At 38.0% G+C, this 144,179-nt stretch overlaps 1 protein-coding gene across 3 annotated transcripts; it reads right to left on the reverse strand.

Annotated features, from left to right (window-relative positions):
* Positions 1 to 29,959: 29,959 nt before the first annotated feature.
* Positions 29,960 to 108,141, reverse strand: MEI4 (meiotic double-stranded break formation protein 4). Of its 3 annotated transcripts, none has more exons than XM_061460437.1 (5): positions 108,091 to 108,141; positions 99,066 to 99,314; positions 87,297 to 87,856; positions 71,606 to 71,698; positions 29,960 to 31,386 (listed from the first exon to the last, which is right to left on the reverse strand). In XM_061460437.1, exons 1-5 carry the CDS (start codon positions 108,134 to 108,136, stop codon positions 31,135 to 31,137), a joined length of 1,200 nt encoding a protein of 399 aa, XP_061316421.1. In that variant the 5' UTR covers positions 108,137 to 108,141; the 3' UTR covers positions 29,960 to 31,134. The 3 variants fall into 3 exon arrangements, with proteins under 3 accessions (XP_061316421.1, XP_061316420.1, XP_061316422.1); XM_061460436.1 differs by having other exon boundaries at positions 71,567 to 71,698; XM_061460438.1 differs by lacking the exon at positions 71,606 to 71,698.
* Between the last annotated feature and the right edge of the window lie 36,038 nt (positions 108,142 to 144,179).

Raw genomic sequence — 144,179 nt, forward strand, 5'->3', positions numbered from 1 at the left:
CTTAGATCAGAAGACCAAAGAAAAACTATCCAAGATTTTGAAGAATACCAAACTGATGCAGTTCTACGCAACATACAAATTATACTGGCCATTTAACACAACTTTGCCTCTGACGCAGAAGCTCAGCCAACAAGACCAGCTGGATGTAAACGTAATGCAATTTCAGGAACTATCAGGCAATTTCTCTCCAGCCAAGAAGCCCATCACATATCCCACCTCAAGCTGTGCTTTTGAGATCCCCACAAAGAGAATTTAGCCTGGGGTGTATCTGCATCCAAAGGGCATGCAGATACCTGAAATTTAGCTGAATCCCAGTGGGGTTCAGCTGTTTTAATGACTAAAATGGGGCTGTTGAATCTGTCTGTAATGTACAGTGAAATGACTACAGTACCACACAGGTATGTTGAGTGCCACAATTACGAGCGAGCACTCACTTATGTTACTTCTCAAGAATAGAGAACAGTCATAAGCAAAGATGACAGAATATAATTTTTATCTGATAATGCTAAAGTGAAAGGACTTAAACCTGTTTTTAAAGCTGAAATGACTACTAAAAAGTTCATAGTGAAAAAAATCTTATTAATTCAATGTAGCTTTTTTTGGTACACTACATTTATCTATTCATTTATGTATTTATTTACATGGGTCCACGTAGCAAAGCTCGGAAGATTTTAAGAATAGGTTAGAGAAATATTCATCATAAGGCATCTGCTGAGCTTGCACCAGTGGGGTCAGATGAATTATGGGGAATCCTTTCAATGCTACATCTATCTATGAATGTAGTTCAGAATTTGGCACATTGTAAGAAATCCTTCTAGCTCTTATAAAGGACACAGTAAGATGACTATAATTGATAAGACTATATTAAAGCAACTTAGGCCCCAATATTACAAGAGAATGAAACCAAGAAACATGGTCTATTAAAAAAAAAAAAAATAATAATGGGACTGACAGCACAGAGAGACACTGGAGTTAATAAAATGATTTTGTTTTTTCTTCCAGTAAGAGTGGAATGATTGAGATGATATAAATTCCATAAATATGTCAGAAAGCAGGAGGGGAAAAAAATAAGAGTAAATAAATCCCAAAGATTTTCTAGTAAGCTATTAAAACCTTCATAATTTAAATGTACATAGCTTGTCATACTACATTTCTTTTCAGTTATGCTTTAATTCACATACAATTTAATTTGTGGATGCATTCCTCCAAGAAGGACTCAGACTACCTTAGTGCATTTCCTTCTGTCCCCACCAGATCTTCTCAACCTCATCTCTGGTCTTCAGGTCAAAAACCTGCATACATCAGTAGTATTTCTGATCATGTCTGTAATACAAGTTTCAATTAGATGAATTATGAATTAATCTTTAGGCAGCTTCTTTTTGGTCAGGAATAACAGCTTTGATTTTGGACATTAGATAACTGAACCCAAAATATCCATTTCTGATTTCTTTACAGGTTTTTAGATGTTTGCATTGTTACTGGAAGAAAAATGTACTTCTTCAAAATGACACAATAGCGATGTCTTTCAGCAGGGACACAATATGTCTGGCTAATCTTCTCCATGCCAAGATGGTTCAGAATCACAAGTCTTAGGTCATGATTTTTAGAATTTTAGTTAGAGCTTCTTGATGAACAACTTGAAAGCTGATACAGTATCCACTAATCTGGTGACAAACAAAATCAGTCTTTATGTTTAGATACAGCTAGAAATGATGCATCCTCTGTAAGATACTTTCAATGCCATGCAACTGTTGAGCACAATTTGCAACATAAAAACACCTCTACATTGCCATTTAATCCTCCTGTATGTGTCAAATTAGAAGTAGTAAGCTTTAAAATAGTTCCGTAATAACCAGATGACAAGGAATTAATGAAAGAGTCTGACTGTTCCTTTTGATCAAGATCAGAATAAAACACCTTATCTGTAAATTTAGATAAGAAACCTAGGACCAGAATGAGTAACTGACAATCATTAATAAAATAGTAAATAGGCTAACCAAGCTGACAGAAAATGATTATGAGGGAGGCAAAGTGGAACCATGTCTCAGAGACAGTCCTTCACGCAAACAATAGCTAATTTGATCAAGACGCTCTGGGATGCTCTCTGCCATGTGTCAGGCCAATTATCCTTACAACACCCTAACCATTACTTCATTCCTCTTCATGTCAGAACACTGAATACTTGTGTAAGCCTCGTGTTCTTCAGATCTTGTGAGATGATTTTTAGTCCCCAGAATCCTTTGTAGCCTGTATAAACTCTGTATGCAAGAAAGCTTTAGCAGTCTCGATAACACCAGGAACTGTAGTCTACCTGCTGCTATACAGTATATGTTCATCTTTTTCCTTACAGTCAGAACTATCTGCATTTTGTACCATAGCTCCTTCAATGAATTTGAATGACAAACCCTAGCAAATGATGGATGCGATTCAATATTACATTGATTGCTTCATTTGAAAGGATACTGAATTGGCTCCTCACCTGGTGCAAGTAACAGTACCATCTGGCCCATGGATAACAAGCCTGAGGATATAATGTATGAATCTCCACAACAGTGTAAACAAACAGTGCATGTGTGCATATAAAGTACACACAATTAACTTTTTAATGTTCTGTTTTCAATAAGCCACATTCTTTTTTATTGGATCACTCCAGCTGAAAACCATAACAATGAGAAAGCACTTCTAACACTTTTGTATGTATCTATGACAAGGGCTGACATATAGTATTAAACACATTCCTTCCTAATATTTTATTTTCTTCCCTTTTTCCTCTTGGTAAAATACATGCTAGGTTACATGGAGATTTAAGGTAAAAATAAACCAACAAACTTATCTATATCTCTGCTGCCCTGAAGTTATCATGGAATCATAGAATAGTTTGGGTTGGAAGGGATCCTCTTCCAACTACGTCTCTTTTTTTATGAAATATTCTTTCATTCCTCTCAAAAGATTTTAACTGCTGATACTATTCCAGCCTGATTATAATGAGCTGTCTGAAAATGCTGACTTGTATGTTAAAGATTGAGCTGTCAGAGATACCGTATACCTGGTGCTTCATTGTTTTAATCAAGGAGGTGTTTACTCCATTTCAAAAGCAAAGACTTATGTCCCCCAAAACTATGCATTTTTAATTAAAATTATGCAACATTTATATGATTATTCACAACATGATTGTTCTAAATTTATCAAGCAAATTAGTCTTTTTGCCTTTGTTCGTTTCTGCCATATAAACATTCATACTTATTAGCTGATTTACTTTATTTTTTTTTAGAGAAATGGCATTGTACAAAAAATAGAATCATTTTTGTCTATCAACCCATATCTGCTAATGTGAATTACCAATGGCAACTGATTATACTCAGTACAGGAAACATGGATTGTATTTCATTTGCCTAGACTCCTTGTAGCAGCACAGCTGTGGCTGTTACATAGTCAGGTGCTGCTTTTTCTGTATCATCAGTATTAACACACAGAGTTGCTATTCCTCCTATACTATAATGCAATTTTTTTGATGTACACCATATGCCAATTAACTTCTCATAAATTACCTTGTTATCATCAATCTGTATTTAAAATTCTGACTTAAACTTTTAATATTACACATTCCCAGTAAAGAGGGTTTGGGTTGGCAGAGCTCCTCTGCTGTGATTGCAGCTGGTGGGTCATGCAGAACAGTACTGCTCCCAGAAAAGGATGGCTGCCTTGGTTAATGTGATAGCCATTGAGGTGTCAGACAATGAATTTCCTCCTTCAGTTTTAAAAAGGTTTTAAAGGTGCCCCTCTGCCCTGTCTATTGTAACCTTTAAGTTGGTGGTTAAGATAATCTTACGAAGGACTATAGCCAGGAATATGGGGGCTAAGAAGAATATTGAACCCACAACTTTTTTGAATGCTCAACTTTTCAAATGTGCCCAAGAAGCAAGCTATACCACCAAATAGCTATCCTTTCAAAGAGAAGGCTAAGCCTTGCCCTGCTGTTAATGAATAATCACAGGCACATGCCCTGAAGAGATGGCACAGGGTAACCAGACCAGAGAGAAGGGCCTCTGCAGAGGCATTTGTAAGAAGTCTGTTCTCAAACATCAAGGCAAGAATTCAGCACACACAGCTTCGTTCCCAGCCTTCTTGATGACCAGCTTTAAACAACTCATTGCATTCCTTGCTTAGTGCTTTAGCCATTTGGATCTCATTCTGACATGCCAGACAGGCCTCACACAGTGACTATTACAATTGTGTACCTAACTGGCCTTTGGGTTCCTTTCTCAGGAACAAACCCCAAATGACAGCATTACAGTATCCCAATATAGTACATCAATATTTAAGTCAAGTCCTTTATTGGGTCTGCTCCTAATTTAGAGACATTTGGCTTAAAGGGAGCTAATTCTGCTTCTGGTATAATGCTATCAGCTTCCACAGAGAGCAGCTGTTCCATTTTATTCCAGTCATCTCCAAAATTTTCCTAAATAGCTAATTCCTAGATCTTTTTGCCATCTTATCTCAGATGCTGGTGAATGAGGAAACAGCTGTGATAGCTCTGTGCCTCTGCATTTAGAACCTACTCCAGACACACGGAGCAAAGACTCTTTAACATGCAAGGCAAAAGATAATACAAATTACTAGTGCTGCTAAGGCTTCAGAAAACTCTTTAATGACTAGTACGCTGGAGAGTGATGGCAAAGGGGCTGCAGAAATTAAGCATCATGGGGGAAAAATTTGGATTCCTGTTCTGTTCCAATTATTCTGCATGAAATCTCAAAGAGAAGATAAAGAAACCCTCAAACTCCACAATTAATCCACAGAGGGTTACCTACTATGACAAAAGGTGGCCTGGTGTAGAACAGCTGTCATGTACCAGAGCCATCCATTCCCACTCCTTTAAAAAACTCCTTTAAAAATGCGAATACAGGTCTAAGACAGAGTTCAAGCTGTGAATCCCAAAGTAATGAAAAAGTCAGGAGGGCCTGTCTTTCAGCTGTTTATCTGCACCATTTCCTTTTCATTTGATGCAACAGTGCTCTCTTCCAAATCTAGATGACTCCACACCCCACCTGCCTCAGATTTAAAACTACATTCCACTTGCAGTGCATATAAGATGTAGCTATCTAAATCTAGGTGTGTTTTGAGTGGTGAGAACTTACAGAAACAATTGTGGATTCATTTTATCTTTTACAGACTGATGTATTCTGTTGTATCTTCTTCTCCCTAAGCTTTGCTTTTGTTTATGTATCTCGGATAAATTAGAGGGCTTGTCAACAACAGGGTATTATTATTTTCTTCAGAGCACCTTGATTAGGCTCTGAATCTCAGACTCTGCCTTTGTTCTTAGAGCACAATTATTAGGAAAGCCTTGAGAGGCTTTCACAGTTAACAAATGATTTTTCTTCATATAATTTTTATTATGAGAAAATCTACCCCCACTCTTGAAATCTCACTACAGTTCTTTCCTGCATTGCCATTGTTTGCTTTAACTGTCTCCTTGAATACTTTCAGACTTGAAGTCCTTCCCGACTATTATTCATCCTCTCTTAAAGCCTTCACAGTAAGTGCACCGCGTGGCAAGTGGCATATATTCTGCTATCCAGAAGCTGTACCTCATCAATCACTTTTCTTGGCTTTTGTGGTATTTTAAAAAGCAAAATAAAACTTCTTAAGGATCCCTGGTAGATTCCTGACCTCTGTTATACATTCTCCTCCATGCTTATTCTAAACCTCCAAAACTTGCCCTCCCCTTCATCTCCTCTGTTTGCACCACATTGTATATTCAGAAGACTTTCTCCCTGTCTGAACCTCTAGTTTGTATCAGAAACCTGCTTTACAATTTAGCTTTTGGCACTGAAGCACATTTTGCCTTTGTCTCTCATAATGCAAGTCTCCTCTCACTAGCTCATTCTTGAAAGTTTCCACTGCTAACTCAGAAGTTGTTAAATTCCATCCTATTATTCTGCTCCTTGCTGTATCTACACCTTTTCTGCTGGCATCGGACTCCTGTGCAGCACACAAATGTATGATGCTGTACGCATACAATACATCGTTGCGTGTTGTAAAACACATCTATAACTAAAGGTGTACTTTTTTCTTATTGCTCAGATAATTTTGTCTCATTTTCTCTTCTTCACTAGCCAGAGTGAAGATGAGACAGTATATTACTCTCCTAGCATGAGGCAGTAAATCCTCCTGCCATAGCTACCAGAATGACGTGAATAAATCACCCTGCTGGAACAGGTGACATTCACACAGCAAACCTGTATAAATACTATATACTTCTACAGGGGAAAAAAAAAAAAAAAAAAAAGCAGCAAAAGCAGCTACAGAGCCTTCAGTCTGGGAAAATGAATTTCTCTGCAGCAAGCCTTCAAGTTTACAGAAATGCAGGCACTGTTTACTTTATTAGACTTCCATGGTACACCACATTGTGTAGCCAGTATTATTGTAAAACTCACCAGAGAGCCAATGCAAAAGCCCTTTGGGTCCAATAGTTATTTCTTAATCCATTTCCCCCTTTATCAAGAGTTTTAGTGAGAATCTGGGACATGCAATAAACATTTAGTTGCTCTTCTAGAGCACAGTGATTTTGTACCTTAAAAATCTGACAGTGAACTCTTAAACGTAACTAGGTGAGCACTTGTGCATGTATATTTCACTGTAACTTGCATGCATGCTTTATGATTGAATCTCAGAGTTTTCACTACCACACAGGACAATACTTCTGTTATTAAACTGTATTCTATGATTTAGAATCCAAAATATACAATTTATGTATTTATTGGCTTCTGTGCAGACATAACTAGAATAAAAAGCACAGCAGGAAAATGAGTTGTAAAATAATCCTGTTGGGAAAGTATTCCAGTTTTAAGATCTGTATTTTAGAAGGACAAATAGATTTTTAAACACAAAATTTTTTATCCTGTGAGAAAGGAATGTTCTTTCTATTTTGTGTCTCCTTTGTTTTTGTTCTGAGGATAAAATAGGACTTTTGAGAGATAATTACTGACCACTAGCTCTGCTTGCATTTCTTTTTCACTATTGTGTCAAGTAGGGACAAAATGCCTCAGCTCAGAGAAATACTGGACTTATTTAAGCCACATACAATTGAACTGCCTCCTGTAACTAAATCATGAGCTTTGGAGGTGCTTTCAAGAACAGTCTGTTCAGATCCATTGCAAAAACTGCACAATCGTAGATTAGAAAAATCAACATCCCCTTTCTTGCCAGTACCATGCAGGTGCTCCACATGCAGATACTATGTAGGGCACCTGAATTCAAAGGGCAGGGGCAGACAAGCTCTTGCTGACTCAGCAGCAGGGGTTCATGACAAAGCTGGCAGGCTGAGCTGCCTGCTGCCCTCCATTGCCAGATGCAGCTCAGTTCAGTAGCAGGAGCAGCAGAAGGGTGTGCACGTAGTCCGTCAAATTAGCGTACAAAAGACCTCTTATTTCTCCACCATTAATAAACAGATGGTTTGTCACATCTTTTTCTTGGCTCAGAAGATGGTAACTAGCTGCGATGATTTGCTGTGGCTTCTGGTGCTTGACAAGGTGTGGATGGTGAGTTTGCAGTCAGATGCAAGAGCTGCTGCCTCCTCAAGTTCACTATAGACCACAGCCACCTCCATTTTTCTTGTCCTACAAATTTGCCGCAGCACTACCATCTTCTCTATCTCCAAAGTCATCCTGTCTCCTTAAGTTTTAAACAACAACTTCCACGGAGGCATTAATGGTAACAGAGAAACAGAAAAGGAAATACGTACTGCCACATGGCACCAAGTCACGGACAAACACAGACTTAGCTTAATGGTAGTATTTAAAATTTGGGAATACAGTCTCTAGAAAACTAAGACTATCAAATTAGAGTTTCAATAATTGTGAATTCTTAAAGAATCCTACTAAAAATTTTGAAACAAAGACATAATGCTTATTTGCTTTCTTTGTAAGGCTGAACATGTTTTATCTTTGCCATTTTATATTAGATATCTTTCATCAAAAAGGCAAAATGATACAGTTGCCTATGAGGAGTGAGAAAGGGTAAATGAAATTAAATGAATAAATGAGTTTCCCTATTGAAAATCCCATAATTAATGGAAATAATGAAGTAAATGGATTTTTATTGTGATCTTTTCAATTACAGCACACTGTTGTAACGTAACAGATACACAAAGGAATAACACTGAGATTCTGCATTGTACGGAAAGGTTTGAGGTTTGGGTATTTTTGCTGGTTTTGTTTATTTTTAATACTTCCCCTTATTTCCATGGTATTCAACCTATTTACTCAACAGCAAGACAGTTTTCCAAGTGACGTGTACTAGGTACACATTTATTGTAAGAGTGAGTTGGTATTGTCATTAGTTGTGAATTCCTTCTGAAGTAATAAAACTTATTAAGCTACTCATCAAATAGAAGTCTGTCCACTTCTGAAATCCTGGGCTACTGCAGTCTATCACATCAGTCAAAATCCATGTGGCTCTTGCAGGGGACATGAATAAAAGCTTTGTCAATATTTTTGGTTTGCAATGTTCTCTAATGTTCACATTTACACAAAGTGCTAATTAAGGTGTTTGTGCTTTTCATCTCTTGTTTCAATGCATTCACCAACAGAATGATTTCCCTGTAAAACGCTAAAACCAGTTTGGCAACCATTCTAACGCACTTCATGTGTAACATTGTATAGAACAATTAGTAAAGCCAATTTGTTCTACAAAATGTTTTTACTGCAGAAAGAAGGCAAATTGGTTAAGCTTTCAAGATTTCTGCCATTAAAAGTGCTCCTGTCAAAGTCTGCTAAACAAAAAATGTCAGTCTTTCAATACAAGTAAGTTTTGCTCCAGTAATCACAATGCATCCCAGGTGGCACATGCTGGAAATATTTGAACCAAAAATTACTCAAAGCTTTTGAAGATTACAATTTTCCCCAGGTTTACTGCATAAAAGATTAGGAAGCAAGATGATGTTGATAGGTGTATTTTTCTAAGATTAGGAAGAAAAAAAATTTTGAGAGAAAAACTTTTCTTACTTCAGACTGTATTTTCTGAACCTATTTCAATACTATCAAGAAAAAAAAAGCCTACTGCTTAGCTAGTGCAGGATCTGTTCTTCAGCAATGACAAGAAGACTTAGAATTTAGAAATGAACACATGGGTTGATTCCCACTGCTACATCAATAATCTTTAAAACTGACATTTAGATTCTATTTTTAAATGTAAATGTAAGTTTGGGGACCTAAAGAGAAAAATTTAAGTTATCCTTGTTTTGTGAATTTAACTGCATAAAGTTATTTCAAACCCATTATAGTAGGAGCAAATTTATGAAATTTAAATACAGTTTAAACCTCATAATCTATTGCAAGCTTCCCAAGCAATATTGAATGTTTATATAAAAATTATTCCAAATCCCTCAACTATCACACTAATAGAGAAACTTAATGCCTTCCAATGTCTCCAGGAAACCCATAATTATTCCCTCTGAGTAAATAACCATGCTTATTTTACAGAATACCCTGCATCAGAACAATCTTTCCATTCCCAGGGCATGACTTTTGGTCTCAGCTGACTGGAGATCTTCGTCTTCAGTCAGATGGGCATCTATGGTCTTTACTATTGCTAATTTTTTGTATTTTCTGAGGCTGCCAAGGAGTTGCAGTGTTGTTTCCCCTGTAGGCACATCCCACTAACTGCTAGTGAGAAAGGCAGTGTTGCCACTTCTTAACATTAATGATCACAGCTCTGCTTAAAATAAGTCATCAGATGATGTTGAAGAGGTCAAGATGTACTTCTCATTTCCTGTTTCACACAGAATATGAAATATGTTGTTCATACATTTTTAATTGCATGCCCTCCTATAACAAGTTTACAACCCACCAAATATAGCACCTATTAAAATCCCAGTACTTTACATTGCCATATTTTTTCACAAATACATTGGAGCATGATTGAAATATTTAACAAAAAAATAACAGGGCTGAAAAAGACTATACAACTGATAGAAGAGTAAAGGATCAAAGCACACATTAAGATAAAATTAAAGTTGTGATCTCTCACTCACACCAAAATGCTATTGCATGCATAATTTCATGAAAATCCTATTTAATTTCGCTGCATTTTTATGCATCCAGTAAATCTACCATGAAAATGCAATAAATCAGAACATTTTACCTGAATGTTTCCAATAAACTTGTCACATAAAGTCAGGAATAATATGCCTAGAGAACATCATGGAATTGTTTCAATGCTCGATTTTGTGTCAGGCCAGGTCTCCAGATTTATTTATTTTCTCAGAGGAAGAAATACATGTAGATCAGGGTTTCTCAAAAAGCATAAACAAGCAAATGTGCTTGCATAATAATAAGACAAATGTAGTTCATGTATTAATCAATTTGGGATCCCATGACATTTCTTTAAAGTAAAACCACATCTACTGACACTTGCCCTTTCCAAATTTGTACTGTTGCAAAATGGTAACTAGGAACAGCATCATCTTTTCTGAATCACAGACAGCAAAAGAAGCATAACTATGTACAATCTAAATATGTTGGGTAGAAAAAATTATAGCAGGTTGGACTAAAAGGATAGAGGAGGATTTTCACTGAAGCTTGTTTTCTGGACCACACTTCTTTGGGCACTGGACTACATGACTAGATTCCTTCCAACCCAAACTATTCTATGATTGTTTAAGAATATTAATATTTTCCAAAGATAATGGAAGATAATAATGAAATCACTGGACAACAGACATAAAGTTAGGAAGAATTGTCAAAACAGAAGAAAAATCACAGAGGAGAGGTATATTAAAGGAGTTTGTATCCATCGTGGGATAAATGAACCAGGAATTGGATGCTGTTGTGAAACAGCAAACGTATCAGGGAAAGTTTTGCTAATAGAATATAGAAGTACAAATTTCCAAGAAGAACCTGGTGAAACAACATTTGGAATCCTGTGTACATACTGGACCATGATGTTCCAGAAAGATGAACTCCAGCTACATAAGTGAAAACAAAGTCTCTTATGGTGACAGGATGAAAGAGAGCTGTCCCACAAGAGCTCAATGTCTATGCTATTCTAGGCTTATCTTAACATACATTAAAAAAAAATAAGGCACATTTTGCACATGGAGCAAAGAATAGTGATGCTAGTGGTCACTAGCTCTACTGAGTGAATTGCTCTTGAATTAACCTCCTAGAAAGCCTCATTTCTGGCTCACAGAGAGCTCCTTGCTGAGTCACAGGGTGGCTCAGAGGCTTAGTATAGTGTTTAGAATGGTTGAGCCCAGGACATTCATAGATGGTAGCTTGCATGCTGAATTTGGTGGATAGTCCAAATGTTGAGTATTTAACATCCACAGCTTCCTCAAGATACCCCACACATTACCCCATACCACTCTGGGGGCACTGGAAGATCCTGACTGACAGAGCACCATGCTCTCTCTGCTTTGCATGTAATCGTGGTGTACCTTCCTCTCAAAGCACATGACTCTCATTTGCTTCTCATTAGTGACTTTATAGTTCATTTTAGGGGGACAAAACTAGTCATTTAGAAAAATGGCTTAAGTAACTGAAGATATTTGCTAAGTTACTGACAATCTTGGAGTCGATGTAATTTGAAAGATCAATTCTCTGTGTGAAGATTATGATTAGAGGAAGAAGTGAATAACAATAACAATGACTGGGGCTAAATTACTGTAAATTGTTCAGCTAATTAAACAATGAATATATCAAATCAAAGACTGTGTGATTCAACCACTGAATCAACAATAATTTGCTTCTGAATTTTGAAACCATCAAGTCATTGAATTAATACAGAGAATAAATTGTGAGACTGACATAAAAAAATGTCTTAGAAAAAAAACTCAAGAAACAAAAGAACCTCCAAGTCATGCATAGAGATAGTGCTAGAAGACATACTGCATCACTTTAGAAAACATAAAAGCCAAAAAAATATCCATACCAATGCCCTATTTGCCACTATGGCCTTGATTTAACAGCTGTAAAATCTGAATATCCACACTTAATGTAGCTCTTTGACTTAGGGAGTTCACCCAAAAGGGCAGTGAAATAAATTTTGCTAAATGAAGAGAAATAATGAAGTTAAAGTAGTTTCCCTTCATTCAAATCCTAAAATCTCACTGTGGCTAGAATGAGTTTTTCCTCTTACTTCTTTTGCAGAAATTAACAGATGACTTAAACATAGAGGTAAAGTACTGAAAGATTAACAACTCCAGCAACATTTCTTTCATCTTAACTGAACTTAATCAGTTAATAGCCTAAATTAAAAAAAAAAATCAGAAAACTCAAACAAACCAACCAACCAAAAAAAAAAAACACCAACAACCAACCCCAAACCCAAAACCCAGCCAAAACCAAAACTCCCAAAAAACCTGAATCATCAAACCACGAACAGAGGAGCAGTTCAAGACAAGTGGACGTTTAAGGTCTGAGGTCTTGTTTGAACTGTGTAGTTCTTGGTGGGAGTTGTTAGGTCAAATGGGAGGAAGACTTTGAGGCCAAGACTAGAGTAGAACCAGAAGAGGCAGAGAACACAGGAGCTGCAAGATCAAGCACAAGCCAAGGCCAAGAAAGTGGGAAAAGAATGCACTAGCTTAAAGCCCAAGACAAGAGAGGATTCAGAGGCTGAGATGAAGATTGACCAACTTTATACCAGTCTATATGCTACTGGGGAAGAGACTGGGTCGAAAGAATAGAAATGAATGCTAGAACAGGGATATACTGTCTAAATCAGCATCAGACAGCTTCATACATGTGGGTAGTAAATTTTGTGAGCAATTCAGTGTGATTATTGCTCTGGGACTGGCACTGCAAAATATAACTTCACTTAGGCTGTCTTCTGCTAGTCTATCAAAATAGTTACTCCCTTGAATCAAACTCAAGAAATATGTTACTAGTGGAGCAGTCCATAGAGGTGTGCCTGTGGTCCCCACCTGAATGCACTAATATTCACTCAAGTGCAATTCAGTTTTTAATTTTAAAGTGTCTGTAAGCAAAAGCACGGAAGATCATATAAACACGAATGTGTGAAATAACCTTTCTCTTATACTTTTGAGTCATCACCTGTGGGCACACACACACTGGATGACTCAAACCTTGTCCCTGACATACATGGCTTGGAGTCTAACCAAAAGAACAGCAGAAAGTACAGGCACAAATTAGCTAGTGCTTTTGGCTACACAAGGCACCAAGAGATTATAATGCCTGATAAACTGCACTTGAGTGGAGGCAGCAGCTTGGTATGTGTCAGTAATGGAAACACTACTGACATCTCCTGTATCATAACCAGCTATAGCTATCACTTGATGGAGACAGAGGTAAGGATAGTCTCCATTCTGGTAGTCTCATACGGGACCTTGATAACTCATTTACCCAGTGTAAGAGTCTCAAGTAGGAGATAATCGTACATTTAACTTTCCCAATCACCAGCAGGACCAACTTTGAGGACTGTTTCATGTAGTGAAAAGCAGTACTCCCTTGACAAAGAAAGGATTGAAGAATAAGTTCACGTGACACTTGGTAAACCACAGGTAGACTAGTCCTCTGAGTTAGGTAAATCTCAGAAACTGCAGGGAACCCATATATTCTGTGTCTTACAGACAGAGCAGGAATGATAGAACTTAAATTTATTCTCAATTCCTGGTAATGCCATCAAAAATGGAAAGATACCTAAAAATGTTGACATTGCCAAGGGCTTGAAAAACAGTCTCTCGCACTCCCTTGTGTCCTGAAAAAAAATCTCCAAAAGGGGGAAGGCTGTGAGACAGCAAAAGCACTCTATGGGGGTGCTAGCAAGAAAAAAAAACAACGATACAAATGCATTGAACTTTTGAACAGCCTATCAAGTAAACAGAGAGGCCTCTTTTTCCTTCCTTCTCTTTCTCCCTAAAACATGGGTATGTCTTATATGAGTAAGTGGTTTGGACATTTATTTCTTTGTTCTAATTCAATTTTTATCTGTTCTCACACCAGTGGGTTAAACAGAATGAATACTTCAAACTAATTTGGGCTTTTTTCTTTTTCATTTCAGCTGAAAGCTCAAGTTTCTGTCAGAGAGCAAAGCATTACTTAGTTCTGTTTGCACTTTAAATCAGTCCTTTTTGAGCAGTAGTTCAGTTAGAGGATGCTCCCTCCGACAACTCTTTTCCACTCTGCTTATTACATGCCAGTAACCCTGTAAACTTCAGTGTTACATATGAATAAAAAATTGAGAATCAGATACAATATTTAAATACACCTTTTATGTACTTGAAAGCTGCTATTAATGGCTTCCCTATATCTTCCATTCATTAGCCTGAACAAGTCTAATTTTCCAGTGTTCCCTCAAATGTTATGTCTAATCATGAAGAAGTTTAAAACACAAACAACCCTACTACCAATTATCTGCTATTGGTCTTTATTTTTTCTTGTGACCTTATCAGTATGAGGATGCGGAGAACAATGATTTCATATTTTGAAAGCTCACGCCTCTTATGAGCTAAATGTTTACCAACTCTGCAACAGTGTAGTATGATGCTTAGCTCATTTTTCTGAAAAAGTGCTGAAATGGCCAATGGACTCAGTTTTACTTGGCACGTGTGTTACTTTCCGTATACTTACACTTTTTAAACTTTTTTTAAAAAAGGATTACTCTTGGATTGGGGTAGAATTACTTTGGCATATATGCTTAATGTTATGCATACATTTGTATACTTTATTCGGGCAGTTCCCTGATACATCTGTCAAAACATTATTTCACTTAAGAAGTAAAATGTAATTTTCTTGTGACAGTTGATCATGTGAATGGTCCACTGTTCAGAAGGACCTAGACAGAATAGAATAATATGCTAACAAAGACTTCTTGAAATTCAGCAAGGGGAAAGACAGTGTGCCGCACCTGGGAAAGAAGGACCCCTTGCAGCAGTACAGGCTGGGGCTGCCCGGCAGATGAGCTGAACATGAGCCTTCAGTGGACCTGGCAGCAAGGAGCACCAACAGCATCCTGGGCTGTGTCAGCAGTAAGGCTAGCTGATAAAGTGAAGGGATAATTCTCCTCTGATCTGTACTCATTAATCTGTATCAATGCTGCTGCAGCCCATAATGCACCCTCTTCTCCCCCTCCAAGTGCAAGAAAAACTGATAAAATGGAACTGTGCAGGCACCAAGGATGGTCAGGGCTGTAGCACCTGCCTTGTAGGGGGGGAGTTGAGCCTGGAGGAATGATAGCTTCAGGGGGACCTAACAGCATCCCCTAGTGCCTGCAGGATGACTATCGAGGCTCCAGAGCCAGCGATACATGGAAAGAAGTGAGATAGCAAGGATGATTGGCAACAAAAGAGATTAAGAATGGGTAAGGAGAAATGTTTTCCCCATGAGGCCAAGCAAACAGCAGAACATGCTGCCCAGAGACGTCATGCAGTCTCCATCCTTGGAATTTTTCAGAATGCAAATAGATAAACCACTGACCAACCTTCTAGTTGATGCTGCTTTGAACAGGAGGTTGGACTAGAACTTTTGGAGTCCTTTCCAACCTGAATTTGCCTACAGTTCCAAACCCCATACCTTTTGGAGATTGACTAAAACTCTGAGAAAACCAGGAGAATGTCACATCAGAATATTGAATACACAAGTTCAGCATGTACTACTTTTTTACTTAACTACAACCTAGTACATTTACTACTTATGCATGAAGCTGCATTTAAAACTGTCAGCCAACTATATGGGCTTTAGTGAGATTTCTGAGCTTTTATTCTCATTTCAGGGAAGGCTAGAAAAAGAAAAGCTGAGCACACAAAAAAGCCCTGCTCATAAAGAACTCCTTGGACATCTTATTTGTCCCTTAATCTGCCCTTTATTGCTTGCCAGTCACATTTTTCTTTACGTTTAACAAGCTCTACTTGCAAGGGCAAACAAGTTTTCTCCTAATGATGTTCTGATGGAAGAAACATAATTGCACACCATAAAATCTTAGTAGCTATTTTAATTGCTCCACAAATTATCTTGAAGTGCTCTGCATGATTTATAGCAGCAAACCACCCCTCCCACACCCAACCCCCCCCCCCCCCCCCCAGCACCTAATAGGCTGACTGGGATCTTTCAAGAAAACGTTTTTTTTTAGAAAAAATATCCTCCTGAAAGACAAGCCTTTTTTTCAGGGAAGTTTTAATTAAAAAAAAATAAAATTGCTCGGAAAGGGTTTAAATTTGTGTAGAAGTTTTAATCAGGTTTAAAATACCAGGTTAATTAGATCTTAATCACAGCAAGAATACCTGAGTTGTGAGACAGGCAATCTGTAAACTAAGCCGACAAGGTGACAGGAACAGGTTCAAGATACTGCCTTATCCAGATTGCAGATGAGCAAAAGGCTTGATTTGAGGTCTAGGTAAGAGATCTATCTTGGTTGAAGCTTTGTCTTTTCTGCTGTGCTGGAAGTAACTTAATGTAAAAAAAAATCAGTAAATTAAAATTTTGTTTGCTGATGAGCCCTACCTTTAAATAATATTTAGGCAGCTGTGAGACAGTAAGTAAACATATATTTCTACACCCCTCATCACCTCAGCATTTTGTAACATCAGACTAAGTGGCAACTCTGATGTAGAGCAGCATGATTTTCAGATGGAATACTGCTGAAAGTAGAAAACTGAGAAGATTAACATTTTAGAAAATGAAAGCAGTTTCTCTACAACAAAGCTTCACACTAATTAGGCTATAATTTATTGAGTAGGAAATAGAAATCAGTGAGGCATTAGGAAAAGCTTTTAGAAAGAGACAAACTTTGTAGCTGTTCCATCAGAGGACTATATTCTGATATAATTAGAGTTTCTTTATTTAAAGAGTTGTATACCAGTGGGTTCCAACTCATTAATGAATAACATTTTTTCCTATAGAATTAATTGTTGACACATCTAAACAACTTTGAGCTGTACTTAATGGAATCTGATCTGCTGAATGAAATCCTTAATTATTAGTACTTTATTGAGCCACTTGTACTCTAAAGCTTTTTTGAATACAAAGTACTGAAGCAATCCTGCTCTATATTTAAGTTGGATATAATTATTTTCTGAATGTGACAAGTGGATGTAAAAAACAACTACAGAGTTTAAGTTGGAACTACATACAAAGGATAAACAAAAACAGGCTGTAGGAAGTCTAGTAATTCAAGTCGGATATGCAAACTTTGCAATTATATGAAATTATGGCCATCAGATTGGTAGTAAGTACTACTCAAAAATCAAACTTAAAGACATTTTTTTGCTGTTCTGTGCCACAGACTTTACTTAGGAGACGGCGACTTTAAACACCCCTCATGTTTCAAACTTAAGGCACCAAAAATGAATTGACAACACATTTCAAGCAGAACTGAACAACACTTCCTTATAAGATTTAAAATAAAGTAACAATTCAAATAATGGAATCTTCAGTTGCTATGGCATATTAATAACAAATTATGTTTGCATAACTTATGTACCAAATTATGGCATGTAAAAGAAATAAGCCTAAAATAAAAGTAAATATACAAGTAAAATATAAATAAAATAAATGTATAATATATATACTATATATATTTAAAAACAGAAAAAAACCAAACATATAAAAGTGAAATTTTGAGGTAAGATTCCAGTAGGGAAAGCAAGAGAAACTGCAAAGTTGCAGAAATTATATTTAATGCAAAGCGTTATCAGAATTTCATTACAACTCTGGATGATAGCAAATTTTGATATGTCAGCACTTTCACTCCATATTAATCTTATGCTTTATATATTTTCTTTGAAATTATTCACAAGTTAAGTTAGTGTGTTCATACTTTTTGTCTTTATAAGTTACAGTTTCTGTGCTAGAGGATCGTCTCTTCAATGGGTAGAAGTTAGTAACTGGGTACAGCTGGCTTCGATTTTTAGAAATTAAAAAGTAACTTTCAGAATCTGCTTGTAAACATATTTACAGTTACTATTTCCTTCAGGATGATAAACACCAGAGTAAGGATAAGATCAGCAATGCTATCAAAGATTTAAAGAGGTGCTGGATATGGAATCTGACTATATAACAGGACCCCTACCATTTCTCCAAGCCTGGCTTATTCTCCTCTGCCTTGGGGACCTTATGCTGACTGCCATTTGAATTTCACCTTGGAAGTTTCCCCTAGGCTCATACTTGCTACAACTTGAGTAAATTAAAAACTGACGAAAGCAGCATTCACAAAATGTAATGATAAATGTTGGCAAATTGACTGCAGATGGATATCCTGATGTGCATTTCAGAAGAAGGTGTTAAGACCCACAACGTTTGACATTGTCTGAAGTGATCTGCACGTGTTAGCGACATGTAAACATATGCAGGGCATAAGGACAGAACTTACAAATCACAAAAAAGTCAAGGAAATCAACAGGAAAGATTAATCATGGGAAAAAAATAAAGCACTTTTTTTTTAATTTTCTTTTTCACTTAATAGAAAAAAATAGAATTAATGCCTTCAGGAAGAAAATAATCTTTAATATACTTGAGGTTTCAGCCCAGGATGATCTCTTCCTGCCTCCAACTGCTGATTTGTGATCTAGCTCTCACATGCCATACTTTGGAACCACAGGCACTAGATGACTTTTCAGGAACCCTTTTATTCTAAATTCCCTTTATTCTCCTTCCTGGGAGTTCAGGCATTGTGGCTTGTCACCTGCCTAAAGCTCTGCTCCCTTGCTTCCTCTAGGACTTTCCCTGACACCCCTTCCAGACCTTCTGAGAACCTCTGGTGACACTTCCTTCTGGGTAGGATCATTTAAAGCAAAGGGCACAAACATTACGATGGAATTTGTAAACACACACATAACTAGATGTTAGGGAACTGCCAACACATATACCCAAATAGGCATGTCTGTGCAAAAACCTATTTCAACCTCTGCATGACCTTAGGAATGTAAGGATTTTGCCTGTACCACTGAATTAGGGAGTGTCGGGGCAGAGCAGTTAACTCACCTATTGCTGAAATGCCAGAACTGTCCTTGGTGGCACGCTTCTAGCACTTGTCATCTAGCATTTCCCCCTGTGATTTCCTACAGCTCAGCTCAGGTGCTTGCACAGGCCAAGAACCATCCCTCAACAGCTGCTTTGGACATGGCAACTATGATTAGAAGACTATGAGAATTTAAGTTGGGTTGATGGACAGAGGAAGGCCCTGGGCACTGGTGCTGTGGCTAGTAGAGCTGCAGCCTTTGAATCTTGGGTCTCACAAGGGTGGCACACATCTTGCACACCTCAGAACCGGAATCACAGCAGGAAGCACAGCAGGCAAGGAGCCATCTAAAGCCAATATGCTTAGTAAGGTCCTGCTCAATATTAATCAGTGGGAGAGCGACAAGAAGGATGTGTCTTAAATACAAAATGGTAGGAAAGTACTTAGGAGCCACAGATTATATCTCTTCTGGAAATACCTGTCCAGAAGCCTTTCTTTGAAAGACTGAACAGGGATCACTGATTTTCCACACTTTTCACACTTGGACGGATGACGGATACTGTGTGAGAAGAGAGAATGAATATCCTTACTACTGCCTCCTGGTGTCACTTCTCAAAACAAGGTACATCCCCAAATATATTTTGTGAGAAGCTGAACAGATCGTATTGGCTTAGGGTAATTCTTTGCACCTATGTGGTAAGTAGAGGTATCTACTACAAGAAGAAAATGAGGAAGGAGAAGGGAGGAAGACAGAAAGGAGTTAAGTGCATGAGAGGAGTCAGTAAGGTTGCAGACATTCTTATTTTTTCCTAAATGTAGCTGAACTGACTGATAAGGTCTCTTCTCAAAATTACTTCCACATGCTCAGGATCGCAGTTGCCCGGGATCATAATGCCCAACTGAACTGTTCTTGTTCACACCCAAAACCCATCCCAGTTGACATGAGCTACCATGACCCATTTTAGCTGAAACACCTATTTCAGTGTGATCAGAGACCAGTTAGAAGAGGTTAGTCACTTCTTGTACTGAAAATAAAAGGATGCACGTCTGAATCTTAATGCATGAAAACTCCCAGTAGCATTAGTGGTCTTAAGTGCCTAATGTATCCAGCATAATGTATGTGGTTTTGTACAAGCAGCTGCAACATGCACAGGGAAGGCCGCAATCATACAAATCAGAACAAGGAACAGTCACAGCTAAAATTACTACTCTCCAAGCATTATAATGTTATCAGACAGTTATTATTAAATCAGCTCACAGGATATCAACACAAATAATGCTGCCTGGAAAGTCTGAATCACAGGGGACAGTCAGATAAATGAAAGCAAACGAAGAATCTAAGATCTGATCAGGGACACAGAATATTAAATGGATCTATTCCTGTTTATCAACACTTGGTAGCACATTACCAAGACAACATGTAAAACAATCTGTTGTTCATCAATCTCGAAATTAGTAAGATATTTGTTCACTTATAATTTCTAATCTTCTTTCAAAGTGCTGCTGACATAAATTGTCACTGTGCCAAAAAGTGGATTTGATGATAAGCACTTTTCTTCAAAATGTTTTTGAAAACAATCTATCCAGAAGACATACAGAAAAAAAAGGGGGAAACTTCACAGGCTTCTTCACCAGTGCAACTTCCAATACTTTTTTCTGGTCTTTGAAGCAGGATTGCTATAGGAGCTTAGAACTCATGCCTCTGTTTTCTGGCCAATTCCTGCATTATGTGTGTGTACTGAAGTTAAAATAAATTAATAAACCAGAAACAGGAAAAAAGCCCCCACCCAAAGTTACCCTGATTAAGGAATGTAAAAAAAAATGTCTGCATGCTTACAGCAACCAAAATAAAGGTGAAATATCAACTTTATTTTTTTCAATATCACCAACATAAGAAAACCTTGGTAATGTTTTATTTTGAAGGTAATCACACAATTTCAGCACTTCACTCTTCTTGCTAATTGCTAAACAGGTGCAGGTAAGCTCACACTGTATGGTCTGCCTAACCAAAGCTCAAGACATGAGGGAAAGCGTTCATAGTAATGGCAAATGTGTCATCTGTGCAGTCTAGTCACAGAACACTTAAAGCCTTTCAGCCATCAACACTTTCCCCTGTTAAAAATGTAAATCCTTGGTTTATTTCAAAATAACCATAAGGGCACTTTGTGCAGAACAGGATCATTAACTTCACAGTGAAATAACTTCACAGTGAAATTACTTAAATGTAACCTGCCTCTAGGACCCCCTTCAACTTTACTAGAATGAGTGAAAAAATTTGAAAGTGCCAAAACTAATCCCAGTGATAGACACGACTGATATATATTTCTTTGTCTTATTTGTTTCAATTATTGCCTTAAGTGATTTTCATACTACAGCATAAATTATTTTAAACAGATTTTCTTTCTCATTTGGAGAAAAAATATAGAAATGCCAAAGAGAATCCTAAAGTTCATACCCAGTTTACTTCCTTGTTTTGGATGGCAGTTTTAGTTTGCATAATCATTAGGAGGAAAAAAGTTGAGTACACTGCTCAAGAACATATATTAATATTACACAGAAATGCTTGCAGCATTACCTTAGTGCAACAAGGAATTTGGAGTGAAGTGGTATCCATGCGGAACAGGCTTCCTTTGTGCTTCTATTAGCTTCTAATATATGAGTAGACTTTAAAAGGATCAAATAGAACAACCTGTTTTCTGAATAGTGGAAAAAATAGCTGCACCAAAAACATACAAAATAATCTATTCTCTTATATTCTAATGGTGGCAGACTAACATTTAAAATGTTGCCTAATTTCTTATAAATTCTCCCTTCTCAAAAGAGCCTTTTATACAAAACCAAAAAGCGAAAAACAAGGTCTCCTTTGAAACAGAGTTTTCTTGTTTGCTTTAAAAGCTGATCATTAACAGGAAAAAAGAACACCGAATGGGATTTTAGCAATCTCCATTGCCCAGTTATATGAGGTTCATATTTTTTACAAGAACATATGAAAACCTGCAACTGGCTCTGTATTTAGGAAGCAGATCATGCTTAGTTTTTTTTAAGAAGACCTGCAGAGAGAACTGCCCTGCTAAGTGTTGGGGTGCTTGCCCTGGCAATGCAAACCAGGTAGGGCTGCAGACCCCAGAAGTGCACAGTGCTTAGGAGACTGCACTAGGTTGTAGGAAATTTTTTCCTGCTGCCTGTGCTAGCTCCAGCCTAATGGCAAGGAACTAACACGGCACAATTTGGTCATGCCCCTCGAACCCTTAAAAGGATGACTTACTGCTGAAAGCTTTTAGAAAATTCCACTGGAGTTCACAGTTTCTGATATATCTCATCAAGGTTTGTCTTTTTGCTTCTTAGTTATTTTCATCTGTCTTTCTTTTAATCTTGTATTGTGAAGTCAGGAGAGCCTCACTCTAAGGTCAGTGTGGAATTACCTTGGTCCTTAGAGCTGTTTTTATGGATAGCTGCTGAAATAAATAGAAAGATTAGCTGAAAGATGCTTTGCTATCTCTAAGGCCTGAAAAACTTTGCTCTTGGTAGGACTCATTACCATGAGTAATGAGTACCAGTGAGGTATCAGTGAGACATCCTGATATCCCACAAATTCAGAGTCCTGAAAACAGGTACTGAGAATTCCCCCATTAAAAGAGTTAGCCCTCTTCCCCCCACCTTCCCCTGCCAACCCCCCCACCCCAAAAAAAAAAGACAAACAAACAAACAAACCAAACCCAAAACCCAAAACAAACCAAAAGAAAACCAAAAGAGTTCAAAGGAGTCAGTCCCTAAGAAAAATAGTAAGCTACCAGATCAGTCTCTCATTCTTTCTTTTTCTAGTTCAAGATATATTTCCTCCTCTCTGGTACTAAATACAAAGCCCAGAATACCCAATGGCCAAAAGTAACAAATTTCCAGAAGACGATGCAGAGAAGGGCTGTGAAGGTAGAGATGCCCCAGTATCTTACTCAGGTAACAAAAGGAGTAGTATGTAAATCTGTTCAAAGCCTTCTGTGGATGAAAACTTATCTTGTTAATTCAATATGTTGCAAAAATAGAAAATTAGGCTGACACAGTTTTTACTTCAGCAGAAAAATGAAGTAAATGCTTCACTAAATCAATGAAGCTCATTTATGTTAGATGAAAACAGATTAGGCTCTGTATTTCCCTTGTAATAATACCTTTGCTTTCAATGTCTTATCTTCTTTCAGTACATAACAGTAATTTACAGGAGTTCCAAGTTGTTTCCTCTGGAGTTTTTCCTTCATAATATTCCTCTGGCTGTACAAACCTGGCTGAATGTATCAGAGAGTATACTTAGGAAATCTGTAGGTACCATCATGCCAGAGTCAGGAGAGAACAGTTACAGAGAATAATTTCAGTCTCTATAGGCTGGAAAGGAGGTCTTCAAAGAACATAACTAAATTCACTAACGATAATCACAAAAAGCTATGCTTTGACAGCAGAAACACCAGAAACAGCAGCTGACAGGAGGAGGCAAGAAATCACCACAGCTTCCTGGAGGAGTAAGTGCTAAAATCTGCAGTGTACAGTTTCTCATGTTGTGATGGAGAAAATGCTGATGAATGCACATGTGCTGCTTTTTATACCTCACATGCCTAAGAGTTGAATTCTGTGAGGTGCTGGGTTGGCATTCATCAAGTCAGGTGAATCTCTGGCAACTACACAAATAAGAAAAGAAAGAAGACTGCCCTTTTGAACAACCCCAAAGATCGTGTCTTAAAACTGTTTCTGTTCACTGGAGGATTTTCCTGGCTGGCAGAGACTGAGTGAGTTACCTCAAACATGAACTCAAGCCTGGTAAGCAGGCGATTTGCAAACATTGCTCTTCTCAGGAATGAGTCTCTCTCTCTTCAGTACAACTATATTAATAGTGGACTGTCCTGGGTTCAGCAGTAGCAGTCATTTTTCTCCTTCTTGGTAGCTGGTGCAGTGCTGTGTTTTGACTTTCGGCCTGGGAACAGAGCTGATAGCGATGTTTTGGTTTGGCCAAGGACTTTGTGAGTCTCATGCTCTGCCAGGGAGGAGGGGAAGCCAGGAGGAAGCAGAGACAGGACACCTGACCCTAACTGACCAAAGAGGTATTCCATACCACAGCACGTCATGCCCAGGAGGTAACTGGGAGTTAGCCGGAAGGGCTGGGAGACTGCAGGGTTGGAGGAGGTATCGGTCGGTGCTTGGTCGGGGCTAGGGGGGGCGAGTTATCGGTCAGCTGGTGGTGAGGTGTTGTATTCTCTTCCCTTGTTATTTCCTTTATCATTATTATCATTGGTGGTAGCAGTAGTGATTTGTGTTATACCTTAGTTACTAAACTGTTCTTATCTCAACCCATGGGAATTGCATTCTTTTCGATTCTCCTCTCTGTCCCTCCGGGAGCAGGGGGAGGGCAAGAAAGGGGGGAAGTGAGTGAACAAGTTACCTGACTGGGTTTAAACCACGACATGGACAAAAAGAATTTGCGATAAATTTGAAATCAGCAAGTTTGGAAGAAATTATATTGAAGGAATGGCTTAAAACAAGAATGAAAACTAATGTTGCTTGTTTAATTAAAAAAGAACGTGCAGACTAAGTGATTTTACTTATAAGAAAAAAAGAGAAAACTAGAAACGTAGCTAAGGTGGGCAAAAAATTTCTATAAGAGGAGGTGACTTAAAGAAGGTTTTAAGTGAAGCACACTATCTGGATGAAGTTGCAGAAACTCTATCTCAATCAAGGCAATTAAGAGCTGCAAAACAGAAAAAGACTCCTGGCATGTTATGGATGAAAAAGCAACAAGCCAGGAAAGTTACAAGGATATAGCTGGGCAAGACTTATCTGAGCATTAAACGGGAAGGTACATATATGAACAACTGCTCAAGCACTGAAGGAAAACCTATAAAACTTCATCCTTTGCTTTTCCTGATTTTGTGCTTAGCATTATGAATTAAAACTATTTACAAATTTGACCTTTTTTTCACTATTAAATTGACACAGGGTAAGATGCTAATGTTAACATAGTCCTTTGGTTATTATCTTGACTGTAGTTCTTTATTACTCTCTCAGCCTGATCACTGAAATCTGCGAAGGCACACTAAGGCAGAGAGTTTTTTAAGGGTTAGAACTGATTACGCTGGACTCAGGTTTGTGGCTGTGAGGGAGTGAGGTAACAATGCTTTAGCTTAAAAGCAATCTAATTTTGCCTGTGTCTTTTCCCTCTTGTCTCTGAAATGAAGGTTAAATGATTTTTTACAGTACCAGTATCTTTGCACAGTATCTCACTTTGTCACGCAGTCATGTGATATTCCCACCTAGCACCTCAGCATTGTCAAAGGCTCCTGCTCATCTGTACTTCCTTCTTCATCTTCTCCCCAGTCTATTTTTTGGGCTGAGCTGCTTTTCCCCTTGTCGGAGAGGATATGCTGAGGATAGCTAAAAGAACTGCTACTGTGCAAGAGCTACAAGAGGTTCTGCATGCAAATACTGTATTTTTAATGGCCTTACTCAGAAATTACTGCTATTTTACCTCACAGACAAGAAGCACTGCAGTGTTTCCTTGCAGTCAGTTTTGGAAAATGCCTTGCACTTCTGTGGTGTAAAGGAAATTATGAGTACGGCTTTCCACCTCTGAGAAGTAAATGTTGTTTTGTTCTATTTAGCTGTCCCTGTAGGCTACACATGTACATGTGTTGCTGTCATGGTTTAAGTGCAGTCAGTAACCCAGAACTACGCAGCCGCTCACTCACTCCCCCCTCCCCTTTCCTTCCTTCACTCCCAGAGGGATGGGGAGGAGAATCGAAACTCCCATGGGTTGAGAACAGTCCAGTAACTAAGGTATAACACAAACCACTGCTGCTATCACCAATAATAATAATGAAAAGGGAAATAACAACGGAAGAGAATACAACCGCTCACCACCTGCTGACCAATGCCCAGCCTGACTCAAGCAGTGATCTAGCCCTTCCAGGTAACTGCCCCCAGTTTATATAGTGGACATGACGTGCTGTGGTATGGAATACCTCTTTGGTTAGTTTGGGTCAGGTGTCCTGTCTCCGCTTCCTCCTGGCTTCCCCTCCTCCCTGGCACAGCATGAGGCTCACAAAGTCCTTGGTCAGAGTAAACATGACTTAGCAACAACTAAGAACATTGGAGTTATCAGCGTTGTTCCCAGGCTGAAAGTCAAAAACACAGCACTGCACCAGCTACTAAGAAGGAGAAAAATAACTGCTACTGCTGAACCCAGGACAGTTGTGGAACTAATAAAAAAGCAGAAGCTGTAAGGTACTTTTTTTGTTTGATAGTCATTCTGATTCCTCTGTTCCCATACCAGCAAGAGATCTATATTCCCTTGTCTAGATCAATAAAATATGAACATATATTAATCAACCCCAACCTATAGCTTTTTAAAACAGACTAAGCTAAACTGAATTTCAGATGAAATGATTTTATACAAATCTGATGTTACTTCTGAAATTTCAAAGCTAGATCTCTTGGAAATGCAAAGATAAACTTAATTACATTACTGATGACTTTCAGATTGATTTACATCACAGTATATCACAGATGGTTTTAAATCAAATTAAAGATTTATGAAGGATGAAACTTTTAGTGACAGCAGACACAGGTAAGGCTGATGAAGTTGATGCCTTTATCTTCAATGACAAAGTCTCCGAGGCCTTTCTGCTTAGTGCAAGTGTTCAAGGAAAGGAACTATTAGGAGCAGCTGAAGATCAAGTTAGGGTATTTCTGTGCGAGACTGATGGAATCAGGTGGTGTACATTCACAGGTGCTGAGACAATTTTTCAGTGTCCTCACAAACCAGGTTAAACAGGTGGTTAAAACCTGTTGATGGCTGAAGAGGTTAAAAACCAGTGGCTAAAATAATATTTGATAATCAAGCTCAGTGTAGCGCTTAAGGTTGTACTTTACCTGGCTGCCTGTCACTAACGGACGAACAAATGTCACACACGGAGCTACCCTGAATAACTGAAGCATATTCAAAGTCCACTAAGATCACTGAGGGTGGAGCATTTCCACTATGAGGTAAGGTTAAGGGAGCTGGGCTTGTTCGGCCTGGGAGAGAGATAATTTCAGGGGGACCTAAAAGCACCCTCCAGTGCCTACAGGGAAGGTATCAAAAGGACAGATCCAGGCTCTGGGTGGTGGGAAGACTAAGGACACTAAGCATAAAATGAAACAGATGTTCAGACTGTATATAAGGATTATTTTTTTTTTGTTTTTCACCATGAAGACAGTAAAGCAGGAGGAGAGATTATCCAGAGAAGTTGTGCAGTCTGTGTCCTTGAAGGTTTTCAGTATCTTACTGAATACTGAACCATCAACAGACAACTTGCTTTGACAGCACAGCTACCCTTGCTTCGAGCATGTGGTTGGACTGGAGATCCTGAGGTTCCCTCCAACCCGAATTCTCCTATGATCACATGAAGGTCAGCTGAATGTTGCACCACAGTAAGCTATAAAGTGTACTCTGTCAACTAGCAATGCATAGATAACTGAAAGAAAAAAATAATTATTATTACAGAATTAAAGGTATAATTTAATTTCCACATTACCAACATTACCAAAACCCAGTAAATCACAGACTACCAAATGATTCCAAATTAAGTTTACAAAAATATCCTGACAAAGTTCACTTCAAAATCCCACTCACTGCTGTCATTAGTAGGCATGTAGAATTCTTTAGAAAGTAGAACAGTTAATGGAGCTGTACGAGAATAAAAATTTATTTTCCTTGTCTCACAATTTTTCTACTCTCATAAAGAGAGACACTACCATAAAATTCTTTCTAAAACAGACCAAGATGAGTAAAAAACACAGCCACCTGGAAGCTAAGAATGTGGCAGGGTTAAAAATTACAAAATCACAGACTACTATTAGGCCATTAACTAATAAGCACTGCTAATTCAACCATACAAATACATAATTCAACATATGTTTGTGTGCATATATGTATAAAAAGTCTGAACAATTTGCCTTTGCAGAGCATTTACCCAAATTCTCAAGTCCATATATTTACCAAAAAAAAAAAAAAAAAAGAAATCAGCCAGACAAAAGAAATATCCTTGTACTGTTAATTCTAAAACTAAGGGTCACCCAAGTGAAACACTTCAGGGAGTCATGACAGGTCAGACCAAGTACTTTTTTTCATGTTTCCTAGTCTTCTGGCCTATGACAGGATACACTTAGCACATGGGACTTTGAGATTGTTCTTTTGAGACACTGAATAGTCTCCACTCAGCAAAGGCCATAGGTACTTTCTCTGAATTTGACAGTCCCCTCTGGAGGCCAGATATGTAAAAGCTGGATGTAGACATACCTATTTAAAGTACTTTAAGACAGTTACAGCCCAAGCTGCAGAAAGGTTTCTTCAAACCAGGTCGCAAATCCTCACCCGTAACAGCCAAGTCCAGGGACTCAGTCATTCTATTTTATTTCAAAACTAAAGATAGTGATGTTTACTCCAGTTACATCTATCAGTCACTGAACAAAACCAGAACTCGTCTGAAGAGCATGAACTTAAATTTAGGATTTCCTACTGTTACAAACAGGTAAGATATCACACGGGCGGGATTAAGTTCTCACTAAGATACCTAAATGCATGTTTGTGTCAGTGAGCTATGTTTGAATGCTCATGCTATCATCACTGCTTGATTCAGTTGTCTAGACAGACACATTTAGTGATACTGCCACTAAAGATGCTCCAAAGCATCTACATAAAGAGAGAAAATGTGACACAAGACTTACGGAAGATCTGCAGGCCTTTGAAGTAGTAGCTGGAGACTGCTAGGGTACACTGTGTTTCATAACTTAAGACATTCCAACTACACAGAAGCATCTAAATGCACATATTGTGCATCTTTATCTTGAGGTGAGTTTCATCTTGGTGAAAAATCTCTCTAAGAAACATAAGACAGCAATCTGTCTAATTACTATTCTGGCTGCAAAGGTTATTGCTCCCGCAAAAGCTGAGGTATGCTCATTAATCTGGTTCAACCGCACTATTTAGTTTTGCACTGAAACAGGTAAGGAGAGCCCAGGTGACCAGTTAACAGCACTTTTACAGAGAGTCTAATGTGTGCCTAAATTGCTCCAATGCCATTACGAGGGAAATTTTCACTGTGTCCCAATACTGTCAAAGCTGCGTAACAAACTGTCTCAAATCCCTGTCAGAGTGAAAGTGCCATGTAGTTATTCCATCTCTGGACACAAACCCCCCTCTCTCTGTATGTTGTGAAAAAGATTTTGAAAAACATATCTCATCAGCTGTTACTTCAAGATTTATCAAGGATGTGTGTATTTCCCAAAATATCCATTGTTCTTTTAGCAGCATAGAGACCTCACTGGTGAGAAAATGCTACAACCTATAAAGAAGAAAATGTGTCCCTTTGTGCCTGAGTTGCTTTACTAATAACCAAAATATTTATTGCCAACAGATGAGCAAATATGCAGTGGTGTGCAATCTAGTGCTGAAACTGTTCTTTAGAACAGGAATATTGAAACAATACATGTTTCGCTATTACATAGATTCCAGTATCCTCCTGTGTTTTGTGTCTTTACAAAACACTTGAATGAAGCTTTTTTAAAAAATTAAAATGAAAATGATTTTATCAATTAGATACCAGTTCCTTTTGTTTATTCCCTTCCTTGCTCTTTTTGGAATCATGCTTTCAGCGCTGTGGAGGGAGGTGGAAGAACTGATCCTCTACCTTAATGAAACAAACAAAGAAGTAAAGCAGTAACAAAAAGGGCACAGTAGTTCCTGAATGACTACCAAATTTACATACTTATTTATTTTCTTTAATTTGGCTTAACTTATCCAATTTTCTAATGTGACTATTCAGGAACACTTGTTTTGCAAATCAAACATTCCTGCTGAAAGAAAGTTTGCTAAAAGAAAGCATTAAACAAATGTTACATTAATATACCAAATACATTAATATACCAAACACAAAGCCTAAGAAACAGAACAGTGGCCTGTGTCTAAACAAGTGTAAGAATCACTCTTTAGGGAGCCAATACAAGATCAAAGTAAGTATTTTTTAAAAATATTAATATATTTTACATACATAGAAAACAAGGGTTTATTATCTGAAATAAATGCATTCAAATTAACAAGATTAATTATTTACAATATTTTTAAAAGCCACGTTTCAGAGACTTTTGCTGACACAAAAACTGAGCTGATGAAACAAATGCAAGGGAAAGGACAAGATCTAATACTAAAAAGGTTTTCTCTTTACAGTGAATATGCACTACTAACAGACATAGAGCTAAAATTTTGTTTAACTATTAGACAAAAAATGCTGTTCATCATGAACAGTTACCCTCTAAATTTATCACAGATGCTGGATCAGTTAAGGTATTGTTGAACTCGGATTTTAAAGGCCTTCATGTTTAAGATGATTTTGTTTAAATATGTCACAGTTATTATGAGGAATATAATTTTATTACACAGAAATAAAAATATAAAAATCAGATGATACATGAATATACAAAGGGGATTTTGTCAATATTCATTAATTTTGAACAGAAAAGTTCAAAGTAATCATTAAAAGAGTTAAATTCATTCAGATTAGATCTTTGAAATCATTAATCAACTCTGAGTGAATTAGGCCTATGCTGCCTATGTTTGTGCATACACAGGTAAAGCCAAACAGTACACAATCAATGTAAGAAAGCTGCAAAACTGAGCACCAGATTTTATTTTGCTCAGGCAAGGACTCTTTCGATTAAATTAGAAACTAAGTCTGCCCTGTAAGAATTTTTGGTGATAAGTTACCAAGTTTAAAAATAAACATTTTTATTTCTGCCAACCAACTATTGTCTCTAAAGCACAGAGAAGCTATACAACTCTTAAAAGACAGGCATTATTTTCCTAACTTTGAAGCTCTATACACCCTTTAAGTCTTAACTTTAAAATTCATAGTGCTTATTTTAAACATCACTTGAAACAACTTCCTTTGTTGCCATCTTTACTTTGTATGCAAACAGCAACATATTGTTTTCCAATATGAGAAACTATTTATTCGAAGCAGCATCTGGATTATTACATTTTTTCTGTATTTAAAATTGGAAATAAATTGCATTATCTCTGAAACTGCTGAATAGCACAGCAGTTTAAAGTAAATGTTTTCCAATAATGACAATTTTCCTGTCTGGCTCAAAAATTTCCAATGCAATCCTGTAACAAATGCACTGTTAGAAAGTAGGCTGCTTGTTTTAATCAATTTGAATTTGAGCAGAGTTCAAAAGAACATTCACTCTCCATAAAAACAAAGAAAACAAAGGGAATTCATCTGAGAGACAAAGAATAATTTGATCAAGGTTCTCCAGAAATTTGATTTTTTCTTCTCCATCATAGTCTGTGCTTGAAACATTACTTTCTTCTGTCTCATTTTGAAGAAGCTGTTCCAGAATCATGCACAAAGGAAAAATATTCTCATACTGGGTAATATCATACATGGTCTGGATCTGGGAATAAAGAAAAATCAATAATAAGCACAGCGTGAAAACATTTCTGCAGCCCAGTATTCAGATGGAAGTTTAAGAAATAATGGTAAAATGTGTGGTATATAATCAGAACAGCTATATGCTTAGCATAATTACTTCTAAGATGTTTTTTCCTTTTTGTGATAAGAGCCAAACAATTATCTCTCCATCATATTACAAAATGAAAAGTCAACATAATCTCCTGTTCATGTCTCCTGCTCATGAGTCACAGAGGGTTTTCTCTGCCTAATTATCCAGAGGTTGTGACATACAGTAATGACCTACACCACCACCAAACACTTTGGTTTAGGCATATAATTATAATTGGTGGATTTTAGTGTTCTGAGTAAAAAGTATTTTTCTTTTTACTTTCAAATTCAAGTGACACCTCTAGAAAGGAAATAAAAAGTCCAAACTTTCACTCTCCACAGAAAATACACAAGCAAGTACTACATATCTGGGACAAAGAGTCATTTTGTCAAATAAGCTCACTGATCAAACCATAAAGTCATTAAAAGTCTTTATTTAATATAAATTTATCTGTCCTGTATTTGGAACTGCAGTTTCAAACTGAAGCTTTCAGAATATCTGCTGTAGATATAAAATTAAAGCGTGGGGAGATGTCTGGAATGAAACTCCGTGTCCTCCTTAACAGCAAATCAACCAGTAATATGAGATGACCTTGTTCTGAAAAGGCTGAAGTTACAGTAGACAGATTATCAGAACTGAAAGGTAAAATCTTAGCTGCTAGAAAATTAATTATATTTTAAAAAATGGACAAACAACTGTTTAGGCCTCTGGTACAAAGGCAGGTGGTTCTAGGCTTCAACATGGGTCTATGACTTAGTATCCATTTTATCAACCTAAACTGCATCCTGCTAGACTTTCCAAAGTATGAAATTTGTTATATAATAGTTGTTTTCACAAATAAGTCATTTTTTATTCCAGTGCAGAATCTAACAAAAAGAAGGAACTCAACGCTCCTCAGGTAAAGCTGCTACTATCTTCCTCTGCAGTAGATAGTGGCTCAGGGATTACTTACTTTGTCTTTCTGAGGAGGTCTTAAACACAAAATCTGTGTTGAAGCTTCCGAAGGAAATGTCTTTCAGGTAAACTCTCTCCTCAGGGACACCACTAGGACACAACAGCAAACCTACTGCAAAGCCTCTAAGTAGCAAAGTAATTCTGCTCAGTTTTCAAGACATCTTGAAAATCAGCTTAATCACTGAAAAATATTATCCCTAGCCTTGCATGCTCCAGTTCTCTCTTTCTAGAAGCTGGTAAGAATTTGGAGTTCAAAAGCTGCTGTCAAGAACTTGATATTGACACTCGTATCACAACAAACAGCAACAAATATAAAAGGAAAAACATTTTAAGTATTTTCATACTTTTGAAGTTCAATTAAATCAAATTGTGTAATTAGGGAAAACCTTCTTCTAAAGCAGAGGTAATAAGAGAGTCTGTTTCTCCAAACACCAAGCATCTGACTCTAGAAATCTATGTCTATACACTGACTATTTTGACCGTTAACTAATACTAGTGAAATAAATGTATTTATTTGGCTTATTAGACTAAATTACAGCTTTCTAAGTCAAAAAAATAACTGGTATTAGCAATTTCCTGAATTTCCAGGGAATAGATGTTTCTCAAGGCCTACAAAGGCTGCTCTTGAGACTTTCAGTGTAAGAATCATCTGACCAAACACAGGCATCAACAGGCTGAGACAGTTCCTGATTCAGTCAACACAGGTAAGCAGAGAGTGGGATTCAGTTGCTTGAATGCCAGTATCTATTGCCATTTTGGATGTCCAACGGTATCCAAGGCATGTGCACAAGCAGAGCTTTACATCAGAGTCAGCAGCTCTAAGCTAGGAGTACCAGTTAGAAATCTGAGTTTTGGCAACCAAGTAGTTCTCAGGGACTTTCAGGATATAAATCATCCCCTTCTAAACTAGATCCTCTGATGCACCATGTCCTGAAACTCTTTACAGTGATAAAATATGATTGTGCCCAGAAAAATTACTATTTAGAACCTTAAAATTGCAGTTCTATCCTTCTAGTTCCTGTAATTTGGATATTAGAAGTACACTACAAGCAAAATCCTTTGATTCTAAAGTGTTCGCCTTGTAAACTCACTTAGATCTTCCTTTCACATGAGGAATCAATAGAAAGTATTTTAGAAAGGCAAATTATGTCACTTCACTTATCCCCATAACCTCAGGCTCTTCCAAGCAGTTAAGCAATTGTGTTTTACTTTCAGTGGGTCTTAAAAACTGCAACTAATTGTAACTTCATAAACTATCTAATTGATTGTGGATAATAGAAACCACAAGCTAACTAATTATCTTTCCTCTGCAAATACTACTGCACTAAAGGAAAATTATTTTAGTCACACAGAACTGACTTTGCAGAGATAGGGTAAGAAAGGAGGAAGTATTTTCTGAGGTAATTGCTTTTCAGGGGACAAATGCACTTTGAAACACTGTTTTATAAAACCAGGAAAAAAAAACCAAACCAACAATCTAGAACATTCTCTGGCTCAAGGCTTATTAACCTTAGCAACTCATTTAATATAATCTGAACAAAACATGTCTTCATCTCTTCTTTAGATGTTTTTTGTAGTACTAACTGACCCAATTATTACCAAAGCAAATTTATGCCACACAATTTGTAGAGGCAATACCTTTATTGTGACCTAATGGGGCAATCAGGTAACAGTCCTATTAATCTCATCAATGTGTGTAAGTGGGTAGTGACATATGTACATGTACATATGCACACAGCTAGTCCATCCAGAAAATTCAGAAGGTATATCCGCAAAGCAAACCTCATATATAGACGACGATTCCAAAACACCTAGCACCAACATTAAAGAACTTTATATTTAACCCCATTTTTCAGAAAGAATTTTAATTTAATCAGTATTTTTACTGATCAGATGGGTATGCAATATGGATTTTGGACATTTTTATTTTTTTTTGAGATCAGTCCTTGCCAAATTTTCCTAAGTATTTGGAAATGTGGTTTTTAGCAGTAAGATGCATTTTGCACACACCTCAGTTTTTAATTTTTCTGAAATTGTACTCAATCCAAACAAACTTTAAAGTTACATAATTTAAAAAAAAAAAAAAGGAATGATTACATAAGATTAAGCTTTACATAAGATGGAAACAATGGGTGCAAGGACCTCCTGGCTGGATTTGATGATCTGCCATTCAGAATCCATATATTTATATCACCAAGTTCAGAATGTAGAAGCATCAAAGCTTTCGGCTGAAATTCATTCTCCAAGCTTCTCCTGCATTACAGAGTGACCACCTGGAATAGCACACCTACTTACTACATAATTTGAAAGCAGGGAAGAAGTTCTCTAACCTGTCTTCTTTACAATGGCATCATAAAACCATGTACTAATATGTTAAAGGAAACTGCTCAAAATGTAGGAAGCATTGACAGTCATAATGCTAAAACGCCATCTGTGTTCTAAGCCCCTGAGCCTTTATTATACTTTCTCTTTGCAAAGCAACAGATCAGATGGTCCTGGATTAAATTCCAAGCTACTGCTGTGTTACTGGACTGATTTATTTATATAGAATATATTAGCAAAATTTTGGACAAAAACTAGGTATTTGAAGGCACATAATAAATTGAAATAACCTTCACAGAATGGCTGATGTAATTTCTGAAGGTTATTCAATCAGATTCAGAAAAAATCCCAAGTGATATTCTAAGCTCAAAACCAGCACTTAGAATATTTTTGTTTTTTTTGGCTTAGTGGCTCATGCACATTTATATAATTTATTCAAGTGCCCTCAATAACAGCAATATAAAAAAAAGAACAGGAGAATAAATATTAGCTTGGAAGAAATTCTGTACAAGTCTTAAGCCATTTACCAGCCATGACTCATTTCTAGTGATGAAGTCTGTTAGGGCTCGAATTTTCACATGCAGAAGACTGATGCTGCCTTCTGAGTATAGGCAAATAAGTTTTACTCCTTTTACATCTCAAAGGACCTACAGAACGAAGACAATACTTTACCAGTGCAAACAAAGATGATATGAAAAGAAGGAGAGTATGTTCACAGCAGCTAGTATTTGCTTCCATGCCACTATATAGGCTATGGACAAATCTTCAGCAACACCTGCATACTTTCTGGAATAAGCCAAAACCAGCTCTAGCTCAGGAAAACTTCTTTTTGGTTTAGAATGCAATGTTGAAATGCTGATTTTTTTTTACAAAATTAAAACCATTAAAATTCATTGAGAAGCATCATTATGTCCGATTAAGGACAAAACCCTTTCCTCTTTCTCTATCCCTGTAATTTATTAATATCTGTTTAGGCTTTTTTTAGTCCCATGAAGATAGTAAGTTTAAACATATATTGCAAAAAATAATTATACACAATATAATGCTATATAAAATACTGGCATACTAATACAAATTTTAATTCAACTGGAAAGATAAGTGTTTATACAGCTCTGCTGTTTAGAAAGGGATAAAATTGACACTTCTTGAAGATGGTTATTTTAGCAGAGAAATGTTCTGCCCAAATCTCTCCCTCCTATTCTAACACCTTTGTTTCTTAAAAATTTTTTCTTGCAACTTTTGTCACTTCCATTTCTTGGCAAACTTTTCCTATTCATCAGAGAAGTAACTTTTTGCTAGCAAGGTGTCTTTTCTATGTCCCATGAAATTCTATTTCAACCTTCACTGAAATACCAAGTGTTAACAATTGGTATTTCTATTCTTTTACATGCATATTTTTCACAGAAGCATAAAGGGTAGACTGAAATAAACAACAGGAACTGCTAAAGCCTAGTTAATATTTCCTCTCAACGGAAGAAGAGGCAGTAGGAACTGCAGTAGCACCAGCTGCTGTGATCACTTAGTTAAGGATGGAGGATAGAACAGAACCAAATCTGCCATTCAGCTATTTTCAGCAAAAATACCCCTCAGCCCGTCCCCTCCTTAGGGAAAAATTATTTCTGTGCTCACTATACCTCCATATAGGAGGGATGCTTCTCTGAAATTATTTTCTGTATTTTACCACTACAATTGTCCTAAAAGGAACGTAATTATAAAAACAAGTCCCTTAATGGAGACATATTTGACATCATCACTTTTTAGGAAAAAAGTTTCTAAACCATCATAATGAAAAATAAGAAAGAAGTGACTGGCTGGAAACGCTATCAACAAGTGATAAGCATTTAGTAAATTTTTGTTTGCTAAGGTAATCCTGACAAACCTAAGCTTTCAGTAAAACCAACACTGTTTTACCTTACCCATCCCATCCAAGTAAGTGGTTAGTGGAAATACATTTCAAGAATGACTGAACTGTTTTCTCAAGTTGCAATACATTCTCACTTTATAAACAAAGAAGATTAATTCTCACACAGAATTCTGTTCTTGACCCTTTGTTTTTCCTTGGAGAAATCCCTATTTAGGCTACTCATTGTTGCGCTCAAGTCTAAAACACAAGACAAACATTTTTCAGAGTGTGGCATGTACGTCTGGGTAATAGGTATTTTACTTCAAAACAACAGAGCAAGTCTTTTAACTGGATGATCTACAAGCATGTAAGTAAGCTCTACATGGATCATCAAACCACAAAACCATCAACATCCATGGAATAAGAAAGCACACAGCAGGATAAAAGAAGTTATCTCTAATTGCTGTTCAGTTTTTAAATAACATGCTGATAAGCATCTCTAAAATATTTTAAGGCAGGCATGCATGAAAGACTTTACTAGAAATATTTGTTCTGATTTTAATAGTGTCATATTTGATTAAAAGGTAATTACCTTGCAAACTGCCACAACTGAGGATTCTGTTTTTAGTTGATTAGCATTTCTCTTTAATTGCTTTTTGTTTCATGATTTGAAATGTGTATTTCCCTAATATCCCCACCAGTAATCATAATTGTCATTAACCATGGCAATATTCATCTGCCAAGCAAATTCAAACTGATTTATACCCTCTTACCATATCTAAAGCAAAATTCACATCACCTACAATTCCTTACTTAAATTTATACCCCCACCCCCAACTTTCAAAGTATTTTCATCTTTTATTCAATGAGCCACTAAGAAATCACATTTAGAGAAAGAACAATCAAAACACTGAAACCTTCTTGGGATAATGGAACTTTATAAATCTATTTTACTCCAATCTACAAGGCATAAATTTGACCTGTCACTCCTTTCACAGATGTCATTTTGAAAAAATTATTCTAGAATAAAAAAATGTCAATTCTTCACAAACTTCAGCAAACTGGGGGGGTTCTTGGTTTGCTTTTTTTTTTTCTAGAAAAGAATCTGAAATAGACTTTGTAAGTATCTATCATATCCAAAACAAATGAGCTACTTAAGCATATTTCTAATTAAAAAAGAACACACAAAAAAAAAAGTTCTAGACCCGACAGTTGCATGCAAGTCACTATCAGGATGAAAAAAAAACCAATAAAAATAATTTAATGTAATTTCTCAGTTATGAACCCTTAAAGAAAGGTTTTTCTTTCAGCTTTTCTCCTGTCAGAGGAGGAGGGATTGCCTCTATTCCTGTAAACTCATAGCAAAATAGAACTGTGGGAAAGCGGAGGAAAGAGGCTGGTCAATCCAACTATAAAGCAAAAACCCCCTGGTTTTAGCTCCCTCGGATGTATACTTCCCTCTAAAAAGGAGCCTTAATACAATTTACATTGACTTTCAACTGCAGCGGGTCACAAAAAAACCTGACAACAGACTTTACTACATGTTTTCTTCTGCCTCAGCTCCTACCCCATCTTGAAAGTCCTATTTCTCTATCAGTGTTCTGTTTAGCTTTCAGGGACCCAAGGATGGAAGACAGATGATTTTGATGTGGTTATGAATAAGATGCTAATTACAAATGGAAACTGAGATAATGACAATGACAAAGATGGAGAACTTAGCACATAAGCATCCAGATTTTATAACCAGAAGGTCAAGTGTCGTATCAAAGTTATTCTAACATACCAGAAAAAAAAAAACCTAGAAAAGCAGAAAGAATACAAGCTGTCAACCCATCAGTGTCCCCATTTAGTAGCTACTTCCCATTAGAAAAGCATGAAGTAGGACAGAAAAGAGCTCTCGTATTCTTTCTTGTTCTCAACTGTTCTTAAAAGAGCTAAGGAAGCTCTCCCAGACAAGAAACCTTATGGTACTTTGATGGCAACTGATGCTTGAATGGGCCTCCCTAGACAGAACTCTTCTGTTCACAGACTTGCCTGTCCTTCAAGATTTCCACTCAGTGCCCTAGGTTAGCCTTATACATATCATGCTTCTGCTTTTAGCAAAAAGGTGAGAGGTTACAAATCCCTAGCATCACTGTTTGAAGTGCAATTCTTTAACACAAGCAAGTGTAGGAATACCATATGCAATAACCATATAATTAATATAATAGATGTTTTTTCATAGACATAAGAAATTCTCATCCTACAGGAAATCTCAAAGCTACAGCAGTGCTAATAATCTAAGCAAGTCTTGAAAATAAACAAACATACAACATTTTTATAGGTAAAGAATGACACTAAGGTAATAAAATTAAGTTTTGAATAACAACAATAAAAAATTCTCAATTAAACTCATCAGAAAACAATGGATTGCTGAAAATATATAGCTGTATTAGTTCCAGAAGATTTACTGGTAGAAGTTTACATATCTTTAGAAAAGACACTGAAAATAAACACTAACAACTTTGCTTTAGTGGCTCTAACACAGAGAATCCTGACAGTAATGCAAGATACACACTTATTATTTCATAATACTTAGCAATTGTTCATAATTCATTCTTTTTTGAAAAGAAGCTTTTGAACATGCTTTTCATGTCATAAGACTTTTCTGTTTTTTTCTAAAAGCATAATAACCTTGCCTCACATTCAGCTTGACTTAGGAAAATTGTCTTTTCAAATATTAGGGATGGAAAATATAAAATAAAACAAGTTGTCTCACACTTTCAAGTCATTATCTGATGCAGAAAAAAAGAGAAGCACCAAGAAAAACAAGACAAAACAAAACCCCTGACAAAAAGCAAGAGAAGAGATTCTAGGCACTGCCCTGTGAGGAAAAAGACAAACCTGGCTGGAACACAAACCTAAGATTTGTAAGAGAAAAACTGACATCTCCTTTCTGAATCACTTCCATAGAATGGTTAGAGTTGGAAGGGACCTTAAAGATCTTCCAAAGTCTCTGTATACTTTTCATAAATAATAATAAAAAAAAAAGACAATGCTAAAGAAGCCAGATTTCCTTCTAATTATGCAGTTATTTTTCTGTTTTCATAGTTAGAGGCTGGATATTGTATAACTGTTCAGGGATATATTCAACTAAATCAACCTCTGGTTTAGGAAGAAATGTTTTACTTATCTACTTTCTCTTGTTTTGGAAAAAAAATCTTACAGTTTATTGTACAGAAAAAATCTTTAAGAAAATATTTGTATTCCATATAATGTATTCACAAACTAGTTGCCAAAAATGGATGAATAATTCCCTTAGATAATATCTTGAAACAAGACAACAAAATAATGATGCTTCAACGATCCTAGCATTTGCCTAAATCACCAGCTTTCCACTACAATTATGTCACCAAATCCCATAACCTCCCCCCAGTTTTCAAAGAATACCATCAGTCTTACAAATTCTAACTGGAAGACTCAAGAGGTGTGGTAGAATATTGTAATTTAATGAAAATTAGACAGGATACACAAGCAGTGCTACTTTCTTATTTAATGTACTTAAAACTATGTGGAATATATATATGTAGAAAATAAATCTTGAATGGATTAATAGCATTTAGCAATATAAAACTGATGTTGGTTATTCAGCTTAAGTATGTGAGAAATTAGAGAAGCAAAAATATTTAACTGAAAATCATACAATATCTAAAGTATCATGAAATCATGAGTACACCAAAGTACATCTAAAAGTTTATCTACATGCTTAATTTTAGAAGCAATTACTCCTTTGACTAAAACATAACAAAACAGAAAATGGAACAGATTGCTTCCTACAATCTTTTTAGGCTTTACAGCAACTAAATAACTGTGAGCAAATATGGTTCTTCTTTCAAATTTTAGTTTTCAATTAATTTTCCATCATACTCTTGTGGAAAGCCTCAAACCGGTAGTTTTCCTGACATTTTCACAGTTTTAATACGTGCTTCTTTTTTCTTTTCAAATGCTACAGCAGCACAGTAGTGTTAAAAGACAGGTTTTTAAGAGCTTTAGAGCAGCAGTTTAGAACTTGTGAGTGGCACAGTGAAACTGGTGCTGGAAAGCAGTGATATGCAGTTCAAGATTGGCCCTCTGAAACTCAGCATGCCAGGAGTAACTCTAAAGAAAGTTACATTTAGAAAGATCCTTTTGAAACGTGAAATCTTCTGCAGCTTGTGTGGAAATTGCAGCATCCTGACAGAACACAAGAAAGCAAAATAAACTTGAAGGGGGATTAAACTATAAATTGACTGTCAGAAACCAATTAGTTTTTCTTTCAATTTTTGAAGCAGAAAGGAATGTAGAAAAAAATACAGGAAGGATTATGTATAGGAAATGCTTAAAATTTAAAATTCTAAAAGTTATTGTATCATCTGAATCAGATCATGGAAGAATTACTGAAGAAAGATCTGTGGTCTGAGCATCATCATCAATATTGGTATTATTACCGTATTATTAAGTTAAATACACTAGGTTATACCAAGCCAGCCCAAGTCCAAGGGCTTTCTACGCTTTGATCTGGAATAGGTGGACTTCCATTCAGGGATTTTGGGGAAAGTTCTCTTGTGTAAGTCACAGCTTGCACATGGCCGAACCTGTCATCTGTATTGTTCTGTAAATCAAAAATGTGTCAGCTGGCAATGGCGCAACTGGCCTTAACTAAACAAAAAGATGCTGGTGGGTTCAAAATTAAATGAAAATCTGGATGTATAGCACCACCATTTTCAGCAAGTACATACAGAGTCACTTAGAGCAGGCCTCATTCCTTGTCCTAACAGGATGCTATCAAGAAATGACAAACCTGGGAATACCAGGATTTGAAATGACCTAGAAGAAAGCTGAATAAAATTTAGAAATATTTATATATGGCAACAGAAGCATATGATTTTTCTCTCTTCCATATCATTTTTTTATGTGAAAGCTTCTCACAGTTCAGTAAGACTACCCAGAACTGACAAGTAGTGAGGTGGTACAGGCTCATTTACCCTTTCTAGGATCTGTTTGAAGGTTATGTTCTGCAGTTGAAATGGCTGTCTAAGAGCTGATTACCATAGCAAAAGTACAGATGATTTTATCACATGGGTGTGCTAAGCCAAAGCCCTAAGAAGAATAAAGCTAAAAATTATCAGAAGTCTCCTAAAAGGAGAGATTTAAAACAATTATGTTTGAAGCAGAAACATCGATTCCAGAAATAATTAGAAACAGAAGCCCAACTGGGGCTCAGAGTATGTTCAAAGTCAAAAAGATCTGAACAAAGCCCAGTGAAACAGCATCTGCATTGAGAAACCTAAAAGGTAGTGTTTTAGGCAAATGCCTGAGATGTTTGACAGACCTGTTACAGAATGCTGACATAAAGGTACCTGCAGAGGCTCATATGGTACTCTGGTAATACTCAGTTAAGCTGAAGTTTCCAGAAACAGATTTTAATTCATGTGAATACAGTGTGATAGCTGCATAAAAGAATGTCATAGTATCAAACAAACCCACCAGAGAATAACATAAACAGCAGCAGCGCAACGATGTGTCAGTCTGCCGCCACTGGAAACCAAGAACATACTTGCATCTGGTAGAAGTAAATTTTGTAGACTTCAAATCCACCTTCCAGCTAAGGGTGTGATATCCCCTAATGGCCTGAACCAGCCATAACATTAGGTGAATTATGTATGAAAAGCTCTCCTGTTATCCTTACCAGTTACAACCTGGCCTGCCATTCCTTTTCCTGTTGTATTCCCACCTCCATTCTTTTTGCTCTTCTTTATTTTTTTCCCCTCCCCCATCTCAGGAAAACAGAAGGTAAGAAAAAATGTGGCACTGGCATGACCATGTTCTGAGCCATCAGCGGGGCCACGTGAATTTGAAATACACAGGAGGTATTTCAAATTGTACTTCATCGATCACCAGAAATTCTTCTGCTCTTAAGATCTCTGAATTCTGAATCTGCACAAAATACATTTTTTATTTAATTTGAACTTCCCACAGGAACATAGCCTTGGGGAAAATAAATAAATAAATAAATAAATGAGCAGAAAATAAGCTGCCATAATTTAAACCTAGCTGACAGCTGAGCTCCACACAGCTGCTTGCTCACTTCCCCCGCATCAGGATGGGGGAGAGAATCAGAAGGGTAAAAGTGAGAAAACTCATGGGTTAAGATAAAGGCAGTTTAACAGGTAAATCAAAAGCCATGCACACAGGCAGACCAAAACAAGGAATTCATTCACCACTTCCCTCTTGCAGGCAGGTGTTCAGCCATCTCCAGGAAAGCAGGGCTCCATCATGTGTAATGGTTACTTGGTAAGACAAACACCATCACTCTGAACATCCTCCCCACCTCCTTCTTCTTCCCCAGCTTTATATGCTGAGGATGATGCCATGTGGTCTGGAATATCCCTTTGGTCAGTCAGGGTCAGCCGTCCCAGCTGTGTTCCCTCCCAGCTTCACGTGCATCCCCAGCCTACACACTAGTAGGGTGAGAGGCAGAAAAGTCCTTGACTCCCTTTTAACCACTGCTCAGTAATAACTGAAACAAACACCCCTGCATTATTGACACCGGTTTCCAGCACAAATCCAAAACACAGTCCATACTATCTTCTAAGAAGAAAATTACCCCAGCTAAAACCAGCACATAAGAAAATCTACGAACTGAAGAAAAAAGATACATATCTCTTCATGTTCCCTTCAAAACTATGGATGTTTTGAGTTTAAAAATGAAATCAGAGTTTAAAAATGCAATTATTTCATTTACCTAAATAATTTCAGAGCTTAATACAATTTCAAGAAAGTTACAGACAACAGTTCCTAATCATCACCACCATTAAGAGATCACGACCTTTTGTGTAAAACAACATCTAGCATTGCGCTAGCAGGATTAAAGGTAACTGACATTCAGAATAGATTCTCAGAGATCATTCTGTTCTTTCTGCAGGTGCCATAATACTTGCCAATTATTAAATGAGCACACAGTAGGCGAAATGCAATTCTAATGTCAGATTTACTGTGCAATCAGAATGCAATGTTAGATATAGCATGGTATTTACTAAAAATTTGTCCTGATGAGATTAAAAAAATTCCAACACTTCAGAGGATTACTAGCCTTTCAAAAGGATAGCTACACTTCAGATTGAGGCAGATTTATTTTGTTTTTATTAAACGGTCTGGAACAAGAAATAAAGCATCTTCCTAAGTGTGGAGCAGATGTAGCAATTCAAATACCTGCTACTTCATTTTACACACAAAGCTATTTACAATCAACTCATTCTATTTAATAATTACTAGTAGGCAATATATACAAGAATGTAGCAATGCTTCTTTAAGTGCTATTAGTAACACAATAGCATTCCTCTTTTTTTCTTTACTACTTCATACAGATAAAATGCTGTCAATTTAACAAAATTTAACATAATTGCTTAATTTATTTAGGCAGGAATAAAACCACTGTGAAAGATTTAAAAGATCATATTAAGAAATCATACTAAATACACAGGTGACCTAGCTCTTCAAAATTATTTCAGATGACTGCAGGAATTACATTTACAAAAATGTGATAAAAAAGTCATTACAGATTGACTAATTAAAAGAAACAAAATCAAACCCCATTAAAATTAAGGTGCACTGATCATCTTTCTTATGTTGCAACCGACTCCTAGGAAACTTCTAGTTATTGGAAGGTCTAGGCTACCTGGCACAGTAATTTTAACATTCCTGTTGAGTGAAAGACATCAGCTGCAACATAAAGAAAGCCTCCTATTGTAATGCTCCAACTTACATTACTAGAAGAAAGTCACTATCCTGAATATGAGCTTTTATACATTCCATTGCTATCACTGCTCTTGCAAAGAATATGTATGCCATAGTAGAGGGGAGCACTTCTGGGATAATACAGCAATTTGCAAACTGTGAACAAATAAGAAATAGACTACTGCTACATTTTAATGGCTTTAAGGTAGCCATGTAACACATTCCTTGCAAGTTTTCCTGGTGACAGCAAATTAGCCAATAAGAAACTCATGCTGCAACTGTTTCTGCTACCAAACTTAACTCATGTAGATCAAATTCAGGTTCACCTATGCTATACTGGCATACAGCCATTGCTTCAGAAAAGTTTTTAAGCTTTCCAGTCTACAAACTCTTGAGAATGTCATTGGTTTTTGTCACACATCCATCTCTCTTCCGTAATGCTGTGCATGTTATATTCCCTACTGGAGATGTGATTATCATCACGTAGAACTACGGTTCCTTTAATGTTCTTTTCAGTTCTCTGGCCAGTAATAATTGACAAACTTTGACTTCCTCAATCCTAAAGGCTTCTTCCACCTACTGTTTCCTCTGTGAGATCTCACTCTAGCATTCAGAACTGTACAAGGTCAGCCTTGGGCCATTACCACTCTGTATGTTGTCTCACCTTCCCATGAAACTTTACTGATAGCTATAATCTCTTTCCAAAATAAAATATGCCACATGATTTGTTCCAAACCCTTTTGCCCCAGGCGACACAGGGATTTAGCAACATGCAGGAAATCTGTTGTTTGTTTTTTCCCTTTCCCAACTCTTGAATGTCTGAGATTTGTATCAGAGGGAACTCAAATGCTTATGTACAGATGAGGGAACTTAGTACCTGGGTTCTAGACTGATTTTAATTCCACTCCTTTTTGAAAAAAAAAAAAAAAAAAAAAGAAAAAAAAGAAAAAAAAGGCAGTAAGAACCTATGTGCTGCAGAGATTGCTTTCCTTTTACAGGAAGCTGCTCTTGTTTTCAGGATCAGAAGAAAACCTGTTTTGAAAGATCTTCATGAGCACCATCCTTGAAAAGGGACACAGTAAACAGTGGTTCAAGATGAAAGAAAGTAAGGAAAACTACACGGAGCATCTTCTGGCTGTATACACATTTGTACTGCAACACAGAGTAAATGTTAAAGCAGGGGTTATAGTCAAAACTGAAACAAAAAAAAAGGTGATAAATTGCAGGAGGAATGTATCAGGCCTCTTGGGTATATCTACAGTGTGAGGGTAGCGATCTCAAACTTTCTCAAACTAGGCCCTCATCTGGGTGACACTAATGCCATTATTTCAGTGTATCCAACTCAGGCTGTACCTGTGGAATGGCCCAGAAGCATTGCTTCTCTAAGTATGAGCCACGCAATGGGATTCTTCTGAAAAGTGATTGTCATTAAGCCAAGGGATCTTACTACGGTTCTAAAATATTCAGTAAAAAGAAAGATCTCACCCACTCTGTCATTAGAAAGAATGAAGTTACTGATAGGTAGATGATCATAGAGAAAGACATTTCTCTAGGTAAGCACAGAGACTCAAACTAGCAGGTGATCCTCAGGAAAACGGTACATCTTGCTTGACAGGTGTCCTGGTTTCAGTTGGGATAGAGTTATTTTTCTTCCTAGCAGCTGGCTTTGTTTTGAGAACAATGCTGTAACACACCCATGTTTTAGCTGTTGCTAAGTAGCGCTTACTCTGATCAAGCACTTTTCACTCTCGTGCTTTGCCAGTGAGGAGAGGCACAAGAAGCTGGGAGGAAGCACAGACAGGGCACCTGACCCAAACTAGCCAAAGGGGGTATTCTGTACCACAGCACGGTATGTCCAGTATATAAACTGGGGGCAGTTACCTGAAGGGCTCAAATCGCTGCTCAGGTCAGGCTGGGTATCAGTCAGTGGGTGCTGAGCTTGTGTTTACTGAGTTCTATTGCTTTTTCTTTGTTCCCCTGTTATTAATGGCATTATTACTTCTATTATTACTATATTTTACTTTTATTTATTACCACAGGTTTACATTCTTTCGATTTTCCTCCCCATCCCACCAGGGGGAGGAGAAAGATTGAGCGAGTGGCTGTATGGTACTTAGTTGCTGGCTGGGGTTAAACCATGACAACAGGGAGTATCAGCACAACCACTGCTGTGTCTAACAAACTCATGAAGAATGGATAACCCTTGGGCGGAAAACTCTCTCTGAAGTCAGTACAAAAACACTGGTGAAGAAGGGCAGTTTATGCATAACTTTGCATTTGCATAGACAGCTTGATAATTAGCTGGAGAAGCTGATAATGCAAATAAGTGCAACTTCTTCCCAAATCCACTGTCATGCTCCTAAGGCTTATCTCTACACTTAACATTTACACTCATCAACTAGTTCTCATGCGGCCACGGAAGTAACAACAACAACCCCCCACCACCCAAACAAAATGAAAAGTCACCCAACCTATGCTGTTATTTATTTTTTTAAATCTATCTATTCATCAGATAGCTTAAAAGTGGAGATGCATTATTAATGACTTTGCCAGATATAAAATGGCTTTGTTAACAGAAATATTCTAGCCAACAAAGGATGCATTCTTCAAAAGGAAGTACAGGGATCATATGATCAAACTACAGTGAATGACTGGCTGAAATGCTTCAGGGATCAAAATGGGAAAAAAAGTGCAGGCTCATCCCAGCATACAGAATATGCTGAACTGTGAAATACTTCTCTTACGACTTTCACGCAGATGACATCTAGCTTTCTAGAAACCACTCAAAATTACTAAAAGCAGTAATGGTACAGAGGTCTGTGAATTTCTTCTTAATGCTGGAAAAAGGTAGAAGAAACTGAAAACTCAGTTTTCTGCCTTCTTCACGCATCAACTGGAAAACATCATTGCTTGGGACAAACATCTTTCATCTCACAGCTCTATCTGAATACTAAATTCATACTGCCTGACTTAAGACACAGCCTTATTGTCAAGCAAAAGCGCACAACAGCAAAGTAGAAGAAATACATGTGACTATTAGCAGGGCTGTAATAACACCAAGAGTAGACGGTCAGTAGAATATTCTTCCTGAACCAGTACTCTTTCTTACCACATTTGTACCAGAAAAACAGCTGAACAAATCAGGTGGGTAACACTTAAAATATTTTATGGAAGTAATCCACATGCACTGTTACTAACAACAAGCACTATTTGAAGGTGAGAGACTACTGTAACAAGGAAATAATTATTCCACTCGTATCTAGTCTTCCCATCCTTGCCACCAGGTGCCCCATTCTCCTTCTGAAAAATTGATACAGCTTTGAAACATTCAGAAACACTGAGTGGGGTTTTTCGAGGAAACATCGAAGTTTTGGAATTCTTTAGCACATTTAAGACTACTTATATAAATTGCAGCATCTTTTAATGACATTTTCCGAGAAGATAAAGGTTAGAATCACAGTAAATCTACTCTTCTTACTCACCCTTTAGAATCCATTAGATGTGGATCATCAGAGAAGCACAAAGTATTGTATGTACTGCCTTAGTGAGAAACACAACTGCAGTGATATCAACAGTCCAAAGGGAAAAGGTAAAGCAGAAAAGAAAAACCATTACAGAGAATAAACTCATATGACAAGAATTTTCATGGAATATCATCCACACAGAAAAGTAGCTAGAAAGTTCCTGTGCAGGATCTGGAAATCAGAAAAGAAAATAGTTTAGACATTACCTTTGAACAAAGGTGTCTCTCAGATGCAAAGTTTTTTTTACCTTCAAATTTCAATGCCATCTAGCTCTTGCATAATGAAAAGTAACAGAAAAAACCTCAGTTTATCTTCTTTATACCACACACTGGTTTATACGCTGTTTCCTCTTTAAATCACAACCTCTCGTTCTCTCAGAATAGACGACTGTACAAACCTTGCAAGTCTGTTGGTTTTATCCAAACCCTTTCTAGGCTGTTACACATTTTCTGAGAAGACATTACCACATGACCAAGTCTGCTACAATTTATCATCTCTATCTTCACCAGTTTGCCTCATAATCCTAATAATGCTTTAGAACAGTTGCTCTTCAAGGAAATAAGAACCTATCTTCTGTACTTGGTAAATGACACCAAATTTAAAGAACTCACTCTTAAAGGTTAAAAATTTTATCATTACATTTATGAGTAAAAATTAAAATAACCCATCTTCAAAACTTAAATCTACAATAGCTAGCACCACCTTGCTACACTAACTGATGAAAAAGAATGACAAAATACTTAGAGCGATTTTTAATTTGCTCTTGCAGTGTGCAGCATGATTTATCTTAGGATTTAAAACTGTGCTTAATTGCATATTAAGAGATAGAAATATGTGCAACAAGACTTTATTAATACCACTGTCATATTTCATACTGAAAACAATATACACTGGCTCACCTATAAAATGAACTCATAACAAAGGCATACTTTATGCAAAGTAGCACATTAATATTCTAAACAGACTGTAATTGCTATTCTGCTAGTTTTACAATATTGATGTTTGTAAGCAGTTTTGAACAGCAGTCGAGGACTTGTTCTTTCGTAATGCTTCCCCTGCATTTATATTAAAAGCCTTGGAGAAAACAGTCCCTGACTGGTGGGAATAATTTTGCAGGAACATAGGTACATTTTTTTTTAGGTTTGTGAAAGTGTAAAAGTATTTATTTGGTTTTTGTTTTTTTAAAAAGTTAACTCATTCAAGTACAGTGATTACTCCAGTAGCTGCTGTATTCCCTAAAGGGACAATCGAGTTCTGAATTGCAGCATGATAGTAACACCATTAGAACATACTGACAGAGACGTTTAAAAGACTGAAGCTAATTTGATAATCTCTTATGAGAACGAACTCCAAATGTTATTGGGGTGTGTAAGTAAATAAAAGGAAAAAGGAGTAAATGCAATACAAATATGAACGACCTCTAATAAAATTAGCATGACATAATGCTTAGGAATAGTTTTTATGTGAAACCATGAGATAGCAAGACAGGAAAAATGTAATCATAGAATCATAGAATTGCTAGGGTTGGAAAGGACCTTAAGATCATCTAGTTCCAACCCCCCTGCCATGGGCAGGGACACCTTATGCTAAATCATATCACCCAAGGCCTTGTCCAACCTGGTCTTGAATGTATCTGACTAGAGCCATCCTGTGCTGGTAATCCTTCTATGTTGTCCACGTGTTGTGGAAAGTACACAAGTAAGTCCCAGACTGGTTTTGCTGTGCTTGTTAATGAAATGTGAATATTATGTAAGTGGTATTTCAAGTAGTATGGCAGAGAACTTAGCAGCTGCAAAGAACAGTGCAATCTGTTAGTCTACATCACTGATCAGAATGTATAAATCTCTCTCTTCCTAAGAAAGTAATTCTCTGTAAAAATATGGGACATTAGAAGCCCTCTTATGTACTGACTTAATTTAGAAGGACATACGCAAATCTCCTTCCCATTTCCAACTTGAAATGAAAGACTGAGGTGCCTCAACTAAGAAAATCACTTAGGGTTTGTAAACTCTAATACTACAGGCAAGTTGCATGGAAAAACAAAATTTAAGAAACACCCATTTCTGTAACTTCTTCTACTTAATAGAATAGCTGTCTCCATTTGTATCTACTCCTGACAAGCCTATTCTGAAATATTCATCTCTTTCCCAGCACTATACCAGGAGCTTACTGAAAGATTTCACACTGGGAACTAGTTACAAATGAAAGCACAGTGTTATTTTTTCAATTACGTGATCTAACAGTCTTAAGAGTCCACAGAATGTCTATCATTTTTAAAAATCAAGAAACATACAAGACAAAAATATGAATATTTACTAAAAATAAGATGATAGCAGTTTAGCTTCTAAATGTAGTCAACTGAAACAAAGAAGTTCTGAAACTGGGAAAAGCGACAGCCTTAGAGCAAACTGCAGAGTGAAATAACAGGGAACAGTTATTAAAAATGCAGAGTTGACAGAGTTGCAGAAAGACGTAAAAAAGGCAGCAAAAACCGGCTGACAGCAAACAGCTAAATGGACACGGAATGACTCATTAGCCCACTTTGAGATGTATACCCTAACTAGGAAATCACATCCACTGCTCAGTCTCAAATATTAGCCGCAAGCAGGCATACAAATTAAGAACCAGAAAAAATGGTAAGATGTTAAGAAATCAGTTATTTCATAATTTACAACTATACAGCCCTTGTTTATATATTGTTTGTAGCATTTCCTTAATTTTGTGACAATCTATTTTGTGTGTGTATATCAGGCTGCAGGAGGCTGAAATTCTAAACACTCCATGAAACTGAACAAATAAAGCCCTCCTTTGCGGCTGCTTTGATTACTTAGAAATCAACTCTCAAACATTCTTCTTTGAAAGTTGAACTGCTGTTGTTCTCACATCTTATGACACAGTCCTACCTTTCCTAATTCCAAATTCATATCCATTCACTCGCATTTCTAGAGAGCCACTGCTCTTGAAAGAGCATGTAGAAACAAACTAAATAAAAAACCCTCTAATTTTCAGAATAGTTTGACTTAAAATTTCTTACAGCAAACACAGACAAAGCCAGAGTAGTAATTCCAAATTTTTACTGATTGTGTATCTGAAAGTATTAAATCATGTATTATGATGTTTTTACATAGCCTTCAATCTTAAATCTATAAGGGATCATAAAGACCACACTGCTTGATCTGAAAATTGAAGGGGAAAAAAAATCACAACTTTTTTCCCAGAAAATTAATTTAAAATTATCTTTCAGAAAGATATATAGTTTTATCTTAAAGATGATAAAACTATAGAAGTCACTATTTTTCCTTGTAAGCTGTCAGTATGTCAGCTGAAGTTTCCATGTATCAACATTGCAAATGAGGACATATGTTGATGCAAAAGTGAACCCATTAAAACAAAAAGTGAAAGCACTGATAAAACATTAAATACTCTATACATAGGGAATAGAAATGAAGGCAATTAATGTCACTGAAGGCAGGGTGAACATTCATAATGCAAGTAACTGATAAGAAAAGTTAAAAAGATCACAGAATATCAATAAATTGTAAAGTAAAAAAAAAAACCAAAGAAAAAAACACAACATACAAACCAAAACAAGAAGTAAGAAATTGAAAGTGTATTAGGAATATAAGTAAAACCACAGATAAAGCCAATGATACCCTACTAAATATTGGTAGGAAAATGAAAAGGAGTTATGCAAGAAAACCGCAAACAAATAGTCAAGAGTGGTTTCTCCTCCAAATCTGAAATGGAAGAAAAGGCATTTCTGTTCCATATGATATTGTGGACAGAACTGAAGAAGTGGGGATATGAAACATCATCTGCAACAGCCTAACACTACTAAAAGATGCTCTCAAGTTCTTTCCAGAACTTTGTAGTATTTCTCACAATTAATGCATGTCAAGACCCACATTAAAACATCAAACATACGTGTACATCAAGCCCAAGATCACTGTTTGGAAGATCTATTTCGACAAGGTAATGTATTTGTCCAGCAGGCTGTGGGGTCTGCCTGTTAGGGAATTTTCTTTATGCTACTACAGTTATGAATTAACTGGAGCACAGACCTGTCCTCTGCATTCATACTGATTATTACAAAACCACAGTTCCCTGTGCAAAAAGTGTTACGTACAATACAAACATATTTCCTGGTTTGCTAAAAATGAGTATCAAAGGAAGCAGACCTTTCTTCTACCCAGAAAGATCTTGGCATTAACATATATTTGATTAAAGCACAAAATCATAGTTTACTTTTACATAGTTAATTAATTCCAAAATACCATGAAGAGGTGAAAAAGTAAAATTTATTATTATGGTTAACCATTTCAGGGACCACAGTTATTTCTCAAATAGTAATTGTAAGATGACAATTTAAGTACTACATTTCACTGTTTGTGTTCCTGGATACAACTAGCAACTAATAAAACCCATCTATGCTTCATTTAATAACCTTAGGCAGACATGTGCTTACTAGCTTTCACATTAATTACTAGTATTTCCCCACAGCAACAAAGCCCTGAAAGTCTTTTTAGAATTATGTCAACTGCAACTGCCTATATCTGAGTTTGTCTTTCAGATGCAATGATTTACACTTAACTACTCAGGCTTCTGGAAAAAACAATAAACAAATAAATGAGTTTTTCATTTGCCAATCACAGAAACGGGTATAATCTGACAAAGATAATTATTCATTGCTGCTCCTGCAGACCTTTAATATGCCTCAATGGCAATTAAATCAATATGCCTCAATTTCAATGTAATTATTTAAAAAACACAGACTGCACTGTCAACCGAGTTTTAAAATCACATTAACAGCTAAAAATTCCTGAAATTCTTGCTGTTTCACAGGATGCATTTGCCTGCACATCCTGACTCGCTTTAAACTTCCTACTGCAGGAAACAGGTTCCTTAGAAATAAGTTGTTCTTTTACATCCCTTTAGAATTATTTTATTTTTTAAAGTTTCTTTGGAATTTTGAATTTGGAACACTGACGACTTTCAAATGTAAGACATTATAGATCAAATGGCTACACATGCCCAACTTTGTGAAATTCTAGAAATCTTGTCTGCCGCCAAGTCAAATGCATTAAAGAAAGTGTCAGTGCCTTGTGCCAGATTACAATAACATTTGCCATGTTTGTGTTACACCAGTTCCTGAGTGTGCATAAATTCATTGAGAGCCATTACTTCTGCACACATAAACCACCCTCGGTTGCTCACAAAGAATTCAGATCTGTACACTGACACTGACTGAGAAGAAACAAAAAGTCATCTTCTTTCCTAATACTGCTTATTAAAAGAGTAAGTGGGTATGAGGAACACTTCTTTACAGACAACAACAAATGAAAATCAGACAACAGACAGCAACAAATGAAAATCTGAGAGCTTCCGGGTGGTGATGTACGTAGAGTTAAAAGCCACATTGTATGTTATCTGCTATTCTAATAGAATTTCTCATACATGCACCAGTGACAGTAAAGTGTCTTTAAGGTTGTCGTCAAGGATATTTAAAACACCCCGCTTTGGTTCCTCTGCCCTCATTTTTCAGGCAGGAGAATCAATCAAGAAGCACCTCAGGATGACAAAAGATGTGCCAATGTGCCAAGTCAGCAAATGCTCCTTTGGCTGTAATGAGAGAACTGCTGCTTGCAGGCTTGGTGGCAGGCTGTCTGGGGTGCTGTCACACAGGACCTGAGACTGATGGGGTACCAGGGTCACACAGAAAAGCAAGATCCCTCCCAGTTGCCTCCCCTGTCACCAGAAAGAAGGAAAGCTTTGCCATGGCAACACCACTATGTATTTTTCATCTCTGCTATCTTTAGTACAGCTTATTTTGGCTGTATTTTTTAGGGGTTTGCATTACAAACATAACATTTCTTCCCCATTCCAACACTAAAAAGGAGTAAGACTGAATTGCTGGAGCAATCTCAAACACCTAATTTTTTGTATCCTGATAATCCCTCAAAAATCTCCATTCAATTTTTTCTTTGACTATATTACGCTACAATTTAAGACTATTCTAACAAGAGGAAGATGACAAAGAAAATATGGATGACATGAAAAATCACAAAATAGTACAGACATCTGAGACTATTAAGGTTTGTTCTTCTCTCTTTAAATCAGACGTCCGCATTTGCTACTGAATATATATTACTGTAGCTGTTGCTTTCTTAGAGGAATCATAACAGAAGTGGCTGACAAGAAGTTTCAAAATGCAAATAGTGTACAGGTTTGCTAAATGTGCTACACGTTGTGAATATGGAAACGTATATAGAGAATCCTGTTTCAGAGCATAAGGTAGGAAAAGACAACTAAGGCAGATATCACTGCTCAAGTGCAGGTAGCATTAAGTAACAGTTTGTTTCATATGGAACAAAAAATTACAAAATCATGTCTTACATAGGGGCATAATAGAAAGTACTGATAAAAGTAAGGGTTATGTGAAGTAGAAGAAATACAATTATAAATCCCCAGATAAAAGGAAACTCTATTATATTTACATAAATTCTCAGTTCTTGTTCTAAATCATTATTCTATTATTTTAAAAGTATCTGAACTCAGCAACTGTATAATACTATCATATTATAAATCCAAACGCTTAATCCAGTTTGACTGGAAAATTGAGTCCTCTAGAGATTTCAACAAGCTCTGGATCTGGTCTTTAGCTTTTTAATTAACTAGACTAGCATCATACAGAATGCAATTAGACCACAACAAAGCCAGGACTATTTCATTCCCAACTATTTTAACTGATACTAAAACTGCTGGCACATTCTAAGCATTTTTAATGCTTCTTTCAAATGAATTCTAGTAAAAATTTTGCTCCCACCAGTTGGATTTCTTCCTCAAATAAATATTTTAACAAGTAACAAAACAAATCAATATTTAGTTAATACTACTGATTCACGTTGAATCAACATAAAACTAATTGTGTAGACAATTGCTTATACTCCATTCATAACTTAGCTACTTATTTATCTACTTACCATATAACTTTATATATAAACACTTTTTCCAGCTGTAAACTATTTCAACATATTCTAACAATGTAGATCAGGGCTCTTTTTTTTTTTGTTTGTTAATTATTACTTAATTCTAGGCAATAAAACTCAGACTGAGAAAGCCAAAACTCCGAAGTTATTACTTAAGATTGAAGAGAATAATAATTGTAAACAATAAACAGAATCAGTAACAGTTTTCTGATTAGATGCATAAATAACACAGTCTTAAATTCAGCTTCTGGAAAAATTTATCACCTGTATAGGAAGGAATTTTGACTAAATGACTCCTTCTGACCTCAGAATCCATGAATCAGTAATATAATTTAACTTCCAAATGCATTTTAAATTGTTTGCAAGGAAGCTAAGTAGTGTGCTCTGAAACTGAAATGTATGCTAAAATCCATTCTGGAGAACAGCTCTTATTATAAATAGGAGTATTTAAAAATGAGCAAAAAGGCTCTTGATTATTATTAATTTTGTCATTAGCATAAAATAACCCAGAATGGTACATATTATCTGAAATGCTATTCAGGTGAACACAGTTGGAAGCTACTTATTATTCAGATCCTTACATGTACATATGACACTACTGTAACTGAGCACAACTCTTGTAAGGGCTCGATCAATGGTGCAGTCCAACTCATCAGGCACATTTTTCTTCCAGTTCCCAAGAGCTCTCTTATATTACTGTTTTCTCCATCTTTATAGATAAAATATATTATACACAGGTGTTACAGTGAATACTGAATATAAATGGGGACATCAAAAGTAATCTGCCTGAGAAATACAGAATTCACAGGACACCAAACGTGAAACCCCCAAGAGGATTTCTCTGATGCAAACCAGTCGTTCCTGCACAAAACTGATCTGCTTAAAATCCCTGCCAGGTCACATCTAATCTACATCCTGATTTTTTTATAACTGCCTGAAGAAGGGTTTTAGCCTCCCTCACTTTGAAATCCTGATTGTGGGATGTGTTAGTAATTTTCTAAAATGAGTCAGATTTTGTAAATTTTCTGTAAAACCTCTTTCCTGACTTACTAGCATTATTAAATCCTCATTATACCATTTCCCCCAAAATTACTATCCACATATGACATTCGAATAGTACTTCAGTTTCTTCCAATAGTCAGGAGGACAGAGGACATCTGCAGTGGAGTTTTGCCTCCTTCCCCCTTCCCTGCAACTGATTTAAATTTTGATGACAATTATCAATGTCAATATAATATATAAATAGGAGTGGAGATTTATGGCTGAAAGGGTCTCCAAGTACTTTAATCCTGATCCTCACTCTGAGATAGGTTCAAGTATACTTTGAGCACCCTCAAAAGATGCTCATCATGAATGTACTTGAAGACGTTAAGTAAAAGTAGTTTGGTATCTAACCTTAACCACCAAGTATGTTTCTTCTTGTTCACTCCAGAAGTCATAAGGACTACTCCTTGTACAGAAACTTTTAACAGTCTGGAAGACTATTACAACTCCTATTCCCCCTCAGTCCTCTCTTTTCTATATTATTTTATGGAAACTTATATTTTGTCAACAATATCTTAAAGCAGATTAAATATGCACACAAAGAATCCCATGCAGATGATCTATAAAATGTACAAATAAGCTATTCCATGATTTACTGTATTTTTAAATAGACTGAAAACTTTAAAAACAATACCAAAATACAAATCACCAATAATTATTATTTTGAGTAAATATAACATATTCTTGACATTTTCATCATAGAATGGTTAGGTTTAGAAAGGACCTTAAGATCATCTATTTCCAACCTTCCTGCCACACTATCTGGTTCTTTATAACACAACTTGCTTAGTTGTGCTACAGAATACTAGCACAATTCTAATAAATATTGGGCAACATTCCATGCTCCTCATCATAGAGCACCTTTTACAGTTTGGCCTATTTAGCACACTATCTATGGAAAACAGATGAATTTTGAGCAAAGTATTAGCAAGTCTTCAATAATTTCAAAAATTACACTTTAAAGGTGACTAGTAATGCTGTATACCAAATAACAAAATTGTATGACATAAAGAGAATTCTGCAGGCAGTTTAATTTGCATGACTCCTCTAAAACCTCTATGGGAGTAGAAACTCTCTTCCTTTCATTGGCCTTAAATCATGCATAAGGAAAGTCTCATCAGCTTTATATCTTCCCTGAAAGTTAACTTCTTCTGCTTCTTTCTACAGTGGTTCTACACTTCAAGAGACAGGCACAGTTTAGAAGGAGCTGTCTATCATATGATCATTAGTTAATCTTAAGAATCCAAGAAAATTGTATCAAAGAAAACTGTACTTTAACAAAAACACAAACTGGAATTAGCTCCTATATTACAGACAAAATATGTAGGTATAAACTGCTAATTCATTAAACTCAGACACTAGTCAAAGCATACCTTCATCTAAGCTAAGTAGAGCTGAGCGATTCTTGAGCAACCACCGTGTAGAATGAACTAGCGGGGGTTATTCCAAAGCTTGGTCAAAGGATTCATTAGAAGAATTGTAAAACAGTGAGGTAATTAAGATCTGTGATTACAGACAGTGTTCTTTAATATTGCACATTAATTCTCTCATTTATTTTACATTGCTTCCTAATGTACTGCTAGTTACCTGCTTTTTATTAGGAATGGCAAGTCTAAATCAATACAATGACACTGCAAGCCTAATTTAACTCTCTTATGTCTACATCTTTAATTATGTGATCACTTACTGTTTGGTTACGGGGTGTTTTTTTTCCTTTTTTTTTTTTTCAGGGATACCGGTTTCTGTTACTATAGAGGGTGGATAATGTTCAATTAGAAGAAATACCACTCAGTACTTTTTCTGTCCTTGTTATAGCATGGGCACAAAATGTGTAGCATTCAGTCTCTGCCCTGAATAAAGAATTATTTTTTTTTATTTTAAATTAAATCATTGGTATAATTCCACACATACCACAAATAATACTTTAACTTCATAAGTGCTTTTACAGAGGAAGGTAATACTTTAGTTCTTTTACAAAAGAATCTTTTAAATACTCAAATTCATCACTGATACCAATCTTGCCTAAGACATGATTTTACAATGCCTGCCATTACACAGAACTGCATGAATTCAAAACAAAGTTTTGTTTTGGCTTCTATGAAAGCTGTTAACACTTACCGCCTTCGTCTGTAAACCTGGACACATGCACTCAGAGAAACTAAAATTTAAAAAAAGGCAAATACAAAAAATGGCCTGAGGCAGGTATCTTTAGAAAAATTTTCAGCCTGAATGATTGACATTTGCCAAAATTTACAAAATAAAAACAAGCTCTTATGATTAAAAACACTATCATGTATCTGATCTACAACATGGCTGAATTCTGCTGTGTGAGAGTTGTGTCAACTGTGTCCTGGGCTGCGTGATGGGAAGCATTGCCAGCAAGTTGAGGGAAGTAATCCCTCCCATCTGCTCAGCACTGGTGAGATACACCTGGAGTGCTGGGTCCAGTTCTGGTCTCCTCAGCAGGAGACCTGGATATACTGGAGTGGGACCAGTGAAGAGTCATAAAAAATAATGAAGGGATGAGAACATACAGGGGGAGGCTGAGAGAGCTGGAAGTGTTTCTCCTGGAGAAAGGAAGTCTCAGGAGGAATCTCATCAATGTCTATAAATACCTGGTGGGGGAGGGAGTAAGGAAGACAGAGCCAGACTCTTCTCAATGGTTTCCAGTAACAGGACACATTAGGCAATACTGAAATACAGGAAATTCCATTTAAACACAAAATGTATTATTTTCTTTTTTCTATGATAAAGATGATCAACACTGGAACAGGCTGCCTAGAGAGGCTGTCTAGTCTCCATTCCCAGAAAAAATTCAAAACTTGGTTAGATACAGCCCCAAGCAACCTGTCCTAGTTAAGCCTGATTTTAGTGGGGTTGTACTAGATAATCTCCAGAGGTCATTTCCAACCTTATCCACTCTGTAATTCTATGATTCATTCAATGAATTCACTCTGTTTAAGTTAGTCAACAGGACTGAATTACAGTTCACGTAATAAAAATGTGTAGGAAGAACTCAAAATGAGTGACTGAAGAAATTAACCTAAACTAAGCTCTGTTTATAATTTATTCCTATAGGCAGAACTACTACTCAGATTTTTATCTCTCTATTACCACACTCTCTCTCGGATTTGTCATACACAGTTCCCTATAGTATTCTATATTAAACGTAGTAGCTAAGCCTAGCTACTACAAAAAAAAACTTTGATTAAATGATAAGGCTACACAAAACAGAGTTCTTTAAAACAGCAATCCCAGCTAGAAGTTTAGTACTCTGAGAACTTGGAGAGACTAGGAGTAACTTCTAATAAAAGAATTAATTATAAGAATGAAATAGAGGCAAAACAATCTTGTTTCAACCTAGAGGCTTAATTGTGTTTTGCCAACTCAGTTCAGGGATTGACAGATACCAGGAAATTCAAAACATGCAAGCTAAAACTTCAAAGGCTGCACTGTAATCATGCAACCTAGGATGCCATCATTCACAAAAAGAAACCAAACAAACAACAATACACGCATTTTTTTGCTTGTTTTCCCTATTTTCTTGCTCTATGCGTTTTACTCAATTTATTTCTCCCTATGTGAATTGCTATTGGAATCAAGTGAAAATAAATCATTTTTGTATATTAGGAAGTTAAACTGGAGTGGATTCAAGAACGTTATTTCCTAAAATGAGTTTTAATTCTGTAATGTCAGTGCTACATGCATTTCAAATGTATACTCCAGCAGGAAAGAAATAATTCTAGAAGATATACATACAGATTGTGCTGCCATAAATTATTCTGTGACTGTGTGTGCGTGCGTGTGCATACACAATTGCGGTTCAGCCCAGCAAAGGCATCCAGTTGCCTGTATTTCATCCAAGTCCAAGACTGCAACCAACAGTATCTTAATCCTAAATCTAATCAAGCCATATAAATCATATCCTGACCAAGCATACTTTACCACCAACTTTAAGAAAGCATTTTCTGCTGCACCAATCCAAGCATCTAAGCCTTGCTCTCTACCTTAACACCAACCCAGCAACTAATGTCACTAACACTCAAATCTAAACACATTCAGCTGCTGTCCCCTTTCTCCTTCTCCACAAACCTAGCCTAGCATGCTATTCCTGTATCTCCAAACCCCTGTGAGTCCCAGGCTCACTTCTCATTCCTACACTTACCTAACTCACCAGTATATTACCTCCAGTGAATTAGCTGTAGATTGAGAAGACTACATCATCAGTGCCTATCTAAAACCAACAACCTTGACTCCTAAACCCTAAACAAGACAACCCCAAGTCTAGTTCTCTGACATCTTCTGTAAACATGTTCAGCTGTAGCTCATCATATTTTATCTCCCTAAATTAAACTTATACTAGAAATCCTGTCAATCTAACAATGAATAGGAGTTGCTAATGATACCAGTCCTGAAACATACTTCCTCCTCTGGGCATAGCAGTAGTTTGCTGGCCTACTAGATCAAGCTTTAACCAGGCAGGTAGAGTACTGTTACTCAAAATCTAGACTAAGTTTATGATAAACTACAGAACTGGATTTCACCACATGCACACCTCAGCCATGCAAACTATAATTCCAACTTTAGCTACAAAACAAATACCAGGTAGCCAATCCCTTTCACCCCAGGCATAAACCTCTTCTATTAATGACTTGTACATCAGTTAAAACCCAGCATGATGAAAACTCTGCTTGTTTTGGAGCCAAACTAGGGACAGCAGCTCCCACTCAGTTCAGTTCATAGGCATATGCACCCAAAACCCCTCCACCACCACAACTGCAGCCTGCCATAGTTTCAAATTGAGCACATAACCAGCGAGCTTGCTCTAACACCAAATCTAACCTGCTTAACAGCAAGCTAGCAGAACAAGTGTAGTCTGGCTGGTCATGGTAAACACTCCAAAGTACAGCCTCTCAAACATTTTGCCATCCTAAACCTACATCCTGTTCTAACCATAAACCTAACTCTAAATGCACTACAGCCATCCTTCCCCAATTTACAATCTAAACTAATCTATGTGGTCCCTTGAAAATCCAGAGTTCAATCCAAGCACAAGCAGAATCAAATCAAACTCGTTGCTGATCAAAAAAAAAGAACATGCAAAGAACAGAAGCAGCTGTTCTATGCTTGACAGCACACCACAGCAGAATGCAGAAGCTGTCAGTCTGCACATTCTTCATGGTTATAATGTCTCACAGTGAGCTATATAATGAGTTTTAAAAGCACTTTAACATTTTATGGAAAGCACTGAACAAACATTAGTTAATCTTCCTGGCATTGTGATTTAAAGTACTGATGGTTATGCATAAACTCTATAGGTAGATAAATACAGCTTCAAAGGTATTTTTACCAAAAAACCCCAAACCAATAAATGAGGTCCCAATGGGGCAAGCTGATGATCTAAATCATTATGTACAGGTCTGTCCCACATGTTTGAAGAGAGGCAAGAGTGTGAAAGCTAAGTAACTCAAAGATCTCGATGTGTCCTATAAAATGAAAATAATGATTTGAAAGAAAAATGAAGTGATGATTTTATTACTACCCTCTACAAATTCATAGTTTCCATTTACATTGTCCTATATTTAACTAATTTAAAGACAGTTTTAATTTTTGACTGTAATTACTCTTCCAAACAAAAATCCATTTTATCAGTAATTTCTATGGCTATAACTCTTCTCTTTTCCACTCTATGAAGATATGAAACACTAAGGCAGCACTACAAAGCGACTGACACGGAAACTGTGCATTCAGTGATAATGAAAACTTTAAACAATCCTCCAGAAGAAGAAAGAAAATCAAAGGTAAATCTGCAACAAAATGTTACTTTGCCTGTAAATTGAAACTTTAAGAGCACTTATGGTATAAACACTAATTCACATACACAACTCCGATACCCAAAAACATTAAGGAAGTGGTGCTTAATTTTCCATAACATCACTCCATTTTGCAAATCACTGTCAGTAAGCAAGAATGCTCCATGAAGAGAGGAGGTTATCAGGAGCATTAAAACTACCTACTTGGAGACACAGATTAAGTAATAATCAAATGGTCTTCCAGACTTAGCAGATATACCACATATGCCACAAAAAATCAGATGCTGCTTCTTATTCACATTCTGCTTTCAAGCATGTAAGAGGATTAACTGAGCTGTAAAGAAAGACATAGGAAAAGAACAGAAGTTACACTGAGAATAATGAAGTAAAAGCAACATCAGCCCAGATAAGATTTCACTGCACTTTTTTCTTTTTTTTTTTAATCTGTATCAAATTGGGGGGGGGGGGAAGAGGGGGTTGGTGGGGTTGGTTTTTTTCTCTCTTTTGTTTGGTTGGCAGGTTTTTTTTGTGCTTTGTTTAGTTTGGTTCTTTTTAAAGCCTGGATTTTGTGCATGATTTGAAACAATGAGATTTCCAGGAATATTACTTATTTACTCATTGAGGTATAATATATTCTGATATCTGTAATTAAGCATTTTTCCTTTTCCAATATTATGTTTTCATGAATGAGATGATTCACCAGTATTAAGAGTAATAATTCTCTACTCGACAATAATACAGGGTTCTCCTCATGGAATCGATATTTGTTGCTTCTGTTCCCAAACACACCTGAGGTTTTCTGATTACATGCCATCTTCAATTTGCCAAGCACATAAGTGCAGTCAAAGCCCTGCTACTTTTTAGTACTTCAAAACTCCTTTCTCCTTAGTGTTATCATTTTATGAAAGTATGATAGGGAAGAGAGAAACTGCATGAACCATTTGTCATTGTCCAGTTCTGTCTGGCACACATGAATCTTAAAATCTAATCTGTAATAGGGGATGACATATGCAGCAAAAGCCGATATACACTTCAAAGGTGTATGGCACTCTTCTGACAGATACCGAGTTTAGACTGATTCTTTCACTCCTGTCTTTCAGGGGAGAGATTTATGTTTTTGCAAGTACTTATCTCTAAACTAGCTGCATATCTATGAGACAAAATGCAGATCCACTGATTATTCTATCCAGCCATTATTTCACTTGTTACCAGTAGCATAAACAGTCACATGGAATGAAAAATAATCCTACATTTACCCAGAGCACTATTTTGCAGCATCTTTAACCATTCACAATGTGAAATATGTTGCAACCTGTGCTCACCAACATAAAGAAGGAAATGAAATCTAAAAAAGGATGAGCAGGTGTCCAGACGCAAGTTTAATTATTTTAATGAAGCTCACACGGCATCGATCTCTTTTATTTTACCTGGGTGAAGTATTAATAATCTGACGTGTCAGTAGAATTCAACAATACAAACTACAAAAAGCCAAATATGCTGGATAGCCATTTTAGTACCTTGAACAGTGGACTGCAAAATGCATTTAGCTTTTCTAGCTGCATGATAGTGTCAGCTATTTTTTCTAATTAATGATTTTAGCCATATCTACCATATCTGGGAAAAATAGTATAGCTTTTTTCCTAACCCATAAAAAAGCTGTATTACAACATAAATAAACTTACGGTCGAATTGCATAAACAAAGGAGACTTCTTAGAAAGAGAAGCTTATCTGATGAATTTTCAACATCACATCAGGTATGCTCTCATTCAGAATAAAGCATGTGGTGGGTACTATACCTGCCTAGAGCATCCACTGGATACAGAATGACTGCATGGAGAAAGAATTACGAAGACAAGCCCTGACATTAATAGCTCTGTCCTTAGCACTTTAAACCTTCTCTTATCTAGCTGAACACAGCTCCAGGCAAACTGCATTTACCCTAATGGATTGATTACCAACTGAGCTAGTCCATCTTGACATTCTCAATGTCTCTAATTTGCAGGCATGCTAGAAAAAATAATGGCTCTCCAGTCACAGGAATAGTTCATCCCTTCATTTGCTTGCACACAGAGCTGTTGCCACGTAGTTTGACATTTCAGTGACATGACTGCTATACAGTGCTGAATGGCAACAAAAATCTCAGAAAATGCTCAATAATCATACTGCATTCATGCTCCTCCTTATTCATTTTCTTCCCAAATACGTTGCCTGCAAGCACGGTTAGTTTAACAGAGCTTCCTATTTAAAGGCATATGTATCAGACACACCACAGCTTCATGCATGTTACAAAAATCTTAGATACACATATCCTGCACTCTAGTTCATCATCGGTCTCTTCCAACATGTACACTTCAAGAAGCAGAATACCTGAGAACTAAGTTAACTTATTAACTACACTATCTGAAACATAGCTTGTTACAAACATCTAATAAGTTTACTTGCGTGATTTTGTCAGTGTTCAGACAGAAGTACACTTTGTATTACTATCTATTACAACTGCTCTGTAGGATTAGGCCCTTCCTGGCATAACAGCTCTGGCCCAGATCACCCAAAAGCAATCTTCAGAGATACAATGGGATTTTCTTCTCTTAATTTTAGATGGCTACAACGTAAATATCTGTATTTCAGCTAATCAACTTAAGTTTCATTCCTCATAGCCAGAGAGAAGCAGACGACTCTATGGCCAATTATTATAATTATGTACATCCAATATAGATGGGACAAGAAACGCCTTTCCCTCCCTTGGCTATAAAGGAAAACAGAAGTAAGCAAATCAGATGCAAGCATCACAGAAATCCAAAGTTAAGTGAAACAAATCCCACCGTATGCCTAACTCCTTTGGCTTATTTGAGACAAAGCTATTCTACTGTAATAAGACCAACTCTCAAGAATTTATGTAATATACAACAAAGCCTTGTTCCGTCTTCACATTGGCAAATGTTTTAGTTGTCCTTAGCTGCTTGGCTGAGATCTTTAAGAAGTAGACAGTACTGTCTACTACATACATCTAAACTAAATAGGAAGAATCCCACCCTATATCTTGTGTGGAAGTGTAACTGTATCATTAATTTCAGGGGAAAAGTTAGCACTCACATTTGGATTGGGACTTAACACTTACAGTTATTATTAAGAATTACATATAAATTGGTGTTTTGATTTAAAAAACACCACCTATTCAGTGTATAGGTTTTGTGACAGAAATATTGTAAAGTTTTAAAAATGGAAAAATAGTGTTCAGGGGGTAATGGGATATAAAAACGTAATGCTAGACAAGCTATGTATCAGCAAATGCTAAAGAAGAAGGCTTTCCAGAGCCTCGCAGTTATGTCTTCCTTTTTCTATTTTCAAATCTATTTTCTGGGTTTTAATTTTCTTTTTCAGACCCCTTGGAATTAACACCTGGGGTGGGGTGGGGATAGAAATGGGCACTGAACCAGTATGTGTTATTTCTGGTCTTGTCTTTGAAACAGTTATCATGTAGGAAGATCTGTTATCATGGTGAGAAGCTCAACATTTGAAAAATAATCCATCTTTCACAGTATCATTCAGCACTCTTAGTATCTCAAAATCATATCTGCTTTGCAGTACAAATCCAATTGGGGATCAGATAATTTCTATTCCATGGTACGATAAGGTTCAGTTACTGTATTCTTATAAATTGTATTTATGAAAAATGAAAGGATCCTACTAGAGATAAAAATTAAATATATATATCAAACATAAATAAAATTAAAAGAACGAAGGGATCCAACTGAGTTTATATTAATATGCTTTTGCCTAGAAATCAGTGTCTTGGTGTCACCCAAGCAGTGAAGTAGGAGTTTCACTTTAAGTACATGATGAAGTGCTTCAATGAATTAAAACAAAATACTAACTTGCTTGAGAGTTTACTACCAAAAAAACTCATCCTACCTGGGTAAAAAAAAAAAAAAATCAGGGTAACTACACAGTTTTACGGGCTTCTTAGTTACTTTTATTTCCCATACTAATATCAGGATATTGATCCAAAATACTAAAAAGAAATTCTATTATTCGCATAGTTCGCGTTAATTTGTCATATCCTAATATTAATTGATATGTTTGGCATATTCTAATTGTCCTGGGTTCAGCAGTAGCAGTCATTTTTCTCCTTCTTAGTAGCTGGGGCATTGCTGTGGTTTTGACTTTTGGCCTGGGAACAGTGCTGATAACACCCATGTTTTTAGTTACTGCTCAAATGTTTAGACTGATCAAGGACTTTGTGAGGCTCATGCTCTGCCAGGGAGGAGGGAAAGCCGGGAGGAAGCAGAGACAGGACACCTGACCCAGGCTAGCCAAAGAGGTATTCCATACCACAGCACATCATGCCCAGGATGTAACTGAGAGTTACCTGGAAGGGCTAGTGGACTGTGGGGTTGGACTTGGTATCGGTCGGTGCTCAGTCAGGCTGGGGGGGGGGGAGTTATCGGTTGGTGGGTGGTGAGGTGTTGTATTCTCTTCCCTTGTTATTTCCATTATCATTATTGTTATTGGTGGTAGCAGTAGTAATTTGTGTTATACCTTAGTTACTAAACTGTTCTTATCTCAACCCGTGGGAGTTGCATTCTTTTGATTCTCCTTCCCATCCCTCTGGGAGCAGGGGGAGGGCAAGAAGGGCGGGAGTGAGTGAACGAGCTGTGTGGCTGGGTTTAAACCACAACAGTTTCTTTTGGTGCCCAGTGTGGGGCACGAAGGGTTGAGATAACAACAGATCTGAACCGGATTAATAGTCACTTGTCAGAATGCTGATTTATTGGCTCTCAGAGTTGTTCCTCTTGATCTCACAGTTTCAGAATGTATCTTACTTAGAGCCGGTATTTGGTGTGTTAGTGTTTATCCAGTGTGGGGCTTGGGCTAAGGTTCTTGTCTCACTGTGCTTTATGGCAATGACTTGTAATACGGGTGGGCTCCGGCAACAGAATGAGATGGATGTGGCCGTGGACTTGTGCCCGGCCGTCCCATTGATCTTCACAGTCCTGGCCCTCGTCCTCACCTCCATCTTCATGAGGCTGCGGGGAGCCGAGGGGGATATATTAACAGATATATTCAATTAGGGGACTATAAAAATATGCAGGGCGATCTGCATAGTATGTAGTTCATTAGATAGATACACTCTCCTACATTCAACCTGTATTTTTAAGTTGTAAAACTAAGGGCATAGATAGCTCTTTAAAACTGTGGGTCCCAGACAGATAACCAGGGCCATAGACAGGAAGATGCACATACAAACTCAGTAAAATCAGTCAAAATTTTAAAGTAAAAAATTTTCAGTAAGTATCAAAATACACACCCACAAACCACGTAACCTGAGCTGAATATACTTCCTATTGAAGAAATGACTGAATATAAAATTGCCTATACCATAATGCAAATATTTTACAAACTATAACTTAGCTCAAGTCTTAATGGGGAAGTTAAAACAAAAATGTTAAGATACCTAGATGATTCCTTTAGAAAAAAAAAAAGGAATTTTGGTTTTAATCCAAGTCAGTGTTGGAAACCAACTTCAACTTTTAAAAAAATTATGATTAGTCAAAAAAAAAAACCACAGAAATTTTCTTGGATGAATAAGCTCATTTTTTAATTTCTATATTTCACCAAATGTTCGTAGGTCGATTAAGTGAAGTTAATATATGTCTCAGATGATTTGTTTCTCCTATCTGCCAACAACAACAAAAAAAACCCAAACAACAAAAAACAAAACTGGTAAACACCTCTAATCATAGCTAAAGTTCAGAGTCCCTAATTTGATTATCTTACTTGGAAAACATCAAATGCCTTTTCAATTAACGGAAGTTTTGCTTAAGCAACAAAAGACGATTAGGATACTTGGCAGCTACTGAAGTTTGATTATGTAAGGTATTATCCTTCTGCAATTTCTATTTTCAGTATTTATGAAGATTATTTTTAAAGCTGTCACTTGATATGTTTCAAACTGATACTGTATTGTTAGTTTTGATTATAAAACAAGAAAAAAAAAAGTATTTTTAAGAATCATGACTACCATAAGTAATCCTACATGAAGTCAGAAAGATTCAGAAGCAGGTCCATAAATTAGGCTGTCAGAATTACTACAGTTTAGTGTCCTATTGTGTTAAGTAGAAAGGTTTTTGTTAAGCACTATTTCCAGACATAATTATCACATACAGAATGTATAAGGGCTTGCAAATGAGCACAATACAAGAATGCACAAGCTTTAAAACCTTTACCATCGCAGCATGCTAAGCAAATCATAACTTCAGCTACTTTTCCTATGTGAACTGCAGCTTTTCAAATCCTACAATGAGTCAGCTACAGAGAGATGCATAGCTCCTGCTTCAAATTCAGAACCTTGAACCTTCCGCTCTCCGCAGACGACCAACACTGTGTTTGCAGATGAACATTTCAGAACTACTTTATCGTTCTAGATCTATTAACTGGCATCTTTACCTAAGTGCCTGAAGCTCATTTACTCTTCTGATGGTTACTTAAATGCAAAATGTTTTCAAAGGACTCAAAAGAAAGCCCCATAAGCTTTGGTAAAATTATATGAAAGTCCTATTCCAGACCAGCATTTGTGTTTGGCTGGTCAAATCACATTAATCTTCCAAGAAGCACTTGTAATGCTGGATGATGAAAATATAAATAAATAAATAATGTTATCAATTCCCTCCCCCCTAAAAAGGGTAAAAAAACAACAAACAAACAAAAAATAAAGGAGGAAAACTGAAAAAGGAAAAGAGACAGTCTACTGCATTTCAGTACCACAAGAATGCAGACTGACAACCTAGTGGGAGGAAGCAAAAGCAGAGCAGGCAACTCTCTTTATGTAAATGTGGCTCTAAATTCTTGAATACGAAAGAATTAGATTATTTCTCTGGGTGAACAGAAAGGGCTATTTAACCAAAAAAAAAAAATTAAAAAAAAAATGTTCTGTGGACTGATAATGGCTAAGATTTGCATCAAGCACAAATACAAGGTAATTAAAATGAGAGAGATGGAGGGCTGCAGGTAATGAAGCCTTAACCTGAAAAAGGACTTGGTCCTTGTTGTGGTTTAAACCTAGCCAGACAGCTTGTTCACTCACTCCCAGTGAGTCGTGCCGGGCTGGAAGCAATCGAGGCCCACCCCCTACCCCCGCCACCCCCACCCTGGGGTCTCTCCCCTTCCCCACTCCCGGAGGGATGGGGAGGAGACTTGAAAGAGTGCAATTCCCACGGGTTGAGACAAGAACAGTCCAGCAACCAACGTAGAACACAAATCACCACCGCTACCACCAAAAACAATGGTAAGAGAAAATAACAAGGAAAGAGAATACAATACCACCCGCTGAGAAACAAGTCCGACCCAGAAGACCCGTGTCCTTCCAGGTAACACCCAGTTACCACCCCAGGCATGACATGCTGTGGTATGGAATATCTCTTTGGCTAGGCTGGGTCAGGCGCCCCGTCTCTGCTTCCTCCCAGCTTCCCCTCCTCCCTGACAGAGCATGAGCCTCACAAAGTCCTTGGTCAGGGCAAACATTACTTAGCAACAACTGAAAATATCGGTATTATCACCTCTGTTTCCAGGCTGAAGGTCAAAACACAGCACTGCAATAGCTACCAAGAAGGAGAAAAATTGACTGCTACTGCTAAACCCAGGACAGTCCTGCAGCTGAAAAGGTCAAGTAACAAATGCATTTTACCGTCTCAAATTTCATTCTACATATACAAAGTATAAAGAAACAGAATAAATTTAAAAGATAAAAAAATTTCTTTTTTGTTTTGTTTTTGTTTTCCCCTTGTCCATAAATGAATACAAGTCTCTGTCTCTCTGGAAACTGTCACACACTAGACTGACATCTTCCCTTCAGTGCTAGATACAACTTTCTTCAATTGCTCTAGAAGTACCATCAAAGGTTTCCATTTCTTGACAGTGGGGGAAAGGAGAAATAGTGGCAATACCAACCAACAAACCAACAACAATATAAACTAGGGGTATCAAGCCATCCTAGACAAACTGGCATGTAAGCAATTTATTACACCAGCTATGGTATACAAATCGTTCAGGGATTAAATTATCAACTTCTCCATATTTATATATGAATCAAATGTTCTAATATTTTCTTGTAAATAAACAAATTACACTGCTGGTAATAAAGTAATTTCCCAGTTCAAACATTCCAAATCACTTCTGTAGTTAAAGAGAATCTTTTACATTTAAAATCAGAGGATACTGATTTACTTCCAGCATCTCAGCTGCAAGTTATACAGTTCTGTAACCTCTCTAATTATAAACTTAAAATCAAATATATGGTTCTTTCTAACATAAAGCAGAGCCAAAGAGGCATCAGACTTACTTTAAAAATTTTTAGAAATAAATTTTAGGTACCAAATACAAAAGCAATACTTAATTACAGTATGGCAAAGTTAACTAGTACTGTAGTAACTTAGCCAAGTGGAATGCTCAATGTAAACTTTTAATTAGTGTGGAGCAGTGGAGCATTCAGTTTTTGCCACTGGCAATAACTCTGCTGAAAGAAGGGATGACTAATTCTGTTAAACAGGTGAGATTTAATAAGCAACTTGTTTAAACTTAAAAAAGAGATTTTTTTAATTTATTTTTTTTTTAAGTACATACTTTCCTATCCTTCCATTTGTTTAAAGTCTGTTCTCTTTTGGCTACCATCAATAACTCTGGTATGCTACTAGTGACTTCAGAATATAATTCAAACATACTAGAAATTTGGGTTGGAAATTACATGTTCCCTTGCCAGCAGTCAGAATTTACTCCCATATCATAAACTACAGATTAAAAGAATAAAGTTTAGACTGTTTGAGCAACACTTAAAGCATTAAACTAGATATACCTATGATTAATGTTTTATATATATATATATATATATATCAGCAGCTTTATTTGCCACCGAAGAAAAAGCTGCAGGCTTTCTTTTTATTGACCCTTCGAGGATAAATCATAATCCCTGGTGAAACTGAACAGTTTGTATTAAATACATGAAAATATCTATGAAAACCCAATTTATTTTGAACACCTCTTCTCCAAATATTAAACATCTATTTACCTTTTTAAAAAAAAAAAAACAGAAAAAAAAAAAAAAACAAAAAAAACCAAACCCCAACAAACCCCCAAACAAAACACACACACACAACACACACACACACACACACACACACACACACTAAAACACCAAAAAAGACCAAACAAACAAAATCAAAGCCCCCAAAATCCCTGTGGTTTACAGGAAAACAAAGATTTAACCCAAGAATAACTTTCATCAAAAATATTATCCCCATTCGATTCTGCTCTTCACCTCCTACTCAATGCAAGAAATTAAATAGAATTCTAAGTGTTGGATAACTTTTGCATCATGAAAATTAATGTTATAATGTGAAACATAAAATTTAATTCTGAAATAATGTAACTCTCTCCCCAGTTTTACATGAGGTAGAGACAGACATACTTCTTTGTGGGTTCAGCTGGATACCTACATTGTATTACGGCCGGCATAGACAACAATTTACATGTTGCAATAACTGTTTTAACTAATTATTTCAAAGCCTTTTCCAAATTATATAGCATGATCTTAAAACCTATACGTTCTATATATTACACAGTCTGATAATTTTATCTTTGGCCATAAGGAAATTTTCTTTTACTTGGTATCTCTTTTTTTGAACCTGCTGTTAAAGGTAGATGCTAACATTTTCTGGGTTCTTAAACCTGCATATTCTGTAGAAGGATCCATTTATTACCTTTTATGAAACAGATACATACAAAACACTTCCAAACACCACTCTTTAGCTCTTCTCCAAAAGAAAAGATGACAATACCTGTTGAGCCTGCAACAGCTGCTCAGCAAACTTACGTACTTCTGATAGTAGAAGAGATATTAAAGAATTCCTTAGTATGTTGTTCCTTCCTAGCAAAACCAGTGTGTGTGATACAGCATGCAGTGCCTGAAACTAAAGAAAAATAACAATATATGTAATCCTTTTTACCCCCAAAAAGGACTTTAAATAAAAAAGTGATTTACATATTAAATAAAAAAGTAAAATTCAGAATTTTAATGTTTAAAACTCTATTAATTACACACGTTACGAGTTCTATGAGAAACCACATCCATTGCCCAGAAACTTTATTTTCTTGAAACATTAGCACTACAGGAAACCATCATATGAACAAACTCATGCAAGATTGTGAAATCCCCAGCTGGTAGCTTTTCAGCATTAGCTGTCATCTTGCCCATCTGCTGTCGTAGAAAACTGGTAACTGCCCTGCACATACGGTAATTCTGTTCATCACAGGTAGACAAATGAACAAATGAATTCTTTGAAATTCAAACAACTATATGAGCAAGTTAAGAGCTTTACTGAGTTCTCTGTCAATAGAGTTATCAGGAACAAACTTGATTAAATGCTAACTAACACAAGACACCATATTTTCAAATTCAAACAGTTCATTATCAGATTGTTGCTTAACAAGCTGTAACCAAAGCATTTCTCCTGAACCACAGAAGAGATACGAACTTATATGAGAATTATATTAGCAATTTTTTCCCCACAGTCTTTTATTTATATATATAAAATAACAAAAACAAACAAAAACCACAAAATAAACAAACAAAAAACAAGACCACAAAAAAACAACAAACAACCCAAAATAAACAAACAAACAAAAAACCCAAACCAACTCTCTTGTTTTCTGTACTGGAAATGTATAGCTATTATGCAATAAAACCTACTATTCTCCTAAAGTAAACACTAGTAGAAGAAATTGTCATTTCTATATATAAAAGTATTGCAGTTCTTTCAAAGAAAAAATACACATTAAATTACACATTAAAGTGTAACCTATATTTTTATATAATGTATACCCCTATGACATTAACATTCAGTATCTCTTTGTAAATGAGTCTTTTTGACTGACAAAAGGATATATGACCCAAATTTGTATGTGTAAGAATAACTACATCTTAACCACTTGAAAGCAGACCACTGCATCCTATTAACAGTCGTGTTTAGTTCACTAGCCAGCTGATGTATGTATACACACACACGCGAGCACACACACACACACACACATATATATATATACAAAAATAAAGATACTTGCTCCCCCTTCACAAGTTTGCACTGGATGAATCGTCCTGGAAATTACTGAAAACAATGAACATTTTTAATTTTTTTGTAGTTATTAATGCTAGCAGCTGAGATTTAACTAAAATAGGATTTTTCACAATATTTCGGTATCCTTTCTGGTTTAGAAAAGTCATCATTTTCTAGCTGGAATTCTGTAGGACTAGATATTCAAATTTAAAGCCTGAGCCTCTACTAAAGAAGTAAAAGGGATTTTGTACTGACTGTACTTACGATACTTGAGATATGGGTATCGATGCCACTGAAAAATCCCACTTGTTAACTGGTTAATTAAAGAGTATGGATTTAATATTCTACTTTGGTGGAACCTTATTTTAAGGGGAAAAAAAGGAAACAACAAAAAAATAAGGTTAAAAATAACATTCTCAGGCTATATGCATTAAAATCAAATAGAAAAATTTATAGCATATAAGCAATGAACCTGTAAATAGTGAACAGAAGTAAGTCTTCGTGTTTCCGAGCAATGTTCATGTATTACTAATTAAACTCTGGAAACATTCAAACGGATACTAGTTCAAATAGTATGCAAATTCATTAAAGATAAAAGCATATCTTTAGCTCCCCAGTCTATGAAATGTTACAAAAGGAACTGAAATCTTTTAATCCCTTGGGCTTGCTTAATGGTATAGATGAAATAAAACCTCTGCTCTTCAGGGATTCTCAGGTAAAAGCAGTCAGAAAATTAGATTGTAAAAAACATACAATCAGAAACAAGAAAATAATGGAGCTCAGTTCACTATTCAGGAGCTGCATCATCTGTCCCCAACTCTCCTCTAACACCTGGGCTTCTGCTCTCTTCCCATGTTCCTCAGGATGTAGAGCAAGAGAGAGCAATGCTATACCAGAAGCTGGGAAGGACATGTGGATTATTGGCCTGCTGCTGCCAAACTGAATATATAATGCTCTGCTTGCCTCAAACATAATGATTTGGTCTCTCCTCCACCCAGCCACTGATTTTAAAGCCTACTGGAAGGTATTTTTTGACTTTCTACTTCTTCCCATGTGATTTCGAACTCACTATCCGTTTCAGAAATTGACGGCTTGGCTTCGCGAGCAAAGCTTTGGGAAGGGCTTTAACCATGCTTACTACAAGCACGATGACCAAGGGCAAGTGGGATATCCAAATCTGGTTGGAAAAAAGGCTGCTTAGGCAACCAGGAAGTGTCCGACCACGACTGTCAACTCCTGAGCTAACTCTAGCTATCCATGCTCTGGTCCGCCCACATGCAGCATTGGATCTGCAGCTTCCCATGCACCTTGTCACCTACCATTTAGGCCCTTGCCCGTCCACACAGACAAGTCAGAGCAAAAGATTGACAAGCAAAACAAACAGCACACTCCTATGAGTCTTGTTTCCTCAGAAAATTGGGATAAAAATCTTTACTTACAAATTATTTGTTTAGAATTCATTTATCAGAATGTGTTACACTTTTCTTCAGTTACAGCTATCCAGAACTTCTGAGTTCAGCTGCTTCATGAGCTGCCATGATATACTACACCCCACAACTGTAAGAACATTGCACCACAGTTTGTTTCCCTTGTTTACAGCTTTCATGCCAAGTAATAGTCCTCTTCCCCAAGTGACTAGCATATTTGGCAATACAGGACTAAGGCAAAAAATTATTACAGGTATCCTCAAATTGTGAGGTGTTAAAAAAAACCACAGCATTTTTGCCTCTGAATTCACATCACCCTTGCCCTTTGCTGACTGAAGTCCAACCTCTTTTCTAACTCATCAATGTCAACTGAGAGTTTCACTTTTGGACAGAGAACCTTAGTAGCCCTTTTTTAATCTTACTGTGATGTTGCTTCCTTTGTTAATTTGACAGCTGTCATTCTGTCTCTCTTCCTGTTTATGCTGCACTGTTTCTCCTATCTTCAAGCCTTGGGATTTGATGCACTATTCCAATTCTTTCCTCTGTAAACCTCATCTCAAGCCCTTGCTTTGCCCTTTGTCTTTCATAATCTTTTTCACTCTTTTAAACCTGATGTTCTCTGCTAGGACCCTCAGTTAGCTTGGCTGCTGCAAGCTGCCTTTTATATTACAGTATTTCAGGACTTTATTGCAGAGCTTTAGCTGAAAACATTCTGGCAGACAGTGTGACATACAATAGAGGCAGGTCTCTTTACCACGTTTGACTGCATGCACCAAAAATATTACAAAACCCAAGGAAAAATGCAAAAGGGGTGAACAATTATTTTGTTGTTTTTTTGTGTTTTTTTTTTTTTTGTTTAAGAAAAGGTTCAGAAAAGGTGCAAAAAATTAAGAAAATTAAAATATTTCAGTATCTGCAAAAGAATTACTGCAATACAGTACCTGTATGCTGTGCAGAGGATGGAGATGGAGAAATAAGTAACCTACAGTCTGTCTACTAAATCTTCTGAAAGTCAGAACACTCTGGTGAATTATACTGGAAAAGCCAGAAATGCCAGCAGTACATATTATGATACTCACCGAAGTAAACATGCAACCTACTGGCTTAGGTGCAGCTTTGTTGAATTTGTGGAGTAAAGAAGGAAGATCTCCAAGGAAGTGAACTACATGAACTCCTACCAGTTGTCTTTGCTGACCAGGAAGCTTGTATGTCAGACTGGGAGTGTGAAAGTGCACTCACAGACTGAAAGTATCTTTTTCAGGTTTATTTCTTCATGGCTGCCTAAAACCTACTCTCTGATTCACTGATCAGCAGGGTGCCTCTGGTTCCCTACATGTTTTTATACAATCCAATACCAATTCACTAGCAAAAGAGTCAGCAATTAGTGCATCTGTTAGCTCCTGTCCACAGGCTAAAATAAGCCAAGTCGGCTGCTGCCGCTACATTGTCAAGGAGGAGAGAGAGAGACCAAAGAAACTGCTGCGGAGAGACACTTGCAGCCACCTCCCCATTTCCCCCCCATCCCCTTATTGCTTCTTCACACCATCAAGACCTCTGGCAGAAGCAGATTTCCTAGGTCTTTATCCTCTCCTTCCCTGCATAAGGGAAGGGTTTTACTGATTAAGTAACAAGGATAGACTCAGATCAGAACCAGCGCACCTGCAGAGACTGGACTACCCTTAAGTAGTATGTCCTCTGACTGACATACACAAACCTTTCCCCTTCTACTCCTGACAGTTGTAAACATTTGGTACACAGCACAACTTCTTGCTACTTCTTCTAGCTGTTTTCCTAATCAATTACAAAAGAATAAAGCACTAAAGAATATCTTCTTCAGTTTCATTATTCTTCTAGTATGTGTTCCATAACAAATACTTTCTTGAACACCAGAGAGACAAAAGCTACCAAATCTTCCATCTGTAAACACAGTTTATTTTACAAAGAATGCTCTTACATTGCTCTGCTACAGTTTACCTCTGGTAAACTCATGTTGCATTTTATATAATTTATCTTTAAGTCTTTAATTATTCTTTCATTTTAAATTTGTTATAAAGTGTTTCATGTTATTGAGATACACTGCTACCCAGGTAACTTCTCTAACTTTCAAACACAAAGCGTGCTGCATTAGAAATTCTACAGTTACAATAATACCATCTCTTTGATTCTAAACTTACTTCACTTTTTCTCTCAGTTTCACATAATCACAGAATTCCAAGGGTTGGAAGGGACCTCAAAAGATCATCTAGTCCAACCCTCCTGCAAGAGCAAGGTAACCTAGAGTACATCACACAGGAACTTGTCCAGGCGGACCTTGAATATCTCCAATGTAGGAGACTCCACAACCCCCCTGGGCAACCTGTTCCAGTGCTCTGTCACTCTCACAGTAAACAATTTTTTCCTGATGGTCACACGAAACCTCCTATGCTCCAGTTTACACCCATTGCCCCTTGTCCTATCACTGGACATCACTGAAAAAAACCTAGCTCCATCATCCTGACACTCATCCTTTACATATTTGTAAATATTGATGAGGTCACCCCTCAGTCTCCTCCAAGCTAAAGAGTCCCAGCTCCCTCAGCCTCTCCTCATAAGAGAGATGTTCCATTCCCCTAATCATCTTTGTGGCTCTGCGCTGGCCTCTTTCAAGCAATTCCCCGTCCTTCTTGAACTGAGGGGCCCAGAACTGGACACAATATTCCAGATGCGGCCTCACCAAGGCACAGTAGAGGGGGAGGAGAACCTCTCTTGACCTACTAACCACACCCTTTCTAATGCACCCTAGGATGCCATTGGCCTTCTTGGCCACAAGGGCACTTTGTTGGCTCATGGTCATCCTCCTATCGACAGGACCCCCAGGTCCCTTTCCCCTTCACTACTGTCCAGCAGGTCAGCCCCCAACCTGTACTGGTACATGGGGTTGTTCTTCCCCAGATGCAAGACTCTACACTTGCCCTTGTTGAATTTCATCAAGTTCCTCTCCGCCCAACTCTCCAGCCTGTCCAGGTCTCGCTGAATGGCAACACAGCCCTCTGGTGTGTCAGCCACTCCTCCCAGCGAGGAGGAGTATCATCAGCGAACTTGCTGAGGGTACATTCAGTTCCCTCATCCAGGCCGTTGATGAAAATATTAAACAGCACTGGTCCCAGCACCGACCCCTGAGGGACTCCACTAGTCACAGACCTCCAGCTAGATTCTGCCCCATTGACCACAACTCTCTGCCTTCTTCCTTTCAACCAGTTCTTGATCCACCTCACTACCTGATCATCAAGCCCACACTTCCTTAGCTTATCTATGAGGATGCTGTGGGAGGCAGTATCAAATGCCTTACTGAAATCAAGAAAAACCACATCTACCGCTCTACCATCATCCAGCCACCTAGTTACTTGCTCATAGAAGGCTATAAGGTTGGTCAAACATGACTTCCCCTTGGTAAAGCCATGCTGGCTGCTCTTAATGACCCCCTCATCCTTGATATGTCTAGAGATGGTGTCTAGAATAAGTTGTTCCTTCACCTTTCCAGGGATGGAGGTAAAGCTGACCAGTCTATAATTACCCAGGTCCTCCTTCTTGCCCTTCTTATAAACAGGCATGACATTTGCCATCCTCCAATCCTCAGGCACATCACCTGTTTCCCATGACTTACCAAAGATGATGGAGAGTCGCCCAGCAATGACCTCTGCCAGCTCCTTCAGCACCCGCGGGTGTATTCCATCCGGACCCATCGATTTATAGATGTCCAGATTGCTTTACTGATCCCTAACCCAATCCTCATCTACCAAAGCAAACTCCTCCTTTATCCTGACTCCTTCTGGGGCTATAGGAATCTGGGTCCCCTGGGGAGAGACTGCAGGAGTAAAGACAGAGGCAAAGAAGGCATTCAGCACCTCTGCCTTCTTTATATTCTCTGTCTCCAGGGCACCTACCTCGTTCAGCAGTGGGCCTATATTGCCTCTTGTGTTAGCTTTATCTGCTATGTATTTGAAGAAGCCCTTTCTATTGTCCTTAACCCAACTTGCAAGATTAAGTTCCAAGGAGGCCTTAGCTGTCCTAATTGCCTCCCTACATTCTCTAACAGCTGTCCTATATTCCTCCCAAGTGGCCAGCCCCTCCTTCCATAATCCATAAATTCTCTTTTTCCACATGAGTTTGCCCAGCAGTTCCTTGTTTTATCATGCTGGTCTCCTGCCTCCCCTACTTGACTTCCTACCCACTGGGATACTCTGATCCTGAGCCTGGAAGAAGTGATCCTTGAATGCTGACTAACAGGATAAAGACTTGTCTTTCTCATTTTGAGCACACTACATACTCCTGAGTTGGATAATAAATAAAAAACAATGACACTTAGTTGATGGAATAAAATACATGTAACTGACGCTGTTGTGAGTTTCTGTGCTTGTTTTTTGGTCTTTTTTAAACAACAAAAAAAGGCAAACCAACCAACCAAAAAATCCCTAACTCAAAACTAAAGCGCAACCTGGATGTCCTTAGAATTCTGGGCTGCAAATCACTGCCATGTTTAATTTAGTTTCTACCTTAAAAATGGTAACACCCACTTCCACACACTAAAACCAAGTACCTTGCGTATATCATCTCATCCCAATCACCTTTACAGGAAAGGCAACACTTTCCTTGAGGACATGCAAACACAAGTTATCAGTTAATCTGAAGACTGTAAGAATCTGATGTGTAAAGAAATCCAGCTAACTCCTAAAGACATTAGGGATCCTGCTGGCATCAGTTTTCATTGACAAATTTACTTTAAACAATGCTATCTTGGCAGAGAACAAGGACGTCTGCATCTTCTTGGGATTCATGAGTTAAGCATCTAAATACCTAATTCATCCAAGAGGCTGGATCCAGTAAATATTGTCAACAGGACGCCATTATTAATCCCAGGTAAACAAGCAGCATTCACATCAGCTGCCACTCGGAGAACTCTGATGTTACTGCTGCCCATTTTTTTAATACCAGTGTAAATATTCTACTGACAATGAAGAAGCAACTCTAGATACAAAATTTTCCCTCCCTAAGAGATTAGAATTTATATTACTTTTTATTCCTCCTTCTTAACTAGTCCTGGTCAGAAGCCTAGAGGAGTGAAAAACTGCCTATCTGCCTGGTGATGCTGAGTTGCCAAGCCATGTTAATAGATGTAGGAGATACTAAGCAGTTAAGTGTAAGCTCACTGAGAGCAAAAGATTTACGGATTAAAATCTTTTATCTGAGGACTGCTTAGAAAAAGTCACTGGATAAATTACAGAAAACAGGTATTCTTCAGCTTTTAGATTTTTAAACTAAGGAGTGAGCTGGTCATACTTAAATTCAGGGATCTAAATCGATGTCTCATTTAAGTATCTAAGATTTATAGACACTTCCAGCAAATGAAAATGGATTTCAGACATTTATTTCCCAATCTTGCACTCTTCTTCTCTCTGCCCACAGTGTGAGAGCTACTTGGAGTACCACTTAAAGATGCCAAGTACCTGGCATGCATACCTAGGAAGAACAGAGGTACCTTGTTTAGGGTTGTAGATTTCACTGCAGTTGAGCACTAAGAAGTTAGGCAAAGAATACTTAACTGTCTTTGCAACTGGCTGTAGATAGCAGGCTCTACAGAGGTGACTTTTAATTTCTGTCCTATCACCAGAACATCCCCTCCATTTGGACACACAAAAGTATTTCCTAGGGAAGCATAATAAATTTAAGCTATGAGAAAACGTGCATTAGTAAACAGGCAAAAAAAAACAACCAGAAGAAACCCTATGATTCTTATTATTAAAGTATGTACACATATTTTAAGAAATGGTTGAGATCTACTACCAAAAACCCCTTGGGATACACAGCCACCTTCAAAAACTAGAAGGTGTAATTTTCAGACAAGACAAAATAAATAAATAAATAAAATTTTATCTGTTTAAAAGCAACAAACTGAACTTTTCCATGAAAAGACAATCCTTACAGCAGGAACAACCCTAGGCCTCTATCTGGAAGTGACCCTAATGGAACTAAAGTGCTGGGGTAAGTAATGCTGTGATGGAGCTATGGTGGTCCTATAACTCCTTTGACTAATCACCTTATTATGGTACTCCTGAGACAAAAAAAAAAAAACCAACCAAAACTATTCCTTTTGTTCAATAATATGGCTAGAATAACAGAAGACAAGACCTAGACAGAATTCAAGTGCTTTTGCACAACCATGCTAAGTGAAGGACTGAGGGGTATGCTCTGATGCTAGTGTTGTTCCACATGGTCTCAGCTGCAAATATCACAGAGATGCCAAAGAAGCAAACTGACACTGCTAATGCAATGCTGCAGAAAGTTAGGAGAGCTTTGACAGAAAGCATTCACTGGACAGAGACTGAGGACAGAGGTAAAAAAAATAAACAGCTTTTGATATATATTTCGTATCCTATTCAACAAAATCAAGAACTTTCGGCATTACTTCATTAAGGGCCTTCACACATTTAATTTGTAAATCAAGCAAAGGCCCATCCCATCCCTTTTTTCTCCTCCTAGTGGAAATAATCTATTATACCCTGAATACTAATTAATTACGTGGTTAAAATCAGGAAATTATATTATTTGTTACTAGGAAAAGAGTTGTGCTGACAAAAAGCTTTACAGTGAGGTTGGAAACCATAAAAAAAAATTTGCCCTTATGGTTAAAAAAAAATAAATCTTCCTAACTTCATTCTGTAACAGCAATAATTGTAGCTTTAGTACATGATGTGTATCAGCTGAGGCTGCCTGAGGAGGCAAAGGGGACAAAAGTCTAAGAGTCAGACAAAGTTTTTTTCACTCATTCATTCATTCATTCATTCATTCATTCCTGTCTAGTTAGTTACTCTGATCCACTTTACTGAAGTAAATGAAAGTCAGTCTTTTGGTGATTGCTTTAGACTATAGTGATTTACAAGACAATGGATTTTGATTACCATTTGACTCAAACAGCTCTCTACATAGGACAACAGATTGCTGAGAAAATTTAATTCAACAATCAAGAGATTAAAACATTGACTCTTACTAGACCATAAAATCCTGGCAACACATTTTAATATTCATACAAATGAACTGCTCTTCCACTATGCAAGCAAAATTCTTTGGGCAATGAAAACACACCATGGCACAAGAACTACAGTATTCCTCTTGGGACTCAATTTAGGAAAACTGAAGGCCACTAGTTTTATACTTGGGAACCACCAATGCCATGAATGACTATTTTTAATTTTTATCTGGCGCTGAGAAGGCAAGACTCTTGTAAACAGTTATGTACTGTCCCGGCAGTTACTAACAAAAGATACTGCAAATTATACATGGATGGGGAAATTTACTGTCACCCACAACTAGTTGGAACACGTATCAAATATATACTGCTGCACATATTAAAGCCATCAAAGTTTATAATTACTCTCTTCCAAGCAAGTTCAATCATTAATGAATCATACAAATTGTATCCAAGATAAGATTCAAAACCATTGTTCTAACTGATGTCTACTTCTTCAATTGCAGAAGCACACTTCCATATATTTAATTATATAATTGCCAATAAGATTAAAATATTTCTTTCTGCTTTTCACTGTACTAGCTTTCAACTTGTTATTTTAATGAAGATTTGTGAATCTTTTCTCACACAAACATCAGTAAAGGCATTACGTTACTACCCAGAATGCATGTTTAGCAACAGCTAAAACATCAGTGTGTTAGCATTCTTCTCAGGCTAAAGTTGAAACACAGCACTGCACCAGCTACTAGAAAGGAGAATAATAACTGTTGCAGCTGAAACCAGGACACTAAGGAACACACATAGAGAAAAATGGAAACAGGCCACAAAGTCCCAAACAGGGTAAGAAAAGTTCCTAGACACTGCGCTCATGTCTCAGTATCCATGAAGATACTGTTAAACCAACTTCAAAACTACTTTGAACGCAGAGTAGACAATTTCCAAAGGGGCTTAAAAAAAAAAAAAAAAAAAAGAGAGAAGAAAATAGCACAGAACAATAAGGATTTTTTTTTTCATTATTTGAATGGAGCAAGCAATTCATGACTCTTGATAAAATTTTCTAAGTCAGTATTGATGTTTTAAACACAGCATGAGAAGAAGCAAATGACCAGAGTTCACTGAAACACATCTCTCTTCCTTCTGGGTCTTGTTTGAAAAAGATTATGAGTGAGGTGGGGCAGATGGTTGAACAAGAACAAGGCACAAGAAGGCAGTCTCTTCTGACAGCCCTATACAGTTTGACATTAAGAATCTTGAAGGCACAAGAAAGCAGTCTCTTCTGACAGCCCTATACAGTTTGACATTAAGAATCTTGAAGGAAATGTACTACTGTCTTCTATTCTAGCGTTTTGATTAATTCCTTAAAACAAAAGGTCCAAGAAAACAGTCACAGATCTCTATACAGAACCCAGGGTGAAGGCCAGGATCTTCTGGCACATAGCTAATCCATTAGCCATGCTCCAAATTACAGTATCAGCTGCACCTAAAAGAAGTACAAGCAGCGAACTGAACTTCTCTCAACAATGCTAAGAAACTATGGTGACACAACTAGGGATCATATTGCATAAATCTTATGTAATGCAGTACCCTGTGACTGTATTTGTCCATGACAGCTCTGAATACAGCTGAAATGCCCTGAAAGAAGCCAGATATAGAAGTATTTTTATTCTACTTCCAAAGCAACAAACAAGAATCTAAATTCAGATTAAAAATAATTGTTTTGACATTTTACACAGCTCTATATCCAAGAGATGTAAATAAGACATGTATGAAGTACCTCAATTTCTGTTACACGGATTTGGCTTCTAAAGCTGATTCCATATACTATGAAACTACAGCCAGCCCAAGTTCACCACAGAAGGTTTCCAGGTAGGGCTTCAGGATGCTGCGCAAAACCTTCACCAGAAACATAAACCACACATGCTCTTCTGAACAGCACAGGGAGTTGGCAATCCCCAGTGCTTCTGACTGTTGCATTTTTCTGATATAGGAGAAATAACCCTTTTTTCCAAAACACCTTGGACAACAGAGACAAACCTTAAGAGAACAGGCACATCTTAGTGCCAGTGAGCAAGTAATGCATCTAGGAGCACGAGAAATGCACATTCATTATGTCCCTGTGGATACGTATAGGGATAGATGCTGTCAAATCCAAAATGGGTAGATTAAAGAAAAAAATGTTCCTGTGATTCCTTTCTGCAGAAGAAACAAAGTTTCTACTCCACTGGAACTGTAATTACACACCATAGCATTTACAGAAGTTTTCCATGGGAAATGATTTCCCATGTTTTGTCAGGCAGTAGAGAACAGTCCATTTGAAAAGCAGTCAGTGGCTCAGCAAACTGAATACAGTCTTGCAGAGCTTTTCTTGTAATACACTTCTGTCAGTTTGAAAGCAGGACTTACAAAGAACCTGCACAAATAGGACAGTGGTTCTGCTGATAGCGGAGTGACTCAACATGAATGAACGATTTGCACTTCAAAAGGCAATGCGCCAGTAACACACAGCCACAACAAACTTCTAAGGGTCTCAGTGCTGAGGACTCAGAAACCGGTGACAACCAAAGCGCTTGCTCCAGAGATCAGCAGTGACCATAGCAGATTTTATAACAGCCGACTGCAGAGAGCAACAGCTCATCTGTACCAGAATTACACAGGATCCTCACAAGCTCTTCTGTAGCAGCCATACAGGGATGTCAGCAGAAGGTGCAGAGGCAGGCCTTTCAGCAGATGATTGAGAGCTTTCATGACCTTTAGATGATTTAGAGCACCCATGCTTCACCCTCAACAGGAGTGACTTGAGAATCCTTCTAGGTATTTCTAAAAGGCTTCTTCCAAAAGACCGTGGGTCTGACAGCTGTGTGCATACTTCTGAGCTACTCTCCAAACATGGAGAGAGAAAAAGAATTAAAAAGCAACATTTGAGAGGCTACTTTCATTAGCAGTTCTTTGATTTGTATGTTTGGGTTTGAGGTTTTGGGGGAGGTTTTTTAAGTAATATTTTATTTTACCTCTCCTAAATGATAGATTTTATTCTTTTTTTCCCTCTCATACTTGTGATGGTTTGGCATTTCAGGTCAAAATACTATCCAAAATGCACAGCTTTATGCAACTGAATCCATGCAGAAAAGCAGGAGTGTATGTCTGCTGGTTCCTACAGCTTCTAGTGCTTTATAATTAGAAACATCTCAAACAATAGGGCTCGACAGCTACAGCAAGTAATTCTGCTCCTGTTTTTCTTCCTTTGCATCTAATGTAGGTATAATTATTTCTTTTCCAATTCTCAAAGGTTTTTAACAATTTTTAATTTGCTCTGCAAAACACTGAGACTACTTTTGAAGATGAGGCGTTAAGCGTAATCCACAGCCAGTTCTCTCTTTGTTCACTTTTTGAAGGTGTTTCTGCAGCCCTTTGTGCTCCTTGACAGTCCATAACAGTTTTATAGGTGAGGATGGCAATGGGAAAGTTGTGTCAAATACTATAGCTGCACTGGCGGCTCTCAAAAGCTTTTTGACAGTTTGTAAGGTTAGCTACAACAAAATTCCTAACATTTTTATGCTGAAGGGATTTAAGCATCCTTCTGGAACCCAAATTTATAGTTTGCCACTCTTTCCAGATGACAGCCTTGTAATTAATGGTAATTTTATTTTAAACCTATAATCTTGATATTTCAATCACTGCTTGAGTAAACAGTGATGATTAAAATTGAAGCATAAAGTGTCCCTAGGAGATATCTGGTACACAGCACATGAAGAATTAGTTATACAGTCTCCACTACTGATTCTGATTTCTACATATTTATTTCCATATTCAATTCAGTTTAAAGAAAACCAAACCTCTAAAAAGGATTTTTTAATAAATCTTTATAAATAATGAAATTACCACATACATGTTTCCTTTTTCTCTAGAAATCTGCTAACTACCAGCGTTATCCCTTAATAATTGGTCTATATCATTTTTAAACTCTTTGAATCTGTTTGATTGAAGTAGTGGCTGTCAATAGGAACGACTGTCAAGTCAATCTATTTGTGGAAGCAAGATATAAAACATCTCATAAAAGCCATGTGTTTAGTGAAGTTATTCAGAGAAAAGATGCCACCTGCAAATTGAGTGGACATATTCCACCCTTCTGGAATGACTTATAAAGGCACTTTGCAGACTTGAAACATCCTGATCTATCAGAATATTTTTCTCTCATTTAAGATGTGTCACCTCTCACTTTAGGCTTTGCCAGTTTCCTGCAATCAACAAGCAGTCCATTTCTGGAAAACCTTTTGATTGCTCTCCTAGAATTAACATTATTTTAATTATTTATTATCTTCTTCTTTGGGCAGAGGAGAAGAACAGGTGGAAACGCTGGACACAATCAACTATGAAGAAGTCCTTAATGAATCCCTGCTCAAGTTTGCTGTGTTCTTTATCTTGTAATCACACACACAAAAAAAAGTCACACCTGCATGATTCTATTCCTGATGCCACACAAATGGTATGTATACTCACATTCTTTCAAAACACTGGCCATGGATACCTCTAATTAAAAACTAAGTATCACACCATGGCAACACTGAAATAAAAAACACCCTGGTATTAGAGACACAAGGCTCTAGTCCTGGAAAAGCTTCAGTATATGAAGATTTCTTTCTGAACACTTTCTAACCAAAATACAGGCACATCCTCTTCCCTTCCTCCAAGTCTAGCAGTAATATTTGCCAGATATTTACATTCTGGGTAAATACTTAATACACAATAAATGGGATTAATCTGCAATTGAGACAAATTTCTTTTCCTACCTAAATGAATCAGTGAACACAATTTCAATAAAGATTTTGAAGAATAGTGAAAGGCTGCTTCTTCTTCCTTAAAAACAGGTTTTGGACAGAGAAAGATTAACCTCACTGTGCTGAAAAACTTTCTCAAAATAATTTTCATTTAAGTATAGGAACAATAGCAAAACACAAAGATAACTGGTGGAAAATGGCTATGTCAAATACATGCAACCAGTGCTGTCTGACATGTCATGTCAGGCCAGGATGGATGGGGCTTTGAGCAACCTGGTCTAGCAGAAGTGGGGCTGAAACTGGATGATCTTTGAGATCCCTTCCAACTCAAACCATTCTATGATTCTATCTGTCCACAGGTGTAGCAGATGTCTCATTTCTCATTTTGCTAAAGGCAACTTTGAGCTCATCCTAAAGTAGGGACCTAGTACCTGGTCAGCATTCATTAGGCTTCATGGATTATTGGGATACAATCTTCATTTACTATAATGGTAGTGTAGTTTACATACATGTGGACACTATATTGGTACATCTAAGTCTCAAACAATTCCACCATGTCTCGTCCAAGTTACTCTAAAAGACAACGAAAACCAAAAAGCCTAAGACAGACATGGAATTCAGTACTTATGAGAAGCCTTGTGAAGACAGACTAGGGATATTTCAGTTGAATGAGGGAACTAACAAGATGATGCATGGAACAGTGCAGAATAATGAATGCAGACAAAATGCAATTCAGTCCTGTTGCTGTCGGTGCTGGGGACATGCTAGTTCTGAATTCCTCACTCATCTGCTGACTTACTTTTAAAACACAAATTTGCAAATGTATAGAGAGTGTCAGAAGTTATCTGAAGCAAACCAACTTATTTAATCTAGGTGCACAAGAAAGAATAAAGAAATCATATAGTCATTACTTTGTGAATATTTACAATATATTTTCATATAGCAGGTGGAACAATGTGGTTTTCTCTCATATTTTCTATAAAGTTGTTTTCATCTGCCATTTTAACAGTTTTAAAAAGTCCCATACTTAGGAGCAGAACAGAAGAACTCGCATGCTTGAGCAATAACTTTTTCAAATGCTTTAGAGCAAAAAAAAGTCAATATTACAAAAAAATAACAATCACAAAAATCTCAAAGTACCCTTCAAAATATAATAAGGCAAATTAATATTTTAAAAGTGCATAAAATACAGGAGAATACTGCAGTATACTGAAATGGCATAGGAAAGATGGAAGATGTTTTAAACTTACCCTATTGACACTGCTGTTTCTTAAAATAATCTGTACTAGATTTTTCTTAAATTCTTCCAGCTTCTTGAAGCACTTCTTCAAAACATGGTTAGATAATTTATTATTAGTTATGAAACTGATCAAAACAGAAACTGCTTCAGTAAGAAAATCTGAAACTGGAAATTTAGGACTGTTGTAAAAAACAGTCAGTCCATCAAGCAACTGAGACACTGAATTGCGTATGGTGAAAGAATCATTCTCAAGCTCTGTGAAGTCTGCTTGAAGGATTCCTTCTTCTGACAGTTTTCTTATTTCAAGCAGATGTTGCAAAAACTGCACTGGAGCAGTCAAAGACTTCTCCTTGCTAGTACTGCACAGACTCAGTGGGGGAACTCTTTCCAACAAGCATTTAGAAGTGTCAACGTTATGTTCAGATTGGTGAAAATCAGAAGCTATGCCTAAAGAATCGAATGCATAGTCATTAGAGACATCACATCCAGAGTCTTCTAGCTGGCTTGAGTAACTCACAGGGTTTATGAATTCCTGATCCAGAAGAGTTTCAGCAGAGGCATCTGGTTTTCCTGAAACACAAATGTGAAAATTACAATACATGCTTATGGAAGGTGACATATATCCTTTTTCCTCTTGCTTCCATGCAAAATTCACATAGCATACATGTTTGCTCCCCAAGAACTTCCCATGACTAGAATTTAGCTGTGGAAGAAAGTGACATAAACTTTCAGAAGGTAGTGTGTATTTGAGAGCAAGATGTTTTATGCTCAATAGCAAGATGAATAGTAATTCTGAGTTTAAAATTCCTTATGGCTTTGAATTTTCACACATGTAATTTAAGTGGACATCACACAAACAATTTAACTTGTCATTTTTTCTCCCATTAATTCCCTGGGAAGGAAATGCATGTAAATTTCTGGTCCCCCAACATTTTCATTACTTTTATTCTCAAGAACTCAGACTGCTTTTAAAAGACAGTGAAGGTCTATTACTATAACCGTGTCAAATGAGATCTCTCTTATTTGTACTCTTCCTCCCCATGTCAGGTAAGGAATTCTAACAAAGTCAAAGTTGAAAAGAACATTATACTTGAGATTTTATTATTTAACAGAGGAAAACATTCAGAATAAAAAAATATCTTCAGTTACCATCTATCTTATACCATCTTCTTCAAAGGCACACAAACTTTATTACAGAAGGTATGCATAGCATTCACACTATTAAATTATTTTCATACACCCTTGTAGAATCTCTTTCATTCTATTTCACACATTAGATACATTTGAATCAGTGCCTCTGGGCATAAACTCAGTACTAGATGATAACAGACTCCCTCTCTGCTATATGCTACCTGTGCCAAAAGATTACAGTCAAAACAAGCATAAGACATTAGAGCAGTGAATTGGAAGGCCAATACACAAACATCTCAGTGCCACAAGGCAAGGCTCCATCTGACTAGCTCTTATTTGTGCCCTGCTTACTGGATCACAGCCACAAACTGCTTCTCCTCTCACTCTTAAAAAAAAATGCATATACTGTTCTTATTTTCCACAAGGGTCCATAGCAATACCTCTGTGTTTGTATTCTTAAGTGAATAAAAAGATCTTATAGATGGTTTGGCCGGATGGGAAATAAATGTTTTATTTCATGGCAAGTTAAAAAGAAGCATTTTAACGCAGAAAACATCAGTAGGCAGCAAACTACAGTATTCTGTACACTAACAAAACATTACTGAAAAAAGTTTATACAGACTTCATTAAATAAACAATTTCAAATTGAATTCTTACCATTACTTTAGTTTCAGAAAACAGACCAGATGATCCAATGAGGGTACTACTACTGAGATGAAAACTGGAAATGTGGTTTGTTTATTTATTGTTGAGTTTCATGCCTTGTAATGTTCAAGCATACTCAAAACTGAACACAATTGGTACTGACTCACTGAAAATAAAAGGGCTAACTGCAGGGAAATCAAATGACACTTGCAGGAGATAGCAAAAGCAGGGCTTGTAAGGCCAGCCTAGCATTTTATATATTAACACTTTTCCCAAATGCCCTGCATACTTGAACTCTGAAAAGCAAGCAAAGAAGCAAAGCACACTTCCCATGGCCTGACTAACAAAAACAGGCATCAATCTTTCATGTCTTCTCTCTCTAAGGTTTTGAGCAAAAGACATTCCAGAAGAAAAAAAACTGAAAGCTGTTTTTGGTGCTGTTTACAGAAAATAAGCCCTTCTAGGGAATCCATCTATTATGAGTTTCACTGTGTGGGTATTTTGTTCTTGTTCTTAAACCCATGGGGCAACATGAAAATTGCTAAGAAGATGTAATGCCAGGAGTCAAGAAGCAAAGCAAGAAATACGTGCAAAAAAAGTATGTGTGTTCACTGCTTCTCTTGTTGAAAGGGGAGGAAGAGGGGAAGAAATAGCAGTGGTAGAAGAAAGGAGAAGAAAAGAGAAGAAAAAAGGGAAGTAAAGAATAATACAGAAATAATACAGAAATCAGTAGGAACCAAACTTCAGGCTGTCCCCAAATAAAAGAGGTAGTATATTCAGTGAAACCTTCCTACCAGTAGTAAACATTGCATTTATGCTCAAGGTTCCTACTCACTGACATATCAAACTCCTGTGCCATTATGAGTTTCCTGAAAACCCTGTTACAGTACATCCCCGATAGCAGCATATTTCCAGTCCAACGAGTAATACAAAATGCTTTAAAAATGTTCAGTTATTTATATGTTCTAGCCATCTGGGAGCAGGTGGAAGTTATTTAAAAAAATAAAAAATAAATCACCTACCAGAAATCACTCATTATTTCCCTCAAAATGTCTAGAAACAAATTATTTCTTCTTGAAAGAAGGTAAACTAATCACTTTGTACTTACCCACACATGAGAAAGTAGCCTTGATAATCACACCATGTGGTTATCAAGTACAAGAAAAAAAAACAAAAAACGAAACAGCATTTAGCCTGCCTCACACTAACAATAATCTTTAAACAGTAATTTCAAGAATATTTGACTATAAATACAGTGGAACAAGAAATATGAAAATTTAGTGCGCATGATAAACTCACCACAAAATTTTACAGTGCTTTTACACAGGTAATGAAATATCTGGATATGAGCAATTTTACAGCGGCCTTAAATATGTCACATCAGATTCAGGAAATATTTAAACTCTGAATTCTATTTAGGTCTTTAGCTCCTTACTACCTTAAGATCTGGAGCTAAAAATCAGAACTGTGTGCTCCCCAAAGCAAGACAAGGTCACAAGAACAGCTTTGAGGTGCAAAGACTGAAGCACTCTACATATTCACCACTGCAGAAAGTATCTGTCATGAAAACCAGCAGTCATCCAAGGGACAAAGGAGTGACATGCATACAGCGTATAACATGTAACCAACTTTTGTAGGCATTTCTGTGAAGCTCAAGAACTCAAATGCACACACTGCTTTGGGATCACAGAACAGAGTGAGATGTCCATCAGTCTTACGATTAGAGAGAAAGGAGTCTTCAGCTAGTCCTGACAAAGCAGAGCTCTTGCATACACCAAAGTCCATCCATCTCCCAAATACGTTCTGTCACTTCTGAATAGCCACCTTAATACAGACACCAAGACTCAGTTCAGGGATAAGAAAGGGAAAAGGAAGATCCAATTGCTTTATCAGGGTAGGAAAACACCTTTTGTCTCCCAAATGCCTGTTGCTAGCAGTCAGATCATAAGGATTCTCGAGCTGTGATGAGACAAGGGAATGACCCAGCTCACGGTACTAACACAACACAGTATAAGAAATGCGGCATCTGTAATGTAGCAGGAGCAGGGGTGGTAAAAAATGCTTTCTCAATGCGCTACTGACTGCTACAGACTGCACAGTGTTTGAATGAGGAAGGCCACATCCTATACGTAGTTAAAAATTTAAAAACTGAGGAAGAGTCCCCAGCTGATGAAACTGCAGTGAAATCATAAAATGGCCTTCAAGTCTTTTTAAAAGCTTAATATACCTGCAGTTACACCAAAACCAGGAATTGTAGAAGAGAAAACGGGCTTGAAGTTGGCAGATATAAGAAAGGGAAGACATGGTTTGAATTCTGTAAAGGAAAAAATTACTACTGTTTCAAGCATTAGGCATTGTTTATATTCTCTCATTTTGAGAGAACACACATTGATTATCACTTGAAAATAAAAAACAATGATGTTAGACATATAAAGCTCTCTTATAACTCAGTTACAATTGATAGGATGTCTTTGATGATACTGCATTCTGCTCTCCAAGTAGGTGTTCAGTCAATAACTACTAAAAGAATATGAAAACATATGTGAACTTATTTTTACTATTTCCTATTGTATTCACTTTTCCACGTCTACATTTTTCAGGAGACTCTGTTATTCTTCATTTAATCTTCACTGATTGGTTTTCGCAAGTGCACTTTCCATGAATGATGAATCAAGTTTATTCTCTTCTTAAAAAAAAAAAAAAATGAATCTCCGCACACATATTGACTGTTTTCTTTATCTTTTCTTCATGTGTAAGCCTGTCTCTATTCTGCTGTTTTCGTGACTAAACAAGCTAACCGGCTGAAGAAAAACAACGCTCTCTCCTCCTCATGAACTCTAAGCCAAACTTCTGTATATATCAAAGCAAAAAATATTGTCTCACATACTTGAACATTTTGAAATAATTATGAAAAAACAATTGAAAGCTTCCAGGATCCTCTAAACGAAGAAATTTTAGAAGCCATGTATACCACACTTTGCTTCTGCATTTCCCTGTTGTTTTGGTTGGCTGGTTTTTATAACCAGCTTGGACAAGAAAGCTCTTCTCTTTAAAGCTAAGGTAATTCATGGTGACATACTTTATACCATTTCACAATAATTTCTCAGAAATGAATGAATATAGGACTGAGTATCTAAAATTCTCAGATTAACTGCTTGGTGCCAGGATTAAATGCTTCCTGGAAGGCTTAGAAACATATACTTAAATTTGTCAGGGATTTTGCTGACATAAAGCATCTAAACATTTATAATTCAGTACAAAGTGAAAAGGATTTTGAGGATATAAACAGTCATTTTTAGGGGATTTCTGTAGAAGACAGCACAAACCTTTGTAGTTCAAATCAAATAATGAATACTTGCAGTATAGATACGGAAGGATTGATAATCAGGTGACAAACATACAGATTTGTATCAGTTACTGCTCACAAAGCAGCTTTCACACCAAATGATCTACTGCATGCTTTACAATACTGACCATCTCAATGAGATGACTGAAATTTGAGATTTTAGCTCGATAAGAGATATTTCAAGATACTAAGGGAATTAATGTTACCTATGAAGACTACCTGACTGAACTATGTCTTATTAAAAACGCTCTGCATTGTCAAACAAACTGAGCTCCACTAAGAGGCAAGAAGTACTGTCCAATGCAGACAGCAATGACCAAGGTGCAGCTGTAACTACCTGAAGGCTGAAATTAGGTGGACTCCCTAAGAAATCAACTTGGGGGTGCATTACTAAAAATATCTTTCTTGAATGCAACATGGTATAAATATTCAGCTTTTTTTGTTTTATATATCCAGAGGCCCACAAAGATCTGCTTGAGAAACTCTAATCTGTGTTCGAGTTAGGTTAAGGTTGTCCAAAGAGGTTGCAGAATCTCCATTCTTAGAGATACTCAGAAGCTGTCTGTGCATGGTCCTGCACAATTGGCTCTGTGTGGTCCTGCCTGACAAGGGGGTTGGACAAGATAACCTCCAGTGGTCCCTTCCAAGCTCAACCATTCTGTAGTTCTGTGTTTCCAAAGAAAAAAATTGTCTGATCCTTAGCTCCCCACAACAGACTTACAGGCAACAGGATTCTAATTGCCATGGCCATAATTCTTAATGTGCTTTTACCATATACATTCAGTTTTCACCAAACTTATAACTCTGTTACCCAGGAGAAAGGAGATGAATCTACCATAAATTATGAATTCTACTTGCTTTTATGAACCTTATTCCTAAAAATAGCTATGCATCTTACCTATACAGGGAATTTATAAAATAATAATGTCTTTTCTCTTGCTGAGACAATTGGGTTGGTTTTGCCTCTGAATGGGTTCCTTACACAGAAATCTGGAAAGAAAAGGATGCTTACTGGGTCCCTTTGCCCCAAGTATGTGCTTAGAACAGCTGTAGCAATGCCATCTGATAAGATAGACAGCATCTGCTTTCAAAGGGAGAAACCAAAACAGACCTGTTATCCATGGAAGGAGCAGTACTGAGATTTCAGTGAATCATTACACTCCAGCTGGTGCTTTTTCCAGATTGCAAATTAACTTATTTAATTATCCTGAAAAGGCCTCAGCTTTCATAAAGTTCCCCATTGTGTCACTACAATTATAGGGAACAGATTTATCTCATCATCATATTCCAAGAGCCATAGTCCCATAAATCAGAGCTAAACACACTTTAACTTCATTTTTGTCATCTCATGTATCTGTTCTCAATTTCCTCCTACAAAAAATAATCTTTAGGTTGTGAGACATTACTTTCAATGCTGCTGATGTGCATTAGTACCACTGGCAGAAGCATGGGAGTACAGTAGTACACTTAAGATGACAAATGACAGTTCAGTTTTGAAGGACTGTCTGTCTGACACCATCATGCCTTAGACAAAAAAGGCTGAGATGGCTCTTTGTTAGACTGGGCTGCCCTTATGGATGTGTAAGGAGAGAAGGCTGCCTTTGGGATGTGGGGAGCACAGGGAGGAAGGAAAAATCTCTTTATGCAGAAACATCACATTCCTAAGCATGAGATGAAAATTCTAGCCTATATTCCTCTACCTTACTACCATGTCATAGAAAATAAAATCTTTGCTAAGTGCTATTCAGGGCAGTTTTAAACATTTCACACCATTTCATCTTCTTTCTGGTGAGAGAAGTAATTTCTCCTAGAATAGACTGTTTTTATTATTATTAGTCTGATTTGGACTTCTGGTTCCCCCACTATTGAGGAAGATTCCTTTACAAGCCTACAGAGAACATATGCACTAAAGAATTGCATACATTTTGGTTTGATCTTTATGAATTCATCTCATGGGTATCTCTTTGAAAACGAGCTTAAAAAAATAAAAATCTATTATCAATTAGATTCTCTCACTGCTCCTTTTAATGTAAGCAGGCAGAGGAAACATCACAAGGTAGGTTATTTAAGTCATAGTGGAGAGTTCTGTCCTTTCAGAGGCTTGAAACCAAATTATTCTGAAAAACATTTAACTGGCTATCACTCTTCCTGCTCTCAAAGCAGGACTTACCTGGTGTCTTCTTTGCCTACTGAGGAAATGCTGGCTCTTTAAGGTTAGTACCCAGAGTTTATGCCTGTTCCTACTGGGCAAGGAACACACAAGCTATGACTTACAGGGAAGTACAAAAGGAAGCAGCAGGTGAATTTTGTGGCCCAAAACAAGGCTGCTGGTAAACTGGAGCTGTGTATCGTCCATAATCAGTTTTACTTCAGCTGATGAGCTAGCTGATTCCAATTCTATATGCTTCTGCTTTTGCAGCAAGTCTGAGCTTCAGCAAGAAGAAGACTGAAGTGTCTTCATTTATACTTATCTACAAAGGAAGTCGTTCCCTTTTTCCCCATGTACAACTAATTGCCTTGAGAAACACACCAAGTTAAGGAGTGAAGCAGAAGATACAAAAATACTTTTGTCTCTGGCTCTTATTTCCTGAAGAGATACAAGTTGCTCCATATGTCTTGACACAGGAAGCAGAAGTTCAGGGACAGTATCCTGAGAAATCAAACACAGCCTCAAGACACAGCTGAAAATCAGACATTCATGTTAATCACATTCTGACTCAGAGTTCAGCATTTCCCTAAACACAGGCACACTATGGTAGGGTGGGCTGGCAACCATATGCTACTGTGAAGGTTAAGAACACAGGAGGGGACTTCGGGCATGACAGATTAAGTTCTACTCTAACTGATCTGTATAAGGAAGAATAATTCAAAAAAGGAGGCGGGGGGGAAGGAAAGAATCTGAATGATTTTTTTTTTCCTTTTTAATTAGAGGAGCAAACAGTTCAGTAAATTCCTACCCACAGCATAAGAAGGAAGTAACATGAACCAAGACTGAAGGTGAAGCTGAAGAAGAGATAATACATACTCAATACAAGTTTTGCTAAACATATACCCTGGATAACTGATTTGGAAACCCTCATGAGTATCAGCCTAAAAGCAACCACAGCAATAAACATATATCCTCTGAACTGTCATTGCTAAAATACATGCTTGGCAAAAAAGGGTAGAGTACTGCATTTCTGCCTTCTCAGGATGGAGTAACAGCTGCAGGCTTTTCAGATCTCTTGAACAGAAGCTGTCAAGAAACAATATGACTGTTGATTTGATGAGCTGATAGCAGCTAAGGAATTTGTCTTAGCGGACAGGTGCTTCAATCCATAAATCCATCAATTCATCAATGCTTTGCCTTTTCATGTAGCTCCAAAGCAAAGTGACAACAGAATGCTCAAAATATTTTATATTCTTCCTTTTGGAAAAACACCAACAAGCTTCTCTCCTCCTTTCTGTGAAATTTCAATCTGAACCAAAATAAGGTAAGAAACTTTGCTTAATGTGACTTTTTTTTCTTCTTAGGGAGACAGTTTCCAAGACAATGCTGGCAAGGTGAAGAATAATGAAATGACAATTACAAAAAGATTTGCTTCTCCTCCTTCTTGGATAGCTGACATGCAACCAAAAGCACCATCATGTAAAATGAGTACTAGTGTCCTCATATTCAGAAAGACAGCTGCTGACTTAGTCAAATAAGGAACTTCCAGACACAGCACAGTGAGTGAATATATACCACGGTATATATTCACCAACGGTGATTTTATAAACAACACATTAAACTACAGCAACTCATGCTACCTAATCATGTAGCAAAGCATGTTTCTCCCCCTCAGTGAGGAACCCCAAACTTTTCTAGGGTCTTTTAGGACAAAGAAGTACTCACATGGGTCAAAAATAATTCAGACAACATAACTCTAAAAATGGGATACTTTGTTCTTTCTACTTGATGTGCTTGTGCATCCATACTGTGTGCAGCTATGGAGAAGGAAAACAGGCATCACAGCTTCAAAGAGCTCACAAATTTCTCACATCAGGGCAATGAAACTCCATGGGCAGTCTAATCATTCCAGAAGCCTCTGAAAGATCTACTATTATTATTACAAACAGCAGGTGGGAAAGTCAGAATGCAGAAAAGGAAGATACAGCTGCAAAGTGAACCTTGACTGAAGGACTCAAATCCTCCAGCTCACAACAGGCAGCAGCAGATGCAAATGCAGTATCTGATCCTTACTGTGTAAGATTTTCCAGTGGTGGATTTTGTGAAACTCTAGTATTTTTGCATCTATGGAGTTGTTAGAGAATACAAAACAGCCAAAGAAAATATGAGGGTTTGAATTCTTTTAAAAGTTGCATTGCTGTTAGCAGAACATCAACTCCAAAAGTGAGGCTGGAGAAATGAGTGCAGGAAGAAAAGGATCCAAGGTATCTGTGGATTACCTGACCACAAGAACAAGCACAGCTATCCTCTGCCTTAAAGACAACTTCTCCAGTGTGTTATCAGGTAAACTTGGGCACTATACCATCAACAACAAATTAGAACAATGGCTTGATGAATTTGTAGTAGCCTTCACATGAACAGGACAGAACACCACTTAGACCACCTCTCCTCTCAACTTAGGTTCAAGCTCCTCATCTCAGCACTGGCTAGCCTTTAGCTTCTATTCTCCATGGGCTCAAAAACTCTCAAAACTGGCACAACACACAAGAGAGGATTTTTTTTCCCACCAGAGCAGATGATGCCAGTGGTGAAATGGCCCGTTACAGGCAGGCTTCGCAACAACCTTTAAATGTCAACCACAGATGTTCTGCTATTAATATACATCATGAACTTTATCACCACCAGAGTGCACAGACCTCACTAATAGATAATACTATCAGTTATCAGTAACAAACACTCTTTACTCCAAAGCAAGAGACTGAGCATTTGTCTCCAGTGTAACTGTAAACATGAATGCTCATTCAGCACTTATATCTGTCTGATGAAGAACATATTCTTTCCAAAATAACATGTGGCTCAAATCCGTTATCAGAAGGGTTCATATGTCATACCAAGGTTTAAAGAGGGAGGGGAAGTGGGGGGAGGGGGAAGAAAAAAAAACAAAACAAAACCAAAACAAACAGTCAAAAGGAAGACAGAGAAGAAAACACAGAAAATGGCAGTCTCAAAACTAGACTCCAAGAACTCAAAAGTGCCCTTTCAATATTAAGAGAAATCTGTATGAAGAGACAGAAATTATGATACAGTTCTGATTTTCCACACATTCTTACTATTCTCTTACACCCAACTGTTCAAGAGAAACTGAAGGGAAAGACTGTGCCCTACTCCTCTTGGACAGCAGGTGGGGCTGATGTGAACTCCCATAAGTATTTCAAATGTCAAAAGGTTTTCTGTCTAACAGATTTATCAACACAGTAATCATAAATATAAACAAACATTTGAAGTGAAAAGCAGCTATACGCCAATCCTTCAAATTAGTGGAGCATTGGTTTTGTACCTAGGGGAAACTGAAGCAATATAGAAGGATTATAAATACCACATATGCACCTTTACTATTTGTGATTCCATTAGGTAAACAGAGACTGAAACAAAAGTTCGTCTTGACTGAAAAATGAGACTTGGTCAGCTACCCAAGGTATGTTTGAACAGGCTGTTGAGACCATAAAAAAATAAAAAGACATATCTACAAAGAGCACTTCCTGAACTGATTTGTGAAGCATGGGACTTTTTCAAAGCCAGCCAGCCTGTTGGTAGCAGAGATATACTGGAAAGGAATGTCTTTTGTGGACAATTCACCATACCCATATTAGTGAATATCACAATGGGTCAAATGAACAACAAAGTGTAGAGTAAGCATGCTACTTCCCTGTACAGATAATGAAGAAAGCGCAAAAAATTTGTGCAGCTGTAGACATCGAATATTACATAAGATTTACCATACTTTAGGTCTATGAACAACTTCACTGTGACTAGGGCAATGAAAATTAGCATTTTTTGGTCTTTCAAAGGTATTATCCACTAGGGATAGCTGCTTTTCTCCACCTGTCTTGCAACCAGGAGAGCTTACTTTGCGAAATGAGATAGTATTATTCAGTTCAGCAGCTTAGGGTAAAGAATCTTTAAGAAGTTAGCCTTGGAACACTGAAATTTCAGCTGAATTGATTTAGTTTCCAGTGTTCTGCTCAATCCACAAAAAAATCTCTCCTAATCATATGCATCAAATGCAGTCAGTTCTTCACAACATTAAGACACCTGATGCAAACAGCAGCTTGAAAGTTACTTTTATTCTTAAATAAAGACCATGTCTGTAACAGGGTTGCAGAGAACACACAGAAACAATAACACAAACAGTAACTAAGTATGAACAATCACTGAATCACTTCTCTAGAGAGAAAGGTCTATTACTAAGAAACAAACAAACAAAAACCCCAAAACAAAACCAAACCACCAAACAAACAAAACCCCAAAACAAAACATTAGAGCTTCTTGCCAAAGTCTAATACATTCCCCCTCTCAAAGTTAGAATTCAGAAATCTTTTCACAAGGCAATAAAGCAGCTACTGTTTCAGTATGAAAGCATTGCAGTAAAGCTGCATCAACTTTTCTATCAGGGAACCTACTAAAAATCTCAATGCATAAACTTGTCAGAAACTATTTCAGAAACTTACCATTTTCCAAGCAGAACCTGGGACAGATCTTGTTCAAAAGAAGCTCCTGACGTAATCTAAGAACTTCAGCTTCCAGCACTTCAACTTTCGATTTCCATCCAAAATCTCGTTTAGACACAGTTTTGGCAAGATGCTCAGTGTATTCTTTGCAACTCTTCCCTGGTGGTTTTGAGTGGATAATTGCAAAAGCCAATGCTAGTTTTGATATTTTCAAATACCAAACTTCGTTTTCTCTTCTGCCTTTGATTTCTATCACATTAGAAAAACAGAAAATAAAAAGGTAACTTCACTATGAGGCTGTGCTAAAAGGAAATTATGCAAGGTATTTTTTTGGCTTTGAAAACTGTACAACAGTGAGACCAATTATCTTATTGCTAGTGCATTTCTAAATCATCATGGAAAAGAGAAGAAATGTAAGCATCTGTGCACAACGTGAGAATAAAACATACATGAACTGCACTCTAGCTGTAAAAATAAAATTCAGGCAGTGTCTGAGAATAATTGTGGAAATAGAAAGCACTTCAAATAGGTTTATCCTAGTGAAATATTAAATGCAAATGTTACCTCCACTAAAACAAAGATGAAAGCACTAAAGACACGAACCTAAAAAAAAACCCTGACCCTTTCCCCCAGAAAAAGAATGCATTTGCACTTCTTTATGCTTAGCTTAAGCACAATACATACAATTTCTTGAAAGTATATCAAAAAGTCCCCATACTCAAAAGATAACACTTCTGAGGTTGTTGTTAGTTTCTGATTTTGGACACCTGGTATTGCACACTTGCAGTTCTAACATTAAGCCTCAAAGCTGCAGAGAGGTCTATGCAGACATCTTCAAAGTAATGCAAGTGGCTAGTAAAGTAGGTGATGAAGATGGTTTCATCAGCTATGTTGCAAACAGTCAGGATGGGGTAAAGGTCACTGTAGGACTCAGAGCTACCTTTTGAATATTTCTTTCACCTTTCAAATGCTTCTAAAACACACAAACAATTCCTGTGCATTCCTTGCATACTGTCCATTTAGACACGCCAGTCAGTTACACTTTGAAACATACAGAGCACAAGGAATAAGACTGCAAATATTCGTTGGGATTTATCTACCTATAGCTATGTTTTAATCTGTTCTCCAATTGAAACTGTGTCAGGGCAAAAAACACCTAGTCTATTCCACCAGTGTACTCTGAAAGCTAATGGGAGAGTAAGCCTTTAGAAACTGAACTCTACTATCTATACCTACTGTTTAAAGCAGTTATGCATGAAATAAACGGTATGTTTTGCAACATTTCTTACTTGTAAAAAATCTCTTTCACACAACCTTTCCACTCATATCTGAGAATACCAGTGAAAAGCTGAAGTTAATTCTCAGCCTCAAAGGATCAGCACCTCTGTGGGACAACAAACTGATATAAGACTCTTGTTTGCCTTATACATCAAAGGAAACGTTTGACAAATACAGAACCATGAAAGTAATAGAACTGCCTTCAAAACTGTGAATAAAGCAAAATACATAGAATCACACTGAAAGAAGAATAAGTAAGTAACAGTAATGCATCCAAAATCTTTGGCTTTGAACCTGAAAGGCGCTCCCCAGATTATCTTCTTAATAGAAATTTCACCCAGGTATTACTCAGTGTCTGTTGAGCTCCATTCTTACGAAGCTCCTTACAGAGCAGAGCCACAAATTAAGGCAGGCAGAAAGATGCCTTACAAATGGATTTCACTGCTGGTTTATCATTTTGATGCCTCCAGAGACTACTTTGCAAAAGCTTTCTGATTCACCTTAGTTTTGAAAAAGGACAAATAAGAGTTGCTTTGTGCTTTGTAACATGCTCTGTCAGTAGTAGCATCTTCCTTTAAATTACATTAGGGGAAGCTGCAGAAGGACCAACGTTCCAGTGTGGGTCAGGGGATGGTATTTAGTTTCAGCATTTCAAGAATGGTCAGATGCCTTTTATGATTAGAGTTACCATCAACACCTTCTTTTCTATCATGCTCTGTTTGTTTCTACTCACATGACATAGTACCACAAAGAAAAGTCACAGCTGTTTGATCACTGATACTTCACCACTATGCACTTTACAAATCTCAGCCCACAAATCTAAATCCACAAATCACAATCACTGTAACCTTAAATAGCATTCCACCTTAATAGTTAGGACATACAGTTAAGTAATAAGATATCTTTTTTGATGGAGGCCTTTTCCTTTTAGCATTTTATACAGACCCATTTCTATAGTAGAAGTGCCTTACACCAAACGAATTTACTGAGGTACCTTCACTCTGGAAAAAAAAAAAAAAAAAGAAGAATCACTCATTTTCTGGAATAATTATTTGTAAACATGCCTTTAAAAAAGAAAAAGAAAAAGTAGCACATCACAAAGTTGGTTCTTCTTAGAACAAGATACAATCAAAGAAGTTTTTGGAGAATTCTGTTGTAAACTCAAAATCTCTAGTTTAAAAACAGGTAATTATTAAAAATAGTGCCATACCTATTTCCACAAACAGTGGATTTTGTAAAGATTTTCTAGAAAATATACGGCTCTTCTGAAAAGAGAAGTTTGTGGAATGAAAAGCAGGAGTTTTAAGAATTGATTGAAGTTTTTCACACTTTCCTAAAGGGACAAGTGCTCTCTAAAAAACCACTGGAAAAATCTTTTAGAAAATAACACTGGATGATGCTGCTAGAAGTATAGGGATGCTGGCCAACTGTGCATTAGCAAAAATTGCACAGCCTCTGTTCCTTTCAGGAAGTGCTGCACCAAAGACCACCAAATGCAAATGCACTCCACTAAAAGCATACTGGCAGCTACAGAGTTTTCTCAACAACATTTTTGCTCATATCAGCACAGAAATGACACCAGTAGTTAGACAGAAAAGAAGATTTACAACCAAACCAGAAATCTGGGAATAGAACTAGGCCAAGAGCAGAAAGAAGTCACCAGTCTAAGCCTAGCCCCTAATGCCAAAATATGTCCAACAGGAACTGACAGGATCAAGAATTATCCACCAAGATACATCTGGTATCCAAGTTACTCAGGGATAATAACTACTTACTAACAAAGCTCCACTTGACCCTTTACTCAGTGCTAGGGAGGGAACCAGTAACCCCTTGAAAACTCTGCTAGGAGCCTAACAACAGATACTGCCCTGTGACAAGTTTCCTATGCAAACCTCTCAACCCACAAGCTGATACTGTGAGCGCACTCAGAGGATAGGCACAACTAACACTGCTGTCAAACAGGACTGGGTCTCCAGATTTCCTACGCAAGAGACACCTCCCTCTCTCTCCAGCCTTCTAACTCTCATGCAGGGAGAGCACACTGAGGACCCATTGCCCTGCTGAGGTCCTAGCCATGGAAGGCTGCTGAGTAGCTAGTTAGTCAGCTGCAGAAATAATTACATGAAGTCGGGAACTGTCCTGTACAGCTCTGTGTTACATAACCAAGGGAAACTAAGAGGTGATGTAAGATCCTTTCAGGACCACAGATATAAACAGTAAACAGGATAACACAGGGAACCAGGATAAATCTGATTCATAAGCACCACCCTACTCTCAACCTGCTAGTCCCAGCATTCTGCAACTGCATTCAATGAAGCAGCTCATATTACACCATTAACTACAGCAAGATACCTTTCTGGCAAGTCTCACCTTGGTTTTGACTCTCTCTGCAACATGTGAAGAAGAAACACTTCCCACTAATTAGAAAAAAAAAAAAAAAAAAAAATCAGCAAAAAACAAAACACTAGTTTCAGATGACCACCTTTTCAGTTTTCATCTCAGTCGGAAGCTTCATAATCAGCTCCATTCCAAGTGTCAAAGGTTACACATTACTGTTTAAAGCCTTAAAAGATTCATTGTTATTAAAAAATTGAAAACATCAATTAAAGCCATGAAACTTGCATCTAAACTTAAACCATTCATTAAAGAAATTTTAACAAGTGATAAAAATATCCTATTTCAAAAAACCTTGCAACTCCACAAAAGGGTTGTTTATGTACTTTGCTAGTAGACCCCACTTTCATATGGATAACATGCTGTCAAAGTCTGGAAGCTGAGGTCAAACATGTGACATCTTCAAGAAACAAATACAATTTCTGAGCCTATACTGGTACAAAAACATGCCTTCCTCTCCTAGAAATCTCTCACAGCTGTCAGAAGATCCTCTCCTCTCTTACCTCGTTTCTTTTTTCACTGTTAACTACACACAGCTGAACAGCCCAGCCCCTGAATTCACAGCAGTTGCTTTCACTGCTACCAAATTAAGTCTCAAGAGGGAAAAAAAAAAGTACCCTGGATGCTGTTTGGTTTTTTTTGCCTCATGCCAGAAATCCACCACTGTCAACAACAGGTTCACAGGGTTAACAATAATTTTCTGTCTTTAAAAGAAGTGCAGGCATGATTGCTTCATTGTTCTTTGCATTAGCACTCCTGAACTAGACAAATCAGCTTCCCAGACAGGTGTAATCTAGAAAGGGGTACAGTTAAGTCCGCAGTCAGATCAAAATGGTCTGCTCCCTGAGGAAAAAGCCAGTGAGCTTGGGATAAGCCTTCCCCAGCTCCTGGGCCCATGCTCATTGGTCTTTCCCAGCCAGCTCTTGGTTCTTCTACCCAGAGAAAGAGCAGCATGTACTGCACCCACCCAACAAGGAATGAGCAACTCACTTTGCACATGTGAATCCTCAGCTCTAGAGTGTTTAAGAAGTCTTTCAGGGGCTTTTATGGGTAAGGGAGGTGGGTAATTTTAGGTAATTTACCTTTCCGAGCGCTACAGTTTTCCGTCTGACCTTGGAAACAGGGAAGCCACAGAGCAACTGGGGAAACTGGGCTAAGTTATATTGCAATTTAAGGCACCTCAGAATAAAACCAATCTTGTTTGAAGTAATTCAACATTTGAGTAATATTCATTTATGCCACAGAATCGCACACCTTAGGCATGGTCTCTAAGTTTGCCCATGAAATTTATGGTTAACAATGGAAGAAACTTCTGCAAATCTCATAGACAAAACCTAATTGCTTACAATGGGACATTTACTTTTTATTCAGATCATATAGAATACTTTAAAATTTAGCACAGTAAGGCACAAAGTATATTGTAACTCATTTAACTTCCAAGCCATTGAACAACTCAGTTTCTTCACATTTGAAACAGATAGGATATCTATTGTCAGAACAGAGGCAACTGTCATTCATCACTACTACATGGCTAAAAAATCTTTATCAACCCTAAAAAATAGTATGTAACAGCCAAAAAATTGTTTTCCTACATTTAAATATATGGTGTGTCTTTAAAGGCACAAACATAATAGGAAAAACTGATTCTTTGCCACCATTTTTACTTGAACTAGTCTATCAATTACACGCTGCAGAAAAAGGTGAAAAAATTACCCACATCTTTGTAACCTCATTCTGCATTATACAATAGCAACCAAGATATTGACTCATTATAATAGAGCACAAAATGCTGTGAGTGCTCTAGCGGAACTGGGCTGAGCTGCAGACCCATAAGGCCATAACATTAAGAAACAATAAAATAAACTTGATTTAATTGGCATGCCTAACATAATACTGTCTTTCGTATAGACAATAAATAATGATAATGGGACAGCTGCATAATCAAGATGAACTAAAGTATGCCTTGTGTTCCAATTAAGCAGTTTTTATTGTAAAAACATATATTAAACCAAGGCTACTCCACAGTGTCAATTTTAAACAACCTACACTCACAATACACAAAGATATCTGATGTGGACATACTAACTGAGGGAAAAACTTGCTTTTAGTACCACACGCCTATTGCTTTCAGTTGCTTTTAGTTCCACAAGCAATGAGCCTGTGGTACTAAGCCAGCATTTATATTTTTTATGGAGTCAAGATGTTAAAGTGATACTGAAAACAATAAATATTTAAAATACACTATGTCAAAAGCACAAGGAAAGTTGATTAAAATGTAACAGAATTCATTTCTTCTAACCATTTAACCTTTAAATAACTTTTGCTTCTAAAAATCAACTCGTATAAATTCTCCAAAACCAAATAACATAAAAAAAAATTTAAGACTTTAAAGATCCTCAATTATAAGCATTTCATAGCACTTAAAGACATACGCAAGCATAATCACTCAGTATTTCAGTAACTTTTTAGAGGTATGATTTTTCTCCTCTTAACAACATAAATCCTCAGTTTAGAAGGCTATAGCTGAGCTTGCTGTCTAGACTTCCTTTATGATCAATGGACAGAAACAGGTATTTTAAATGTTGAAAATATGCCAAGTGATTTGTGCATCTACTTTGTGATGAAGTTAAGTCATGGCCAGTGAACACACTCGTTTCCCTCCCAGGATTATACAGATAGTTAACTAGCTCAGCTCCACATACATGTATTGTGGACAGCTAACTTCAGTGAGACAAGTTGGTGCCTCTCAGGCACCTAAAGCTGAGACAGTCAAAAAAACTATTTAAGTGACTAACTAATAAGAGAAATTTTGCAAGCTTAAAATCAGCACCTTTTAAAAGAAATTTGTAATCCTAGCTGTTTTTAATATCTTGGGGGTGGGGGAGGTGGTGGTAGAAATAAGGGGGGGGGGGGGGGCTTTCTAGAAGAAAACCCCCAAAATCATGGAAAAATCTTGTGAGAATAACCTTGTGAATATTTAAACACTGTCTGTGCACAAACAAAATAGCATACAAATGCAAAGTAAAACACACAGGAAGCATCAAGTATGCCCAGAATTAAAAGACAATAAACCAATCAGTTTGGCCCCTCATAAAGTTACTGTGCATCACTCTTCAGTGAGATCACACGAGGAAACTATTTCCTCCCACGTGAAACTGCGTAAACTCCCAACTTAAGATACTACAAGTATATTGATACTCCCATAACTATATGCTTAGACTATCTCCAGGTTTGGACTAGTCTGGCACTTTGGTTTCTGAACAGAATCATCTGACAGGTTTTTTTTAACTTTTTTCTAACATGTTGTTGTGCTGGCCCATCTAGAGGAGAAATACCATATCAGATTTAACATACAATAATCCCAAATCACTCAGAAGTTCAACTCTGGCAATTTTCTTGAAAAAGCATTACAAAGTACTGACAGCAAGGACAGCTTATGCACCACAGAAGTCCTAAAGGATTCACCTCTGCTCTACTAGCATTAGAATAGGCCAAGTGAAAAACACTAATGTAGGCCTGAGATTTCTTGTTTTAAATTATGTGTACGTTCTCTGTACAAGCTGCAAGTTCTTCCTTTTGCACTCTTTCTTCTCTTCAAACAGGCCTTTTTTGCTGTATCACTTCCAATGATATCTAACAAATCTAGCACAGAGTACCATGTTTCCCTTTACTATTCTTACTTCTTGAAGACATGCAGAAAAAGGAATAAAGCCTACAGTTCAGAAATCAAAGTGCAACTCAGTGGTGTCAATTTATCCGTTCTTATGCCAGCACAGGTTTCTTTCTGTACCAAAACTGTGATCACTTAAGCGTCTGGATATCACAGATATAAATGGATATAAATTTAGTTTGCAAATTGAGGATATACTTTTCATTACAGCTTTATGAGATTGTAAATGACTGCCTGAATTTCATAGTCTAAGTTTCATATGTGCTAATAATAATTACAGAAAATGTATATTTACAGTTGGCATTTTCGACTGTGGAACATACTCAAATTGCAACAAGAAAGCAGCTGTTATCTCTGAAGTTCTACATATCCCAAAGACTGTATAAGCCCTCAAATGAAGAATTTCAAAGCAGAATTAATTAAAAAAAAAGGCAATCATGAAGTTTGGAGTATTATACGGGGATTATTTCTCACCTTTCCTCTTCCCACATTGAAGTATATTGATTAAAATATCACCATAATTTCCTTTTCAATTGCACACTTCCAGCCTTTACCTGAACTGGTTAATTTCCACAGTTTTTCTAATCTGCAAGATTGGTATCTTTCAGTGAACAAGTTTCCTTCAGGTTAAGTTACTAAACAGCATCTGCTGCGTTTTAAAAGACTTGTTCTTGGCTTTCCTACACAAATTGTATATGGGCAGAATGAAAGATAAAATTGTTCAAAAGAAAGCAAATCTTTGCAAGACGACAAGGAGGAGAGAACAGCTGGAACAGTAAAAATCTAGTACTTCAAAAAGCATGCAGTATGCAATGAAGAATGAAGTCTTACATACACTATAAATACTAACATAACTATAACCACATTTAAATACTTAGTGTCTGAATATTAGTTTATGAAGCACTGAAAGCTGAAAAGAGTGAGGCAAATAAGTGACTTGCCAAGCATTTGCAGCCAAGTCCATAGACAAGTAATTTTTTTACACTTTAATTCCGCCCAATTACTAGTAATCAGTTTCAGGTAAAAACACTGATAACTCTTTTCCAGTAACTCTTTTATAACTCTTTTCCGTTGTCCTTGCATAATTAATGCAACCTTATTCTAACAAGCAGAGCACTAACAATGTTAATCAAATTCGAACATCGACCCTATATAACTTTGTGACAATACAGTGTTCTTACTTGTGACTCGGCTGAAACGAGTGGGAAAAAAAAGATTAGAATTGTCAGATATCAGAAAATTAAGAATCTGAGTACATGCAGACAGAAGAAATACATGGCTTCTTCATTAATAACAAAGAAGTGGTGCAGCTTTCATGTGAAGGCTGGCACTTCCTTCCAATCAAACCAAATAAACAACATTCAGGAAAGCAATCCCTGAACTCCCAAGCCTGCCCATCCGAGGCTCCCCACTCGCTGCCCTCAAGCAGAGGCAGCCCCACCGCCCTCATCCAGCCTGACCCGCCTCTGCTGTCTCGGCAGACCCCCGACCTCCACCAAAAGACGCGGGGTTTACGCGACGATGTCTCCAGACGCCGCAAGAGCCGAGCAGCCCACGACACCGAGCAGCGGGCAGGCTGGGGGGCACCTCCCCAGAGGTCTGCCTCCCGCCCGGAGCCCTCGCCCAGCCGCAGGGAGGCCGCTGCCACCCGGAAAGCCCCGACGGCTCCGAGCCACAACCCACCTGCTGCAGCGGCAGCCACGCCGCCGGGGCCGCTGCCCGGCTCCATGGAGATGAGCAAGCTGAGGCTGGGAATGGCCTTTCCGGGCGCCCAGAGTTAAGGGGCCGCTCCGGGGGGCGGGACACGAGTTCACTGCCCCTGCTGGGCCCCGTCAGCCCCTCGCCTAGGCCCGGTCCTGGGGTACTTCGGTGGCAGCCGTTGAGTACGGGCAGTCCTCTGTCTACTTGTGTTCATCTCATGATGTGGGCCTAACTTCCTGCTCGCAAAGCACGGACGAGATGAGGGACAAAGGCCACCTTGATGCAAAGGCAAAAACTGCCTCTAATCGAGAAGGTGAGGGAAAGGGAAACAGGGGAGCCCTGTAGGAGACCTCTGAAGACCCCTTGGGCTTCCCCCGGGGAGGGTGGGGAGCGTAGCTGCTGGCAGGGGTTGGGCAAGCCTGGCTCTGTGGAGGGGAGCAGGTGCAGCCTCCGGCCCCACGCTTGTTTTTCACCGTCAGGCTGCTAATGGTCGAGGTGCCTGAGCTCACCTCAGTCACCTGAAAGGGCCCCTCATGCTTTTACTTAAAGCAGTAGTGGCATCTTTACTGCTATAAATTGCATGAAGGTCTCTTGAAATGTTTTGTTGATTAACATCATGGAATCACAGAATGGTTTGGGTTAGCAGGGACCTTAAAGATCATCCAGTTCCAACCCCCCTGCTACAGGCAGGGACACCTTCCACTAGACAGGGCTGCACAAAGCCCTGTCCAGCCTGGCCTTGACACTTTCTAAATCTGGATATTTTAAGAGCAAATAAGATAATAAAATTTCAAACAGTATTTCTTTAACAGTACATTGGAAATAGAAGCTGCCTCTTAGATGAAACACTGATCAAAGCTCACCAGTTAACTTAAGAAATTGTGTATGTGAAATTACATTCTTTACCTGAACTGTGCTGAAAAGGCTGTGTTAAGACTTGTTGGCCAGAGATGGAGTCTTTTCAGTTGAAAACGGTGAGGATGGAGGATAGGAGGAAAGATAAGAAATAAGTAATGAAGTCAGATGCATTAGGTGCAGTTAGGCTTGTCACAATACATCAAGTTCTTAAGTGGGGGGGATTGATCTTTCTAAAGACAGAAGTATTCAGATGTGACAAACGATGTACTTTTAAAATTCTCATCCCCTTTTTTTTTGTTCTTGGGAAATCTAACTTTATTTTTAATAACTTTATTAAAAAAGCTAACTTTTTATCAATATATACAGTGGTAGACTTCTGAAGTAATGTACTTATTTGTTTTTAATTGGAAAAATAAATTTACCATCCAAAGTACAGAAAACTCTTAACACATTAGAACTTTCATTTTAGACTTCAAATGACAAAAATAAATTACGCTTAATAATTTAGAGACTATTTTCATTCTGGCAGCACTACTTTCTCAGTGAAACCCAGGAGAAAAAAAATATAAAACATTCTCTAGCCTTTTATTATGATGACATAATCAGCAGCTACAATTTATCACTATTTGTGCATCTTTTGCGCACGTAAGTGGTGCAGATGCTTTGCAAAGTGGACAGCTATTACATAGATAGGAACATCCACGTCTTCAACTGTGACTGAAATAAAAGAGGCAGGGACGTCAATGCTTTTGCTACAAATCTGGGCTTTATATACAGAGAGCTGAATCTCAAAAGCAGAGCTGGGCAAAGGCAACATTGTTAGTGTTCTAAAAAAGAAGGTGTCTCTGCTATTTGTTAGAGTACCAGTCCTATTTGCAGTTGTAGGCTTACTGAGAGGCACGTAACAATCCTGAGAACTTCTACCGTTACACAGCTGGAGGGATGTTTTTTTGCATGATTATCCTGTACTTAAACATCTAAGAGCTAGATAAATTTTAGATTAACACCCTCCCCTATACATACCTTATTTTATATGGGGCTAGTAGTAGTTAAAACGAACGTGTCTTGAAGTTATGAAATCATGGCATCCAACTTTCAGAATACCAACCAATGTATACATTTTTACAGTTTTTACAGTTTTTAGGTTTGCCTTTAAAATAAATTGAAGATCCCAATATTTTCAAAACGGAAAAAAGCCGATTTATCTGAAAGCAGCAAATATGGGAACTATCAGCCACAGGTTCACTGAGATGTGTGATCCTGTTCTATTGAAGAGCACTTTACAAAAATTATTTATAGAACTTGTATTAACTCTCTGCACTAAATATTCACAGTGATTGCATAATCTAATAGTACTTTTTCATAAATGAGCAATGTGTGTGTCTGCACATGCATTTGTGCACATGTGCAAATTGATGTTAAAGCCAATAAATAAACGCAGTTCTCATTCTGGTATCAAAACATGGGATGATTAGCACTGTATGTAATCTCAAGTGAACCAACAGTTAAATCAAGCTTTGAAATAAACAGTCTGTAGATCATGAAGGAAGCTGACTCTACTAGTTGCAGATAAATTTTTTGATCTCTCTTTCTGAAGGTGCTTTTGATCTCCAGAACAGTCAAAGGATATATTAATGGTAAAAGGTCATACAAAATAATTAGCTGCCTGTATTAATAACTATACATAAAAGCAGTGCAGGTGTTTAATCACATTAGAAGTCATGAATTCTCAGTATTTAACCAATCCATGTGCTGAATAATTGCAAACAAGTTAGTGGTCAACTGAGAAAAAGCTCCAAAACACAGGCTTCAATCAGTTATTGAAAGTAAGTGGATTGGATTACTGTCAGACATGCAGGCCCTGCTCTTGCTTGATGCCTGCAGTATCAACAACAATTTGTGTTTGGAGAGCTGCAATCTTTCAGAATTCATCAGACATCTTTATATTTTTTATGCATCTGAATTTACCCAAGAGCTAGAAGTGTCTGAAAACACATATGAAATATGCTGTCTCAACTGCTGTAGTTTGCAGTTTTGTTCAGCAGATGTGGGGCAAGAGATACACCATCTTGAGAAAAGCATGTGAAAATCATGAGCAGGAACTTCAGTGTCTTCTCAGTTGAGCTTTCATTCTTCTGTGTTACAGTGCCATATTTATTTAAAAATAAAAATTTTGACATCAGAGTTCTTCATTACTCAGCATCATGCTCTTTTCAAGATAGATTATGTTTGTGATGACTATTCTGTATGTAATTCTGATGACAGAAATACGGCTCAAGTAGTCCTTTTGATCATAATCTGCAATTCTAAACAAATCATCTGATTTAGGATGTTCAGGGAGTTATGCAATGACTTCTTTGTTACTGTTCAGAAATAAAACATTGCCATCAGGAAAAAAGATAACACTTCAGCTTCTGATGCAATGAAAGCCACATTCTATAAAAGCAACATAAAAAAGTTAGACATAATGTGAGAACAACAAAACAAACAAAACTTGCTACCATTAAGAGGCAACATGCCATCAGTTCTGACAGTATGCTCTGTTATGAATAGATACTTCACAGTGCTTTATTTAAATGTTATCACTTACATAAAAGTAATGACAGCAGATTCCATTCTCTTCTATACAATATGTACTAAAGAAGGAGAAAAACTTTCCCTCAAAGGATTTCACTTTCTGGAAATCAATGCTAAAAGTTTCCCACCAGGTAAGAAAAAGGGTAAAATCATGTTAGTGAGGAATCAGAATGATGGTCATACGTTAGTGTAGAGATGTTTAAAAATAAATGTGATTGATAGTATAGCCGAGTTTTCTGCATTTGCATTTCACCATCTAGCGATGACTAGCAAAACACTGGTGTGAAAGCTTTTTTTCCTTTTTGCCTGTATAGGACAGCAAACACTTAGAAAGAAAGAAAGAAAAATTAAAGTAAGGACATATAAAAAGAGTTTCCACTTAATTTAGTACTTTTTATTGTAATTCCACAGGGTTTTCTTTATGAAGTCTGTAAAGCAGAGAGAGGAAGAGGTAATTGCTATCAAATAGCTATCCTAGGGTATACAAAATTCAGATTACAGTTCCACACACAAGGCTGGGATCCAAGAGCATCTGAGCAGTCCTCCCTAACTGCCTAACAATGCAGGAAATGGAGTGCATTAAAATATCCACATTATTCTGGTTTAAACCTGAGTCATTTTGATTGGCATTCCTCTGTGCAAATATTGGGTGTGAGTTGGGCCATGGGTTACAACATCCATGTCTTTCTGTTGACTAGAATGGGTCTTGTATAAGTTTTGATAAAATGCGTTTCACTTCTTGGAATATACTCACTTCATTACACTTCATGCACAAAAATTGCCAGATGCTAGCCTGCTTAAGACAAGAGTAGTGGTGCTAGTGTTCAAGGTAGCTACCATCTGCATTTTGTGAGAATTTTCTATTCCACACCTAAAATCAGATGTTTATAGGAGGCTGTGCACTGTATATGGACATACCTGCTCTGATCTACGCTGGAGGAAGTTGCATTCAGCCTGGCAGTCTTGTATGTGGGTAAGAATTTTGATTCCTTCAAGAAGCTCCTCTCTCGGCACTTACCTTTGTCAGTGTCATTTTTCCCAGGAGACTTGTAGGCAGTGCTGAGAAGTCTTCTGCTAAAAAGTATCCACAGTCTTTGTACTGCACAGCAACATAGAGGTTGCTTTCTGGATTGGACAGCATACCTGTGCTCTATCACAGTGCTATCCAGGTCATGCAGTGTGCAATATCAGGCTGGTTGTGCCACACAGCTGACTTACAACACAACTAAAACCCTTGTTAGAGGGAAGGATGCTTTATTTAAATCTATGAAAACCTTTGTATAAGTATAGTTCATAAAATGAGCTAAATTCAGTTCTAATTAAATTCTACTAAGTTTAGTTCCAACTACATTCTAAATTTTTGTTGAAATAATTCAGTTTGATTTTTCAGTTACGGTATGTAAAATCAATGCACAGTTTTTCATTTCAACTTTAAAATTTGGTTGCTTTTTACTGTAAGCTCTATTGATTGTATAACTCTAGGATTTGAAGAACAATGACAGAAAAAGCAGCAAGTCCGCAGAGTGAAATTCTTATGTAGGTTACTTGGATAATTCATATCTCAGAAAAAAGAAATCTTGAGTTCTGTGGAGTACATGTGATACTTGATAAATGTGCTATACATATAATTCCTTAGAGTCTGTAGGAAAGTTAAACTGAAGTTTAATCAAAAGTTTTGCTCTGCACTTATTTGTGAGAACCTAAGGTGCAATTGGACCAAGAAATGTATTTATGGAGATAATCCTCTTGTATTCCCATGCACTTTGCCTTTGGAGGGGAGTTATTTTCCAATAGCTTTCATCATTTTAATTCCTTCTTCAACTCTACTATTTTATTTATGCTTTATCGCTGTGTTCTACACAGAGATATGTGTGTGAGTTCATTGAGAGTCATGCATATACACACAAATTTTTCACAAGGGAAAATGTGGCCTTTAATAAATATGCAATGTGGCACAGTTGTGATTGAGGTAGGCAGTTTTAAGATGCATAATTTGCTTATTTCAGAACCAGATTTTGTCAAATGTGCCAAAGGCAGGTATATGTCAAAATAAGTTACATGAATTGGAGCGTAAAAGGGGAATCTAAACATTTTTCAAATTATGCAGAAGTCTGGTTGCTCATATTCCGTAACTCAGAACCAGCCAGACTAGATTTTTACTACACTTTCATAATAATTCATAGTTGTATAGTGAACAGACATGAACAATATTAACACAACAGATCATGTTCTTAAACCTTTAAATGTCATAACAAAAATATCTTCTCAACCACAATTATGGCCTTTGAGAGTGAGATGCTATAACAAGTAAGAAACAGACATTCTCATCATTTGAAGTGTTTAGTAGCCCTCTGAAAACTATTCCTTCCTATTAAATGCCTTTCCAGGAATAATACTTTAAGTGCTCCAGACTGCTCAAAGTTTTGAAGTTTTGTCAAAGTTCAAAGAAACCTATTATCTTGCCACTGGTGTTTCTTTGTATGCTAGAATCCCTCTCTTCCTCAGAAGTAATTACTTCTACATTTGTTTTCAGAGCTAGGAATTGCTCTGTCAGTATTCATGAAGACCGGCCTGTTCTCACTACTTTTATTTTATTTGTGGAAAACAAATCAGATAGACTGTCTGAATGCTCTGGGAGTTAGTTCAGTTTAACATCGATACCAAGCCAAAGAGATGATCCCAGTGTCCCACAGCTCGTTCCTTAGGCTGTCAATCAATACAATTTCACCCAGGTCTCCCTATCTGTTGAGTCCATTACTGAGTAACACCAAGGATGGACGCACACATACGTTGAAAACGTAAGAAATGCTACAGTAGGTGAGTCCAGAGTCTATCTCGCCCAGTTTTGTCTCTCATACAGCAGCAGAGGGAAGGGCTGATAGAAGACGCTGGTGGGAAGGAATGCCATCCAGAGGGATCTCAACATGCTTGTGAGGTTGGCACATGCCAACCTTATGAAGTTTAACCATGCCAAGTGCAAGGTCCTACACCTGGGTTGGAGCAATCCCAGGCACAGCTACAGGTTGGGCAGAAAAGAGATTCAGAGCAGCCCTGTGGAGGACTTGGGGGTGTTGGTCGATGAGAAAATGAACATGAGCTGGCTTCAGTGTGCGCTTGCAGCCCAGAAAGCCAACCGTAATCCTGGGCTGCATCAAAAGGAGCGTGACCAGCAGGTCGAAGGAGGTGATCCTGCCCCTCTACTCTGCTCTCCTGAGACCTCACCTGGAGTATTGTGTGCAGTTCTGGTGTCCTCAACATAAAAAGGACATGGAACTGTTGGAACAAGTCCAGAGGAGGGCCATAGTGCTGATCAGGGGACTGGAGCACCTCCTGTATGAAGACAGGCTGAGGAAGTTGGGGCTGTTCAGCCTGGAGAAGAGAAGGCTGCATGGAGACCTCATAGCAGCCTTCCAGTATCTGAAGGGGGCCTATAGGGATGCTGGGGAGGGACTCTTCATTAGGGACTGTAGTGATAGGACAAGGGGTAACAGGTTAAAACTTAAACATGGGAAGTTTGGATTGGATATAAGGAGGAAATTTTTCCTGTTAGGGTGGTGAGGCACTGGAAAGGGTTGCCCAGGGAGGTTGTGAATGCTCCATCCCTGGCAGTGTTCAAGGCCAGGTTGGACGAGGCCTGGGGTGATATGGTTTAGTGTGAGGTGTCCCTGGCCATGGCAGGGGGGTTGGAACTTGATCTTAAGGTCCTTTCCAACCCTAACTATTCTATGATTCTATGATTCTGTATTCAAGATGGCTTCAGCTTATCTTCCGTAGGAAATAGGTCACTTCTTAGTCATTAGACACTCCATTCGGAGTTGAAATAGGTCAATGAGCAAAGATAGCAAACTCCTTTAAATGTAGAAAGATGAAAAATATTGTCTTCAGTAAAGCATAAGGGAAGGGGTTAGCAAAGCTGACAGAGAACATGAAGCAACAAAAAATTTGGGGGTATCAAGGGGAAGTTTATTTCCATTAATTTGCCTTTCTCTCTCAAAAGTGGCTGCTTTCCATTTACATTGCCCTCAAAACTCATTACCTGTAAATTTCACAGGGCCTTAGTTACCTTCTTTTCTGAAGGACTTATTTCAATGGGTTGAAATTATGCAGTGTTTTTTTTCTCCTTCTGTGGTGAAATGAAGGGCCATACACAACGCTACTATTTATATTTTCCAAAAACACTTGAGGCACTGATGTTAATTCAGTTTTCAAAAACTGGATAATTAGAGAAAATTGATTATAAATTAGAGTAGGTTTTAGCATGTGTCCAAACCATTGTTCCACAATTCTAAATTCTCTGCACATTTGCAGGATAGAGTACTTACGTTTTTCTAAAAGAACTTCCAAATAACTGAAAAAATTGCTCTGGAGTACTGTGTGAAATGCCATCCCATACTGTTTTTCTATGCTTAAATTATAGTTCCGTGAGTTATATGCAGTAAGCTTGCACCACAGGGCTAAGAAAGCCCCTGTGAAATATCGAAGTGGCTCACAGAAACCTTGAAAAATCCCATCAAATATAGGAAACTTTAAAAGGATTATTCAGATGTCCCTGAATGTATTCAAAGATGATGTACATATCCTTGAAAATAAAATTTTATAATTGAAAATCTGACGGGTCCTTCACTATCATAAGTGCAACTCAAATCAGACTTTTACAAAGGCTTAGTTTTCAAAGCAAGTCCTTGAAAAGAAATGTTGAGTTACTAGTATCAGAAAATTGTGAACAATGGATTGTTAGATGACTAAAACAGTTCAAGCTAAAAAGAAAAAGATAGTAAAATGTGGATTTGTATTTTCAGTTTAAAACAATGAAATAAGAAGTTCTTAAAATAGTTCTAAGCCTCCACAAAACTCACAGGGAAAACCTGTACATAGGAAATATTTCTATCTTCTTTGTTATTTTTCCCTGTATGATAAAGGTAGTGTTGATTTTTGATTTCTAGAATCACTGAGAAGCTAAAGTATCCTGCATGATGATTAGATGTTGCTTTTTGGTGACAGTACATGGAATGATCCTCTAACAGTTTCAAAAAGAAAAAAACAAAACCAAAAGCAATCTTCTGCTTAGTAGCCAATTCTCCAATGTCCCAGTTGCAAATACCTCAAGAACTATCTTGTTACAAAATTTATAAAGGTAAATCCACTTTTGATTCTGAAGTTGCTAAGAATATGTTGAAAATATTAAGATGTTAAAAATATTTGGCAGCTGTGGTGGGTTGACCTTGGCTGGGTGTCAGGTGCCCAATAAGCCACTGTATCACTTACCTCCTGGGGATGGGGAGTGGAGAGATGGGGTGGGGGAAAAAATAAGATGAGAAAAACTTTATATGTCAAGATAAAAGCAGTTTAATAAAGCAAAAGCAAAGGTGGCACTGTAAGCAAAGGAAAGACAAAAGATTTATTCTCTGCTTCCCATCAGCAACCACTTCTGGGGAAGTAGGGCTTAAGTACATGTAGCAGTTGCTCTGGAAGATAAACTTTGTAATAGTGAATGTCATCTTCCCCCCTCACTTTCTCCTGTTATTGTTGAGCAGGCATCATGGAATATCTCTTTTGTCAGTTTGGGTCAGCTGTCCTGGCTACATCCCTTTCCAGGATTCCCTCACTCCCAGTCTATTGGGTGAAGTGAGGCAATGTTGGTGAGACATGTTGTTGATGCTGTGTGAGCACTGATCAGCAGTAGCCAGAACACTGTGTTATCAACATCTTTCTTCCTACCTATACAAAGCACAGCACTAGGAGGGCAACTGTGGAGAAATTTAACTCCACCTCAGCCAAACCAAATGCTATAGTATCTCATTTTGAAGTATGTTTTTAAATCTCTTCAAAAGGTTGTCATCTTCTGATGTCTAACATGAAAAAAAAAACCACTGCTGCATAAAAAAGTTTCTTCTTATTTAAATAGACATGAATAACAACTGAAATTAACATCAAGACACAGAAACTGTATAAAAGGAACTGTGAAAACTTTCTGCACAGAAACTGGAAGCAAGAACCAAGAATTATTACAGTTATTTCTATTGCTTTTCTTCATGCAGGTCTCTGCACAAATATATGCTACTCAGGTATGATTGAGCTGATTAAAAAAATATGGATATAAATTTTTAAGATGAAAGTGAGGGTCCTTTCTGTCCAAAAGCAAAAGCACTGTTGCAAAGACATACACCTAAATAACCAGTGAGGTGAAAATCAGCTGAACCTGCTTTTTTGATACGATTTTCTAGGAGGGTAATCTTCAATCACTTCAATCATGGGTCAGTGAATAAAAAGGAAGTAAGTAATTTCACTGTTGATCAGTACCTGCCATCTTTACTTGTTTGTCCTAGTGTGCTGCCAGTCTCAGTGAGACAAATGTAATCCTGAGGGAACACAAGTGACACAGTGGTTTTGACATGGAGATACAACACTATATAAGGTACTTAGATTTTCTGAAGTCTGTAGATTGTGTGTCTCTTGCAGTAAATGTTTTAGAGGTCAAGGTGTTACTTCCAGTAGTGGTAGATGGGCAGAATAGACTCTTTTTTCAAGAAAGATTGCATATCAATTTCATTCTTCTCTTTCCTTATATCATTTAGAATGGTGGGCCTTTGGGTCAGGGCCCAGGAAACTGTTATGTTTCCTTCTGAGGTCAACAGAAGGAGCTGATGCTTTTCAGCTTTTAGCAGGACTCTACCAGGCTTCCATGCAGTTGCTGGGCCAGGCAAGTAGATAACCTAGGCAAATGGACTCTATGTGCAAACTGCCTCATGCAGTTTTGCATGTACAGCATGTCTCAAGCATCAGGCATGGGTTTGAACCCACAAATGTTGATAGGTGGAGGACAAGCTGTAGGTCTCCTCAGTTACTCTGTAGTCATTGTGAGTTGTTACTAGCCATCTTCATAAAACTCCCCTTAAAAATATTCCTTGCAAAATTTTTATGACAAGTAATGATCAGTAAGGAATCTCCTGTGAAATTAACAGAGAAGGGGAGGAGGAAGGATACAGAAATTTCAAAAGTAATATGAAAATAGGCATATTTTTACAGATATTTTGAAGGCAAGCCAAACTTTTAATTTGGATTGTTATTTGAACAGTTTAGTTTGTCAGTCTTCCTTTTACATCCTGTAAAATAAGAGGAAAAGCCAAGGACACAGAGCAGGATTATAAAGTGCTTAAACTGACAATCCAAGTGTCATACAGGTGGAATCCCCCAGGCAATAACTCCATGCTCCTGCAGTGGTCAAGCCTCTCTGCTTCCAAAAAGCTGGAAGAGAGGCACAGGGTACTTTGGACCCAGCAGGATCCTTTTCATAGGTTTCTCTGCTAGAAGAGAGCAGTAATGTTCATTAAAGGTGATCTTTGTTGGTGGATTGGACAAACTTTACTACTGAAATAAACAATTTAGATGTACAAATAAATAATGTACTTCTGTTTTATAAGTGGAGGTAAGAGCTTCACAGCTAAACACAGAAGGCCAAATTCCTGAAATACTAAAGCTTCTGCAAGGTTTGATTAGAGTTTTGGATAAGTTGTAAAACACAAACAAAAAAAAGTCTTCAAGATTTGATTCATTGTACCTGCTAATATCCCATACTCTTTCCTTTTGCATTTCTCTCCCTATGAATAAAAACTTGCAAGTTGAAATCAAGCTTTCTGGCAATTAACCTTTCTAAGGACAAACAAAAAAAAAACAAGAAAAAGAACCATCAACAATCCATACAGAGGCTTTTGGGAAGTCATTTAGGAGCTTTAAATTCTGCCTGAAAGGAGTTTCCCCTTTCTCACTGATCTTGTTGCTTCCTCCTTTGATATCTCTTCCTCTGCCTGCAGATGAAACATTCAGTCGTGTCTTGCTGGAGAGAGCTGATGGATGGAACAGTTTCATACTGGAAATGATCTCTACACTGCTAGTCAAACTCTTTTTGTCCCAAATGGATTCTGCATATGGCTGATTTTCCCCATATAGAGTTAAGAAGTAAACAGAGAATGATAGATACTGGCTTTCCATCATCTGAACTGTCAGCTGATATACATTAAAAAGTTATCTATGTCTTTAATTGTGAGTAGGAGAGGGATTTAGAGCTTGCAGGAGCATAATTGTTTCACAGTAAATCTCCATATAAGTCCCTCTTCCTTACTGCCCACACACAGTTCCACTGACTTAAAAATGTTAAATTGCCCCTTTCCCTTCAAATGCTGGTGCCTAAAGCAAGATCTATTATCCTGAAGCTTTCTTTGTAGCTTAGACTAAAGAGATGCCGATATTGCAAACCAAGAACCAAAATGAGGAAATATTAAAATAAAGAATAAAGCTGCCTTTATTACTACCATATTTCTTTACTATATTAATTTTGAGACATTTCTGTCTAATGCCAGTCTTGTGTTAAAAGTTTTGGTAATTGACAAGTTTCTTTCTCATGTGGTGTGTTTCTGGAGACAAGGTGTTAGCATGTGGGGGAGGGGAAGGGAAGGGAGAATTTTATCTTTTAATGTGCCAGAGACTGTGAAATTTCTTTCAATTTACTCAATCAGCTAAAACACACTTGTTTTGATGTCTAAATCTCAAAGTTTGGTGACTTGTGTATTCCTTGTTATAGGTGAGTTTAAATTGAAGTGAACAAATAGCTTAAGAAAATCAGGTAAATGGTCGTAGGATTAAATAAATATCTGCAGTCCCTCTGGGCTTGTCTTTTGTTTCTTTTGAGCTCCAGCAATCTTATCTTGTTCATGCAGGAGGATACAAGAATATGTGCATATTTAGCAAAAAGTACTTGTGTAAATGAGCTAATGAACGGTTGCAGTTGCTTGTATTCCCCAGCCTGCCTAAGAAGACAAGTGGTTTTGCTTATTGATATTATTAATAAAAGAGGAATGCACACCAGAAAATTACCTCTATTTATCCATCCCCTATTCACTGACAGTAATTTATACAACGGCATTGCTCATGGATGTAACATAAAGGGATTTCTCATTTAGGGTGAGTCTAATTGCATTCTTTGAATCAGTGAGTGATGCAAGGGAATCATGATATAAAAGAGATAAACACTGCTTGCACCAGCACCATGTAAGACATGCTGTTCCTGTCTTACCTCTCCAGACAAGCAGGACTGGTCACATTATGCTGGTCACAACATCAGAGATTTTACATAACAAGAGTGACCAGAGCAGGGGACACAAAGATGTGGCTACTGCAGGTCATCTCTAGGTGGGCTTCCTGCTGCTACCTGGTAAGCCTGGGAATCACCAATGAATGCTGATACATCTTCTGAGTGAGGAATGCCTTCTCTATACCCTTTTTCACTCAAAGCAGCCAATTATCCCAGTGTCAAGGATACTTGGCATTTTTACAGATACACGTGACTATAGTTTATTTTTGCCTTGACTTTCATTTTTCATTCCTACTGCCCTCTTTCCATTCATTTCATGAAAACATATCTCTCAACATATACAAAGAGGCATACTGAAAAATAAAATTTCAGATAAATTGTAGGAATAAAACATTTTGACATTGTGCAACTTCTTCTAAAATGAGAGAAGGCAGTAATAGCATTTGGCTTGGAATTTCCTCCAACAAAGAGGTGATCTACATTCAGAGTTTCCATAAAGGACAGGATGATATGAAAGGAATATTTAATAATTTGTGGGATTTTTTTTGTGCTTGACATCTGTATTTCCATTTTAATCAAGTTAATAGAATTTTCCTGTGTGTTCTTTGTGTATTTCAATAACCATTTAGTGCTAAATTTTTCAGATAGAACTTCAGATAGCTCTGAGTAACATTCTGTGTGCTGAACAATGATGAACGGAAAACACAATTTTCTTTCTTTTCCCTTCTTATTTTTCTAAGATGACGGAGTGTATACTGTTACAAAGCCAACAGAAACTACAAAGTCAGGATGTGATCCCAGTATTCTTTATGAATGATGCAATCATATGACTGAATGAATATGCAAGCCTAAGTGGAAAAACGATAAGACTTTTACAATAGCCTCTGAGATAGACTTGATTCCATATTTACTGGCCTGTGAATCTGATTTTTACGTGCTTAAGTATTCATAATGACACTACATTTTAAAGAGAATAGTATTCATGTTATTCTGTGGGTACTTGGCTATAGGGAATGGAAATATATCTACATAGTAACAAACCTGGCAAGTGGAGATTCAACAAGGCATTAGGTGATATAGCTAATCACAACCACAAAGTAAGGTAGTGGAAAAAGAAGGGAACTGACCACTGACTTTGTTCAACAACCCATAACAGTATTGTATTAATCCTGAAACACTGACTTGTGGACTAGCCAGTAAATTTTGTAAATTACTTAAGGACCTTTAAGGGTTTAATGATTTATGACTGTCCTGGGTTCAGCAGTAGCAGTCATTTTTCTCCTTGGTAGCTGGTGCAGTGCTGTGTTTTGACTTTCAGCCTGGGAGCAGAGCTGATAACAATGATGTTTTGGTTTGGCCAAGGACTTTGTGAGCCTCGTGCTCTGCCAGGGAGGAGGGAAAGCCAGGAGGAAGCAGAGACAGGACACCTGACCCTAACTGACCAAAGAGGTATTGCATATCACAGCACATCATGCCCAGGATGTAACTGAGAGTTACCCGGAAGGGCTGGGACTGCAGGGTTGGAGGAGGTATGGGTTGGTGCTTGGTCAGGCTGGGGGGGGCGAGTTATCGGTTGGCTGGTGGTGAGGTGATGTATTCTCTTCCCTTGTTATTTCCTTTATCATTATTATCATTGGTGGTAGCAGTAGTGATCTGTGTTATACCTTAGTTACTAAACTCTTCTTATCTCAACCCGCGGGAGTTGCATTCTTTTCGATTCCCCTCTCCATCCCTCTGGGAGTAGGGGGAGGGAAAGAAGGGGGGGAAGTGAGTGAACGAGCCGTCTGGCTGGGTTTAAACCACCACAATGACATTTACAGCACGCAGCACAGAATCATAGAATAGTGTTATATAGCATGTCCCATCCTACTGCAATACTCAATACATTATGTGTAACCATCTATCCAGGCTGTTGCTAAATTTTTGTAGTTCCTCTTAATATATGAGAGGATAAAATTCCATCTCCTTATATAGTTAAAGGAAACAAATGGAAATTTAAAGCTACATGGAAACCGTTTCTTACTTTGGTGTTGAAATGTCTACTGTAAGAAGCTATTATGAGGCAGGAGTATTCCCAGTAAGACACCAGGGTTCTTGGTTACAACTGATTGAGAAGAAGCTGACTAACAAAAAAGCAGACAGTTTCTGATAGTTATTAACTTTATTCACTTAGCTTATTATTAACTTAGCTTAGTAGCTTTTCAGTTTTATTGAGCATGGACAAGTTAGTTAATTGAGAAAAGAGTCTTTTAGAAGAAATCCAGTCTTCTAAGAATTTGGGGACTTACAGACATTTCAGTGATTTTCTTCACTGATGCTTAATTTGTAAGTATCAATCAGTAATATTACTGTACCTTGATTTTTTGCAGTGGATCTCAAAATGTTTATAAGCAGATCAAACAAAATCTTAGATTCTTTATTTTTTTTTCTCATGATTAAATGAAATCTGAATGGGTGAAGCTGGCTGTTTACTGAAGTGGTAGGTAACCATGAAACTTAACACCTCCAAGACTTGGGTTTAAATCTGGCTTTCACCTACAGCAATTAAAAAAAGAATAACCATATGAGCTATGTCAGTTATATCACTGGCTGCCAACAAAGATTTAACTCATACAAATTGATAATACATACTCTGCAATCTGTCAGTTGATCCCTTTTGCAGCAATAACCTTCTTGCAACAGGAATCAGCAAACATGTTGTCTCAGAAGACAGTATTGATTAACTACTGAAAAAAGCCAAGGGTATGGAAGTATTTGACCTGAAGAGCTACTTTTCCTCATTTCAGTAAATGGTCCTGTCCTGGGTTCAGCAGTAGCAGTCATGTTTCTCCTTCTTGGTAGCTGGTGCAGTGCAGTGCTTTGACTTTCGGCCTGGGAACAGAGCTGATAGCGATGTTTTGGTATGGCCAAGGACTTTGTGAGTCTCATGCTCTGCCAGGGAGGAGGGGAAGCTGGGAGGAAGCAGGGACAGGACACCTGACCCAAGCTAGCCAAAGAGGTATTCCATACCACAGCATGTCATGCCTGGGGGGGTAACTGGGAGTTAGCCGGAAGGGCTGGGAGACTGCAGTGTTGGAGGAGGCATCAATCAGAGCTTGGTCGGGCTGGGGGGGGCGAGTTATTGCTCGGCTGGTGGTGAGATGTTGTATTCTCTTCCCTTCTTATTTCCTTTATCATTATTATTACTGGTGGTAGCAGTAGTGATTTGTGTTATACCTTAGTTACTAAACTGTTCTTATCTCAGCCCGTGGGAGTTGCATTCTTTTCGATTCTCCTCTCCGTCCCTCCTGTAGTAGGGGTAGGGAAAGAAGGGGGGGAGTGAGTGAACGAGTTACCTGGCTGGGTTTAAACCACGACAGTTCTTTTTGGCGCCCAACGTGGGGCACGAAGGGTTGAGATAACGACAGATCTGACCGGATTAATAGTCACTCGTCACAATGCTGATTTATTGGCTCTCAGAGTTGTTCCTCTTGATCTCACAGTTTCAGAATGTTGTAACTTACTTAGAGCTGGTATTTGCTGTGTTAGTGTTTATCAAGTGTGGGGCTTGGGCTAAGGTTCTTGTCTCACTGTGCTTTATGGCAATGGCTTGTAATACGGGGGGGCTCCAGCAGCAGGGCGGGACGGACGTGGCCGTGGACTTGTACCTGGCCGTCCGGCTGCTCTTCACCGTCCTGGCCCTCACCCTACTCTCCATCTTTGTGAAGCTGCGGGGAGCCGAGGGGGAGCGGCCCCGGGAGCCGGCGGCAGCCGAACCGGCCCGGGAGAGCGGCCCCGGGGACCAAGCGGCGGCGGGAGCGGGGCCGGAGGCCGCGAGGGGACGGCTGCCGGTGAAGGAGGTCGGGGCGGTCGAGGAGCGAAAGGAGGCGGCTGCCGAGCAGCGGGAGAAGGCGGCGGAGGAGCCGAGCCTCGAGGAGCAGCCCAGCCCTGCGACGGCCGAGAGCATTCCCCGGAAGCCGCCTGCCGAGCCCCAGGAGGATGCAGGAGACCACGCAGCATTTCCCAGCAAGGCAGAGGAGGAAGAGCTGGACTCGGGAAAAGAGAAGCTGGTGGTGGGAGAGCCGGCAAGCACAGCAGCTACACCAGCCCCAGTGACAAGTACAGCAGCATCAACTGAGAGTTCTGAAGGCTTTGAATGGCCTTTGGGTATCCTTGGGACCTGCCTGCTGACTGTGATGGGGATCAGCATGTTGGCACACACACAGACTGTGTTCTACCCACAACCATTTTGTCTGATCTCAGAAGTTAAGCAGAGTCAGGTTTGGTTCTTGTCTGGGGTTAGACAACTATATAGGAGGACCAGGAGATTTTCCCCAAGTCTGGACAGTCATGAGTGGCAGGGTGTGTGGGACAGTATGGGCAAGTATCTAGTCCACTGGGCCCCTCCAGTGCTTTGGAAGCGTCGGAGATGGAAGGCAGCTGTATGGAGTCCCCAGCAGCAAGCTGCAGAAACTGCTTAAGGGGACAGTGAATTATTTTAAGCCTGGTGGGCCCATGGCACTTCAGGCCATCAGAGCAGAGATGCAACATAGAGATGGACTCATGATCGAGGGGTGGACTTAGCAATGGACACTATTGCCCAGGTTATTCATGAGCGTGAACACTGCACACAGTCTCTCCTGCTCTGGAAGACTGTTACAAGAGATGGAGCCTGACATCATGGACCAGATGGACGCAGCAGCTTTATAGCTACTGGTCCATGCACTAAGATAAGAGTGATGGTATATTGAAAATGTGGGATCTGAGCATGACATGAATGGTATGGAATAAGGGGTGGATAATGTCCTGGGTTCAGCAGTAGCAGTCATGTTTCTCCTTCTTGGTAGCTGGTGCAGTGCAGTGTTTTGACTTTCGTCTCAGGAACAGAGCTGATAGCGATGTTTTGGTTTGGCCAGGGACTTTGTGAGTCTCATGCTCTGCCAGGGAGGAGGGGAAGCTGGGAGGAAGCAGAGACAGGACACCTGACCCAAACTGACCAAAGAGGTATTCCATACCACAGCACGTCATGCCTGGGGGGTAACTGGGAGTTAGCCGGAAGGGCTGGGAGACGGCAGTGTTGGAGGAGGCATCGGTCAGAGCTTGGTCGGGCTGGGGGGGGCGAGTTATCGGTTGGCTGGTGGTGAGATGTCGTATTCTCTTCCCTTGTTATTTCCTTTATCATTATTATCATTGGTGGTAGCAGTAGTGATTTGTGTCATACCTTAGTTACTAAGCTGTTCTTATCTCAGCCCGTGGGAGTTGCATTCTTTTTGATTCTTCTCTCCATCCCTCCGGGAGTAGGGGTAGGGAAAGAAGGGGGTGAGTGAGTGAACGAGTTGCCTGACTGGGTTTAAACCATGACAGATCCTTATGCTAACCAACCTCCGCCAGCTCAAAACCCTCCATCCATAAATCACAAAGGGGGAGGCAGAGCTGGTCTTCTAAGGATTTTAAGGAGAAACTATGAAGGTTTTATTGTTTTCTCTTGTCCCAGAGAAAGTCCTCATCTTCCTCCACACCTTAGTTCTTTGTTCATGAGCAGAAGAAAAGGTTGATGTAAATGTGCTGAGTTGCATGCCTCTATACTTATTTCAGCTTTAAGAAGGAAAATCAATGCCTGATCAAGGCTTCCACTTCAGTGAAACAGAGCTTTTTCACTGTCTTTTAAAACTTTGAGATCAGTCAAAACAACTCCATCACAAAAAAAAAAAAAAAAAAGAAAAAAAGAAGGTACAGGGATTATATTTGTAAAAAGTAAATTCTAGTGCTTGAAAGCAAACTTTTTTCTCAAAAAAAGCTCAAAAGTAATTCACTGTACAGGAAGGGCCTCACAATCACATCCTGATACCAGATGTGCCATTTGATGAATTGTATTTAATCAAATTATTTCTTATTTGCAAATGAAAGATATGACAGGCTTTCTATTTGGACACATCTTAAAGTATCAAAGAGAAATGACATAAGAAAAAAGTTTGAGAAAGTTTAATTTGGCACTAAACAACTTCGTATTGAACACTGACAGATTTAGCTGATTTTTGTCCCACTGATTTCCTTTATCTACCTCCGTGTGGGCTATGAATGAGAATGATTTACTCAGTGGTTCTCTTATTTATCATGAAGCACTTCTTATAATGAGAGCACTATTCTATGCTTTATGGCTTTTAAGTGGATCAATACTCCGTGACATTACTTATGTAATATTACCTTAAATGTGCTGATTTATGAATAATATCAGTTTCCATTTCCCCTTTGTACTTATAGACATACGTATACTTCTAGCAATAATCTTTTAGAAATGCAAATAATATGCTTCTGTTTTTCTTGGTTCCAGCTTTAATTTTGCTCAGATAATGTTAGTATGGTTTTATTTATTTTGCTAATTTTCATAAATCAGTATTTATAGTCCTTTTGAGTTAGTTCAGTCTGGGCTTGTGCTATTGGCAAACTGCTGTAAAATGGTTTAGAAAGTTACTTCATTATCTTCTAATGACAATATGTCTTTATAATTGAGAACACTTTTTTGTTTGCATTTCTTCACATCTCAAACTCTGCAAAGGAAATTTAAAGTATTAGGACTGAATTCTGGGAGAGCGATATGCAGATCTTTTCTTACGTAGAACAAACTTGCTTGCCAAGAAAGGTTCTGTTAATGATAAAATCATTTTGGTGCACATTAAGGTCAAGCTCTGTCTCTGCAGACTCTTGACACCTGGCTATGCTACATGCAGTTAATTTTAGCCAGCTGATGTCCCTGTAGGTGGAGGACAGGCACCTTTGGAGAGTGGTGAGGTTCACCTGGATCTTCAGCTCTGAGCACAGGTGTTCCTGTCTCCTTCCATTAGCTGGAAGAGGAACAGACCAGTGTGTAGATCTCTAACCTTTAGAAAGTTGGGGTAAGGTGAGAGGAATTGTGACCTCAACAGCCTAATGCATTACTGCAGACGTTGCCCTGCTGGGCTACAGGTATTGTTGACAGCACAGTCACATCTCAGAGCAGCAGCCATGAAGATGCTGACCTGAGCATTTGCGTGGAGGAGGCAGGTGGTAATCATGAGAGTGGCTCACTCCCATGAACCATGGCAGCCGTTGACAACCCACTGTCCTGACACCATCCCCTGTGCCATGGTGCTGGAGCATAGGAGGACGTACATTTCCAGCATGCATCCAGACTCCAGCTTGCTGGCTGACCATGGGGCTGGTGTGTGATGGGAAGGAAGGGTGTGGGGTAAATATGGGAGGTGGGTGAAATCTGCAGGTGGGTCACAGTGATGCAGGGGAGAGAGCTGGGTAGCTGAACTGTGTATCGACATGAATGATCATAACCAGTGGGTGGTGAAGGAAAGGACAGTGGTACATTTTCCCCTGCGTATGTGCACAGCCTGAGAACCAGGAATTGCTGCTATCAGCACCTGAGCTACCTTCAAAAACAACTGAGCAAATTAAGTTTGAAATGCCCTGCTATAATATTTTCCCAGTGCTTCTCACTCCCAGAGCACAGATTAGCACCAAAGTTCATTTTCTCTTCCTGAAGAAGCCTGACACATATGCAATAAAGTACTGCTTACTAGGATTTCATTAAATAACTGAGAATCACTGTTGGAGCTGAAGTTATTATTCAAGACTTGTGCCCTCATGAAAAGACTTTTTTCTCATCGTTAAATCTTCTTTTAATGGTGTGGTTTTTATTGTTTGGTATAAGGAATTGTCTCAATAGAATTTTTTAAGCAGTCTTTATTCTCTAACTAACAGGATGCAGAAGAACAATTACTTCCAAAGGTATTTATCAAGTGTATGCAAATTCTACAGAATCATCTCTTTTGAAGCAATTTTGTAAAAACAAAAATTGTATAGTGAGTCATAAGTCTTATTAAGAGAAAGCAAGTAAAATAAATTTTAAATATGCAGAATGGACTTAATTTGTGCTTGTTTGTGAACATTTATTACTAGGAGATATTAAAGCAGAATAAGCAATATTTACAACATGCTCATTCACTCTTCTGTTACCACTTCCAGCATTTCTGTAGTGGAGACAAATTTCTGAGAAATTATTATTGGTTTGTAATAGTTTATATGAATATTAGGGACTGTAGTGATAGGACAAGGGGTAACAGGTTAAAACTTAAAACAGGGGAAGTTTAGATTGGATATAGGGAAGAAGTTCTTTACTGTAAGGGTGGTGAGGCACTGGAATGGCTTGCCCAGGGAGGTTGTGAATGCTCCATCCCTGGCGGTGTTCAAGGCCAGGTTGGACAGAGCCTTTGGTGGCATGGTTTAGTGTGAGGTGTCCCTGGCCATGGCAGGGGGGTTGGAACTTGATGATCTTAAGGTCCTTTCCAACTCTAACTAGACTATGCTTCTGTGAATATAGAGGAAGAAGTGGGTCCTCCGTTCACGCAGTCAAAGCATGGACAGCATGATGGCCATATGTTTGGAAGCTCATATACCTTTTCAAGGCCTTATGGAGAAATCTTGGCCAACCCTTGCATTACAGCTAGGTCTGTAGTTCCCAAAATAAGCTTGTGCATACATGCCTTGCAATATAGCTTTGAGTAGATGGTCAGGGCTCTGTGCTGTGGAGGAAATCTTCACACAGAGTATTCCATCCCAGGAAAACCTGAGTACTAGATATTTTTCAGTGATGTGGAGGCCCACAATTCACTAGTAATAGGCAAAGAAAAGACATTCCCAATTTTTAGTGGCTGATAGATTAACTTGTTTGGTTTAGCCTAACATATAGCACAAACCATAATGCCTTATCAGATACACTGTGTTAAAGCCTGGAGACTTCTTGTTCTGAAGCACGAGAGTTCTGAGGAAAATAAACTGCACCAGACAGAAAACAGAAAAAGCTAGAAGTGTCAGCAGTGCACAGGCTGGTGTAACAGCACAGGAATGGGTACTTACACTGGGCAGCAGCCTTCCTCTGCTCCCATTCTGCAGGTAAGTAAGGGGTAGTCCAGCACCTTCCCATGCTAAAGGTGCTTTTGACTTCTGGACCTGGAAATAGATGGGCATGCATGACACCTACAGAGAGCACATGGAACAGGCTCTCTGGTAGCCTCTGTTTTGAAGGAATCCTCAGTTCATCAAACTGAATCTTGATCTGCATGAGGAAAGGATATGTCACCTTCAGCCTGAATAAGTCTCCCCAGTAAATACCTAGCTTGCCCCAAGACCTTGCTTGAATTGTCCCAAAAGATGAGAATGCCCTCCATCCCTGTGTACCCACCAGTGTCTGTCATGTCTCTGTGGCCTCAGAATTTTCTGTGACTTTGGCTGTGGTGCATACATTGCCAGCTGCCTTGAGTGTTATACCCATTCCTGCACCAGGTGACAATTCAGATAGCTCTGTGTCTTTGTGAGTAAGGTGAACTTCATTCTCAGGTGTGAGGAATGAGTTATGGAGGCAGGAGATTAATCGCTTTGTATTGAAAAATTAGGACAGGCATAGGTAATCTGTTAGGTGCTTCCAGAAGGTGGATGAATTAAAATGTAAGAGTCATGACCGTGTCAGACTTTGCAATCTAATTCTTGCCTTGAGCCACATATAAGCAGTAATTCTATTCTCTGGTGAGCTGCTCTGTGGACACAAGTAATTATAATCCCTGATACATAAAAACATGTATCTCATTATAATGAAGCACAGAAGTAAACAGAAAGAAGAAGACGAGCTAAATGTTCAGAATGTCATTTGTATGCTTGGCTTTAGGCAGTCAGCTCAAGTTTTACATAACGAGGAAGTCTGCATGTGGAAATCTGGCCTTGTAAGTGGAGTTTGTGTGAAGAGTAGTCATTAGAGATATGTGTCCAGTACCTGAAAAGAAAATGGGTATTCAATTTGAATATTTCGTTAGGTAGTACTCAAAGTAAGGATTGTGCAGATATAGATACACTGCCTCTAAAGTTAAAACACAATTCAGTGATAACATTTCTATTGTAACTAGCTCAGTAACATTAAATAACTTTCCCCGTTTCATTAAAATACTAAAATACTCACTAAAAAGTAAATACAAAATTACAAAAGTCACGTGACTTAATGTAGTTAGTTGCTGTAGACTCAGAGCTAGTGCAGATCATAGAAGCAACTCATGTTCATCCTAGAGAAGATGTCTTCAGTATAATATAGATATGTGTATTTAAGCAAAAGGACCTACCCTAGCAATATAGAAATCTTAGACTTAGAAATCCAATCTCCATGCATTCAGATTTCATTAAAATAAATCTGATACCAAATTTGCTAGCTATCCACAAAATGTAGAAAACTTACCAAGCAAAAAGCTGCAGTGGAAACCTGTGCTTGCCACTTAACTCTCAAGACACATTTGTAAGTCAGTTTGCTTCAGTCTGATTTTTTTTAGTTTTGTAGGGAAATCGACTACATGGCTACATAAATTCGTATAATTGCCCTCATTTCCATGTTTCCTTACCTGAAAGAACCTGATACTGAAACGTGTACGTGATGGAAATCCTGATTCCACTGAAGTCAAGGGGAACATTTCTTTGATACCAGAAATGGCAGGGTTTCACGCAGGGACAAGGATGGTTGTGCCATGTCATCAAAGATCTGCACAGGGAATTAATATAATCCCCCAGACTTCAAAACAAAACCAAACAACCACCCCCTACCTCGTCTGGCAGGTTCCTTATTTCTTGTTCCATGAAGGCATCTGTAGGCAACTCTGTCATAGGGAACAAGGTGTCTTGTTCTTAAAATGGGAACAAAGAAATGAGTGCTGGAGTTCAGCGATGACTCACATCTGGCAGTGCGTATCCCTGTCACTTCTGAGCGGCACTACCCTCCTCTGCTCCACAGAAATGTTTTAAATGTTGTGGGAGATATTTTATATGGAGAAGCAAAGCAGCACTTTGTATGTGACTCACAAAGAGTTTGTTTATTCAGATTACTCTTTGGATCAAGACTGTATTAATACTCATACTGAATTTGGTCTTACATAATGCTTTTAATCCAAGTATCTCACAACACTTCTTGAGCATTATCTAATTAAGCTACTCACAATATCTCTGTGATTTAGTCAAGGAATGCGTGTGGCTTGTTTCATCCACCACCAAGAAAAAGTCATCTCTGGGGTCAAGTAAGGCATCTGTTCAATAATGCATAGTGGTATCATGCTGCACTTTGGGAGAGAAAGTGAGAAATAGCATCCCTAACCGGATTAATTAAAATGTAATTATCTGGAATTTCAGATGTAAAGGTGATAACTCCCCTTTCCCTCTGAAGATTGTCAAAGGCTCTTTAATGTCCTATTGTTTTTTTAGCTCATGGTACAGATGTCTCATAAAATACCACAGGTCCTTTGGTACCCTATGATCAGAGGAGTGCTTTACCGTGTCATGATTTTATAATCTATTTTACTTTGAAATTCTTTATTTACACGTAGCATTTACTTGCCCTAAGTAAATAGATAGTGTAATACTTTGATTGAGACCTGTAAGCAACTGCCAATATTTAACATTTCTCCCTACAAGGCTTATTTCAAGTGGTGTTATTATCCCCACCGTACAGAAGGAAACTGGAGCACTGGGAAAATAAATTATCTTCCTGTATAAACTGAGAAAGCCAGTGATTAAAAGGTCATCAAATCTTATTTTTCAGGCCTATATTAGTTTGCTAAGCTTTCACTCATCCTTCTTTCTGCCTGTTAAGATATTCCTAACATTCAGTCTCTATGACAAACTCTTTCTGTGGTTTTAATACCCTTAATAAAAATACAGCTTGAAAACAGAGTCTAAAATATTCTGCCTAACAGGGGAGCTTTCACGTATGCATTTTAATTTATTCCTCTACTAAAACAAGATTTAAACAAAAAAAAACCTGCTAACCCCAATGATGATGAAGCTCCCCAAGTGTCTTGGACAACTGCTCCCCAAAGTAGGAGCTCCCCGGTTGTGCCTACTGCTGCTTCAGCCCAGACGGTGAGGAAGTGCAGTAGATTAGACAGCAGTCACCCAGGCTGTTCAGGGCTTCACAGGTTGAGGCATATGGGACACGGGGCTTTGGGAGTCTGCCAAAGGGGGATAAATTACTTCACGTGCAATTTCCGTCTTCTCCGGAAGGGGCAGGAGGAGCAACCTCATGGTAAGATAGTCACTAAAAACAGGTCTAAACTTTTCACAGGTCCTTCCAGCCAGATCAGGCTGTAGTGATTTCCTGTAACTTCCTCTGTAGCTCAGAAAACACAGATACCACTGAGGAATTTTCGCATTAGATAAAAATCTAATCTCAAATGCTGAGAGACAAAGGATCCGCTGTGGTTCTAGGTAAAGTATTGAAATGGAAAATTACATTCATGGCTGAAAAGCAGAGACTACTGAATCTTTAGCAACTCACTCTCTATTATAAGCAAACATGTCCCTTAAGTTTGCTTAAAAGGAGGAGGAAGGGAGGAGCCTGAAAAGCCCAGATATTTTTGCCAGGGCCTAGAAAAGCTAAGAGAGACAGAAAGATCACCTTTCTCCAGCCTGCTCATAGTACAGCCATTTTCCAAACCTAGACTAAACTTTTTTTTCCCCCAGTTCCTCTGTAAGAGAATGTGTAGTCTTATGAAGCAAGAAAATGGAGAAATATGATAAAGAACATGTTAAGGATTCCTGGTGATTATTAAATCTTGAGAAAGCACAGCCACTACTGCAGAACCTGGAAGATACGGGTCTTAAAACACACGGAAAATTATATAAGAAAAATCCATAAACCTGGTATTTTTACTATGTAGTAATGATACATTTTGCAGTGACTTATTCCATCCTCCATTTTATGAAAACTGAGAGAACTGATGCACATTATTATCATCAAGGGAGCAGACAGCTGACTTGACCATTCCCAAGGTGAAAACACCTTTGCAAGATGACCCTTTAAGTAGAGATCCAAGGGGGACGAAAATTCTAGTTCTAGGATGATTTTATTTTTCCCCTAATCTTGATGCTTTCAGATACTTTATGAAAGACCCATTCTAGAAAGAAAAAATAAATCCATCATAGTTCATTTTTCCAGGTTTTTTATTATAGAATAATTACAATTTTGAAACAAAGTAGTTCCTGGAGGGAAAAAATACAAAGACGTATTTCAGTCTGCAAAAGTATTGTAACAAAAAGTTCTGACATGCTCAATTTATCTCTATGTTATTTGAGTTAAAATTAACACAGTTTCACATTTCACCAGAGCAGAACATCTGTCAAAGTTTTAATAGCTATTGTTGTGTTCTTCAAGCAACTTCACTCACTTTAAATAATAATAATAAAGAAAAAGTTAATTTCAGGGAGAATTCTTTAGAAAGAAAGTTAAATTTTCTTTGCAATTACACCCAAAACTATCCACATCTCCTTCATGATAGATAATGAATTCCAGACGATTGTATTAATCATGTTCATTATGGTGTACATCATGAACAGCTGTAGCTTCATGGTCACAGTGGCTGCATTTTTATTTTCTTTGTAGAACAATGCATGCCCTTTCTCCTCAAAAGGGAGGAAGAACATCTCTAGAGTCAGCTAATAATAGCTGAAAAATGCCAAGTTCATTGTATTTCAGGGCAGGGAAATGCACATTGTGTGCTGGGGTAACTTCAGGGGGCTAAAAGTTAGACAAGTAAAGGTTGAGCTCTTCATAGTGATGAGGGATATGGATTCCTAGGTGATTTATCTCACTCCAAATGAGGTTCCTAATTACACACCTTCCCTAAGTCAGGGAAAATAGTTGCAGGTTGGAAATCCCTGCTATTCTCTGCTGACACTAAAAGGATCAAAAGGTAGCTAACTCATTCCTTGATAACTAACTTTTTCTAAATTCCTGTGAGATGATCCTACCCTGAGTGCCTACAATTATCCTATTTTTAAACTGCTTATGGATTTTGATAGCCATTCCTAAAACTGACAGGAAGCCATCCAGCGTGGGCAAGTGCCAGGGATTACATGCCTAAGGGTGATGCTAGAGCAGAGACATTAGCAATGCTAAGTGTGCAACAGTGCATTATAAACTCATATTTCAGGTTTAATTCTTCATACAGTATTGCATTTGAGTAAAGGAATGTATGAATGAATGGATAAACGTGTTGTCTGAATATTCGTATAGCTGTAGCTTCTGCTGCATGTAAAGCAGATGAAATAGCAAAGCCCAGTAGATATGACAAAGCACAGTGCTGTAACCAAAGCCGAATAACCAAATGTCCTAGCTTGGAACAGGTTTGTGAAAACTGCTATATGCAGAACATACAAGACCTTTGATCCTATTTGCACAAATTTATGCAAGAAATTAAAGCATTATTGGGAGCCAGGTTTGTACTTTAAATATGTGTGTGCTGGTGCAAAAATCTAGCTGAAGAAATCAGTTGTTTTTAGAAATGTAAGCACAAGTATTTCTGCATGTCATGCTCTGTTAGGATTTAGAGGCACTTGGGGGGAAAAAGTGTAGACAACCAGCTGCACTGATATAAAATGACTGAACTCTCCTCTTAACATTATTGACACATCATGGCTAGCAGAATAGCAGAATTATCTAAATTAAAAGTTAATTTGGGTATCTCCACTATGTGCGGCAGTCTGACATATTTTAGGTTGCCTTCACTGGGACTGCACAGATGTTAGAGAGGAGACAGCAAGCCAGTTTTCATAACTTTACAACATATGTTTTGCTGTACTGCTCAGATTTGCTTGGCTTTAATAGCCAAATTCAAAATGCATGAAAGGGCAATTTCTCTTTAGTTGTAACCATTTACTCCATTGCAAAATTGGATCACTGGTGGAAAGGGAAAAAAACAGGTGATGAGGAGATTGTAAACAAGAGAAAAGCAATGGTGGTTCTCCTAGAAGAATGACCAAGAGACTTGTTTGTGCTGAAACAGTAAAGAGCATCTCAAATGCTAAACAGTTCAACTTCCTACCTGGTAGGAAGGTAAACCATACTTAACCAACTATACAAATTAAGACCATTATAAATAAATTAAACCCCCACCCCCATGCAGTATTAATCAAATATAGACTCAAGACATAAGGAGCCCTGAGTACAAAAGGAAACATCTCATTTCTTAGTTGAACTCAGTCAACCAGGAGAACAGATGGCCCTTAATAGCGTGCCCTGAAACGTCTAATTACATGAGAAACTTTATATAGTTTTTCTGGAGTTTTAATTGGTCCCCCAACTGTGTGTGAGGAGAGTCAAATATTCTAACAGATGAAATACTAAGTATTGAGATAGGCTCTGTGACAGCATGTACAAGACCTTGCAGGGTTATCATTAATGTGGATTTTAAAAATACAGCAGTGCAGGGAAAGGCTCAGCCCTGCGAGTCCAAACTGTCATGCAGACAGGTAATACTCATTTCTTTGGAAATCTTCCTCATAACAAGTTGGGCTCCTTGCCATGCCACAAAATAGAAGCAAGAAGATGTATATGATAACAGATTTAGGGTCACTGAGAATTTGGCCTACATAAATGACATGAGAGGTGCAATGGCCAGTAACTATCACAATCAATAAAACCCTGACAGGGGAATGGCCATTACACATCTGCATGCCAAACTGAAATGTATCAATATAACTAAAAGATTAAAAATATATGGCAAAATATCTAACCTACTGAAATAACAAAATGCTTTACTTATATTATTAAACAGTTCATATATATTTAATGACAAAGATGTAGTTAAGTATGTAAATAATAGCAGAGCAATGTATAATCAAGTTCACAAACTCTTGTTAACAAACAGACACAGAAACTAAACATTAAACGAGGCAAGAAAAAATCAGCAATATTTTCTCTCTAGGTCATAGGAAAGCATCAGAGTTCTGGTATTTTGGTCAATCACATCATTTAATCTAGGTTGTGATCATGCTGTTTAACCAAACTAAATTTTGTGCTGCAATTAGAAAAGCTGTTCCAAAATATAGTTGCTTTGATGCTTAGAAACCTTCTTTTCAGTATAAATTTATTAAGAGTCCTTTATACCCATTTGTTCTTGTGCCAGCAGTGGCTATTAGTTCAAATAGATTTTCGCTGGTATATTAACATGTGTTATTATAGACAGGCAACATTTTGTTAGGCTGTGAAAGCCAAGTTCCTCTCAGAAGACAGAATCGTAGAATGGTTTTTGCTGGAAGGGACATCTAAAGGTCATCTAGTCCAAACCCCCTCTGCCGGTGGACAGGTGCATCTTTCACTACATCAGATTGCTCAAAGCCCCGTCCAGCCTGCCCTTGAACACTGCCAGGAATGGGGCAGTGACAGCTTCTGTGGGTAACCTAAAATCATAGAACCATAGAATAGTTAGGGTTGGAAAGGACCTTAAGGTCATCAAGTTCCAACCCCCCTGCTGTGAGCAGCGACATCTCACACTAAACCATCTCACCCAAGGCTCTGTCCAACCTGGCCTTGAACACTGCCAGGGATGGAGCATTCACAACCTCCCTGGGCAACCCATTCCAGTGCCTCACCAACCTAACAGGAAAGAATTTCCTCCTCATATCCAATCTAAACTTCCCCTGTTTAAGTTTCAACCCGTTACCCCTTGTCCTATCACTACAGTCCCTAATGAAGAGTCCCTCCCCAGCATCCCTATAGGCCCCCTTCAGATACTGGAAGGCTGCTATAAGGTCTCCACTCAGCCTTCTCTTCTCCAGGCTGAACAGCCCCAACTTTCTCAGCCTGTCTTCATACAGGAGGTGCTCCAGTCCCTTGATCATCCTCGTGGCCCTCCTCTGGACTTGTTCCAACAGTTCCATGTCCTTTTTATGTTGAGGACACCAGAACTGCACACAATACTCCAGGTGAGGTCTCAGGAGAGCAGAGTAGAGGGGCAGGATCACCTCCTTCGACCTGCTGGTCACGCTCCTTTTGATGCAGCCCAGGATACGGTTGGCTTTCTGGGCTGCAAGCGCACACTGAAGCCAGCTCATGTTCATTTTCTCATCGACCAACACCCCCAAGTCCTTCTCCACAGGGCTGCTCTGAATCTCTTCTCTGCCCAACCTGTAGCTGTACCTGGGGTTGCCGCAACCCAGGTGTAGGACCTTGCACTTGGCATGGTTAAACTTCATGAGGCTGGCACCAGCCCACCTCACAAGTGTGTTGAGATCTCTCTGGATGGCATTTCTTCCCTCCAGCGTATCAACCGAACCACACAGCTTGGTGTCATCGGCAAATTTGCTGAGGGCGCATTCAATCCCAGTGTCCATGTCAGTGGCAAAGATGTTAAACAAAACCCAACACCCATCCCTGAGGGACACCACTCGTTACTGGCCTCCAGCCAGACATTGAGCCATTGACCAAAATTCTTTGCATTGCGGCCATCCAGCCAGTTCTTTATCCACTGAGTGGTCCATCCATCAAATTGACGTCTCTCTGATTTAGAGACAAGGATGTCGTGTGGGACAGTGTCGAATGCTTTTCACAAGTCCAGTGTCCTGGGTTTAGCAGTAGCAGTCAATTTTTCTCCTTCTTGGTAGCTGGTGCAGTGCTGTGTTTTGACTTCCAGCCTGGGAACAGTGCTGATAATACCGATGTTTTTGGTTGTTGCTAAGTGATGTTTACCCTGACCAAGGACTTTGTGAGGCTCATGCTCTGCCAGGGAGGAGGGGAAGCTGGGAGGAAGCAGAGACGGGGCGCCTGACCCGGGCTAGCCGGGGAGGTATTCCATACCACAGCACGTCATGGGCGGGGCGGGAGGGGGGGGGTAACTGGGAGTTACCCGGAAGGACACGGGCTTCCGGGTGGAACTCGTTTCTTGGCCGGTGGTATTGTATTCTCTTCCCTTGTTATTTTCTCTTACCATTGTTGTCGTTGGTGGTAGCAGTGGTGATTTGTGTTGTACATTGGTTGCTGGGCTGTTCTTGTCTCAACCCGTGGGAGTTGCACTCTTTCGATCCTCCTCCCCATCCCTCCAGGAGCGGGGAAGGGAAGAGCCCCAGGGGGCCCTCGATTGCTTTCAGGCTGGCACCACTTACTGGGAGTGAGTGAACAAGCTGTCTGGCTAGGCTTTAAACCACGACAATTCTTTTGGCCATATGGGGCTATTAAAGGGCGAGTGGGTCCTGCTGGTCACTCCCTTTACTGTGGAACTCATCCGGTTCTATCAAAGTTCATTCTCTGTTGGGACGATGGTTGGAGGGAAGTTAGGGCTAGTTGCTGGTGACCTGGAGACACCTAGTTGATGGGCTATAAAAGTATTACACAGCAGGCAACAGCATACAATTAAGTTCATTGGCTGTATTCCCCTAAAATCAAATCCCCTTGAGGTATACATCGGACTTCCCCATCTTCCCGCATTACCCACCAAGTATATCCAGGTCCCTCAACAAAAGCAATCCCACAAGTGGGTTTGCCTTTACTTGAAGCAGGAATAAACACAACTGATCATCCCAGGAGAGCTACGGCTTCAGTCTCTGGTGAGCAGTTTCCCAGATGGAGTGAAAGAGCTGATTTTACTCCAGCTCCTGTGATAACGAAGAATAATCCCTTTCACCATGACTGAAGTGTCCAACGCTGTGATGACTATTAGAGTGGCCCTGCCTCCAGCCAGGTTGAGGTAGGGGACAATCAGGTTTTCTGGACTGTGTGGATTCGGGGGGGGGGCCTCGCTTGAAGTAAGGTACGATATACTGAAACTGTGAGATCAAGAGGAACAACCTTGAGAGCCAATAAGTCAGCATTATGATGAGTGACTATTAATCCGGTCAGATCTGTCATTATCTCAACCCCTCGTGCCCCACATTGGGCGCCAAAAAGAACTGTCGTGGTTTAAACCCTAGCCAGACAGCTTGTACACTCACTCCCAGTGAGTGGTGCTGGCCCCCCCTCCCACCCGGGCTCTCCCCTTCCCTGCTCCCGGAGGGATGGGGAGGAGAATTGAAAGAGTGCAACTCCCAAGGGTTGAGACAAGAACAGTCCAGCAACCAATGTAGAACACAAATCACCACCGCTACCACCAACGACAGCAGTGATAAGAGAAAATAACAAGGGAAGAGAATACAATACCACTCCCCGAGAAATGAGTCTGACCTGGAAGCCCGTGTCCTACTGGGTTACCCCTTGTCCTATCATTACATGCCTTGAAAAAAGTCTCTTTTTTTCTCACAAGCCCACTTTGCAAGGCTGCTCTTCCCAGAGCCTTCTTTTCTCCAGGCTGAACAACCCCCAACTATTTCAGCCTTTCTTCTATGAAGGTTTCTTCTATGAGAGGTGCTCCAGCCCTTTGATAGTTTCATAACCTTTTTTTCCCTTATTTATCTTAGAAGTCTCTCTCTGTTTTTCAGCATGTTTAATTCACTTTAATTCAGAGATCTCTATTCAACCCTCCTTCAGGATCTGTGGCAGTACTTCAAGGGCTGCTTCAGTGAAATCTCTTTTGCAGTCCTTCCAGAACACAATTGACCAAAATCCTTTCCATTTTCATCCATTTAACCTCTATTTCACTGACCACAATGATTCTCAGTCTCACCAATTTAATTTTATCTTTCCTGGAGAGCACACACTTATTTTCCACTGATGATTGTAATTTCATTACACTTCTTCTTGTTGTACAGGAAAGAATTAGATGATTTAAGAAGATCCAGATTGATGAGCAGTATTTTACTCATATTTCCAAGAACACAGAAGGATGCAGGAAATGAAAGTCAACAGGCAATCATGCTGTAAAGGCTGATGTGCTAAACTGAAAGCAGATCCTGTTCTGCATAAGCACAAAGTATTAGAGGTGAAATAACTATGTAGAAGGCATAACGCCTAAAGTGATAGTGCTTCCTCTTTTGGTTTGTATAGTTAGCCAGAATGACACGCCTTATTAGCTATTTTTGCTACCTCCTTATCTCTGTTCAGTGGGGAATCTGTTTCAATCTCTGTTTACAATGGATCATAAAGGGTTTTTTTTTCCTTTTATCAGAGGAAAAATCTTACAGCAAATTTACAGTGCTAGGCCTATTGAAGATTCTGCTGCTCATTGCAGGAGTGTGGACTAAATGACCTTTCCAACCCAAAGTATTCTATAATTCTATTATCAGCCAGTATTAAACCCAAGAGTGCCCTCCCTGCGGAGTACTACAGATGTTTTCTCAAGCACCTGTGGTAGTTTGTCCCTGAGGGTCCTAGTGCTCATTAACCAAATACCAAGACTTTCTACGAAGTCCATTTCCTGACCTTTCATGCAGATCCTATTGCTACCTATATATGGACTGTAACTTTACAAAAACCTTGGCTTTCAGGCACTGCCCCTTTATGCCCTTTTCAGGCACTTTTACCATGAAAGAGCTAAATTGCATTTAATGAGGTTGTCAAACCCCACTCCCACATCCCTCCCTGGGGTTTTGTTGAGATGCAGTTCTGCAAGGCATACACAGCACCCAAGAGAAAAGACGGTTATACCTATACCAGTAAACGTACCAGTCCTGAGGTCCACTCACTAATCCCTGCTCCAGCTGTTTTTTCATGGCTGTGCCCGTAATGTTCATTTTTCTTAGTCTCCAGAATGGGGTGGCAACTTCCAAACTGGCTATTGTGAATGGACTCTGGCCCAACCTGTGCTGCTGTGCTGCTCAGAAGGGTACTAGTTCGCTCAGATCGAAATGTGCTAGGGAGAGTTTTAATAATTCATGCATGCATACATTTGATCACATCAGTTTAAATTATCATTGAAGACAGCCACAATGATGCTCATGCTCTAGCATTTCAGTTACAGCACTTGTATGCATGTATTTTCCTCTGTGCTCCTGAGAATTATCCCTACTCAGAGTTGGATATTAGTAGTGCCAAAACCTCCATTTGCAGCTGTCAGAAGGTCTAGGAGTTCAAGAACTTCTAAGATTATATCTCCTGAATTACAGAGATTTATGCCTAGCAATTACCATTTTTTCATCCCCAGGTCTTGTCTTTCAGTGGCATACAGGCAACCTGCTTGGGGTGCAGAGGCCTGTGGCATTTACTGTTTTGTTTAATGATTTCCAGAGCCTGGAAAAAATTTCTTTCATTTCAAAAAATCTACAAAGAAGTACAATAAAAGTGTAAAAAGCTAAAAAAAAAAAAAAAAAATTTCTCTACTAAGTATCACGACAACTGCACTGCTAGAGGCAGAGCTGTATTATTGGAAGTCTTCCAGGATGTAGAAGTAGGATAAGAAATAGGATAAGAAAAGTAGCATTAGAGAACCACAAAGCCCCATATTACTCACAGGATGCTTGCTCTGCAAGATGTCCAAAGAAAAGAAGATTGCTGAAGTGATGGCAAAAGGGAGAGGTAGAAGAAAGCTGAGCTTGGGGAAAAGAAAACTAGTATCAGCAGTCCCAGGAGCTTGAAAATACTTAGATATGTTGTCCAAGTTGTCCTGTTCTTATGCTGAAGGGAGAGTCAGACCATGGCAATTCAAATAAGGCAATTGTGAAGAAGTCAGAAGGGCCATGAGAAAGCAAATTATAGATAAAAAAAGAAGAAAGTTATTTGGAAATACTATTTTGCATGATAATGGGCAAGCCGAATAACAGTCTGGATGAAATCACCTTATACAAATAGGGAAGATGAAACACAACAGCCATATAATTGAATACAGTACTGAGATGACTACTTCTGATAAGCATTCAGCACACAGGATTGCAAGTTCATAAAGAAGACAAGAGAAAGCACATCACAGAGACACCTACATTTGTGATCACTGTTTAACCAATCAAGCAGTTGAATAACTCAAGTGAAGATTAAGTATATTAAAAATCTTACTATTATATTAGGAAAAAAAAAACAACTGAAAAAAAACCCCTGTTTGCAAGAGAATAGATCAATTCCTTTGGAATTAGAAATATGAAGGAACCGTGTTTGTAAAACTGTGAAAACAGTTCTTAAGCAGCAACGCATAAGGTAGTTCAACAGGTAGATATTCTGCATTTAAATTAAATGTATGCAGCAGTTAGAAGTTGCTGTCAACACAGGATAAGCCATCTGTATAGCATGACAATTTGTTCACTATTTCCTATCTATTTGTGTATTTGCTTTATTGGTTTTGAGTTTTCATTCCATATCTCCACAAATCTTGCATTCTTCAAAATAAAAATAGGCAAATTGAGGCAGAGGTATTATTTACTGGGTGCTTATTACAGTCTGGCTGTTAAAGAAATTGATTAGCCTTTCAGAAACCATAATACAACTAATCTAGATCAAGGCACAAGGTCACATAGTCAAATTAATCTTCGTTTCCCATCATTTTCTATGGTTACCTCTAGGCTTCCAGATTAGACTAGACAAGGCATCCAGTTATTGCTAGCCTGCCACATTACAGGTAGAAATTGCTTTAATTGAAGTACCTGCCACTAAAAGATGCACTTTATGCATTTGAATAGTTTTCAGACCTTCGCATTCTGAAAGATACCATTTATTTTCCATAGAAATATTAAAAATATATTATTTCAGTCTGAGATCTTGGTAACATGGGTTCCAAGAAAATAGTTTTATATGCAATAAATTGAACCCTAGGATAACTTCATATTCTTCATATATGAAAGCAGAGATAACCTAAATAATCTAAAGTCAAATTGTCAACACATTGAAACCAAAGGTTATAACAGAAGATCTTTTAATTTTCTGCCTTTCCCCAGGTTTAACCAAAGTTAAATCCTCTACTCTGGGTTTAGGATGGATATATGTATGTATGTATGTATATGTATGTATGTCTCTGTGTGTGTAGAAACAGTTATTACTGTGTGTGGATGAGGAAATAGAATGTCGTTTGGGATGGTCTTGTTTAACCTTTAATCAAAAGTAAACAGCAACACATGAATGGTATAGACTTCTCTAGAACTCTCAGTGTTTGATAAAAATGGTAAATATGCATACTAAAAAGACGGTGTAATAGTAATGAAATTATCAACAAGAAAATGTTTAAAAAAATAAAAACTGAAAATATGATAGAATTTCGCTGTAATTATGGAAACAAAAGAAAGAAGAGTCCTAAAGGGATAGACATAATATTGAATAATTTCAATATTCAGGTGGTTTTTTTTTTAAAGAAAGGCAGAAATAAACAGAAAAAAATATAATTAAGAACTCCAGAATATTCTTCATTTATTAACTCAATTTTTTTTTTTTTTTCTTTTAAGAAAAGGAATGGATACCAAAATTATTCAAAAGTATTCCTTTGTACTTAGATTAGGAAGCTGCTAACATCTCAGACACAGCTGTCTTAAGTATTTGACCCAGGTTAAAACTGGAGAAACAGGAATTATAAATCATCTCAACTGCCTGGACAAAATGCGTATGACCTTTAGCTCACTTTGAATCACTTCAGGCTAAAGAATTAGGATCTCAACCTGCAAATAAATAAACAAGTAACAAAATACTATGTCTCAAGATTATTTGTGCTTTTCCCACAGTATCAGCGAGCCTTTTAGGATGACCCTGCATAGCTCTGAAGAGTAGTATTTATAGTATGTGGAAGAGATCATACAAAGCTAGCAGGAGGGTTATGAAGGAGGAGATAAGGAAAGAGCACCAACAGGGAAACAGGGAATTGGAATCCAAAAATAGTAGTTTTTCCAAGGATTAAAGTAGGTCTTTAGCTACAGAAGGCTACTCAAAATAATAGCGTGG

The sequence above is a fragment of the Pezoporus flaviventris genome, unplaced genomic scaffold, assembly GCF_033815535.1.
Source record: "Pezoporus flaviventris isolate CSIRO_AGI_PZ_B2104156 unplaced genomic scaffold, CSIRO_AGI_Pfla_v1 ptg000031l, whole genome shotgun sequence".
NCBI classification, from domain to species: domain Eukaryota; kingdom Metazoa; phylum Chordata; class Aves; order Psittaciformes; family Psittacidae; genus Pezoporus; species Pezoporus flaviventris.

Excerpts from the sequence above, each read along its gene's own strand:
- MEI4 (XM_061460436.1), bottom strand. The coding sequence starts at position 108,136 with ATGGAGCCGGGCAGCGGCCCCGGCGGCGTGGCTGCCGCTGCAGCAG. Across the intron at positions 99,315-108,090 it reads CGTGGCTGCCGCTGCAGCAG|AAATCAAAGGCAGAAGAGAA; the intron begins GTGGGTTGTGGC and ends CTAATGTGATAG. Across the intron at positions 87,857-99,065 it reads CAGGTTCTGCTTGGAAAATG|GAAAACCAGATGCCTCTGCT; the intron begins GTAAGTTTCTGA and ends TTTGTGTTTCAG.